This window comes from Polypterus senegalus, chromosome 13 (assembly GCF_016835505.1).
Source record: "Polypterus senegalus isolate Bchr_013 chromosome 13, ASM1683550v1, whole genome shotgun sequence".
Taxonomy (NCBI): Eukaryota; Metazoa; Chordata; class Cladistia; order Polypteriformes; family Polypteridae; genus Polypterus; species Polypterus senegalus.
The window spans coordinates 69,731,584-69,842,337 of NC_053166.1; the positions used below are offsets into that span (position 1 = coordinate 69,731,584).

Below are 110,754 nucleotides of genomic sequence, written 5' to 3' on the forward strand. Positions count from 1 at the left end.
TGATAAATTATGAACAGGAAGTATCCCCACTCCCCGAAAACGTTGACAAACATGAAAAATCCCGGGACTTTTCTTCAGACGATACAAAAAGTAACAAATTCTCGTATGTACAGTTTGAAATCTTTTTACATCCTGGTAATGGATGGTTATTAAGGCAATTATTAAAATGAGTTTAGCAGCAGTGTCTTCATGAATTAAAAAAGAAACCCCAACAACTTTATGCATAGAAACAAACATGCCCATCTTCATTTTAAAGAATTTTTTTCCTGCAATATTTCAGCACAGCTAAGTAGAAACAAAATCTACCTGTATATTAAAATTTGTTAAGTATAGTTACATAAAAGCAGAAATAACTTCACAATTCAAAATTGTTCTGAAGCTCATTTCTGGCAAATCCTACAATTCATCACTCAAACAACATACACTGTGTTAGTATTATCTATGTGGATAATGGTAGCTGTACCAAATCACAAGAAACCTAAATTACAAGTCTTTTCTAAAGATTGTTAATCTGTACACAAAAACAGGGGTTTCAAAACGTAGGATTTAAGCCTGGAGTAATAGAAAGCTGACCACAAGTGCTTTTTTCAGTTGCACATTGTAATTTTAATATGCCCAATTTAAAATATAATAAACAGGTATGATCAGAATCCTCTCTTTGGAAAATGACTCTGAAATGCATAAAATGTATCTGGTACATTTTTATTTTTTCTAATAAAATCATTCATGTCATTCCCTGTGGATAAACATCTCAGAACAGGTGGAGAATAAAATGGATGGGTTTTATTTACTGAACAGCAAGACTATCCAGCACCAAACGCCTGTATATTTTGTAGAACATAAAATGTAAACATGATTAAAACATACAAAATATTAACTCTACGTTTAAGACCATAATTTTAAAAAACTAGACATAAATAGCTTGCTTCTGAATTAAGCAATAAACCACCTATAATTTTTTTGTTGTAGTGGATCAGTATTTAGCCAATAAAAATGAACACATTTTACACCATACCAACCCAATCTTTCATATTTTTTCTTTCTTTGAGAGTGTTGAAATAAGCTTTGCACTATAAATATATAGTTAAAATGGGAATGCGAACTAAACTACCAATTTAAAAAATAATAATTTACAAATAAAAATAATCTGAACACTTGTGTTTCCACATTTTTCCCTTGTAGCCTTTAGCCAGAACAAGATTCTGAATAGCAAAACTGAAAATGCATATAATGTAGACACAAATACAGATAGCGGACAGTAAGTAGGATTAAATGGAAATAAAATGTAAACTGTATAATCTTAGATTTTTTTCACTCGTCCTCTATCAGTCCTTCATTACTTAATATTTTTGGTATGTTGTCATAAGCTACCAGAAAGAACAAATGCCTGCCGCCAATGCATTTTGGTCTTAGCACAAAGCAAGAAATAAAAAAGACTTGTCTGTAAAATGCAGTTGGACTCATTAGGAAAGGACACATCTTGTTCAAAAATGAGACTGTGCTGGGAGCTGGACCATGCCTGCCTTTTTTTTTAGCATAATTCAACAACTGTAATAAAAGGCCTGGATGCAAAGCCAAAACATCTAATGAGCTGTTCGATTCAATGTAGCTATCATAGCTTCATCCACCCCAACCCATTCATTAAAATAAAAATTTGAATATATATATGTATATATATGTACACACTTGCAAAAATTTTAAAACAAATACTTCCTACAAGATTCAACACCACATTTGCACTCCACTCGAAGTCGCTTCTTTGGAGAGCCTGTCATTCCTGCCAGGCTAAAATTTGAATCCATTCGTGTACTTTCTGCATCCACTGGGTCAACTGTGAATGTGAAAATAAAGGCAAGGTTGGTTACCACACATTCAAAGTCAAGTTTAAAAACACCAACGTATCACTGCTGATAGAGAATAATTTATAACTAAAATACAAACTACTTAAAAGCAATCCAAGTCCTGCTGCTTTTCACTACATGTTTCTTGCACATTTTCCATGCAACTATAAAGAGACAATTAACACTACCTGTTATGCTTAATTTTACAAGAAGTTGTTCTAAATAAATAACATACAAAAGAATTTAATCATTACTCTGGACTGTGCAAGAGTAACAAAAAGGTTCACTACAAAACACAAGGAAGGATTCCTCATCTGTCAAGTGTAAAAATAACATAAAAAGATGCCAAGAACCAAATGTACATAATTTCAATTTCAATAATATTAAAAAAAACAAGTAGGGGGGAGATTTCACAAACATGAAGGACTTCAATTGCCCAAATATTAACTGGGCGAGCCATACAAATAGCAGTGCACAGGAGCATTTCTTAAATGTAATCGACGACTATTTTTAAGGGGTGGATGGCATAACTATATTTAGTATCTTGTAATAAGTAGGATTACGTTTTATGAGATAGATGTCACCAAATCATTAGGAGCTAGTGACAATTATAATAGATTTCACAGTGTTTTGGAAAAACACATGTTCAAAGAGTAAAGCAGTTACAATTACCAACTGCTCAAAATTAGCTCTAATAAGGTACGGTCTAGATAAGATGACTTAGGGTAGACGTATGTGTGAAGAAAGAGGAAGTGATATGGGGCAGATTTAAAAAGTGTTTAAACTTATAATACAGGACAAGTTTATACCAACATTTAGAAATAGAAAACTGTATTGCATGTATAAGGAACTAAAAAAAGAAGATGTATAGGAAGCAGCAGATGGTAAATTTTGTACTCTTACTTTGCATTTTGTAGTCAAATGTTAGTTCTTCACCAGCTTTGATTGTTCGTGTGGCAAAAAATGCAATACGCGGAAGCCGTTCATCCAGATTATTGATGAAAACATTGTAAACTTGTAGGTTGGGGTTGCACTGAAGAAAAACAAAGGAATATAAAGAAATCAATATAGCATACTAAACAATAAACTTAAAAGAAGCCAGCCAAACATTTTGTGGTACTATTCAGGGCAGCATTTTAAGATAACTATACACAGCTCTTGTATTTTTCTCATATGCTGGGGAGATATGCTACTAGATTTGAAGAGGCAATACATTAGTTCCTGTTGTAAATGCAGGTTACTTTCATTTTAACTAACAAAACATACCTAGTCAATGTTTAACAACTTATGAAAATCTCTACATACTGTAGTTCAAATACTAAAATTCAAATGAAAAGAAAAAGTAGAAAATTTGATATGCAGGATGCAGTAAAGTGAAGAAAACATCCTAAAATCTCTCTCACACAGCACAAACAAAACGTAAGTACAATGAAAATTAGAGGTGTGTGATAGTGCCAAAAATGTATAACACTGTATTTAGAATATTTTATTATTTTGACATATTGATCGAAGTCATCTTAAAAATACATTCTAGTTTAATATCACTAAATAATTGTTTCTGACTAAACTTCTTATTTAATAAGATAGTTGTTTATAACGCGAATAGAAGAAAAACAAAAAGCACCACACCTTTGTAATCCAGGCTTTGTTGCTTGCAGCTTATTTTTTATTCATTGGTATTCAGTGCTAATTTGATACTCACACTATGATTCACAAAATGAGAGATGTTGCCATAATGTGCTGCATCCACTGTGTATACATCTTCTATATAGTCCAGGTCAAACAGATATGTAGCACCTTGCTTGTCATATATATGCCCTCTTCTTTCTGCCTCTTCAGATGTTATAATCTGGGCAAAAAAATTAAAATTAAATGTAAAACTCTGTTAGGAAACTTAATACATGAACTAGTTATGTACAGGGTGTCCTGCCATCAGAACACCACAATATTTCAAAGTATTCTGTGTAGGTTGCAATAAACCCACAAGTCAATCAAAAGCAATAATGCCATTTTTACACTCCCAAGGTGTAAAAACTCTTTCAAATAAATGTTCATTATTAAAATACAGTATGTCATAGTTTTGACTCTATTGAGAATGATGCATTTGCTGAAGGACTTGATGCTATGCTTGATTTGTAAGTACTGCTTAGTAAAACTTGGAAGCATTGCAGTGTGTAGCTTTACAGTTTAAATGTCATGGCTTCAGTTTCCATATCCAGAAACTACCTGCTGCACGTTCTTCCTATGTTAGCTTTCTGAGCAGTGCTCTTCCAGTTTCAACTTCTTAAGAGTACCAGTGAAGTACTGTTATGCTACAACTGCTCAAAGTTTTGTAGGAGGAACCAACAGCCGTTGATCAAATGCACCGGCTAACTTTCACAGGGAACCACTCTTCAATCAAATGTATTTGTATCATGGCATACCACCATGGTTGTTTACTACCCTGTACCCAAGGCTGCCAGGAAAGGCATTGCCCCAAACACTGGAATAAGCTAGTAGGAAAATGTATGTATACACTTAGTTTATTGGAGATGTGAAATGCAAAAGAAAAAAAAGGAAAAACAAAAAAAAATAAATGAATAAAAACACATTTAACCTTTGTGTGGCAAATGCAACAGAAGGCAAGAGAAGATGTGTGAATTTCAGCACAAAAACCCCAAATTTTGAACAAAATGTGAATGTTTCTCTGTCTAATGGTAAACAGATTTTTTTTCTTTAAAAAATAAAAACATAACTGCAACTACTACACTCGTTTTTGAGAGCTTGCTTAGGTGTAAAAGACTAAATGTTTCCAAATAGTGGTACACCTTGAGCCAAACAGTATAACTTTGCAGTGCTATGGGATATGCAATCTAAACTTGGTACACTTATAGCTTAAAGACTGAGGCACAAAACAAAACTGATTCCAGGGTTTCCTAGAGTTTCTCCACACTCAATGTATTCCTCGCATTCCCGTTACACCCTCTGATCTCTCATTTCAATTCAGATGCCTCCTATTTCCAGTAAGGCTCTGCTTCGCGATGAGAAGTAAAAAGTCTCAGGGACAGACCCAACAAAAGTTTGCCACTTATTTTAGGCAAGATTGCTTTTCTCCTGGATAACTATACGTTGCATTCTCAGGAGTGAGCTCGCGCAGCTCTCATATTACAACCAGAGTGCTGAACTGACAACGTGATATATAAAGAGAACTATAATAATCGTAATAAACGAACAATAAAACAGCGGAGAACCCGTGGATTAAATAAAAAGGCAGCTTTCTTGGCAAAGCAAGAAAAGAGGATGGCTTTATATGTCGTTCGTTTATGAAACAGCGGAGAAGCTTTGTAAAGGCTGCTTCACAAAAAGCCAGCGGAGCGCCTTAAATTAGCAGGCAGTCAATCAATATCTCTAATCGTGATAAACGAACAAAAAAAATAGCGTACAAGCCGCGGATTAAATAAAGGAAATGGGTACCTGAACTGTACAGTAAGTCTCGAATAGCTACACAACAGCTATAAGAATCATAATAAATGAACAATAAAACAGTACAGAACCGCGAAGCAAGGAGAAATACCGGCCTCATATGGCGTTCGTTTATAAAGCAGCGGGGAAGCTGTGTGAAGGCAGCTACACAAAAAAAAACAGCAGAGCGCCACAAGCTAAATGTATTCCTCGCATCACCGTTATACCCTCTGATCTCCCATTTCAATTCAAATGCCTCAAATTTCCAGTAAGTCTCTGCTTCGGGATGACAATTAATAAGTCTCAGTGACACACCCCACAAAAGGTTGCCATTGATTTGAGGCAACATTGCTTTCCTCCTGGACAAAACTAGACGTTGCATTCTCAAAAGTAATCTCAGTGCACAGCTTGGTCATATTACAACCGGACTGCTGAACTGACAACGTGGTATACGCGGGGATTTTGCTATATACAGTACATATATATATATATATTATATATATATATATATATATATATATATCTCTATCTATATATATATCTATATATATCTATATCTATATCTATATCTATATCTATATCTATATCTATATCTATATCTATATCTATCTATATATATATACATATATATACACACATATATAGAGATAGAGATAGATAGATAGATATATATATAGATAGATAGATATATATATATCGATATATATATATCTATCTATATATATATCTATATGTAAATATGTATGTATGTGTGCAAAGCCCTGACTGACTGACTCATCACTAATTCTCCAAGTTCTCGTGTGGGTAGAAGGCTGAAATTTGGCAGGCTCATTCCTTACAGCTTACTTACAAAAGTTCGGCAGGTTTCATTTTGAAATTCTACGCGTAATGGTCATAACTGGAAGGTATTTTTCTCCATTTACTGTAATGGAGTTGAGCTCGAAAGCCGTGGGGGGCGGAGTTTCGTGTGACATCATCACTCCTCCCACGTAATCACGTGAACTGACTGTCAACGCAGTGCGTAGAAAACCACGAAGACCTCCAAAAAGCGCTGAAGAAAACATGCATTATATAATTGAGAAGGCAGCGAAACAATAAGAAGCGAGCGAGTGACATATACTACCATATTCATGAGTGCTGCTACTTCGGAAAGAAAGCACGGTGTAAACCTAAACTTTAACTTAAGTTCATAGACAGGCTGCCGCTGGCGTTTTTCATGCCCACGGGTAATGCGGGATACAAGTTTAATGAGAGGACGCAGGATAAAAATGAGAGTTTTGATCACTTTGTAACTAAGTTAAAATTGCACGTTAAGGGGTGTGCTTATGCAAATTCCAAGACACTGTGTTTGTGGGGGAGTCACGTCATCATCACCCCTCCCATTTACCTAATTTCGCTCTGAGCTAGGCTCCGCGGCGAACGCCGTCTTTCGATGCAACTTCGTCACGCTATCACCAAATACTAATAGAAAAATCCACAAGTTAATACACACGCTGTCTCTAGAGTTTCTCCACACTGAATCCTCCAGGCACTACTTACAAAAGGTTACATTGACAATTGTGTTACGTTATTTTTTAAATCTTTCCTTTTCTTTACACAAGCACAGCTGAGAAGCTTCGATGCATGTGCTCCATACCGCGTTAAAAAAAATAATGCATTTAATCACACTTTGCATTACAAGCAAAGGGGAACTTTTGTCAATGAATGATTTCCTGGTACACCGATTACTTTGATCAGCGCATATCTATTCATTTTACCCTCGCACCACCTTGGTTTGAGAAAAAGTATGAAAAAATATGAGCTTAACACAGAAAAACAGATTACCAATTCAAGCTTTATGAATAATCGATTCGCAATCAACAATTGTTTTGGTAAAGCCATACTCAGTGTAATCCTCCTTCCATTTTATAAATTTTCCGCCACTTGCCATGATTAAATGAACGGTAAAAAAGTAAGAGCGAAGTGAGGGTGACTTATTTAGGCAGGCATATATATGACAGCAACACTCATGACAATGTCAATCATGTTACGTTATTATTAAAATGTTTCCTTTTATTTTTCATTACTTCTTTAACACACTACTTCTCAGCTGCGAGCAGGTATTTTTGCTATTTTATATATATATATATATATATATATATATATATATATATATATATATATATATATATATATATATATATATATATATATATATATATAAAGCGCTGAGACTTTTGATATCGTGAACGTGTCTGCAAAAACTGCCCAGCAAAAGTCGAGCAGCCGGCGCGCGAGGATAGCTGTGCCGGGATTTGAGACGCTGACTGCGCTTCTGCCTTAAGTCAAAGTGAGCACTTTTAATTTTCTTCATCCTCCCCCTGAGCTATAGCCCAGACAAGTCTAAACACGGGACCCCTTTTCAACAACCACGGCAAACTAATATTAAGGCGCTTCGCACTTTCTTTTGCACATATACGATTATGAGGTCGTCAGCTCGGATTATGAAGACACGCACACGAGTGGAGGACTGACAGTGCCATCACAGCCGATTAATGGCAGGGACGTCTCACCAGTCTACACAAGACCCACCGCGACTGTCCCCAAAAGGCGATCATAAAGTCAGTGAACACATCTCTCTATACTATATAAAAGAAAAAGGCAACTTTCCTTTCTTTACACCTTTTTTCCTTTTATCCCAAACCAAAGCCTTTCTCTCTTACCACTGCAGAGGACACAAAACTAATTTTCTTTAATTGCTGGTAATGCCGGTAAGGCACATTACCAGAGGCAGAAATTTGAACGTTCACATAGAAAATGCAATTTCTATACCACAGCTGTCGTGCAGCGCCTTTCAAAAGGGATCTACTACCGAGAGATGATCCATATACACTTTAGCTGCTGTTAGTACTACTTACCTGTTGTGTTACACAGTCTTTAAAATGTAGTTTACCCACAACCACTCCAGTAGTGCTCAATGTACCTGTACTTCTTAAAACGTTAATGTTTTACTGTTTAATAACTTAGACTATATTTTATTATTTTTCCCTTGCACTCAGTGACCAAAGCTATACACACATACATACATACATACACACATACACACACACATACATACATACATACATACATACATACACACACACTCACCTAAAGGATATTAGGAACACCATACTAATACGGTGTTTGACCCCCTTTCGCCTTCAGAACTGCCTTAATTCTACGTGGCATTGATTCAACAAGGTGCTGAAAGCATTCCTTAGAAATGTTGGCCCATATTGATAGGATAGCATCTTGCAGTTGGAGATTTGTGGGATGCACATACAGGGCACGAAGCTCCCGTTCCACCACATACCAAAGATGCTCTATTGGGTTGAGATATGGTGACTGTGGGGGCCATTTTAGTACAGTGAACTCATTGTCATGTTTTAGAAACCAATTTGAAATGATTCGAGCTTTGTGACTTGGTGCATTATCCTGCTGGAAGTAGCCATCAGAGGATGGGTACATGGTGGTCATAAATGGATGGACATGGTCAGAAACAATGCTCAGGTAGCCCGTGGCATTTAAACAATGCCCAATTGGCACTAACGGGCCTAAAGTGTGCCAAGAAAACATCCCCCACACCATTACACCACCAGCCTGCACAGTGGTAACAAGGCATGATGGATCCATGTTCTCATTCTGTTTACGCCAAATTCTGACTCTACCATTTGAAGGTCTCAACAGAAATTGAGACTCATCAGACCAGGCAACATTTTTCCAGTCTTCAACTGTCCAATTTTGGTGAGCTTGTGCAAATTGTAGCCTCTTTTTCCTATTCGTAGTGGAGATGAGTGGTACCCGGTGGGGTCTTCTGCTGTTGTAGCCCATCTGCCTCAAGGTTGTGCTTTGCTGCATACCTCGGTTGTAACGAGTGGTAATTTCAGTCAAAGTTGCTCTTCTATCAGCTTGAATCAGTCGGCCCATTCTCCTCTGACCTCTAGCATCAACAAGGCATTTTCACCCACAGGACTGCCGCATACTGGATGTTTTTCCCTTTTCACAACATTCTTTGTAAACCCTAGAAATGGTTGTGCGTGAAAATCCCAGTAACTGAGCAGATTGTGAAATACTCAGACCGGCCCGTCTGGCACCAACCACCATGCCACGCTCAAAATTGCTTAAATCACCTTTCTTTCCCATTTTGACATTCAGTTTGGAGTTCAGGAGATTGTCTTGACCAGGACCACACCCCTAAATGCATTGAAGCAACTGCCATGTGATTGGTTGATTAGATAATTGCATTAATGAGAAATTGAACAGGTGTTCCTAATAATCCTTTAGGTGAGTGTATATATATATATATATATATATATATATATATATATATATATATATATATATATATATATATATATATATATATATATATATATATATATATACACACACACATACATACACACACACACACACACACACACATATATAATTTGTGTCAGACGTCGTGGTACATTTTCTGATGCAGCTAGACGAAAACAACTTTGTCACGCTGCCGCCAAATACACAAAACAATTACATTAACAATCATGTTACATTATTTTTAAAATGTTTCATTTTCTTTTTCATAACTTCTTTAACACACTACTTCTCCGCTGTGAAGCGCGGGTATTTTGCTACTACTTAATATTCTTCAGTTATTTGAAGCTTCTTTATCACATAAGCAGAATAAAGTCATTCATTGTTGGGTATGTAATTTAGATGCAATAATGTAAAAAAAAAACACTTTAGGACATAAGGTGTTAATTTAAATACAGCAAAGGTCAGGTATTTCTGATGTCACACTCTCATCAAGGGCAGCTGAAAAATGACTGAAATCGTCTTGTTTTTGGAATATACTGAACAAGCTCTCTACCATTATCCTTCATTTGGTTAGTGATATAAATGCATGATAAGATAAACCCAGCAGCACAATGGCAAGATTTCTAGTCACAGGGGTTGTGAAACTGAATGATTGCAGTTGCTGGATGCTGATGCCTTTGGGAAGTCAGATTTAAAAATTAGGAGTTGCAGGAGACAACAGATTATACAAAACTAAGCAAACATTTCAAGGTACTTTCACATCTTCAAATGATCCTGAGCTTGATACATTCTGACAGCCAATAACGTGCTACCTAACAGAGTCAGCGGCCATGCAAAATGCTTGAAATTATGACAAATTCAGCTGCAATCCCGGCCCCTCGTATTTTTTTTTTCTTCCTTTTTTCCATTCTGTCATGGTATGTAAAACATGAGATATCAGACAAACCTGCCTCTCTTCTCTTTGCAAGGTCCAAAACACCCACAATTCCTTATTCTCCACTGTTGCATTATATGCATTGTACCTCCAGGCGGGTACTCATTGGTTGTCATTAACACAGATTCCCAAACCCCCCTTATGATTTTAAGACAAAAATCGAATTTGTCACAGACTAGTTGGGTATGTCAGACTTTTCCATTCAGTATTTATTTATCATGGTATCAATTCTACAGCCTACACTAATAATGTTCTTATGGTTCCCTATGGCTTTGACAATTGGGCCTTATAGTCCACCAAAGGGCAGGGCAAGAGTTGCAGCCTCTTTTCTATAACCTTGTAAACTGCTGTGTTTGAAGTAGGGAAGTTACTGTTATTTTACTTATACAGGATAAAACATTTTGTACTTAGCTAAATGTTTAACACATTAAGACAGCGGCCTGCAATTATTTTTACCTGTGGATCTGTTTTATCCTGCATTGTTCAATGCAGAGCAACACTCTTTAGCACTTGGGATCTGTCATTTCCTCGATTTTTAAATCCTTACTGCAAAGTGTACTTCTGTAAAATACTTTATTATGTGCAATTTAAAAAAAATTAAGCACATTTACTACATTATGTAAGATGCTATAACGTTGCAGTCCAATGGCATAAACAGTGGCAATACTCCTTTGTGTGCTCATATACTCTTGTGTTTACAGTAAAAAATGACTTGCAGAAAGGTGACTACAGTGAAAGTCGATTGGATCTGACTGGCTGTGGCGGCCACTTGGACGGAATTTGCATCAATGCAACAGCATAGTGCATATTCCTTTGAGATATATCATGAAAAGTGCTGCTCAGCACAACACTGTTTTATTCCAGTTTCCTCATATTGTTAGAGAAACAAAGCAGCTTAAAATTAAACTCTTCCTATACTATGACTGTGGGTGGATCTGAAATATAGTTTGATGTATGGGCCGTAATGTGCATTAAGGTTAAAGGAAAGGCTATCAGCTACTAATGTAACTAATTAATCCTGTGCTTCAATGACTAGAACTGTAATTTGTTTTCATCATTATAAAGATTTTTAATACATACAGAACTGCAATTTATTTAAATACATTATACAGTTTGTATACCGTGTTGGTTATTGAATTTCAAAACTTTTCTTAGTATTGAAGTTTGAAATTTTGGTATTGCAACAACTCTCATCCAGATAATTTTTTCATGCATAAAGGCTTGCAGCCTTTAGAAATCCCCCCATTATGTAGTGATTTCCATAAAAAGAAAACCAAAATAACCATTATGGGACAATCGTTTATTTGCAAGACAACAAGCAACAGGTAAAATTTAGAATACTGTACTTCATATTTGAGTGTGTCTTAAAATTAGGCAAAACACTGCACTGCATGTGTACATGGCTAGGAGGTAGCTTGTTTATATATAAAAAAAAAAAAAAAAAAAGCTTATTTAATAAAGCAAACAACTAGGAATTACTTCAAAGTACAACTTCTCTCTTACATACCAATATTAACAACATGCAGCCAAATCTAACTAGATACTTCTCGCTACAGAGGGAGAGGCTTGGCTTACTAATGTTTATTGATTTTAGAGAAACAACTAATCCAATCTCAAAACACAGGAACAAGAAATCATTGGCTAAAGATGTCTCTGAGATTAATTCTGCAGGAGTGCACATTTCAGGTTTCTACACACAGTAATATCATATGGAACTTTAAAATTAGTACAGAAACTTGATTGTCTCAAAATGCTGTAATCAGTACAAAGAAAGTCTCTTCTCAAATTACAACATGTTGTTAAATGGCATGTCAAATGTTATTTCATTTCTTGTTCCTGTTATACAATGTGACAATGTGAACCTGAAAGTAGAGGCATTCAATGAATATGGAGAATTTTGTATTCTTCTGAAAGTGCTTCATGCTCAGATTTAATTCAATTTGATTTCTTAATGATACAAAACCATAAAGTAACAATCTGCTAAATAAAATAATGTTATATGACATAGTGTTTATTTCAAACAATGCATGAATTCAAATGCATATATCTGAGAACACCACTTGTAGCAGTTAAAATATGAAAGTATTAGGAAAGTGGGATTCATTAAAATAACAAAATGTAACTGCTGTATAGTTATTAACAAAAAACTATGACCACCAATAATGGGGAAAAAATTAAGCTGAAGGTGTTACTATTCTAAAGCATGAAACAAATTTCCCAAGGTTACTTAGAATTACCACTCATAAATACGACAAACAGCATTCAGAAGTGTAAACTCTACAAGACAGAAATATTGCTCTTATTATACAATATGTAACAAAAATAAAGAAATGAATGTCCCATTCATCAGGCCCATTTTTACATGTGCCCCATCATCTAAAGTACTAAGCATTAGAGCCCAAATATTTTGAGATTTTTGTCACCGATACCGATTCTGATAAAGAGTCTGTGATCTCTGATAACTAAATAAAAAGCCCCTCTCCTGGGCTCAAAACAAACACAAAAAAAATTAATTATTCAAATAAATGCTTCACATTTTATAATAAATAATGCATACAAATTAGACTTTAGGTTTGTACAAAAAACTGTTAAGAGTTATTCAGAAAAATAATCATAAAACCAAACAATATTATTTAAAAATATCAATATAACTCTCAATTCAACTTTATCAGTATAATCAAATACTCAAAATTGTGAAATATTATATTCTTAAATTCTGTGCTGTTCACAAAAAAATTAACAAAACAATAAATCTCAGTTATTGTAAAGATCAACTAATATGAGTAACATGGTCAAACTAATGCTCCCATGCCAGTAAAGAAAGGTTATAATGCAGAAATACAGCTTCTCTGCATTTACTCCATAGTGGAGCTCCTGTTGCCATCATGAATGATGTCTAACACAGAACACCTGGGGCCTCATGTATAAATGGTGCGTACGCACAAAAATGTTAAGTATGTCAATTTCCACTCTCATATCACAATGTACAAAAACTAAAAATAAAGCCACGCACATTTTCACACCAGCTCAATCCCTGGCATATACAAGTTCTCAACTCGGTTTTGCAAACTGGTGGCACCCAGCATCAAAGCAGTGATACTGTTTCTGTGTGGTTTCCCTTTATTTTTTAGATTCACATCTCTGATGCGGCTTTATCAAATACACTGAAATTAACGGCATATCGTTTTTTTAGTTCAAGGCATCAGATTGTAATCAACCTGCAACAATATAATGGTGCACTGAATGGCCAAACTATTCCAAATACCATAACCACATTAGTAGTGTTCCTCAAAGTGCACCACTTGGAGTATTTTAATCCACTGTATCCGAGTGCTCTACAGCAGATTGTGTCAAGTGTGGGGAGAAATATCAGGATTCAGCTTCTAACACACGCTGCCTCAGCCATGGGCACAGTGTATTTGAACTTCTCCCATTAACCAAATGCTTCAGAGTCTTTCCTGTAAGGAACTCGCAGTTCAGAAAAAGTTTCATCCCAAGAGCTATAAACGCACTCAATCAGTCCATCAAGTGCCCCTGGGAAAACTCTTTGTACTTAGAAGTACAACTGCCTCACTGTAAACTTGCCACTTATGCTTTCATATTGTATATTTTTCACTGTTTTTTATCCTGTTATGATTGTTTTACCATTTCATAGGAAAATAAGTTTATGGAGGATTTGCATATTGAATCTCATTGTACCATACAATAACAATAAAGGAATTCAATTGAATTTAACAGAAAAGAGCACATATTTACAGATGATGACAACTGGCTTCTAAATCGATTTAGATTTCCAGATGCTATCTTCTTGGAGCTCTTGATATCACTTCTAAGATGAAATGCAGTAAAGTATATATATTACATTATACAGATATAATTTTAACTTCATTTAAATAATGTATATTGTTAATGATTAAATATGCTAGGACTTGGTGATGACGTGGTAGCGATGAGCTGGTGCCCCGTTCAGGGATTGTTCCTGCCTCTCGCTGTATGCTTGCTGGGACTGGCCCGACCCTAGATGGATAGATGGATGGAATAATTAAGCATGTACTACGAAGATATTTCAATGTTCCTTAAAAGCTTTGAAGAATCGGAGTTCTAAGCTTACAGATGGCTTAACATTTATTAAAGAGCTGATTGTGTGGCGATTTGTTATTTGGAAAAAGAAAAGAAAGGCCAGAAATCGGGAGTTAGTACATTTGAAAGAGACAGTACTGCTGCATTAAGTTATTTTACTGAGGGTTGCGCATGGCACAACAAGCATCTTGAGGGAGGCAAGAACAATCTCTGGAAGGGGCGCCAGCTCATCGCTACCACTGCACCAACATGCATCAATGTTTTATATATACTTTAATTTCTATCATCATGAAAATGATTTTAAGTATACATCTTAGTATTTAAATTTTTCAGAGAGCTGTAACATTAGGAATGTAATGTATTCTGTGTCCTGTCGGCATAAGAGAAAGCCCGTCTAAGAAGCATGTAGTGATTCACACACATAAGAAAACATAAAAGAAATCATGGAATATGAAGCATTTAACGCACTACTTTAGATACGATGGGATTTGAGAAACAATTAAACCAAACGATTTTATGAAGTTTATGACATTTTGCTTTAATGACAAAATAAATTTTGATTAAAGTGGAAATTTCAACCTTCCCCACCCCCCCCGTGTGTCCCAGGTTTCTTTCTTTTCTCTGAACCCTAATACGCTTCCATATGGCACTCAGAAAGTGGGCTATGATTTGCCTTTTCAAAGCGACTTTCATATCTGAACACTTCTTATTTATTTTGGGCACCGTGCGACTTCCTGAACTTGAGTTTTTACGCCACTCGCCAACTTCCTTATGTTGTTTATATCACTGCTTATAATAAACCAACAAATATTACATTTTTCCTTATCTCTACTTGGTATTCGTCGAAATTCTTCTTTTTCCCCTGTGCTTTTGTCATTGTCTTTTCACAGAATTTGCATATTCAAAAGCGTGCAATTCTGGGAGGAGTTGGGGTAGGGCAGCAGACATGTGCATGAGCGTTACTTTTTGTATGCATCTGAATTTTTTTTGTGCATACGCAAATTTCTGCTTTTGACCGTATGCCAAGTTTTAGTGTGAATTCTACGCATGACGTTATGCATGAGCGCCCAGGTTACTGATGCTGGCGGATATCCCAAATATTTTCCCTAAACAGAAAAATATTTGAGGACCCAACACTCAAAGGGGTAGACCGAATTACAGACTATTACAAGTTCAGTGCTGTAGATCTTTCATAACATCTTCAGGTTAATTTTGGTTTTGTCTTACTCCAGACATCCAATGCTGCAATACTATTGTAAAATACTAGTATTTTTCATTTGTTTTGCACATCACTTCCACAATCAGTGATTTTACAATTTTTAAATTGTTAGTTTGTACTGTCATTTATAATACTGACATTTTTCTACTGCAATATTCTGCTTTTTGGTTGATGTCTGTACTAACTACAGATCTTAAGCTCTTCTTCAGCACCCTAAAAGTATTGTTTTGCTGCTGATCAAGTTCTGTTTTCTCATCCATATAAAAACACCCTAACTTGCTGTTCTCTTACAATAAAACTGTTAAGCATTCATTGTGAAGGGCAAGCAAAAGCAGGCTTACTTTCTCATTAAACATAATGGGAAATAACCACTATATTCTGGATGTTCCATTTACAACTTTAAAATCATAATGTTAAAGAGCATATTTAGTGTCACAGAAGCATACTTGGCTATCTCAAACAATGTGCATCTTTTGGAGGCTGCTGACACTCAACTACTAAAACAAAAGCATAATAAAAAATAAGTATCAGAGTTGTGTGTTATACAGTATTTTCACTGAATCTCTAAAGGGGGAAAAGAATCTCTCATGTTATTCTTTGAATACTGGACCCTCATCCGGTGCTCCACTCTGCATAAGCTTATCAAATTGGACTGCTCTGCATATTTCATATACCTAAGCTTCTTGTGACTTGTTTTAAAAATTTGCTGACATTATTTTTTTATTTAGTAGTAAATTTTTTAAGTTGTTAATGAAAGTAAAAGTTCATTACAATATAGTATAAAATTGAATATACTCAGTAACTCCATCTGTGAAACTTAAATAGGCTCACCGTGCCTTAACTTATATAAAATATTTATGGGCACTGACTTCAAGTCTTTCACACCTTGAGCAGAGGGCTGGAGGAGGGAGCAGGGTGCTGGTGACTAAAGTAACAAGTGCGTTTAACATAATTAAGTACACTTCACATATGCATACAGGCATGGAAATTTCCTGGTTCCACGTTTCTCTTTGATTGTGTCACTTTCCATGCAAGTGAAGACTGCACAGTGGAAGAGGCATTAGAACTGCAAGCTTTACAAAGGCACTGCAAACAAAAAAGCAAATTAGTAATTATGACGCATACAAAGGTGCATTAAGTACAAATAAAAATGTAATAGTAGTTAGAACTGTTAACCTGCATTCAAATATTTTTGTAGTAGTTGGACGTTGTTCAGTGTTAGCCATCATGGATGAAATGAGAAGTCAAGTAAAATTACTTCTTATTGGCTAACTAAAAAAATTATAATATGCAAGCTTTCAAGGCAACTCAGGCCTTAGCCAATAAAAAAAGGTGCCATTTTCTTTGACTTCTCCTTTCATTCAAATATATTAAAACCCTTACTTTGGTATAATTTAACAGATTGATAAAAAATTTTATTAATGGGGTCTTTATTTACTGGTAGAGAAATACTGTCTAATGCTTCAGAGTCTAAAGAGTAAAATAGATCAACATCTATTTATACCCCTGAGTGAAGATGTCTATCACTCATATTCAGAATTAGCAGAATATATTCTACATAGCCACGGAGCTTTTTATACTTTGAACGACTGGATCTGATGGTAATGATAACCTACCTACACCGTAGTATATTGTAAATTCATCCTGCAAACTGAATAACAGTTAAAGATAAGCTGTGGTACTTGTAACATTCTTTCAGTTTTGACAAAAAAAGCAAGAGCAGATACAAACATTTAGGAAGCCCATTCAGTTCTTTAACAAAACCTTTTTGAGATGCGCCAACACAAAGTTCAGCCACTGAATGAAAGGATCCAAATTCTTGAGCAATCCTATAAATTAGGCGCTGAGGTGATGCCAGCTAATTTGCAACTTCTGGACAGGCAATCAAGGTCTCAGGCATTTAAAGGATGGCAAAATTGTAATGTATTTATAAGCAATATGAATAGTTAAAAAACACAATTTTATATGTATATATGTCTGTGTGTTGTACTGTGACTTATCCCAGTAACTTAACTATTTAGATTATATGTAGTAAACATTTATTTGCATTCCTTTTTCCCCTCAACACAAACCTGGAATGTTCTCTTCAAATAATTAACAATTTTGGCACACGTATATGCAAAAACTTGCATATAGATCTTGTAATTTTTATAAAATGACAATTTTTACAACCTTCTGCTAAAGAAAGGCATACATTCATAGAAATCATAATAAAGTGCTTATTAATATGTTATAACCAATTATGTAGGCCATTTTAGCAACCACAATAACTAAGTAACAGTGGGTCACTGCTGCCACCAAATTGAATATCATTACAACTGTCTGCCTTATATGCATTATGGACTAAGCCATACAAGCGGCTAAGTTGCTAAGCAATCAGTCCGTTTATAGTGCCAACTATAATAGTGAGGATAATGTAAATAGTAAGGTGGAAAGATTTAATACTAAAGTGAGAGCTGCTGTTGACATAGTTGCACCTGAAAAGACAGTGAAAAAATCTTCTAGCATTGTTATACCATGGAAGACCCAAAGAGTGTCTGATTTAAAGAGAACATGCTGCAGAGCTGAGCGTCAATGGAGGAAGACTAAACTTACTATCCACCATGAAATATTAAAAGTCAAAATAACAGAATACAATAACACTGTCCGTCTTGAGAGACGCTGTTATTTCTCCAAGATTATAAATAACAATGCTAGTAATCCCAGAGTCTTATTTTCTACAATTGATCGCCTACTAAACCCAGGTAACTCAAAGGAATGCCTCAAAGTTCTTCCAGTAAAACCTGTGAGGCTATCGCTGTATTTTTCAATCAAAAAATTAATGATATTAGAAATAACATAGTATATCCCTCCAACACTAAGGATCCTCCTAAACCCCAGCATCCTGTTATAAACAAATTAAACTCTTTCACTAGGATAGATTTACCTGATTTACAAAAATAATCTCTCAATTAAAACCTCCACCTCGCCCTTGATCCAATACCAACAAGGTTTTTCAAAGAAGTATCAGGCGTGCTAATTGATAATGTTCTGGACATAGTAAATTCGTCATTAGATACGGGGGTCTTCCCAGACTGTCTTAAGACTGCTGTAGTTAAACCCCTTCTTAAGAAACATAATCTTGACCCTCGCTCTTGAAAATTTTAGACCCATCTCTAACCTGCCTTTAAGTAAAGTTCTAGAGAACAGTCATTATGCAGATAAATGACCACCTTAATAAACATGCTATTCTTGATAAATTTCAGTCGGTTTTAGAACAAATCACAGCACAGAAACTGCACTCGTTAAAGTAGTAAATGATTTGAGTGAATGCAGACAGAGGCCATTTATCTGTTCTCATCCTCTTAGATCTGAGTGCTGCATTTGACACCATTGATCATAATATTCTTAGAAATCGCCTTAGTCAATGGGTGGGCCTCTCTGGCATGGTCTTAAATTGGTTTGAATCCTACCTGACAGGGAGAAAATTTTTTGTTAGTTGTGGGAATTACAACTCAAGACACATGATATCCGATATGGTGTTCCACAAGGCTCTATCCTGGGTCCGCTGTTATTCTCAATCTACATGCTTCCGTTAGGTCAGATTATCTCAGGGCACAATGTGAGCTACCACAGCTATGCTGATGACACACAGCTGTACTTATCAATAGCACCTGATGACCCCGATTCTATTGATTCACTAACAGAATGTCTGACTTGTATCTCAGAATGGATGAATAGTAACTTTCTCAAGTTAAATAAAGAGAAAACTGAAATCTTAGTGATTAGCAATAATGGATACAATGAGGCTATTAGAAATAAACTGGATACATTAGGATTAAAAGTCAAGACGGAGGTAAAAAGCTTAGGGTAATTGTTGACTGTAATCTGAATTTTAAATCGCATATTAATCAGATCATTAGGACAGCATTTTTCACTTAAGAAACATAAGTAAAGTTAGACCTCTTATATCACTGAAAGATGCTGAGAAATTAGTTCACGCTTGTTTTCAGTCGACTAGATTACTGTAACGCACTCCTCTCAGGACTACCCAAAAAGACATCGCGTTTGCAACTAGTGCAGAATGCAGCTGCTAGAATCCTAACTAGGAAAAGAAAATCGAACACATTTCTCCAGTTTTGATGTCACTACACTGGTTACCTGTGTCATTCAGGATTGACTTTAAAATTCTGCTTATGGTTTATAAAGCCTTAAATAATCTCGCCCCGTCTGTATATATCGGAATGTCTTGACACCTTATATTCCAAATCGTAACCTCAGATCCTCAAATGAGTGTCTCCTTAGAATTCCAAGAACAAAACTTAAAAGAAGTGGCTGCTATGCACCTAAAATCTGGAATAGCCTGCCAATAGGAATTCGCCAGGCTAAAACAGTGGATCACTTTAAAACACTGCTGAAAACACATTACTTTAACATGGCCTTTCTATAACTTCAATTTAACTTAATTTAACTTAATCCTGATACTCTATATGTTCAATTCATCATAATAACTATTCATGGTGGCTCTAAAATCCGTACTGACCCCTATTCTCTTTTCTGTTTCTTTTTCTGGTTTCTTTGTGGTGGTGGCCTGCGCCACCTCCACCTACTCAAAGCTTCATGATGCTCCAACAATGATGGATGGATTAAAAGGCAGAACTCTACGTGACCATCTTCATCAAGCCCTTCCGTCAGAACCCTAAATCCCAAGAAGACTGTTTCATTTATGTTAGGTAGAATGCCCAGAGGGGACTGGGCGTCTCATGGTCTGGAATCCCTACAGATTTTATTTTTCTCCAGCCGCCTGGAGTTTTTTTTTTTTTTTTTCTGTCCCCTGGCCATTGAACCTTACTCTTATTCGATGTTAATTAATGTTGATTTATTTTTTTTTTCTTATTGTGTCTTTTATTTTTCTATTCTTTATTATGTAAAGCACTTTGAGCTTCTGTTTGTTATGAAAATGTGCTATATAAATAAATGTTGTTGTTGTTGAAGTGTCTGGCAGGTGTTGAAGTTGTTGTCATACTTAGTTGTGAATTTGAATTTCGTTGTCATGAACCACAAGACAGGTTTTGCAATTGCTTCACCTTTCATCAAAATCGTTGATATTTTACCAAAATTTCTTTAGTTGATTTCCACAGACTGCATTACTGAGGATTTGTGTCCAAAGCCTTTTATTTTTTAAACTTTACTTTGACATTTTGCCAACACTTAAATAACTTGATAGCTTTTTGTTCAGTTACAACGCAATTGAAACTATGTTGTGGTATGTGATTTCACACAGGATGTTCAAATAGGGAAAAAGTGCGTAAGGGTGCCATTATATACAAAATAATAACTGTTCGTGCACTTCAGAGTAGGAATGAGTTCAGGGTTTGTATTGTTATATACAGTATGTTCGTCCCTATAAGCCATATTTAAATATTTACTTCATCTTTATTCACAGAAACTTTTTTTTTTTTTTTTTAAATGAAATCCCTTTTGGCGTTTGGCATTTTTATTTAATTGTTGTTTATTAATATTAAAACAACTAGCTGATTACCCAGTGGCTTTGCTCAGAGTGCAAGGGGGAAAAAAAAAAAGCAGTATATAAATTATTAAACAGAAAAACATTAACATGTAAGAAGTAAAGATACAGTCGACCCTTTATATACGATCGGCCTGACATGTGAACAACTTGATTTACGACCAACGTCTTGCATTACGACCCGAATGCGGTCACGTGTATCCGCTTGTGCGATTGTAAACAGACAGCAAAGAGAGCGTTCGTAAGCATCAGTCGGAGCCCAGATACATTTTTTTTGTGGATGTAATTTCGGTCAGTGCAGTGATTTATCTATATATATAATTCACTAAGACCATGGCAAGCAAGATGCATAATTGCTAAGGAAGGAAGAGAAGGTAACGAAGGTAAAGAAAAGTGATCACAATTGAAACGAAGAAGGAAATTGTGCGGAAATATGAGAGTGGTGTTCGTGTGACCGATCTCAGTAATATGTACAGCATGTCGAAATCCACCATCTCGACAATTTTACAAAGAAAAGATTTGCACAAGGAGGCTCCTTCTAAACAATAACCACCTTCCGTTTCATTCTCCTCCTCCTCCCTTCCTGCAGCCCAAAGATGTCAAATTAAATGGTGAATACAGTATGAAATTGTTGTTTCTCGCAATGCCACTAATAGTTAGAACTGCATCTCCCAGCAGTCCTTGCAGGGGCTGTTGAGGTCAAAGGTGGCCAGAGGGGTTTAAAAGGAGGACAGGTGTCAAAGAAGAAAAAAAAAGTTTTGTTTTGGTGCGTTGTGTGTTACGTTTATCTGTCGTGCTTCCTGCTGTTGTTTGAACCTTAATTAATCATTGTGTCCTGGACTGTATTCATTTGTTGGGGTCTGGATCGTCTGTCTACCTGTATACTGAGGACTGTGTTTGGTTTCATTGGCTTTCCTGCAAAAAAAGGAGTGCTCCTGAACCATCCATCTGACTTTCTGTAACTACCGGTAGGACTGAGTTTTCTTTCACCCTTTCAACATACAGATCGCTAGACTTAACTTCACCACTTCTCATTTCATCTGGTTTGGTTTACATGGACTTTGCTGCGTGTTTATTGTGTTTTTTTGTTAAATGTAATATCGCCGAAGGGGTCAAGGGTGGTATTATTGTTTTCATTTAGATAATTTTAATTTCATTATATTCTTTATCGCTTAATGCTCCCTGGGTGATTTATTTGGTCTCTGTATTGTGCGGGGGTGTGTGTGTGTGTCGGTCCAAGGCTTGGGTTGTACCTGGTAAGCCACCACTAAAATAAATAAATCACCGTCACATTGAAGATGTGAATCTTAGCGGCACTTGACTGCTACACTGGTAGGCTAGGCACTTTTTATAACTTAGTTATAACAGTACATTAGAAAAATTATTGGTGTTTTGGTAAATTATGCACATTATACAACCCTTTTTTATTATGAAAAGGTTAAGTAAGTGTTGCAGTGGGAGGTTTGGAACACATTATGGGTATTTCCATTATTTCTTATGGGAAAAATAGTCTTAACTTACAACCAGCTCTCGCAAACGAATTGAGTTCGTAAGTCAAGGGTCCACTGTACATTGAGCAGTACTGGAGTGCTGTCGGGTAAAGTACATTTTAAATGCGCAATAGCACAACAGGTAAGTAGCACTAACAGCAGCTTAAATGTATTTGGATCATCTCTCAGTCGGTAGCAGATCCCTTGTGAAAAGTGCTACACGACCGCTGTGGTATAGAAATTAAATTTTCTATGCGATCCTGCAAATTTCTGCTGGACAGCCTTGCAGTACGTGTCTGCGATTTAAGACAAAAATTATTCTGAGAAATGTGGACGCTGCCCTTCCATACTTAATGGGCAGAAGGTCCAAACAATTCCTAAGTAGAAAACTTAACATGAAGAGGTCGGTACATCTTCTTAGATATAAACCTTCCATCTTCTTAAAAGAATTCATCACAAAAGCAACCTTGAATGTTGCAGGGTTTTGGTGACCTGAACTCGCCTTAAGAGAGAGTAAGTAGTCGTGAAGCGAAATTTACAAAGAGAGTTTTTCTATGATGGCGCTGATCACACTCATTCGCAATGATTTGCACTCTCCCAGGAGCTGACGGGGCACTCGAAGTGTCACAAACAGTGCAAGACGAGAGGACGCTGCCCGAAACTGTGAAGCTCTCAACCCGGCACAGCAGCCCAACATTTCGTGCCTCCAAGCGTCCACTTTGTTCTCACTACCCCTTGCCGCTGACGTCGTCTTCACATTGTTTACAGCTTGGCGCAGTTAAAAAGTAGAAAGACGCAAAGCTGTTTTCCTCATCTCTTCTACTATCAACTACTGCCAATTAAAAAAAAAAAAAAGTTATAATGTGGCGGTTTCTGCGACAGTAATGTGGACGAATAAATAAAACTTCTCTGTCAGAACACACCTGGAGGCGGACGGCTCAGTGCTGGAGTCCAGAGTGGAGAGTGATGCGGGCCGCACTTCTATGGGATAAATCGGCGTGTTTGTGTTTACTTCTTTTCAATATCAGTAAAATAACTCACACAAATAATAATTCGTAAAGACGATATAAAAATGGCGTCGACAAACAAAGTGATTAGTTCCTGTATTATAATATGTTCTGTGGTCATACAGTACGAAGTTTCCATTAAAAATGCGAAAAGAATTTGATAGATAGATCGATCGATAGAGATAATTGGTTAATTCAGTTTTCTGTCTTGTAATCTCCCATATTAGCTTAAAAAATCATCATCATCAATTAAGGAATTGATTTAGATATTTGTATGAATTGAACCCCTAAAAAATGTAGTCGGCCATAAAACAGCAAAAAATTTGAAACGGTCATGTGACCAAAAACAGTAACATTTTCCATGGGGGACAAGGGGTTCCCTTATTGCTAGATGAGATTTTTGTAGGAAACAAAGAGCAATGTGGAATCCTAATAAAAGAGCACAATTTTTTGCAATGAAATTAACTTTTGTGACAACCAGCATCTCAGGTGATATTAACAGTTTGGGCAGATGAAAGCAATTTCATTTTCATGACCAGAATATCATCATAGAGAAATCGCTATACTTTAAAATTGCTCTCTTAGTGGTTATTAAAGGATAAGTCTGGTATTTTTCCATTCTAGGTTATTTCTTCACAATCATAGCATATACTAGTTTCTCACATGAAATTATATTCTAAAGTGAAGCATATTCATAAATTAAAAAAATAAAAATAATTTAGCTATTCTTGCTTTTTATAATGGAGTTTATGGATACAGGGTCGCAATATAAAGAAAATACAAAAAATTTACCAAATACTGTAGGTCTATTTTTCAAGCGAAAAAATGTTAGAATATCGAACTATGTCTCAACATTACACACACATTGAAAACAGTGTATGCATGTTGTTTTAAGAAGGGACAAAAGCAAAAAGCGAATCACTGTTATAAGACTCTTAAAAGGGGACAAGCTGACAAGCTAATGATAATACACGCATATACTTCAATGAGAGAACATTGAGCTTGCACATGGAATTTAATCAAGTTAGAAGAACTGAACAGATATTATAGGTATTAATCCATCTTCCTAAACAGCTTATCTAGGGCAGGATTGAAATAAAAGGATCCACGTCAGCATCGGAGGCAAGTATTGAACAACCCCTAGACCAGGCACGTCAAACTCACTACCATTGGTGGGCCGCTTTGACTGCTATATGTGGGTCAGTGGGCCGCACTGTAGCAAATACTATTATACAAAGTTACTGTAGCTTTCTTTCCAAAACTGAAAACTTTAAAAAATTTAACACTTAAAGTTTATAGAAAAGCAAATTATTTCCATACAATCTCCGTATAACAGTGTACAATTAGAGTTTTAGCCTCTTATCTACAACAACATTTATTTATATAGCACATTTTCATACAAAAAGTAGCTCAAAGTGCTTTACATAATGAAGAATAGAAAAATAAAAGACACAGTAAGAAAATAAAATAAGTCAACATTAATTAACATAGAATAAGAGTAAGGTCCGATGGCCAGGGTGGACAGTAAAAACAAACAAAAAAAAAAAAACTCCAGACGGCTGCAGAAAAAAAATAAAATCTGTAGGGATTACGGACCATGAGACTACCCTGTCCCCTCTGGGCATTCTACCTAACATAAATGAAACAGTCCTCTTTGGATTTAGGGTTCTTACGGAAGGACTTGATGATGATGGTCACGTAGACTTCTGGCTTTTAATCCATCCATCATTGTTGGAGCATCATGATGCTTTGAGTAGGTGGTGGTGGCACAGGCCACCACCACAAAGAAACCGGAAAAAGAAACAGAAGATCTAGATCCTTATATAGGAGTCTTACAGTCTGAGACTTATTTCTTTTGTCCCGACACTTGGCATCACTTGTTAGTAATCAATTCGTCAATATGAGGCTTGAAATCTTGTGCAGCTGCAACTTTTATGAGGGATGAAAGGTGCTCGACAGTAAGTCTTGGGGTATGGGGTTTTGGTAGCTTTCATTAACGAAAACAATTGTCATAATGGTAAGTGCTCCCGAACATAGACAGTACTCTCAATGCCAACTTACGCATCTGCACATACAAGGGTGGCAGGTAAGCATACAAGCCTGAAACACCAACTTCATTATATTTTGCCTTCAGAATAGAATCTGACTGCAGTTCAGTCAATTCCATTTGGATATTCTCAGGCGCATTCTCAACGTTGTAAAAGTATGGTGTCATAAACAGCACAAAGTCCTGTTCACGTGAACTGAAATCACGAAAATGCTCACTGACTCCATTACTCAGTAATTCAAGTTGGAAAGCAAATCCTCCAAAAATCTAATTTTACTTTACTAAGTTTACTTTAAAGTTTACATTGTAAAATAAGCCGATATGCAAAAAGCCCCCTGACCTACACTAATTTTACAAACTCAAACTCACAAAAAATTGTTAATAAGCAACTCATCAACTTCTCGCATCCACTTCAGATCTTCAGCTGTAGTCTGCACTAACTGTTCGTTACAATACTAGTGCAAAATTACATAAAACTTGAGCAAAAAAAAAAAACATGAATATCCACCATCCTCTTTCGCTTATCCGAATCGGGTTGCGGGTGCAACAGCTTGAGCAGAGATACCCAGACTTCCCTCTCCCCAGCCACTTCTACTAGCTCTCCCGGGGGAATCCCGAGGTGTTCCCAGGGCAGCCGGGAGACATAGTCCCTCCAGCATGTCCTGGGTTTTCCCCTCAACAGGGAGACATCCTGATCCGATGCCTTAGCCACCTCATCTGAATCCTCTCAATGCGGAGGAGCAGTTCCCCTCGGATGACTAAGCTTCTCACCCTATCTTTAAGGGTGTAACGACCCCAGCTGAGTGATGGTCAACTCTCAGACTGATGGTTTATGAATTTTATTATCGTTTCCGCGACCTTGTTCCATAAACACACCGCTATAAAGAGCTATAAAAGGCAAAGTACAAAATAAAAAGCATGTAAATAACAAACATTTGTACCTTTGTTTTACATATAACACAGAGAAATGAATACCTTGTTCACTTTTCAGCAAGGTGTTTGATCGTTAACCCCATATGTCGCCATTTTCCTTTCCTATTCCCGGCAAAACTGCACAATTAATTATGCAAACTAAAGACACCCAATAACTTGTCAAAATAAAAAAAGTCATGCAAACGCTGTGATTAAAGCCCTGCTGAAGCATCATGTGTCCTTTACAAAGGGAAAGCCCAGACACACTGCGGAGGAAATTTATTTCAGCCGCTTGTATTCGCGATCTCGTTCTTTCGGTTACTTCCCACAGCTCATGACCATAGGTGAGGGTAGGAACATAGATCAACCAGTAAACTGAGAGCTTTGCCTAATGGCTCAGCTCCGTTTTCACCACGAAAGACTGATGCAGAGCCTGCATCACCGTGTACGTCGCACCGATCCGTCTGACGATCTCCCGCTCCATTACATGAAAATATGCAAGCTATTACTACTCATGATGGTCAGTTCTGCCCAGTGGCCAATCTCAGCAGCCAAGCCAGTAGTGTAGCCCGTCAGGCTGCTGCAGCCTAGCACTTCAGTTGTGACATCGCGGCTAAATTAACTTTGGTCAGGGTTTGGGGGCCAATGTCATGCCTAGGATATTGAGGAGCTGATGCCACAGCTGCAACTATACTAGCAGAGGACGTTTCCGTTACCGTAATGCCATGGGAAAATGCGCTTTTGTCAGAAGGCGGAAGAAAGAAACGTCAATAAGTAACGCCGAAGATGCAGAATGATTCAATCACAAACGATAGAAATCATTTTGTACAAGTTTAGTGCTAACTAGGATCTGTCATGCGGGCCGCACAGATTTCTGTTGAGGGCCGTGTGTTTGACATGCCTGCCCTAGACAGAGAGCCAGTTCATTGCAGGCTGAATACACATGGGCCACTTTAGCAATTCCAGTTCACCTAACCTGTGTACATTTGGACTGTAGGAGAAAACCGGAGTACCCAGGGAGAACATGCAAACTCAATGCAGGGAACACCCAGGACACAGACCCCATTCCCTTTCACTGTGCGTCACAGTGCAGCACTAGCACTATGCCCCTCTACCTCCTGATAATAAAAAATATCTCCATGTTATAGAATGGGTTCATCATCACACCTAGATTTAATATGGACTATTGTATGAGTTATTATTGACAATTCAATCCACCACCGCAAATGTTTGAATACCTTTGTTCTAACACATTTTCAAAATCTCAAAAGGTAGAGATTGGAGGAGGAGAAAAAAAAAGCTTTATTCTGTCAGCTTTACCCAAGAGTAACCTCCATTTTTATTTCTAGACATGGCTAATGATTTTGAGACCTAATAAGTCAGAAGTCTCTCAAAGCCCCCCACCCCTGGTAAAACAAATGGCAGCTTTTTGCTGTGTTACTAAAGAGAGAAAAAAATTAAAACATTTTAAAACAAATCCATGAAAAATAAAGTAAAAAGAAAAACAAAGGGGTGCCTCTAGTGCCCCAGAGCCCCACAACAGGGCTAGGCAAACAGTCAAATTAAATTTTCCTTCACTGATTAGCTGGGTATATCGATGTCAATAAACATCACTGTAAAAATTTCCTCAAAGCACCAAACTGCAGCTGTCACTTATTTTTATAGAAGAGCAAAGGCATATTTGCAACATCTTACCACTGCGTGCCCATGATTTCTCACTCTTTTACACCATTCTTAAGTAGCTCACTATACTTAAAAATCGCTCACTGTGGCTGCACATGTTGGAATTTTTTCTTCTGAATATGGCAGGTTCGCCTCTTTTAAAAGGTCCCCTGACTAAAGCAGCTCATATGCCTGATGGAATGTCAGCTTATACTGTAGGTGACTCATCCTCAAGCTGATGCAGCTTATCAGCAATGTTACAATATTGTTCATTCAAAATCTGCAGGGTCTCAGGGCAGCTGGAGACTGTGGCAGAGGACAAGGAAAAAGGCTGTGTCGTGGTGCTCATTTGGTCTTGTGAACAGTGCTTGAAGTGGGCCAGTACCTGTGGTGCTTGAAGTTTCAAGGGACCCCTTCTTCCCATCGATATCTTATATTAATATACGCACATTCCGACCTCCAAGGGGGGCCCCCCTGCCCAAATGTATAAAAATAATAACGAATTAAGTGATAGAACAAGACGCCGACTAAAGAGAGCACTGCCAGTAATTTGGTTTCATTTCTAAAAAACACTGCAAATAGAAATGTAATTGTACTGTGAACACAAGATAAGAAATCTGAAATAAACTATTTACATTATATATCAAAGCAGTGCCTTACATTTTTTTAAAAAGCCAATGCCATTGTCTTCCTGCATGCATATCGTACATTGCAAGCTCACAACACCAATCAACATTCAGTGTTATGCACTTTTTGGTGCACATTGTTTGCACACATAAAAAAAGGAAAACATGATACAGCCAAGGCATTATAAAATGCAGCAAAGCAATTTTTTTTTCCTATAAAAACGCATGCCAAGTCACTGAGGATGCTATGTTTGAGTGAATAAAAGCAGCCTCTAAACTAGATTCCTGTTGGCATTGTGATTTGTAGCAATTTTAAATGAACCTGGAACAAAATCACCTTTGAATTATCATAACAACATTACTGAATACTTCTACATGTCTTAAAGTTACAATAATCTGTCAGGCAACACAATTGCTTTGTCCTGGAATAAAATACCTGTGTACCATAATCCTCCAACGCCACCCCACTAACCGGTGTGGATACTTTCCGCGGTACATGGATAGAGCAGTTATTATTTGTAAACCACAAGCATCTCTCCAATGGTGATGTTTTGAAATAATGTGAACTTTTAAGACATCACACAACCCTACCCCACAATACTCACATTAAATAACATAGGACATGAGCTGTGCAACCTGCCTGCTTGCCCACGTGAGGGACAGGACACCCTCACATGCGCAGACCTAGATTGAAATGTTGGAGTAACACCATGCTAAGATGGCAAGGATGCGCAAACTATACACAGGCAATTTGAATCCAGAAAGCAAAATCTGTAAGACAGCAGTTCTACCACACTGTTAGTAGAAGAGTAGTTGAAGAAAAATAAAAATAAATGAACAAGTTATAAAAAGTAACAGGAAGATGACAGTCCTCAACAGTATGCTTTGTCAAACTGGTAAAGAACTGCAGACATGCAACTCAAACCTTTTCAAAACCCTACTTATTTTCACAAACAAACTACTTTTTCCAACAAGAATATCTCTACACATTATTTGCACATGCCACTGTAACTTATTGATTACTAGCAAAATACCCGCACTTCGCAGTGGAGAAGTAGTGTGTTAAAAAGTAATGAAAAAGAAAAGGAAACATTTTAATAATAATGTAACATGATTGACATTGTCATGAGTGTTGCTGTCATATATACACACATATATATACACGTGTGTGTGTGTGTGTATATATATATATATACACACATACATACATACATACACATATACTGTATATATATATATATATATATATATACACACACACACACAAACATATATATATATATATATACACACATATATACAGTATATATACATATACATCCACATACGACGTATATATACATATATATGTGCACAAAACCACGCTTTTATCAAGGCTTCCGTCGGGTAGTCTTTTGAAACGAAATTTTCCTTAAATCAGTCCTAGCAACGCGCTTTCTTCCGACTAACATTTTTGTAGCTCTGATGTGTGCATCAATGTAATCGGTGTACCAGGAAATTATGCATTGACAGAAGTTTCCCTTTGCTTGGAATGCAAAGTGTGATTAAATGTGTTATTTTTTAACGCGTTATGGAGCACATGCAAAGCTTCTCAGCTGTGCTTGTGCTAAGAAAAGGAAACATTTTAAAAATAACGTAACACAATTGTCAATGTAACCTTTTGTAAGTAGTGCCTGGAGGATTCAGAGTGTGGAGAAACTCTAGAGACAGCGTGTGTATTAACTTGTGGATTTTTCTGTATTTAGTGGAAGCGTCACAAACTTGGTTCCGCAAGACTGCGTTAGCTGCGGTGCTCAGCTCAGAGCGAAATGAGGTGAATGGGAGGGGAGATGATGACGTGACTCCCCCAACCGCCTTAACTGTCAATCCCCCCACAAACACAGTCTCTCGGAATTTGCATAAGCACAGCCCTTCACCAGCAATTTTAACTTAGTTACAAAGTGATCAAAACTCTCGTTTATATCCTGCGTCCTCTCATTAAACTTGTATCCCACATTAGCCGTGGGCATGACAAATGCCAGCGGCAGCCTGTCTATGAACTTAATTTAAAGTTTAGGTTTACACCGTGCTTTGTTTCCGAAGTAGCTGCACTCATGAATATGGTTGTATGCGTCACTCGCTCGCTTCTTATTGTTTCGCTGTCTTCTGTATAATGCATGTTTTCTTCAGCGCTTTTTGGAACTCTTCCTTGTTTTCTATGTACTGCGTTGACAGTCAGTTCACGTGATTACGTGGGAGGCGTGATGATGTCACACAAAACCCTGCCCCCCCCCATGGCCATCGAGCTCAACTTCATTACAGTATATGGAGAAAAATAGCTTCCAGTTATGACCATTACGCGTAGAATTTCGAAATGAAACCTGCCCAACATTTGTAAGTAAGCTGTAAGGAATGAGCCTGCCAAATTTCAGCTTTCCACCTACACGGGAAGTTGGGGAATTAGTGATGAGTGAGTGAGTGAGTCAGTGAGGGCTTTGCCTTTTATTAGTACAGATTATTTGATCTTTGCTTCACAATAATTCTATGGTTTAAGACAAGAAGAAAAAAAATGAACAGCTAGCCAAATTGTTCCTGGAAATCTGCCTCTCAACACTACATGGTGTATGTGGGGAGTCAAATACACAAGTAACTGTTTGGGGTTCCAGTATTTGAATACTGAAACAACTTTTTGTGTAGTCATGAGAAATTAGGGTAACTTCATTCATTCCCAGCCTAAAAATGAAATTCATTACAAATTGGTAAAATACCGCCACTCTGTTTAAAGATAAAAATTGAAATAAAAGCCTAATAATTTTATAATAGGACAAGCAAGTTATACCACCGCAGTGGTAAATGTGAATATAAGGAATACATATTTTGATTAACTTAGTATTCTAGTATCTATACATGATAGGCAGGAGAGACAGAGAGAAAAAAAAAACACTTTCCCTATGACATTATTTTGAAAGGAGAACAATGTGGCGGTTCTCTCCAATATCTGCCAAAGTCTAAACCATACAGATACTCTTGTTATTAAAATTAATCAGAAATCACCCCTCTACTACATATAGACAATAGACACTCCTTACCTCTCCAACATACTCCATAACAAAGCTGTTTTTTTTAATCTTTTCCATGGTGCGTACTCCCCAGCCACGGCCATTCTCCGTCTTGAAAATGCACATGTCATACTGTATGCCTTTCTGCACAACTCTGTTAGGGCATTCAGGTCCGCAGTTGCAACGAGAATTGCATTCATAGATGGGCAAGCCAGCTTTAATCTTAACCTGGCCTTTATCATTGTAGGCAAACTTATTGAGGGATGCTCCAGGGCAACAACCACTTAAAGGGTCATGAAGACAATCTTTGCACTCACATCCAATGGCCACCTCAGTCAGAATAATGCCATCACCCACTTTGTAATTGTTAATGTAGGTAAAGTCTTTAGGTGGACCATCAAGATCCACTTCATTACTAACCAAGATTCTGCCCTTATGCTCTCGTGTGGCATTCAAATGAGCTTCCCACTGCTGCAGCAGTTTTCTCTGCTTGGCCTTCTGTACTAAGAAATGAGACAAGCCGTGGTCCAGTTTCTTCACGTTGCGTCTAAGTTTAAGCCTCTTCAGTTCCTGATCCAAGTCTTTGTGGAACTGCTTCAAGATCTTCAAACATCGAAGGTTTTTGCGAGGTTCCCATGTGTTCTCAGAATCAGGAAACTGTTTCCACTTCACAAGATAATATTCCTGTTCCTGTATCAAATATATAAAATTAAGATAATTATGGGGAATCATTAATAAAACAGGGATATAAAACATTACTGTTATATACAGTAAAAGGCTGTCATTTAGCAGTCAGAAAACAAACGTATCACATTTAATCCACATTTACAAATTTAATGTTATTTCACAATATAAAAACAAAAGGAGCGAATAATATTATGTAGAGATGTGTTTTTTCTTGCTTCAGGATTTTTGTTTCAATCTGTTAACAAATAAAGGTATGGTCACACACTTACTGTATTTAAAGCTGTGCAAGACTCCAAGCCAGATCTACTATGTAAGATCTATGAAATTTACAGTTTTTTCTTGTTTCTTACATGACCTGTTCAAGTGAATAAACTCAGCTTTAATTATTTGCACAGGAATAAAATGTTATATGGGGAAAGAAAACAATTACATTGACAAGTAATTAAAGAGTGAAAATTATATCAACAAACACAATTTTAAAATTGAAACATTAAGTAAAATGGGTACATGTTTAAACAAAATTAGATGATTCCCTACTTCAAAACACAAGACATTTCTCTCAGAATGTTGCACAACTGGCCACATGGGGGAGTGTGTGCGTTTAATTCAGCAAATACAAATATTTACTAGAACAGAGCATCTTAGTTCCACTGAATGTTGTATTTTCATTAAATTTCATGCAGAAAAGCAATATTTTACAAGTGTTATGTCAATTTACGTTCACTCCACAAATGTGCAATATACTGTACATGTAAAGAACCACTATGCAAAAAGTACAGTGCAAGAAATATGATAAAGCTGATATTGGACAGTAATGCACTATACTTGTCAAGTAAGCCAATCACCACACAAACCTAAGTGGTCACATGTTAAACACAAAGCAAAGCACCAGTTATAAAGCTAACAAGCAGTTCACTATGTGGCAGCTCATACCACAAGATGATAGTATTATGCACATAAGAAAAATCACCTTTTTGAGGAAAATGTCACTAAATAAAATCAGTATTGTGTTTAAGACAATATATTTTGTTTAAAAAAAATAAATAAATAAAACACCCTCCCATCCTCAAAGTAACCAAATGTACTGTATCTCAAAATTGACTTTAGCAAGTCTAAGCAAAGAGAATAACATTCAAATACAGATCAGACACCTTGTCTGACAAATGACGGTCTCCCCAATGGAAACAGTGTAACTGAATGAATTAAAAAGATGCAGTAGGGACAGGTAAAGCTAAGCTACTCCTGTTAACACAGCCGAGTTCTCATTAGGGCTTTTTTCCATAAGCCACCAGGGAACAACGCTGCATTTTAGTTTTGCTGGGCATTCTGGCATATTTTTTTCCTCTTTCTTCAACACCCAATGAGAAAGTGTGTCGTCTGTCATACTGAAATTATATTGTTCAATGGTATACACAATAAGGAATTTGCATACCTAATTATTTTTCTTTTATTTGTTCATAATAGGCAGCCAAGCAAATCTGCTTGTAGGAGTTGGGAATATCGAGTGGAAGCTATTGGGAAGGGGTATGAGGGCTGCAAATTTAAAAACAGATTAATAATTTTTTTTATTATTATATAAATCTAATATATAAAGCAGAGTTGATGTATGTGTGCATGCATGTTTGTCCGCCATACAAATCTGCACTAGGCTTCCAATCGCCACCAAACTGGGGATGGGGCTCCTTTGTGACCAGGAGGAGGTCATGGGGTATGTTTGGTTGGGGAAAATGTTCATGGTGAAGGGCAGGGCACCTTTTCACCGACAACGTTCAGCACACGTCCCCATACTTATCATCGACAAGATGGCCGCACTTTGCAGCAGACATTCACGGCGGTGCCATCTAGTGGCTCCTTTCATCCCTGTGCATCGCTCTTTACCCATGTTTCCTTAAATTGCCAAGAGATGGCGGAAGTGTTCAAGTAAGACAAGGCCGACTGCTTTGATCAGGTGAAGGGGAACTGCCATATGGATGAAAAACGTGAACGACCCAGTGCACGTGACCGGCTGACACACATGCGTTTCCGCAGGTCACACCCCCACACGGATAGTGCTGTATTTCATTCACCAAAGTCCGCTATATGGCACCACGTTTGAACAGAGACTCACATTAAAACAACAGCATCCTTCCCCCACCATTTTCCTCACACGCAGCTGCGGTTGTATGTCACTTCTCTCTGTAGTTACCAACGCCAACGTCCGTTAGTTAGCAGCACAGTTCAACACAGACACTCCTTAGAAACAGAGTACCCTCCCCGTCATTTTTTCCAGTACAGTTTCAGTGCTACTCTCTCTTACTGGCTTTCCATATCTGTGGTGCTATTTACTAGCTTTCCCACTCACAGTACAATTTCAGTGTTACTCTTTCTGACTGGTGCCATTTGTTCGCTTCCGATGTATTGTAAATAAGTTAAATTCATCTCACTGTGGTGGTTATTCCGTATGTAATACCATGTAACACATTATAATTGTCCTTCTTTTCACTAATATACCCATGCCACTGATAAAAACACGTAGAATTGGAAGGTCCACTTCAGATGCCAGAAAAAAAGTCTATTTCAAGGACGTCTTAAACGCCAAAGCAGACAGAATTCAGAGTGGATGAACTTACAATAAAATGTGAATCACAAAACTGTTTGTTCTGTTTCTATGTTCTGTTTCTTTCATTTGGGAAATTCACCAGTTATACAGTTGTGCTTGAAAGTTTGTAAACCCTTTAGAATTTTCTATATTTCTGCATAAATATGACCTAAAACATCAGATTTTCACTCAAGTCCTAAAAGTAGATAAAGAGAAACCAGTAAAACAAATGAGACAAAAATATTATACTTGGTCATTTATTTATTGAGGAAAATTATTGAATATTACATATTTGTGAGTGGCAAAAGTATGTGAACCTCTAGTAACTGAAGGCCTCTCTCACATTGGCTAATATTCATGTTCATGTTCATGAGTCCACCATCAGGAGAACACTGAACAATGGTGTGCATGGCAGGGTTGCAAGGAGAAAGGAGAAAAACAAACATTGTTGCTCGTCTGCAGTTTGCTAAAGATCACATGGACAAACCAGAAAGCTACAGATGAAACCAAAATAGAACTTTTTGGTTTAAATGAAAAGCGTCATGTTTGGAGAAAGAAAAACACTGCATTCCAGCATAAGAACCTTATCCCATCTGTGAAACATGGTGGTGGTAATATCATGGTTTGGGCCTGTTTTGCTGCATCTGGGCCAGGACGGCTTGCCTTCATTGATGGAACAATGAATTCTGAATTATATCAGAGAATTCTAAAGGAAAATGTCAGGACATCTGTCCATGAACTGAATCTCAAGAGAAGGTGGGTCATGCAGCAAGACAACGCCACTAAGCACACAAGTCGTTCTACCAAAGAATGGTTAAAGAAGAATAAAGTTAATGTTTTGGAATGGCCAAGTCAAAGTCCTGACCTTAATCCAATCAAAATGTTGTGGAAGGACCTGAACCGAGCAATTAAAGTTAGGAAACCCACCAACATCCCAGAGTTGAAGCTGTTCTGTACAGAGAAATGGGCTAAAATTCCTCCAAGCTGGTGTGGAGGAATGGTCAAAAGTTACCAGAAACATTTAGTTGCAGTTATTGCTGCAAATGGTGGTCACACCAGATAATAAAAGCAAAGGTTCACATAATTCCTAACCGGATTCCAAAAAAGTTGGGACACTAAATAAATTGTGAATAAAAACTGAATGCAATGATGTGGAGATGGCCATTGTCAATATTTTATTTGTAATAGAACGTAGATGACAGATCAAACGTTTAATCCGAGTAAATGTATCATTTTACAGGAAAAATATATTGATTCAAAATTTCATCTCTTTCAGGGAAGACCCTGCATTTTTCAACAAGACCACATTCTGCATCAATCACAACATCATGGCTGTATAGGAGAAGGATCCGGGTACTGAAATGGCCAGTCTGCAGTCCAGATCTTTCACCTATAGAGAACCTTTGGCGCATCATAAAGAGGAAGGTGCGACAAAGAAGGCCCAAGACGATTGAACAGTTAGAGGCCTGTATTAGACAAGAATGGGAGAGCATTCCAATTTCTAAACTTGAGAAACTGGTCTCCTCGGTCCCCAGATGTCTGTTGAGTGTTGTAAGAAGAAGGGGAGATGCTACACAGTGGTGAAAATGGCCTTGTCCCAAATTTTTTGGGATTTGTTGACACCATGAAATTCTGAATCAACATATTTTTCCCTTAAAATGATACATTTTCTCAGTTTAAACTTTTGTTCCGTGATTTATGTTCTATTCTGAATAAAATATTAGAAGTTGGCACCTCCACATCATTGCATTTAGTTTTTATTCACGATTTGTATAGTGTCCCAACGTTTTTGGAATCCGGTTTGTACTTTTGCCACTCACAAATACAGTATGTAATATTCGATCATTTTTCTAATAAATAAATGACCAAGTATAATATTTTTGTCTCATTTGTTTAACTGGTTTCTCTTTACTTTTAGGACTTGAGTGAAAATCTGATGATGTTTTAGGTCATATTTATGCAGAAATATAGAAAATTCTAAAGGGTTCACAAACTTTCAAGCACAACTGTAGATTCCCGAGCAACACCAGGTACTCCTGCTAGTATATACACTGCAAAAAATGTCAGTAAATTTAACAGTAAAATTACTGTAAATGGTGAAAGTAAAAGACCTTATGTTCTAATTAAAATTACCTGTATATCTTAAACAATACATTTCATTATTTTTTACAGCCAAGTTCTGTAAAATTTATATTTTTCTACCTTCAAAATATGCTAAATACCGTTTATTGATGTATTACAGTTACACTGAAAAAATCTGTTAATTTTACAGTGTAAAACTGTTAAATAGCAAAGGTAAACAATCGTAAAATGGTAAATCACTGTTTCAGTAAAACCAGTTACGATATTTGCATAAGGACACACCCCTTTTTACAATATCTTTCCTGGTGAACCGCATACCTTTGTATAGTAGGGAAAAAAACTTAACCTAAGTTAGCAGATGTATTTTTCCCTGCGTGCTGAAGGTTTTTTGAGGTTATGGAAGCTGATTTATGGTGGGTTGTATTCGATAAGTAGGACACCATACACCACAAAATAAAATTTTACTTCTCCACCAGACAACGTGCCATAACTTCCTTAAATATTGAATTGTTTTCAATGTGTATAATTAAATTGTACATGCTTGCTATTGGTTGTTGTTACTTTACTGATGCAAACTGTGTACTGGGGGTTTGATCCTGACAATACATATTGTTTATTGATTGTCATATTTATTACACAACATGAATTTCTGGTTATGGTTAAACATTCCCTTCTGTTGGAATTTGTTGCAAGGAACAAATAGTTTTTACTACAAAATTATACTGTAGACTTAAAAATATTGTCACCTTATTTATTACAGTAAAATTTTAGCAACCCAGCTGCCAGTATTTTTTTGTAAATGAAACTTTTTTTTTTTTTTTTAACGTGTACCACAGACCAAAAAATATTGTTACCTTCTTTTTTTACGGTAAAACTCTGGCGACCCCAGCTGCCAGTTTTTTACCGTAAATTTAACATTTTTTTTACAGTGTAGATAAACAAACAAAGTGGGTAATGGGTGATTGTAGGAGTTTTGTTTTTGTGTATTCAGTCCTACATTTTAAAAATGTAGGTAGGGCCTAAGAAAATGCAAGACAATTACTACAAGTGTATTGTTGCTTTTGTTAATGTGATTTGTGTTGTAAGCTTCAAATATTAGAAATTACTGTACCCAAGATCCATGCAAAAAGGAGATAGGTCACACACATATATACATAGACGCGTACATGTACAGAAAAGATGAACTGCCTGCATCCAATGCAAAAATTAATTTAGAACTGCAGGCAGGTGACCTCCAAAAATACATGCTGGCTGAAGGTAATTTAAGATTTCTTAACTCAGCTCCCTTGTAACAAGGAATGAATAAGAGGGTTGAAAAATGGATGATTTTTATTTTTTTTTAATGCAGCATGTAGGGCTTCTGAAAAGTTTCTTTTTTGCTCTTAACATCACAAACTTTCCTAGCATTTTTTAATTAGGCTACACAATAGGTCAGGCAGTTAGTTTATAGGTGAAAAACAAGGTGGACAGTGAGCTAGTTCAAAATGCCAAGGTGTGAGTACTTAAAAGATTTAAGGGGAACAGTATCACAAGACATTTTAACAGACACAATTAGTTGCAGTATTTATTTAGACATCGATGACTCAGTAATCACAAATGAAAAGGATAAATGTTATTAAAGGTCTCCTATTTAGGGACTAGGATTATTACAACATATTATAAAGGCATATATATGTGTCAAGTTCAGACTAATTGTGGTGTTATATATGTGAACATTTCAAATAAACAAAATTAAGGACAATTGAACATAACTGAGGTAAAATATTAGACTAGACTATCAGAATTTAATAATGGAATTGCTACGGCCAAAATGAATTATTATTACAAATGGAAGTCCTGTGGTTTAAGAAAATTACAGCACAAAACAAAAATGTTAAACTGTTGTGTCTAAGATAAGCAAATTTGATGCAGGGCAGTACTCAACCAAAAAAAACAAAAAAACACATTAACGACTGTCATGAGAAAAGCCCAGAAGAAAAACTGCTTTATTTCGGACATAAACCACAATATAAAAGAACACACTGTTTCAATCTAAGAACACCACTCTGGTGCAATCTAATCAACATTGGATATATGTATTACCTTATAAGGATATACTCTATACCAAGGCGTGGTAAACAACTGAAATGAACAATCCCTTAATTGCCAAAATAAAAGTCCATTTTACATACAGGCGAAACAACAAAGTCCTACCCTACTGTAGACCACCAATTTTAAATGGCACCCAACTTGAGCCTTCTCCACCTCGGTATATTCTAACACACACACTCTGTTGGGACATGAATCTCTAGTTACCCCTTGTTTTTCAGTATCCTCATTTCTCCCTCATAATTTTGCAAAATGGTTGCTTCATTACTGACCATGGGGTCCATACCCATCTATACAAAAACAGCTCAACAGGTGCCTTATTTGCTGTAGAATAAGGTGTTGTACAATAATCAAACATGAAATTATCTATATTTTGCTCCAAGTATCTATGGTACCATGTTTATTATTCAAATTCTAATTTGAATGTTTGCACCATATGTTCTGCAACTCCATTGCTTTGTAGACAATATGGTGCTAAAGTTTTGTATCTTACTGCATTTAGTCTAAGGGATTCAGCAGATGTGATTTGTGCACCATTATCTGATACTATCTCTTCAGGTTGACCATAGGCAGCAAATAGTTTTTTCAAAACCTCAACCAACCTAGTGGTAATAGAATCCATTAATACCAAGAACAACTGTCTTTTTTCCCCCACAAAAATCCAAGCAAAGCCTCTGCCAGGATTTTTCAGCCCAACTCCATGAATGTATAGGTGCTTTTTCTGGCAGGTTCTTGTTCTCTTGGCAGGATCTGCACATAGTCACCCTCTCCTCTTTCTGCCTATCTAATCCTGGCCACCAAAAATGACTCCAGGCGATTGTTTTAATTTTTACTATTCCTCATGTAATATGTTGAGTAAGGTACTAAGTGACTTCTCTGAAAGTAAGGCTTCAATTCATTATCATTTGAATACTCTGGCCACAAACTCAGCGTATAAAATATCACCTTCTTCAACTCTGACTCTCTAGCTGTTGCTTGAGCAACATCTGCTGCTGAAATGGGATTATAACACCTAAGAAAGATATTTTGTATTCTAGGCTTGCATTTGGACCTGTTCCTTTTAACGGCAATCTTGATAATGCATCACCATTTCCATGCTCAGCAGATTTTTTACATTGAATTACATATTGTTAAGATGTCATGATTAATGCCCATCTTTGTAGTTTCTCTTCAGTTAAAGTGGGAGTTGCTGTTTTAGGACCTAATATTTTGACTAGGTGTTTGTGATCAATGACCAACTCAAATATTCTGCCAAGTGCCTCCTTTTCAATCTGCAGATAGTTTTACTTACTGAGTGTCCAAGAAACATATACAATGGGCCTCTTTGTACCACTTCTGTACTTGTGAGCAACCACAGCTGCCACACCATAGGGTGAACCATCACAGGCTAAGGACACGGGCAAGTTCCAATCAAAACGAACTAGTAATGCTACCTAACAAAGTTGCCGCTTGGTTTTCTCAAAAGCTAAATGCATCTGGTCTGACCACACCCATTTTTGTCCCTTCTGCAGTAACTCCAACATAGGTTGGGAATATATTTTCAATAACTCACTAGAGCTAGGCATGACCCACAGGCTCGGATACATTGAGGGGGCCCTTTCAAGTGCCTCAGTTTTCTTCTTTTATAGGCCTCATTCCTTCACTATCAATTACGTGCCCTAAACACTTAACTTTGAAAGAATGACAACTTTTCTGAATTAGCCTTAAAGCCAAATTGCTTTAGCCTATTCAGACAGCTTCCAGATTCTTCAAGTGCTCCTTCTCGTCACAGCCAGTAACCAAAATGTCATCCGAACAGCAGATAGTGCCATTCAAACCTTATAAAGTTGTCTATTATGTGCTGGAAAATGACAGGTGCACTGGCTACTCCATAGGGTAATTTACATTTACTTCTGTAAGTATTTGAAAACTGATACAATTTTCATAATTTTGTCTCTGTGCACCACCACTATAGATTTGAAATGAAGCAATCAAGATGTGATTGAAATTTAAAAAATATAAATGATCATTTTTAATACTTGGGTAAAAATCTCTTGCAGTCAATGACTACCTGAAGTCATGAAACTCATGCTGGGATTTGACCCTACTGATGCTTTGCTAGATCTTTACTGCTGCAGTCTTCAGTTGCTGCTTGTTTGTTGGACTTTCTTCCTTCAGTTTTGTCTTCAACAAATGAAATGCATGTCCAGTTGGGTTGAGGTCAGTTGACTAATTTGGTCATTGGAAATATTCCACATCTTTGCCTTGAAAAGCATTTGGTTTGCTGTCATAGTATGTTTTGGCTCAATGTCCACCTGTACTATAAAGCGTCATCCTATTCATTTTGTAGCATTTGGCAAAATTTAAGCAGACAATACAGACCTGTACATTTCAGAAATCACCCTGTAACTTTTGTCAGTAGTCATACCATCAATAAACACCAGCGACGCACTTCCATTGGCATAACGCTGCCTCCACCAGGTTTCATAGATAATGTAGTATGCCACAGATCATGAGCCGTTCCTCCTGTTTTCTATATTCTTTGCTGTCCATCATTCTGGTAAATACTGATGTTAACTGCATTTGTCCAAAGAAAACTTCCAAAACACACAACCATATTTTTGTTGCAACACCTCGTTTTGATTAGTTACCTGAAATATACTAAAACGTTTTAGCTTTAAAATGAGGAAGCCAGTTTCACCTTATTGTAGCACCCCAGCCCCTTTTAGAGCAAGTAGGAGCAAATGAACCAGTTGGCCCTTATTTTCTACATTTACAAGTAACTTACCCAAAACTATTAGATTTTTTAATATATATTCTTTTAACACAACATCTGTTGGACACAATGGAAAACTACTAGACTGAGAATAGCACAATTTCTCTGAAATTATCCTGGCATCACCAATATTAATTTGCATTTTGATATTTACACCGTTAATTTTCAATAGAACGTCATAGGGTTTTACATACTTAGTGTCCATCACAAACAGTTCATGCACCACATGCAACTGTGTCCTTTATGTTCATTTTCTTCGAAGCTTTTTCCACATTTTGTGAAACTAGCTGCTGTTGGACTATTCATAACTATTAGCAGTTGAATGTGAAAGGGGATTTTCTATACTGGAAAGAATAAAAGCCTCAATGAGGAAGCACATGAATCAGAGTATTCTAAATAATCTGATGCCGACTTCTCTGAAATGATGTAGGCAATGATAGGCCTACCTCCCTGGAAGGAATCAGGTCCATGTGAGTTTGATTATGAAAAAGCTGCAGACACCTGGGATTATAAAAAAAATACACATATGAAATATTTATCTTTGTAAGCTTTGTAACCACAGAGTAATACAAGGTTTTCATTACATTATGATTTTACAGTACTGTATAATTATCATACCTTTGTTTTTTGACAACTCATCTAAACCTCCATCCCACCCGACAAAAAAAAAATTCTAGAGAGAAAACTTCTGTAGTGAACCAATCCACAGAACAGCTTACTCTGATGTATCACATTTGCTTTTTTTACACACATTATGATACTGTGCTCTTCTCTATGCTGCATACTCTCATTTACAAACTACATACTCACAGTCAAGACTACAGGTGAATACCCTAAAATGAGATCAATATAAGCAATACATGATGCAGAAACTTAAATGGGTTCTTAAATGGACCCATACAACCAACAATCTAAATATACATAATGCAAATCACTCTGTACTCACTGCAATATAGTGACAAGGCTGGTACTATTTGAAGAATTTATTTGTTAACATGAATCTCCCATCAATGCAAAGAAATACTTCCATACACTTGAATTTAAACTGTTTGAATTTAGTTTAAGACACAACTGAGATACTTAAACATCCAGTTTGAAACTGTCCTCTCATATTTAATAAAAAGTACAGTAAATTGTCTTTGTTAAGGTAAGAATCTGAAGCATTTAGATAAATGGAATTTATAAAAAGGCAATTATCGAAAACAAAATCAAACAATAATCAGTATCATGTTATATAAACCTGTACTGGTACTATTGTAATTATGCCTCTTATATGGTGAATATGACTTTCCAATGCTGGAAATGTTTACAAAAAAAATTCAAAAAACACAAAACTGAGCATTTGTCAAGATCAATCAAGTCAGAAGTAGTAATGTTATTTTACTTTGAATGATGACTGTTATTATTAAAGTAGAAAAAATTCAAGAAATTTTGAATAATGACTGTGCAGCTAAAAGCAACCAAAAATCAATAACAGACATAAAATTAATTCGATGCATGAAAATGTCATATTGAAAATGTTCTGGTATTTGTATATTTTAATAAGACAAATGCCTAATTTTGCCTTTTAAACTTTCACCAATACATTAGCCAAAAGGGGAAAAAATTAAAGAACAAAACTTTGCAATTAACATTTTTATCCAATTAAAGAATAGAACTATGTTTGACAATTCAGACAAAATATTATTTCAATATTTCATTCTGAAAGAATATACAAATACAGTATTTATACTGAGTAATTCATAACTAGTACCTACTGTAAATACATCTCAATCTGGACTTGAGCGTTACTTAATTTTCATTTAAATATTTATTTCAACTGTGGATTACAAACTTTAAACTTGACAAGGAAATGTGTTAATAAGATAGGTACCCCACAAACAAAAACATTTTACACAGTGACATTTGTAGTTATTGTAGTAGTTTCAATAAGATTAGCAATATTGTGTCATTATGAAGGTTATCTGGTCTTTAAAAACCTAAATCAATCATGTCCTTGAAATTTACCTACAGGTAGTTTTTCAATGTGTTGTTAAAGAAATGCTGGCCTAACATGACAGTTATACAAACCACATAAAAACCACAGTAGAATAATTTTTGTGCTTTTGGAAGTACATGAATTACTTATTGTATCTAAAAGTATCTAAAAGAAAACAAGCGAGAAATTAGAAGGAGAAAAAAAGTGGCAGATCCTAAAACCACTACAGAACCAAAAGAGTGACAGCACTTTGGCCATAGAGACACCTAAACATATGCTTTTAAAAGCAGTTGCAACTAGGAGCAGTGGCACAATTTGCATGAAAATCAATACAAGATATCAACTCAGTCAGATATGCTGATAATGAATCAAATGTTTAAAAGAGTTACTAGGGGCCACACAGCAATACACTTCCAATAAAAAGATGAGATAACAAGACTACATTAGGTCATGGTGACCAGAAAGCCTTGGTGAAAAATTTGTCAATTAAAAAAAGGCATAAAAATGATAGCAGCCAAATCTATTACCTTCAACATGCTGGCCTGACATATTGTGCACATATGAACTGTGACACAAGAGAGGAACACCATTCAGTCCATCAAACTTGTTTGTTTAGCTAATAACTAAGCTGTCCCAATAGCTCATCTAAGTACTTCTTAAAAATTATCAAAGTTTCCGCTTCAACTATATGATTTGTTACTTTGTTCCAGATTGCCACAACTCTATACTTGAAGTTCATCTTGGTTTCACTCCTAAATGCTCCTCCACTTAACTTTCATTGGTGTCCTCAGGTACGTGACTCACTGTTAAGTTGAAAGAATTTGAGGATTTTGAAAACCTTGATTAGGTCTCCATACAGTCTCCTCTCCTTAAGACTAAACAGGTTTAATTCTCCAAAACTGTCAGAGTATGATACAGTATGTCCTTAAGCCTTGTCCTTACACAGCTTCAAGTGCTACAATGTCCTTATCGAAGCAAGATGACCAGAACTGCAAACAATACTCCATATGCAGTCTCACTATTGCATTATATACTTTAAGCATAACATCCTTAGGGTAAACCGTAAGAACTCTTGAATATTAATTAAAAATTTTACTTGCCTTTTTACACAGGTGCTTTGATAAGAAAACATTAATTGCTTTATTGTATGCATATGAAAATGTAAATACTTAAGATTTTTACTATTTTAAACATAATTCTGATTAAGAAAAAAAAAGCTACATTTACAGAGAAAGAATCACAGAATGAAAAACTTCAAATCCTAAGCTAAAATTTCAATTGCATTTTTACTAGAAAATCAGGATAAAATTCAGTTGTGTTGCTAGTTTGGATGTAATAAAGAAAAAAACAAGTACATAAAAAAATTGTAACAATAAAAATCAAAAGTGACATGCTTGTAAAATGCAACTTACCCCCTTCTTTTTATAGTCGCAGAGATACTCCACCTCAAAATCATTAAGGTTCTTTCTGGTAACACCCAGTTGTGGACACTCAACCCGTTCTTGTCGACACAAATACTGTAGGTGATTCAAGGTGGATTTGCACAGCACACGGCACCCTGCAGGAAGATAAGCATATTAGATGCTAGACTGCATGGGCTGAATGATCACAGTTAGAGTAACAGAACATTCACAGGCCAACTCAAGGTCTCAGGAAGCCAGTGGCCATCCAATCATCACTGGTAGCAAGGCAGAAAACAGCCCTGAATAAGACCCCATACATCTCGGAACCAACTGCCACATATGTACACCAACATTCACACACAGCCAGTTTGGAATTGCTATTTAATCTAACATGCATATCTTTGGGAATATGGGAGGAAATTCCACATAGACAAAAAATAAGTAATATCATATGATAAGTAATATACAGTAATTTTATGATGACAATACAGTTAATAAAAATAAAAAGCATAAGGACCATTTGAAAACATTTATGTTTTAACAGAGCGACTGCCAATGAAGGCAGTAATAAAATTACTACATACATATTTTCTCAATATTATATAAACTATTCTTGGTCATCATTTTAAACCCGGAAAAAGCAAAGTCTAACAACAAAATATTTAAACTGGACACTGATTTCACCAAACAAAACCATAAATAATGAAAGCAATAAAGTCATCTACCAGTAACACTTTTCCATTATAAAAAAAAGTTTTCCTAAACATATATTATGAATGTTTTCAAAGTCTAGCATTCCAAAAAATATCACAGAAGAAAAAGACAACTTTGGCGTTCCAAAAAGAAATAAATTCTTACATAGTATATATTCCCAGTTCAGCACGGTGTGACTGATAGTGTAATATAACGATGAGTTACACTCTTATTTTATTTAAAAAAACATAACACAGCTAACAAATCTAAATGTTTTTCATGTTCTTACAAGTTTAAATAAAACACTTATTTGAAAACAACCATATTTGAATATCAATGCCTTTATAACAAAAAAGTAATGTCAGTTGGAGGCCATAAAGAGTATTAACTTTCTACATTCCCATGGAAAGATGCCCATCTACGAGTAAAGTACTATAATCACTACGAGGAAAAGCTGCATTGGTTAGAAATTTAAACCCTGTTTGGCTTCCTGGACCAACTGTCTGTAACCACTATTTTAATCCAATCAATTAATCTTTTTGTATTATTGTAACTAACATTTTATTGCAAATGACCTTGGAATTGTCACTTACTTTGCAAGGTAATATTTTCAAATGCTACAATACAGTATACTAATTTTAAAGATGAAGGAATACTAAGAAATACGGAAGATTTCACTTTGTTATAAAAAGGGACGTCTGTCAGTACCTGTTCATGTTGATAAATGGAAGCGATAATTAAAATAAGATAAAAGATGCTGATCGAGCATGTACAGAAGAACTGTGACAAACGAGAAGACTCGATTCAGTCCATCAAGCTCGTTTGTTCACCAAATAGCGAAGCTGCCCCGCTACCTCACCCGGATACTTCTTAAAGGTTGTAAAGGTTTCTCCTTCAACTACATGGCTCGGTAGTTTGTTCCGGATTCCCAAAACTTTTATGCGTAAATAAGTGGTTTCTGGCTTCAGTTCTAAATATTGAAGAGTAAATTCGCAAAGGTCTGATTACTAAATTATGAAAGCACAATTACCATCATAAATTTCTACCTTAACAAATTTGTCTCTTCAAATGAGTAATGTACACTTCGCTGTAATGAGCAGAAAACTACAAGACGCGGAAACCGATTCAGCAAAGCCGTCATGAAAATGCAAGGTCACTTATTTCAGTTCTCCGTCCTCCCCCAACAAGCGGATATAAAGAATTTACGAAACATCAAAATATGGGATCATATCGATCAATCATTTAACGAGTACTTTATTCTACTCCAAAACGATGTCACCGATTCGTAAAAATCTTCCGACTAAAGTTGTGTTAATGTTTAGGCGATCAGTTAGTGCCCTAGAAATCTTCAAAAAAAACATCTGTCCTGTTAAAGAACTATATATATATATACTGCTGTTAAAGTTATTCATTACAAAAACTGTATAGCACGTGTACACTGTGATTCTGCACTGACGAAAAGCAAAAAATACATATTTGTATAAAAAGACAGTGGTACAATGAACTCGTCCCAGTAAAAGAGACTGACCAGGGCTTTCCAGATGCGATTGGTTATCCTTTTAAATTGCGTGTCTCGGTTTACATTGAACAAAGCTATTTCGGATGCCCATATGCGGTTTTGCACAAAGTTCCGGTAAACATTCTTCACTTTAACTTATTAGATCTATGAACTATAGCGAACAGCTAGAAAATCTTGTGAAAAACTTTCGTACAAATTTCTGGAGAGAACAATTCGTGTTCTGCAAGCATTTGCGGGATTCTTTAAGGATCATTCTATGCCACAAAATATACCTATCAAAGCACTTCGCAGCATTTACCAACTTGCAATGTGAACTTTACGTCTGTATAAACGTTTAAACAGTACGCATGAAATCGTTCCTTACAACGTGGTAATATAGAAAACACAACGTCTCATACCGTTTAAATTTTCCGCCATCTTCTTCAACGCCGCCAAAATGTTCCAGTTCGGATTGGGAGGCGGGCGAACAATCATCTCTCGGAGAACATTGGCGAATGATCTTTTCGATTGATGCCTGGAATAGCCATTCACTTATGAAAACGTAAACGATCGCGATCCCAATCCTTCCTGAGGTGGGCGATTGCTTTGCCCCTGAACTCATGATTGGAGAAGAGGCAGACAAAGTGTCTTGATTGACATCACTTTTGCCCTATCGACGAAGTAATTCAAGGGGGCTAGCTTGTTGAATGACAAAAAGGACCCGCTCGGTCCAGCCTTTGATTGATAATCAAGGGAGCCAATCGAAAATAAGTAGTGAATTTATAACCCATGTTCATTGGTTAAACGTTATATTTAGCTATACCACGCCTTCGTGTGGGTTAACCGTCGGATATTTAAGAAGAATATGCAGTTCGATTGGATATGTTCGTATTAGATAGTAAAATCTGTCGTAATTTTAGCCAATCAGCTTTAGAGGTGTTGAAGCAGCTCCTTTGCAATTGACGAAAAGTAAAGTTTTTTGGTAAGTTATTGGTACTTCGCATGTGACAAGCAAGTGTCTGTCTAAGATGTTTTGCGTTAGAATCGATTGTGTTTAACAGTGGAATCTCTACAGTTTACCCATTATTTGTGCAGAGATTCTGAGACGGCAGATCTGTGGTAATGAGATAAAGCTGCTGGATGATATTATCACATACATGTTTCTTTAAACTAATGCTAACAAATTTTGTGCCCGGTACTGTCTGGTTACGACTTTATGGGATCTTTGTTCAGAAAACGTTTGTTTAATTAACGAGAAAATGAATAAAACAATAGGCTTTGTTTTCAGAAATACCTTTTTAGTAAATGGAAGGACAAAAGTGGCCTTTCCAAAAAACGGTAGAATCGATAATCTGTCTGGAAAATCGAAAAATTAATTTAGCTATAACCCGGATTCTCTAGCTGCGTATCGGTGCGAAATAATAAAAAAAAAAGTAACAATATTGAGTTTAACGCGCTATTAGATAAACTGCGATTATACATTTAAACATACTACAGTATTGAAACAAATTGTTTCAGCCGATACTTTTGCAGTGTCATTTTAACAATTAACTTGTTTCAATGAAAAAATTAAACTTAACCAGTTGCAGCTTCTACCATGTTTCTCCAGTTTTTAAACACTGGTGCATTTCCGCGTAATTGCCACATCCAAAAAAAAATCTGTACGTTTTAAAATAGGTGGGCGAGGGGCTCCTGTCCTGATATTGGGTACTTGCTTTTCCCGTGATGCTAGACAGGTCCCTTAAACTGGAATAAGCAGATTTCGAAAATGTATGCATGATTTGTGGTACTTCTGCCTCAAATTTAGAGGTTTGGTTAATCTGCTGGCCTACCGAGTCTGCAAACATCTGGTTTGTACATTGTCTCTATGAACATCTGGGTTTTCTTTCCACTTCCTAAAGACATGCAGGCTAGATTAGCTGGATCACTGAACTAATATGGTTTTATTGACTATGTATCCATGCCCATGTATATATTTGATTCTTGCTTTACAGCCTATGCTCTTTAAGTAGACTGCAGTTCCTTTTGACCCAAGTGGAAAAAGTAGGCTTGGAAAAAAAAAGTATGATTAGAGTAAAATAATGTAAGTAATCACCCCATGCTTAGTATGTTATTTAAAAGAGAAATCACACAATTTAATGTTGTGCAAACATTTGGTCTGATTAAAACATTTATACCATTTAACGTTAATATAAATAAAAAACGTTTTGAAAGGTCCAGGTCATTCTAACAGATACACAGTAAATATTCCATCTGAGTTAATCCTGAGATGTAGTGGGTCAGGGCTTACCTGTATTCTCTAACAGTAAAACCACAGATAATAAAAATTTAGCAACAAATCCTTGTCCACCACAGATCATGACTGCTGCCTTAGCCCCAGACTGTTTGCAAAACTAAATATAACAAATGCATCATCAGATAATCTGATTATACCAAGGAGAACAGGGTGATCTCATACAGAACAAGACTACATTTCTGAAGGAAGTGCCAGATCTGACAAAGTGCTATAGGGCCCACATCCTAACCTAAATTCCAGTGAAACTAAAGAGCTTGGTGTGGATTTCAAGAGCCAATGAGTGAGACACACTCAATACAGCAACAGTATAAAATATCCACTGCTTCAGTTACACAAACTCCCCAACCTGTAGCCACAACACAGAGTTTCTGAGGCAGTTGAGGCGATGCAGAACACACAAAATTATTCTCATAAAGTTATAATGTTACACCATAGAAACATCATAGAGATTACCACAGAGATTTCAGTGCATGGTGAAATATACATTAGTATTATTGGGGATTAAACTGAGGCCAGCAGGTTTTGAATCACATTTTATCCATAAGCATTAAATGTTGTGAATAATGGGAAATGATGACACATCAGCTGTCCCGAGTCAAATAACACTACACTGTGCAGAACATAATTTATCCATTGATGTTTGTCGTTCTGCTTTTTGATACCCTCTATTCTTCATTTGTATTTATATCCATTTTTATTACATTGAGAACTAAATGCTAATAAGTAATACAAAGTACTGGCTACTTGTGGCAATAAAACTTGCACTTGGTCCTAGCATGAACACAGTAGGAAAGTAAATGTAAAACTGTTTTTTATTATATTTTTTTTCTAAAGATAGACAAGGTTTAATTACCAGGACAAAATATATTAATTTAAACACAGTCTCATATGCTTTCTATACTTTATTCCATCTCAAATTCCAAAAAAAGCTCATTTTAAAATGATTTATGGGATTAACATTTATTTTTTCGCACAAGGACCTTATGGGTATCTTTTGTTAAATTTTATGTCTAATGTCTAAATATCTTCTATACAAAAATGGAATTGTGTAACTCATTAGTTATTAATACCACTACCTCCATTCCTAAGAGCCAATATTCCCTTAAGACCTTCTTAAAAATTACTTTATTGTCATAACAAACACCACTTGCATGGAATTTGAGTTGGTGAAACTATTACACATAAAACATTCAGACAAGCAAGTTAATGGTATCTGAAAGATTATCTCAAATAGATTGCAAGATATTTTAAAATGAAACTCTGGTCAATTTCTGACATCTGAAATGTACTTTGCATAGTGCAACTAAAGCACAGTGAGATATCTCAAAATGGTGGTGTATGTAGAGTTTTATGGGCCCTTGTGCAAATAAATAAATAAATGATGTGAAATTAGATTAAAACCATTTTAAAAACAACCAACATAAATGAAATACGTCGAGCATATTGCATAAATAAAAGGTGAAGTCACCTTTTTTCCATTTTTTCTTTTTTTATTCTCGTTTATTGCCTCTTATTCTAATTCAAATGTTTTCCTTGCATTTATGTTTAATTAGTGCTCTCTGCTGATATTTTTGTGTCCAATATTATGTATTTGATCTTTTTCTGATTTTTCCCTTGTTCACTTTGAAGTTCTGTGAAACATTTTGAGCATAGGAATGGCGCAAAATAAATAAAATGTGTTATTTTTTATTTAATCTCAATAGACCTGTGGAAATAACACCATTAACCCTTTCATTCTTGATGTCAGGTAGTCACGCATAGAAATAATAAGGCCTTGCAAAGCGCCCACCTTGCAGTTACCGTCTGCTCTCCGGTGTTCCCTGTTTGCCCCCGCCGCACACCTATAATTTAGCCTTTGTCTCAAAGTGACCGTCTGTGAATGTTGAGATATCTCAAGTTTTGAGACCGCTTGAAACGAGTCCTTAAAAATTTTACGATAGGTAAATTCAGTTCAATTCAAAATTACTTTATGTAAATTGAACTATGTTTTAAATGGTGCTTCTTGTCATTATATGATTTCTTGACTCATTTCAGATTTCTTGAACTGCACAGAATTTATTCAAAATATCTCGAAAATCATTTGACACCTTTGTTAAACCAAACATCCGTAATAGGGATGAGTATGCGATGGACGGAAATAAAAGTGATGTAAGGCAAGCAAAGAATAAGATCATTAAAAAAGTCACTTTAGCGTCATTTCGGTGTTGGTCTGCACTTAAACGGAGCTTTGCGGTAAGCTGATTGCAGTAAATATTATTGTAGTTTGTTGGATCGTGCTTTCTTTCTCTGTTTTTTTTTTGTTTGTTTTTTTTTTATTGCACTTTCATCCTATCAGCTTTTGCTTTTGTCGGGGCTTGGCTGCCGGTGCACCGACATTACTTCCTATTACGTCTTACTTATGCTTTTAATTTCGCTTTGCTCCCAGGGAGCGCAAGTACGTTCACGTTTGCTAACTTCATAAGCCTTGATCAGTAGGCCTACTGATTCTACTTGAGTTCACGAAGAAAACAGTCCATCGAAGCTTTCTTTGTTAAAAGGGAATGGAAGTGGTCTCGTCGTTCAACTGCCAAACACTCCTTCGGTCTGAATTCAATCGTCTGGCAACCAACCTATCTCAGAATGTACAGGATGAGAAGACAGTAAGGTCGTTAAAAGCTTTCTGGGCTGAAGTCATTCCCAAAAGTAAACTCGATTGTGTCCTCGACGTTCGTGAGCTGTTATTGATTTTGTTGGAAGCCGGTCATGTATCACTTACCGATCTTGATGTAGTCAAAAGACAACTGTCCATGCTAGGGCTGTGCAGCATGGTTCAAATGTGCTTGCAGTATGAAGCCAATGTCCAGAGAATAGGTAAGTACAGAGGCTGCAACGTTGTTTGAACACGGAAACCAACCACAAAAACGTTTAGATTTAGCGTTTCTCATCTTCATTTTTTTTAACGTTGTGCTTACAAATTGGGTGCTGCTCACAGGACTCATTAGCATAATGAAACAATTCTGCACACCGGCACATACTTCCATTAGTCTGTAAAGTTGACATAAGTAGAATTGATCTATATGGCGTCGTGCAGTTTACGCCAAAGTGTCTCAGTTTTCAGTTTATTTATTTATCAGAAATCGCAAGTTGTCGGACCAGGGGGCATTTTCCCAGTCTTCTTTCATCAAGTTTTGGTGATCGCGTACCCCTTAAAGTATCGTGTTTCTTTTTGTCGCTGAAATGGTCGGTTTTCTACAGTAGCAGACCTTCCATCTGACGGTCTGATGTGTTGTGGGTATGTATGCCATTCAGCACACCACTCAAAAGTCTGAATTTCAGATGGAAGAAGGGATTTACCTCCATGCCTTATAGCCTCGGTGGGAGGGCTCGATTTCAGCCTACAGCAAGTTTTATACTGTACATTTAAAAAAGGTACGTGTAATCATCAAGAACGACCAAACATATCACCATTTGGGCATATCAAGTTTATCCACTGATACTCTGGTGAATGAAAACCAGATTAATCTTAAAACAAATATATATAAAAATATAAAACATTATTATATCAGTGCCACATGGATTACTAAAGACAAAAGTTATTTAGGATACTTTCATTGACAAAAACTCTTTAAATCTGTTTTTGTAAAATAATAATATAGTCAGAATTAGCATATGCTGCCCTAATACAGGGTGTTCATAAGAAGTACTAAAATTTACTTTCTGAGGTAGAAGTACATGATAAACAAAAGGTGTGTGAAATATTTTAAATATTAAAATGTGTGCTTCAGTTTTCATGTCTGAACTCTAAATATTCTTGATTGTAATAGACATTTTTCATTTTTCAGCCTCTCAAAGATGTCCATAGAGGGCTCAATCCCTAGTAAAGGATCGAATATCAAACAACATAATCATGATCTGTGAACTTGAAATATACCCCACAATGCTTGTGTTTTATATTTGCCATTTTTAATTATCTGGGAACTGTTAGATGAGCTAGAACCAAAGGTAATGTCAAAATTATTATCAAATTCATGGTCGGCAACCTCGAAATTGCATAAAATGACACTCCACTGTCTATATTACTGATCCCCGTTTTTTCAAATGTTTGTGAAAAGGAGTAACTTTGACCCATTGCATCCCATTATGGGGTGAACCCCTGGGGTCAGTTGATGTACAACTTCAAGTCCATCTGATTATTTTTGCTGAAGACACCTATTGGTTTACTGTTTATCATAAGGGTATAATTTCCTGTACAATTATGTTCCAGAAATAGGCAAAAATAGGTGGCAACCCCAAAAAGGTTCACATCTTACATAACTAGACATCAAAACATCTAGAACCATCAATCATATTGTGGGTTTTTTTTCATATCAATGAATCAGGAGGCACCAAAGAAAAAAACTGAAGTGATTTTGAAGCATTCATAAGTAATTCCTATGAACACAATATTTACTAAAAAGTAATATGTAACAGGTGATTATATACAATTTTAAGTCAAAAACTCCCGATATTTAAATATCCAGATTTCTCCCTTTTTACATTTATCCAACATAACTAGTATAACATAAATAGTATAACCAGATCTCTACTAGCAATAAAAAACAGTACCAATAATCTACCAAGATTTTCTTTAAAAGAAATATACATTTATGTATCATATTATTGTTATTCTTATATATTAAAAACAGTGATTGTAAAGTTCATGAATATCACTAGTTATGATTACTGTTTTTTCAGGGCAATATAGTCCCAAACATTTAATTTCTAATTTTGTACAATGGGCAAAGTGATACATTTTTTGTACACAAAAACCAGTGATTTATGATAATGTTGATGATGATTATTCCAATGCAGTGAGATTTAGAAGTTTACACAGCCTTTAAATTGTGTCACAAAAGGTTCAAAGAAAGGCTGATTGAACAAGCAATTCTTCAAGCCCTGAAGCAGGAGTGAAACACTGTGGGATTGAAGGGTCTGTCCAAGCAACCCGGAAACAATCAAGGCACAAAGAAAATGTCTCACACTCCAAAAGGAAATATTTTTATGGCTAAGAAATTGCATTAGGCACTTGATGGAAACTGGAAAAAAAAAATGATTATGACGACTAAGTTGAGTTTGCTAATAAACATTTTAATGATATGTTAACTTATTGAGAAGAGTTTTCTAATTAAAGTTTTTGCAAAGCAATTTTGTAAATTGGAAAAAAATGATTACGACGATTAAGTTGAGTTTGCTAATAAACATTAACGATATGTTAACTTGTTAAGAAAAGTTTTCTTATTATTACATTTTTTGCAAAGCATCACCATTTGCCCCACTTGCCCTAATGTTAACATGCCACTGCTAACAACATATATAAAGAAAAACAAAATATAAACAAATAATAGTTAATTCTACGCTAACGGTTAACATATTAAAAACGAAGATAGTCTCAACAGAGTAAAGAAAATTTTTTAACAATATCTTGACAACCTAGTAAGGATTATGCCTTATTTTAGTAAATTTTAAAATGAATTTTTTGGTTTACTTAATCTTAATAATTTGTTTGGTGGAATATTTCTAATCACTTTTATTGTGCATTGTCTTTTCTTGTGTTTTTTAAGATAGGACTAAAGGATGCAATGGTAATTAATATTTGGTGTCATCAAATAGCAAAAAATGTTTCATTCTGTCAAGCCAGCCAGAAAAAGCTGTACATTTTATATTTGTACCAACAATCAGGATGAGAGCATTTGTGATTACAGAATAAAAAAGCACACTTTTGGACTCTGTTGATTTATCAGCTGCACTTTCATGCTGTGAATCTCCCATTCTACCACATCGTAAGGGTGTTCTACTGGATTTAGATCTGGTGACTGGAGAGGAAACTGAAGAACCTTAAACTCATTGACATTACAAATTACTTTTGAGAAATTACTTCCTCATAAATATGTGTTGAGAATAATACCCTGTAGGCCATTAAGTCTTGAATTCTGTATAAATAGAAACTAATATACCATGTAGGCATGAATTGCTTTCTTTCATTTTTTTATTGTTTTTATAAATGTAATATTTTGATCTTTTCTGATTTTCACCTTCTGATTTTCACCTGATTTAAATGTTTTCATGATTTTCAGAAAGTATCTTTTGTTGCAGCTTTCCCTACCACTTCAAACAGCCCTCTTCCAGGAACTGAGAATGAGACAAAGGCATACAGTCCGGATGGATATGTTGACGCCCACTTTCCAGTGATGGAGTCAAATGCTCTCCACAGTTCACATTCAAAGGAGGGTGCTGCTTGTCATCATAATGAACCAGAAGAGTGTGATGAGCAGCAGTTCTGCACACAATTAAGTGGGCTAATGCGAAACACAGCCCCCACATTGTCCTCTGTATCACAGAATGGAACAGAAACTCATTTTCTGCCAGGAGATACCCAGTTATCCTGCTCATTGACCACACAGACTTCTAACCAGACCTGGAATCCAGAAAGTAAGACCTGCTAGTAAACTTAATGGTATAATGTTAAAGTCGTAGATATGAGAATAAATTTGCGATTTCTTTTAATGGTTTCACTAGAAATTATCAGAAGCGGTTTGACCTTAACAAAACATGGTGCTTTTTGCCTTTTTTAATAACACAAATAAGTGTGAAAAACAGATTCTCTCTGAACTAACAACACCTGCAGTGTGATAAAGTTTTTTTTATTTTCTTTTTTAGCTGAAGTTGGAGTTCTTGACACTTCTGTGGTACCGAACTATACTTCAGCTGCCCACCATGAGTCTATTCCCAGCATGTCTTATCCTTTAACAACAGTTGGTGAGTGCCTGTCAATTTTCTCATTTAGGTGTATCTGACTATTCTCCATTTGGTGGGTTTGTCAACTTCCTTTCAGTTAATTGGTAGGCTTGTAGGGCTCTGGCTAAGATGATGTTAGTGATGATTTGGTGCTGTGGCTAGGTCTGTTTGCTCCTGGAAACTTTCAACAACTTTCCTTGGGATTGCTTTGTGATAAACTGTTTGGTATTTTGTGGCAATCAATCCTCAGACCTTGATCTTCCAAGTACAGTATTTATTTGAATTTGGCATTACAATTCCTGTCATAGAGATCAAATATTAACCATCAGAGCTTTATGGTTTGAACTTTTCACCCATCTATAACCTGCGACATACAGTGCATCCAGAAAGTATTCACAGCGCATCACTTTTTCCACATTTTGTTATGTTGCAGCCTTATTCCAAAATGGATTAAATTCATTTTTTTCCTTAGAATTCTACACACAACACCCCATAATGACAACGTGAAAAAAGTTTACTTGAGGTTTTTGCAAATTTATTAAAAATAAAAAAACTGACAAATCACATGTACATAAGTATTCACAGCCTTTGCTCAATACTTTGTCGATACACCTTTGGCAGCAATTACAGCCTCAAGTCTTTTTGAATATGATGCCACAAGCTTGGCAAACCTATCCTTGGCCAGTTTCGCCCATTCCTCTTTGCAGCACCTCTCAAGCACCGTCAGGTTGGATGGGAAGCGTCGGTGCACAGCCATTTTAAGATCTCTCCAGAGATGTTCAATCGGATTCAAGTCTGGGCTCTGGCTGGACCACTCAAGGACATTCACAGAGTTGTCATGAAGCCACTCCTTTGATATCTTGGCTGTGTGCTTAGGGTCGTTGTCCTGCTGAAAGATGAACCGTCGCCCCAGTATGAGGTCAAGAGCGCTCTGGAGCAGGTTTTCATTTAGGATGTCTCTGTACATTGCTGCACTCATCTTTCCCTTTATCCTGACTAGTCTCCCAGTTCCTGCCGCTGAAAAACATCCCCACAGCATGATGCTGCCACCACCATGCTTCACTGTAGGGATGGTATTGGCCTGGTGATGATCGGTGCCTGGTTTCCTCCAAACGTGACGCCTGGCATTCACACCAAAGAGTTCAATCTTTGTCTCATTAAACCAGAGAATTTTGTTTCTCATGGTCTGAGAGTCCTTCAGTTGCCTTTTGGCAAACTCCAGGTGGGCTGCCATGTGCCTTTTACTAAGGAGTGGCTTCATTCTGGCCACTCTACCATACAGGCCTGATTGGTGGATTGCTGCAGAGATGGTTGTCCTTCTGGAAGGTTCTCCTCTCTCCACAGAGGACCTCTGGAGCTCTGACAGAGTGACCATCGGGTTCTTGGTCACCTCCCTGAATAAGGCCCTTCTCCCCCGATCGCTCAGTTTAGATGGCCGGCCAGCTCTAGGAAGAGTCCTGGTGGTTTCGAACTTCTTCCACTTACGGATGATGGAGGTCACTGTGCTCACTGGGACCTTCAAAGCAGCAGAATTTTTTCTGTAACCTTCCCCAGATTTGTGCCTCGAGGCAATCCTGTCTCGGAGAGCTACAGACAATTCCTTTGACTTCATGCTTGGTTTGTGCTCTGACATGAACTGTCAACTTTGGGACTTTATATAGACAGGTGTGTGCCTTTCCAAATCATGTCCAATCAACTGAATTTACCACAGGTGGACTCCAATTAAGCAGCAGAAACATCTCAAGGATGATTAGGGGAAACAGGATGCACCTGAGCTCAACTTTGAGCTTCATGGCAAAGGCTGTGAATACTTATGTACATGTGCTTTCTCAATTTTTTTATTTTTAATAAATCTGCAAAAATCTCAAACTTTTTTCACGTCATTATGGGGTGTTCTGCATAGAATTCGGAGGAAAAAAATGAATTTAATCCATTTTGGAATAAGGCTGTAACATAACAAAATGTGGAAAAATTGATGCGCTGTGAATACTTTCCGGATGCACTGTATGACTCATGTTTGGCATGTGGTCATTACTGATATTACTGGAATTTACATTGTTCTTCTGTCACTGTGATTTCTTCTATTTAGTTTTATAGACACTCTGAATCATAAAAAAACAGAATCTAAGTACAACTACAGTAACTTGTGTCACCCTTAAAGGGTTATTATTACTCAGGATACAAGGATCATACTGTACTTTATGCTCATTTAGATACAACTACTTTGAACAATAAAAGTGTGCTACTATATGACATCATTTTGGACCTAATACTTACAGTGCCCCTGGAGGGCAAAGCTGAATCCAAACAAAATTGAAAGTTCAAACAAAAGAAATTAAAGCACAATCAAAATAACATGAAAGTATAAACTAAAGAAGAGATGAAAACAAAAACATAACAGAGATGAAGTCTAAAGGGAGCAGGGAATCTGGTGGATTAGTGGTGAGAAGCGAGAAAATTCCATGAAGTTGTTTTATTGGACTGGACTAGTCTTCTATAAAACATATTCCCCTAATTGTCCAATTTGTGCTACTGTTTCAGTGGCAGACATTTGTGTACATCTGGAAACACTGCACATTCCAGTACTATCTCAAGTATGCTTCAGAGTAGATGTGCTGATCTTCTGCACCCAGCTTTACAAGAACCTCTACTTGTGACGGTGCCATTTTGAAAAGTTAAAGTGGCCACTGTGATCTGTATGTGTGCTTTTCATAACACTAACAGATAAAAAGCAGCACCTAACGCAGTATCACAAATAAACCATTGTGGTTAGAAATGGGTGATCACTCGTGACAGGGCAACTTCAAGGTACAGATGGCAGGGGATTGGATTATATTTATCTAACATACAGCTTTTGGTATTTATGTTCAATTGATGTCTGATTTTTTTTAAATGAGTTTGCCGTTCTCCTTGCTCAGCTGGTCATTATCTCCCCTAATATTATTGTGCTGGGTGACTTCAATATTCATATGGACAATGTAAATAACCCTCTCACTAGAGACTTTATGTCCTGCTTGGAGAACTTTGGGTTCCAACAATTCACCAAGGTCCCCACTCATTCAAAAGGACACATTTTGGACTTAATTTGTTGCTCGGGTGTCTCCTCTCTTGATCTTACAACTGATGAATTGCCTTTTTCTGATCACTCTCTCCTTTCTTTTAATCTTCCACTCTCTATATCTATTCCGAAGCTACCCCGCACAATAACTTTTCGCAATATCAAGAACATCAATTTGGACTCTGTTCAATCCAGTATTGACTCACATATTGCAATTCCTAAATTGGCTACTGCTGATGAGTTGATTTTGTATTATAACACCAGCCTTCATCATATTCTGGATTCTCTTGCCCCTTTTAAAACAAAGTCTGTTTCATTTTCCCTTTCTGCCCCCTGGTTTACGCCGGAACTTCGTCTTATGAAAGCGAAAGGCCGGCAATTAGAGCGACTCTATAAAAAAACTGGGCTCGTGGTTCACAAAGATATGTATTTCCACCATCTTGCACATTACAGGGATTGTATTAATCAAACTAAATCTGCCTACTATTCTAATATAATCAGCATGAATGAAGGTAATACTAAATCATTGTTTTCAATCCTCAAACGTGTCACACAACCCCCTGATTTGTGGCCATCACATTTTTACTCTTATGCCTTTTGTAATTCCCTGATGTCATTTTTTATGAACAAAATTGAGAGTATCCACCACTACCTTGCTTTGCAATCCACTGACACTATTCATTCTGAATTCTTCCCATCTACTCACCCTTTTTCTTTCTTTCAATTTCCCTCCACCTTAGAAATATCAGATATAATTCTTCATTCTAAATCATCCACCTGTCTGCTTGACTCCTTACCTACATCACTTGTTAAAGCCTGTCTTCCATCTTTACTCCATATTATATCTGTTATTATCCATTCTTCTCTTTCAACTGGAATTGTTCCTACTTCACTCAAAACTGCTATAATAACCCCAATCTTAAAAAAAATCGGCGCCGATCCTGCTAATTTTAACAACTTGCGTCCGATCTCTAACCTACCTTTCTTAACCAAAATTCTAGAAAAAGTGGTAGCCAAACAGCTCCACTCTCACTTATCTCTGAACAACCTGTATGAACAATTCCAGTCTGGTTTCCGCCCCCTCCATAGTACTGAAACTGCATTAATCAAAATAACTAATGATCTTCTAATGGCAGCAGACTGCGGCTTACTCTCTATTCTCATTTTACTTGATTTGAGTGCGGCTTTTGACTCCATTTCTCATTCCATTCTTCTCAATAGACTATCTTCCATTGGTGTCACCCATAATGTCTATAATTGGTTCGTATCCTACCTTTCTGGCCGCTCTCAATTCATACAGCTCAAATCATTTTCATCTCACTCTGTATCTGTTACTACAGGCGTGCCTCAAGGCTCTGTCCTGGGCCCCCTTCTGTTCACTATCTATCTCCTTCCTCTGGGCAATATCTTCAGGAAATATAATATTCATTTTCACTGTTATGCAGATGACACCCAGCTTTACTTTTCAACTTCACCTACAATTACCCTCCCACCTACCCCTTACTGACTGTTTGGCCGAAATCAAAAACTGGTTTACATTTAATTTTCTTAAACTCAACACTGATAAAACAGAGATCCTTCTCATTGGTACAAAATCCACATTATCCAAATTCCACAACTTCCCCTTTATAATTGATAACTGTACGCTATCTCCATCCTCTCAGGCCAAAAGTCTTGGTGTCATCTTGGATAATAATCTCTCCTTTCTTTCACACATCAATACTATTACACAATCTGCTTACTTCCACCTACGCAATATCAACCGTCTCCGTTCCTCTCTCACCCCACACTCTGCTGCAGTTCTTGTTCATAGCCTTGTCACCTCTCGCTTGGACTATTGTAACTGTCTTCTTTTTGGTCTCCCTCAAAAAACTCTTCACAAACTTCAACTAGTCCAGAACTCAGCTGCCCGTATTATTACACGATCTCCTTCCACTCACCACATCACTTCTGTTCTGCATTATCTTCACTGGCTCCCTATCAAGTTCCGCATTGAGTTTAAAATCCTTCTGCTAACCTTTAAAGCTATTCATGATTTAGCCCCTCCATATCTGTCTGACCTTCTCCACATTGTCACCCCTTCCCGTACTCTTAGATCATCATCCTCAATTAAATTGACTGTTCCTTCTGCTCGTCTTTCTACAATGGGGAACAGAGCTTTCAGTCGTTCTGCCCCCCGACTTTGGAATGCACTGCCTCCTGAGATTAGAAAAATTAATTCACTTTCTCTGTTTAAGTCTTCAGTTAAAACTCATCTTTTTAATCATGCCTTCTCTATGTAAACATTGTACTGTATTGTTTGTCGGTTGCTGTGTATAATGTAAGGTGTCCTTGAGTGTTTGAAAGGCGCCTATAAATAAAATGTATTATTATTATTATTAATGCTTTGATCTTTAAAGTCAATTTTACATAGTCACACTCTGCAAATGCCAGTAAGATAAATTAAAATGAGGTAGCACTGTATTAAGTGATGCTACCTAACAGCTCCATAATCCAGTGTTTGAATTCATTCGCTGGCTCTGCTGATATGTTTTCCTCTAGTGCTGTTGTACACCAGGGCATGTGTTGTCAAGCAAAAACTTACTCAGTGTCCGTGGTTATGAATGTTTGAATGAGCATACTTTGCAATAGACTGGTGACCAGTGCTGCCGGCCTCCGAACTGGGTGTGCCTACAGACTTACATGAATGTGTGACTGTGAACAAGAATTGCTACTGCTTACAGTTCAAGCTGCAACCTGGAAAATTTGTTTTTAAAAGACTAGTTCAGTCAAATGAAAGACCTTACTGAGATTTTCCATTTTAATTAAATTCTAAATAATATAAGAAATGGATTTTCCTGTATCTCGTCATTAATCCACCAAATTCCCTGTTCTCCAGTGATAACTTTTCTGCTTTGATTTTTGTTTTCAGTTTTTTTTTTTTTTGCTTGCAGTTACAGTAAATTTTTTTCAGTTTGTTGTTTGCATGTTTTTTATTTGGCCTTTAATGTACATTTGGTTTGCACATTCATGTTTTTTTTCACTTCCTTTGTTTTTGTTTTGTTCTTTGACCTTCAGCCCACTGTAACAACACACAATAGACAAAAAGACAAAATCTAGGGATGAGATCCATACGAAATCATGACACTCCAGAGTAAATTAACATTAGTACTTTTTAACCTCAGTGTTGACTTTGGCACAGTCTATCATGCCTTCCTAATTGACTATATGGAAAGGTATCTTGGGTTATTGGACACTGAACTTGACTGGCATAAGTCTTCTTTATCCGGCAGTTCCAATTATGTTCTCTGGGGTAATAATAAATTCTGTCCTAGTACGTTACAGTGTTCCTCAGGTTTTAACTCTGCAGTCTGTTCCTTGCACTAAACTGTTCTAAGACTGATGTTACACTAATAGGCATCATTTCATCTATAGACAAAGTTAGTCATTTCAGTCTTTTAGACTGTAATAATTATGTATCACTCACAACTTATGTATATAACCTTGGAGTTATTCTTAACAGCCAGCTGACACAAAAAATCTATAATTTTATTCTATTTAATTCTATCACTTTTGCAAAAATGACAGACTTAGGCCATTGCTGTTTTCAGTTTGTTCCTGAAAGGCGTAATACACCTTCATTGCTTCTACTAAAATGTGTAGAATCTATTAAGAAGCTCCACTAGGTCCAAAACTGTGGTGCTTGAACCTCATTGCATCATCATATCACTCCTGTAACTGTCACACCTACACTGCCTCCCTGTTCATTTACGCATTACCTTCACAATTTTTATTCATACATACAAAACAGTCCATGGCACTTCCTCACTATATCTGTGACCTAGTCATGCCCTATATTCACACTCCCTCCATTCCGCTTACTCCTTCACTCTTAAGAAGCTTTTTTGCAAACTTTGGAGCAAAGGTGAAAGGTCTTTTTACATAAATGCTTTCCCTTGGCTGTGTAGTGACTTGCCGGAAACCATCCCCATTCTGGACTGCTTTAAGAAGCTACGTACAATTTAGTTTAACAAACTAGCTTTTTAGGATTTTATCATCTTTTGATGTCTGCCACTATCAGATTTCATTGGTAGTCTTTCATGTTGTATCTTTAGTTCTTTTTTTCCTCTGTCATCTGCAACTAAGGTATAGTGCTTTAAATGCTTTATGTTTAACAAAACCATATTGTAAATAAAATGTATTATTATCATTATTATTACCCTTTATGCCAGAGCAGATAGAACATGGTAGGTTGGGATAGGTATTGACAAGGCTTACACTGTGAGAGTATATTTCCTAAAATTAGAAGAAAGTCAGAGGTATGTGAAGGTTTGATAACATTTTTGTAACTTATTTTTAATTATATTTAAATTAATGTTCAGGTAATTCATTGTGGAAATCATATGTTCTGCAAGAATTTGACAAACTGCAGGATTTTTCACCGGAAGAAGTACAAGCATTACAGCGTATAATGGGCTTGGATTGCACATGGCAGAATGTGGTAGGATGTAGTATCATCTTTTTGTTTCCTATGTTTTTTTTCTCAACTCTGCCCCGAATGTATATTGGCCACCTGACTGAAATATACAGTTTAAGAGTATGCAATCCCTATTATTGGCCAACTCCAGGACCAGCTTGCTCTTGTTTCATAATGGAATCGGCTGGAACTATAACCTTGGGCATGAGGCTTCTTCATGTGGGAAAAATATCCAAGAAAGCTGATCAGCCTATTTTCTTATCTGCATATCAACTGTGTGTTACTGGAGCCAGGTAGTGGTAGTTGAAAACTAACAACTCTGCAACAGCGCATTGCCACGGCAGTGGAAATCCAGCCCTAATAATATTACCTATGGCAATGGCACTTTTGTCCTTCTTGTATAGCCTGACTTAATTTATGGATAAGGTTATTCTGCATTGACAGTGTGTCTATTTTTATGTCATCCTGTAGGTCAGAGGTGTTGGTGTACGTGAATTTTTAGTGTCTTACTACAATAGTCCTCACCTTAGACAGCTATGTGAAGAGATGAAGAACTTAAAACGTGATGATGTAGTCATTGCACTACATTGTCAGAAGTCAATTCTGCCTCAGCTTGGTGAGTGAAATGCTGTTTAAAGAGGTTAAACATTGCCCTACTTTAAATGGTAAATGGATTAGATAATTGAAAACATTAATTATAAATAGAATATACATAGTGGATTCAAAACATATTCAGACCTCTTCATTTTCTGCACTCTTCATTATGTTGTAGATTTATTTTTGAATACATACATTTTCCATTTTTACCCATAAATGTATACTCAATAACTCATAATGACAAACTGAAAACATGTTCTCAGAAAGGTCTGCACTTTTATTTAAAAAAAAAAAAACTGAAATCTCGCCTTTATATAAATATTCAGAACCTTTCCTTTGGTACATCCAAATTGTGGTGAGATGCATCCTTTTTGGTTTAATTCTTCTTGAGATGTGTCTAGAACTTGATTAAAATCCACCTCTGGCAAACTGAAATGATTGGGCATCATTTAGAAAGGCATACACCTGCGTTAAGTAAGGGAGTGCTTTACAGCAGAAGGGAAGGGGAGGCTGGTCAGTATTGGGGGAAGGATGAATACAGCCAAATACAGAGAGGTCCATGAAGGAAACCTGTACAAGAGTGCATACAAGTACAGATTGAGGTGAAAGTTCACCTTTCAGCATGGCAAAGACCCAAAGCAAACACACTGAAGACAGCGCTTGAGTGGCTTTGGGTAAGTCTCTGACTGACCTTGAGTGACACAGCCACTATAGAACATGTATGGAGATAGCAGTTTACAGATGCGATGCTTCCCATCCAATTTAAGTACTGAATTAAGGGTCTGAATATATACAGTATATGTTGTATGAATTAAATATTTTAGTTTTTGATTTTTAATAAATTTGCAAACCTTTCTAAAAACATGTTTTGTCTTTGTCACTATGGATTATTGAATGTAGATTGATTGGCAAAAATGTTAAAATGTATTAATTTATTATTGTATATATTTGGGTCATTTATGTTCTAGAAAGAAACAAGCTGTGTATTAGTAATATTATGCCTCGACTTCAGCACACTCTGGAGTTCTTTGTGGCCTTGACTATTGTGATTTGGTTTCTTTTTTTAAATTTTCTGTTGTTTGATTACTTTTGATGGTTGGTATAGACTCTAATTATGGTGTCTGACAACTAAAGAACCCAAGTGTAACTTATATAGATTCTGGGCTGGATTCTGCCTGAGATAAATGTTGGTGACACTGTGATAGATGAAGCTGGTTTGAAAAGGGATGGATAGAATTTTTTTCTCAAACAGTTTCAAATTATTTTTTACATATAGCAATTTTTTACATGTATGTCTGGTGAAAGTATGCACTTTATGTACTAGTTCTAGATAGGAAAGATAGTGCAGCAGGTAGTGTGGTAGTAACTGTATATGTACTGGCTGTGTAAGGGGGTGAGATTTGGAAATCCCTGTTAGCTGAAAAAATACATTATCAGTACAGTACAGTATTAGCTAATAAAACAACTTTGTAGGGCTAAATTGTCTTGTTTGTTTTATGTTCTTGTCATTTTGAGTCATAATATCCACCCATTTTTAATGATGTCACCTTTTGATAAAAGACTATACACTAACGAGAGGTTTATAGGTAAGTAATAGAACCTTGAGTGGTGTAATTAGCATATTTAATACTTTGTGTGCATCGGTATATTTAAATCAGCCCCAAAGTATCAACACATAAACATTTAAGCTGGCATTAATGTCAGGTTTTAATTTAGTCCATTTTTGCACATCTGTCAACATAAAGAGTGCCATGGGTAGACTAAAAGGAAAGTGCATAAATCAATTCTGAGCTTTCCACGATACTTGAAGTGGGTTATTGTTTCTTATCGATTATCATTTAGGAAACAAGAAATGTATAGATTTGCCACTTGAGGAGATCTTGTTAATACTGGTTTGGGTTTCTGAAAAAATCTGAGGTGTCACAGATCTCAGAATTTGATCCATTTGTACTTTCTTTTTTATTGCAGGACCAAAGCAAAAGGAAGAGCTGAAAATTGGGGAAATGAAGTTTACAGTGTGGCATGTATTTACTATGGCCTTGAGTGTTGAGCATGAGCAAGGTGTGGTGAGCATTTTTTATGAAGATGGCACATTTTGTAACTTCAACAGCCATGTTTATTTTGTCTTGCTATTTCTTCATCTGCCCCTACTATATGGAGACACATAAAATATTTTCTCATGCAAGTTACTCATTTCCTTTACTCTGAGGAAGAACCTCTTTGGAGGCTGAAAAATAAAAGGATTTTTTGTTTTTAAAGGGAAAACTATTTCTTATTGCATTTAAATAAAACCCTGAAGTGCTACCATTTTCTGAATATAAAATACAGCTCTTTAATTGAGCTGCTTAATTTTATATAGATTTTTTTTGTTCATGAAGTATTCCAGTAATTCTTCACTCCACATGTTCTCTTGACATTTCTCCATACTCAGAATGAATACTAAGTTGTCTAAAATAAGAAAAATAAACATGTTTAGAACAAATCTTTTTGTCCTGTAGCACTGAGACCACAGTAGCTGACCTGTCAGCTTGAATGGGCAACACAGTCCTCTCTGTCCAACACATTGAGAGTGTGCTGCCTTCTCATTTTTATTCCAATAATTCTAGCAGTCTGGATAGAATGTGTTGTCTCCTGTCTTCCTAGAGGTGTGTTCTTACCAGTATTAGCCTCTCTTATCTTTGGATGTTTTCTATAGAACTGTCCATCTTGTTTGTATCAATGTTCCTTGCAAGACATTTCCAGTCAGGCACTACATAATTGAGTATATATTTTGGAAAATACAGTAGTTTGGAGCTAGAGAGAAAAATTGTTGGGAAATTCTAGATGAACCACTAGGCAGTTGAGGTGGTGGTTAAAGGTCCGGGTCCTTTAAGATAATGGTATCTTCCCATGAAAATAAAGAGACATGCTGGGCTTCTGATATGAGACTCAGGACTATATGCATATTAATATCTGTCCGTCTTTCTACTAGATGTTATGGCTTTTGACATGCATGCAAATTTCTTTAGAATATTGTGTTAAAATACTCAGATTTTTTAAGAAAGCTGCTCTACAAGAAAAAAAAGTTCAGCAACTTGGAAGCATTTGGAAGTGAAAAGAAGTCATATATGTTAATATGTGAAATAAAACATGGCCTTAAGAAACCTTTGCCTTTGTATAACATGACATACTGTATGTTAAATGGTGCTTGGACAATGTTCAAAAACTCTTGCTCAGATAGGTTTCAAATGCATGAATCAAAAGAGCACATTCTTTACAGTAATGAAAATACAGTATCTGGATAGAAAAATTATAAAAGCATTTTAATGTGAAGAAGGACTGCTTTATGTAATAACTAAGAAACTTCATGATTTTAACAAATTTTGTTCTTTCCCTATGCGTAATCATCAAAATTATCCACTGTCTTACATTATAAGCATAGACAAAGCTGCGCTTTATGATAGGAGAGAAAGCAAACCCTAAACTAAGCGCCATAAATACAGATGTATGAAAAAATGCTTTATTGACTCAAAAAACACATGGAAGGAATTATCAAAAGGACAAAGCAAATTGTTTAATAAAAATAACAAAACACTTGCTCACCCACCCCATTTCTCTCAATCCTTGATTACAGTAACATCTTGTCTTTATTCAGCTTCCATTTCCAAATGAAGTAGACCTGCAGTATGAAAGTGCCTTTAAAACGAACTCAGTGGTTATGGCCATTTTCAGAAACCCCCTCTGAATGTATGGAGTTATCCAACCACAGCTCTTTCTTACCCTTGATCTTCAAAATACTCTTTAGTAATTAAATATCCAGGTGCCATTGGTATCTCACTGGCTGCTTCACCTCAGCAATAAGCAATAAAACTCCATATATCTCATGTAGGAACCATTTCCTGCCATCTGTGAGTCTGTGTGTGTTTTATCATCACATTATGCCAGTCTCTGATGCCTGTGCTCCATCTGCATCAGGATTTTGTAAGTCACCTCGAGTACAGGTGTCACCCAAAGTATGTAATAATACTTTCACCTGAGTATGCATTTCTCTTCTAAGTAGCTTCCTTTAGGAGAACTACAGTTGGTGAGGTGATGGCTTTGCTGATGAAGCACTATTTGGATATCATCTTGTGAATGCTGTTTATGATGACTGGCATACAGTGGCGAAAATAAGTATTTGATCCCCTGCTGAATTTATAAGTTTGCAAAGTGAATTTTTATGGTAGTTTCATTTTAATGGAGAGAGAGAGAGAATATCAGATTGGTTGTGTGCCCATGTGGCAAATAGATTATGAGCAATCGATCAGTCAATCAATTACAGATACTCCTGATCTCAACTCGTTATGTGTATAAAGCACACCTGTCCACAGAATCAGTTTCTTCCATTGCAGCCTCTCCACCACCATGGGCAAGACCAAAGAGCTGTCAAAGGATGTCAGGGACAAGATTGTCCCCTTGCTCAAGAAGGCACATGTACAGGTCCATCTTAAGTATGCCAGTGAACATCCGGGCCTGTACATGTGCTTTCTTGAACAGGGGAACCTTGAGGGTGCTGCAAGATGTCAATCCATTACAACATAGTGTGTTATCAATGGTGTTCTTGGCGACTGTGGTTCCAACTGCCTTCAGATCAATTACAGGCTCCTCCCGTGTAATTTTGGGTTGATCCCTTACCTTTCTCATGATCATCCTCACCCCATGAGGCAAGATCTTGCATGCAGATCCAGACCACGGGCGATTGATGGTCATTTTATATTTCTACAATTTCCGAATAATCGCAGCAACAGTTGTCACCTCCTCACCAAGCTTCTTGCTGATGGTCTTGTAGCCCATTCCCACCTTGTGTAGGTCTACTATCTTGTCTCTGATGTCCTTTGAAAGCTCTTTGTTGTTGCTCATAGTAGTGGAGAGGTTGAAATGGAGGAAATTGATTCTGTGGACAGGTGTGCTTAATACACATAACAAGTTGAGATCAGGAATATCTGTGATTGATTGATTGTAATCTGTGTGCAACACGGGCATACAGCCAATCTGTGGGAGCCAGAATTCTGGCTGGGTTATAGGGGATCAAATACTTATTTATTTCAATGATATGCAAATCAATTTATAACTTTTATGTTAAGTGTTTTTTCTGGATTTTTGATTGATATTCTGTCTCTCTCCATTAAAATGAAACTACCAAAAAAATTACAGATTGTTCATCTCTTTGTAAGTGGGCAAACATACAAATTCAGCAGGGGATCAAATACTTATTTCCCCCACTGAAAGTTCCCGAGTGTTGTAAATGTCTTTAAAATGTAGCCTATTAATGCAGTCTTCAGTTTTGCAAATAACCAAAAATACAAATGACAGAATCTGATGAATTTGATTTTTTGTCTAAGCATATCATCAGCAGTGGTACCAGGCAAGATGGCCCTCTAGGGTAAGAAGACACTACTGTCACAGATTCAGTAAGATATAAAAAATTATGGATGTGTTGTGGTTTACTCGACACTTAATATAGTATCCCTGAACTTGGCCATATTTTCATTATATGATGTGAGAAGCACCTAGTGTATTAGTCAATTCTGATTGTTTCTCTGTCTGTCTTTTGTATGAAATAACTTAGCCCACCATGGACCAATTTTGTTGAAATTTGGCACACATATTTTTCAGAGATATTTGCAGAGACTGTTCAATTTTCATTGAGACATGCTGAACTCAAAACTCATTTCAAAATCTCCCATTGAAAAGCATAGGTGAATCGATAAAGTTGTCTATGTTACCATTTCAAATTTATCTTGAGAGCAGATGTACCAACTTGTATATTTTGTATATTTTCCTCTTTTACTCGTCTGGCAGCCACTGATGCCCAATGCAAGTGAGTCAGACACCGGGGAGGGCTACACGTAAACAAGTCATTTAGCAGTATCCTTCTCCTGCTGTTTTAGGTAAATTAACCATAAAAGTATATAAAACTGCTCCTCTAGAAATTAATGGAAAGGGAAAGAGATTATGTAAGCATATATAATATTAAATTGGCTGAACTAATATCATCTGCAGCTTATTATTGTAAAGAAATAATGTTATCAACCTGCTCCTAAGTTGAGTTTGAACAGATTAATTACACTAGAAAGGTACAGCTCCACTAAGTAATATAAACATACCATGAAAGAGAACTGCAGTTGACATGCTGAGGAGAGCATGCAACAAGAACCACACTGTGATATACAGTTTCTGTGGTGATGGAGAATTTGCTTTTGTCCCGAAGAGCAAGGACAAGGCAGGATTATAGTTTGCACCACACTACTGGTAAAACATATAACGGACTAAGCATGGGTTACGTTTTATCTATGCCAGAGGAGTTTGTTTTTCTTTCATATATCCTCATACTGGAATTAAAATCTTTAAAATAATTGCCACCCTTCATATTCACATTACATAGTTATGTTCCTGAAATATTCGTTTGGATGTTGTGTGAAAACTATATTATATACAATACATAGCAAAGCTATATGGGATACTGTAGTGTACCTGTTTGGACTAAATCCAGAGAAATAACGCTCCAGAGATGCTCAAAATGCAAGACTGGTGGCTGCTTTCTATGATTCAAAGCATAATATGTTATACGGTAAAATTGTTATTTGTAAATAGGGGAAGTTCACAATAAAATACAGATAGAAAGTACAGTACAATACTGGCAGCACAACCTCTTTGTATACAATGTATACAAAGTACTGGTAATTGTATAATAATAGTTATTTTTCTTTTGGTAATTTTAACATACTTCTCTATATTGGGCATACTTATAAAAATTATATGTTTAAGAAAACTGAAGAAAAGTTAGCCACAGACCCCCCAACAGTAAAACATCAATCCATACCATTGTTACATCACTTGACTTGTCATCTGCTGTGTATGAAAGCTGCTGACCCACCACATCTCACCTTAGGCTACATTTTTAAGTACATGACATTGTAAAGTACTGTTCAAAGGAATGTATTTAATATAGTCTACTAACACATGTATTTCCATTATATTATCACTGTTCTTTTGAATATGACTCACTGTGCCAAAAATGATTAATAAAAAATGTGATAACTAACTCTTAAGTGAAATAAATGAAAACTGTGAAATGCTTCAACTTTCCTATTAGTTAGTTGTCAAAAATGCTCCTGAATGTTACACCATGCATATACATTTTTAACTTGTTATATTATGTTGGAGTCAAAAGAAATGTAGCAGCAGATAACAGCAGATAAGAAGTAAGAAATGAAACTAAATCATTGGTGAATATAAGGAAAATAAAGAAACAACTTATTTAATGTTGGTCATATTCACAGAAGCTAACTTTAAGAAAATCTATTTTTTCCATTCTTAAAACAGTGAACATTAGTACATTATTTCTAACTAGATGTTCTGCACTATGTACTGTACAGTAGTTGGTGATATTCATGTCTGCTCTTACTATTTATATACTGTACATGTAAAAGTTCTGTCAGTTTATTTATTGTGGTTTAGAGAGTTGGACAGAATTTAAAGTACAGTATCATGTTTACATTAACAAATTGTTACTTTAAACAACTTGTACCCAAGCAGGTCTAGACTGGAGGTGGCTGGCAGAGAAGTTGGATATTCCTCAGTTCTGTACACAGCTTTGGAGACAGAAAAGCAAAAATCCTGCAGAGGATGTGCTGAATTCCTGGAAAGTGAGTCTGGGTGTTTCATTATGGTTGATAGGTGTTTTTATTCAGAAGAATGGGGTTATTCTGTCTTATAAACCATCTATTTTCTAACTTGCTTATCCAATTCATGTCCAGGTTTTGCATGTTATCCCAATATCACCACATGTTTTCTTCCACTTTTATTAGTAATTTTAGTGCAGTGCAAGAAGGTCACACCACAGACCTTGGCCACCAGTTGCACTGGGTGGTCTGACTGTGCCTCCCACCAGTGCAACTGGCAGCTTATGGGGGAGATGTGAGCCCTAGAAGAGTAGCATGTGGCTAATGCTCAAATGGGGGCTGGTTCTCTCCTGCTGAGCTCACACTGGGCACTTGCCAGGAAGGCCAAAGGAAAAACGAAGATGGGAGGCAGGGAAGATGGCTGAGCTCAACAGCCTGCAGATGCAGAGGGCCTGGCGGCAGAGACACAAGCCTGTGAAGAGTTGGCTATACCTATTGGTAGATGTCTTCTCTCTCTGCTAAAAGCCTTTTTGGGGTAAGCAGATGAGATGTCAGTTTTTAGAGAGAAACACTGAGGCTCGTGATTGTTTTAAAAGATAGACAGATTCTGTCTGGGATTTTAACCTTGTTTTTATTGGAATATCTACTGTTGGTTTTAACCTCTATGTGATAACGCCTGTTTTTAATGGGATTATTTATTTGTAAAAACACTTTAGGATTTTTGTATATATTTACTAACTGCAAGTCTGTTCACTTCTGAACTTTTTTGTGTAAATGTAACAACTGCAAACCTGTTGCTCATTGGATTTTTTTTGTGCATATGTAGACACAAACTTTTTTAATTGGTTTTGTCTGATATTGTCTGTATATCTAGTACGGCACTTACATTTTATTGTTTTACTAACTGTACCCCGTACCTGCGCCCACATAGTAAAGAAACAGGAAAAACTTTAAAAAGCAATAGACGTTGGCACTATATCTGATCATGTTCAGCTCTGACGGGAGAGCGTTCCCCGCGTGGGGAGAAAAGCATATGGCCATGATATCTCTGGCTATCAGCAGCTACCCTCTAAAACACATGGAGCTGTGATCTCTTTCTTAAAAATGTCAAATATTACTCCTTAACAATCTGTAGATGATAATGTCTGTTGAAAAATCAGGTATCGCAAGGTGCGCTCCAACACGTGGCGAGACGTTGACCAACTCGAACAGAGGCTGGTGAGTAAATGAGGAAGCCAAGCCCCACCCTGCCCACAGCCACTCTATTGGACTTGTATAAATACATGGGTACCGCAAGCAAACTATGGAGAAGTCGCAAAATCAACAGGAAAGTTCAAGCAAATTCTAGAAAACAACCAGATCTAAATCCGTTAAGTAATTCTCTTGTGAAAAGTGGACAGACATACAGACAGAAAGAGCTTGGAGCACGAACTTTTTAAAACTGTTTCTTAGCAAGCACCTATGGGCCAAGGGTAACCTACGTTCCAAATTCCAAGTCTCAAGTCTTCGTGGTTCGGGAGATTTCGTGATAAGTGAGTCAGTGGTATTTAGCTTTTATATTTATAGATTAGTATAGTTTTGAGATAAATGATTCACATCAGATAAGTCAGAAAATGTACTTGATTGCAATGTTTGGTGAAACCAATTTTGAGTGTGAGTAAGATCAGTACTAGTAATAGGTGTGTAAACATCAAAATGACCTCTGTATAAAGCTCCTGTTAAGCACAGTCTTTTAATTTCCTGATTGTTTACCCCAAATTTAGCAAATAATGCACCTGAAATTTGCTTGTAAAGAATTCTGATGCAGCTAACAATTTGCAAGTGGTAGCATAGGCTGAGGGATTTTACATATCATTGATAAACATTATAACATCATTCAGCTCTCTCTGGATCGGTTTGCAGCTGAGTGTGAAGCGACTGGGATGAGAATCCGCACCTCCAAATCCGAGAGCATGGTCCTCAGCCGGAAAAGGGTGGAGTGCCCTCTCAGGGTTGGGGGAGAGATCCTGCCCCAAGTGGAGGAGTTCAGGTATCTCGGGGTCTTGTTCACGAGTGAGGGAAGAATGGAGCGTGAGATCGACAGGAGGATCGGTGCGGCATCCGCAGTGATGCGGGCTCTGCATCGGTCTGTCGTGGTGAAAAAGGAGCTGAGCCGTAAGGCAAAGCTCTCAATTTACCAGTCGATCTACGCTCCTACCCTCACCTATGGTCATAAGCTATGGGTAGTGACCGAAAGAACGAGATCGCGAATACAAGCGGCTGAAATGAGTTTCCTCCGCAGGGTGTCTGGGCTTTCCCTTAAAGATAGGGTGAGAAGCTCAGTCATCCGGGAGGGGCTCAGAGTAGAGCCGCTGCTCCTCCGCATCGAGAGGAGTCAGATGAGGTGGTTCGGGCATCTGATCAGGATGCCTCCTGGACGCCTCCCTGGTGAGGTGTTCCGGGCACGTCCAACCGGGAGGAGGCCCCAGGGAAGACCCAGGACACGCTGGAGGGACTATGTCTCCGGCTGGCCTGGGAACGCTTTGGGATTCTCCCGGAAGAGCTGGAAGAAGTGGCCGGGAGAGGGAAGTCTGGGCCTCTCTGCTTAAGCTGCTGCCCCCGCGACCCGACCTCGGATAAGCGGAAGAGGATGGATGGATGGATGGATAACATCATTGTTAATTGTCAACATTTTTGTTGTATTATAAAACTTTGAATCGCACCCAGTGTCTAAATACAGATTGGAAAATTTGTTTGCCGAATATCCAAACTTAAGACATCCATATCATATTCCTACAATAAGACAGTAAAATAAACAGTTTCAGTCTGCCTTTACACATATTATAGAGTGTGGAATTGGTAGGTTACATTCATAAGGGATTCCATTTTAATTGATGAAAACCAATATATAAATTGAAATAGGTGTTATGTATGGAAAAAGCAGTTTTTTAGCAGAACTTTCCAATTCACAGTTCCCTCTGCATGGCATATGTCAGTGCCATCTTTTTCCTGTCTAAGAAACTTCCCCATTTTGTCGCGTTAGTCCACCCTACTACTCAGAGGTGCTGTTCATCTACACCAGTGCTTCCCAGACTCTGTGGCTGCAAGTTTTTGTTTCAACCATCTTCTGTTTTTAGCTGGAATCCTGGGCTAGATCAGTAAACTGTTATTTCCCAAGTTCTGTGTTTTGGTATTTAATATAGAAATTAGAAAACTAAGTTTGGTAAAATTATTATATATTTTTCGTTTTGCTCGCCAAACCCAGAGGCCTGCGCTATGCACCAGCCACTTCGCATCCCTGCCACTCGCATGTGTGGATTCACCAAACAACAAATCTTTTAAATCTCGCGGATACGCCTCTTCACTGGGAGGAAACACTGCTTTTCCCTGATGGCAACACGAATTAGACGATGTACAAGTCTCCGACTTAAAGTTTAAATCTGAACAATATATTCAATTTGTTTTCGCTGTTCCGTTATTTCACCGAGTAATAATTTCCATTTGTTTGCACTAATGCAATCTTTCCTATCATTTTTTTGAGACTTTTGAATTGTAGTACTGTCATTATCTCTAACCTGCTCTCCATGTGTATCACGCTAACGTTTTGAATTTTTTATGACGTTCTACTTTGTCATCTACTCTTTGTCTTTTATTTCCAGCCCCGGGCGTGATTAAATCTCTTGGCACAAATTCTCATCTCGTGAGACTAGAAAGTATCTCTCAGAAAAAGTCATGTCTCGTCCCAGGCTAAAAAGTCTTGTCTCGTCCCAGGATTTTTTTATTATAATAGAGAGATGTATTAAAATGTACCAAGCATTTATATTGGAAAAATGTATTTTTTTTCTTTTTAACAATATTTTCATCTTGATTTTCATTCCACTTTTCCAGGTGTTCTAATTGTTTAATTAATCCATTATTTACTAAATGGATTATCTGTTCTGCTTGTTTTTAATTGTCATTAATAAGATACAATGAATGGGGAAAACTGCACAGAGAAAGGGCAAAATATAATGCAATCAAGCATTTAAATCAATAGCAAAAGCAGAAATGTTTCTAAATGTCTTATAAATGTAAAAATCATGCTGCTGTGCTTTTCTGAATGTAGAATAACAGAAAAAATATCAATTACTTAAATGAGATCAGTATTATCAGTGTTGTCACCAATTATGAATCTGGTTTGAATAAAAACCTGCAGCCACAGGACCGAGCTTAGAAAGCACTGATCTACACCACTCATCTGTTGAAGACCTTCATTTGCATACAACGGCATACCTCAAACAGACTTCTGTAAGGGCTGCACAGAATGATAGCATAGCGTACTTGGTACCATATTATTATGGATGAACTAAAAAAAACAGGTCGGCTAAATTTCTTTTTTTCTATGACGTCACCAAATTTCAGATTTATCAAAGCATTTTTTTAGATTTTGGGGTATTTAGTTTTTTTTAATCAGAATGTCCTTTTTTAGTGGATACCTATTGCCCTAGATGTACCATCTTGCCAAATTTCAGCTTTTTAACTAAATGGGAAATAGTGTTCTTTTTGATGTGTAAGTGAATGAATCAGTCAATTTTGCATTGTATTAAGTACTGTATGTATAGATTAGCAGTAGTAGCAGCAGTATTACAATGTGTACAGAGTACAGTGAAATTTTGTTAAAAACAGAAAAGTTTCTTTTAATGTTTCTAGTGATATGGTTTGGTAAAATGAATGCTTTATTAAGCCAGCCATTCATGAAATTATTGAAGTTGTAAATACTGTACTTTCACACCAAAAGCGCTAGTAGTAAAATAATGTCTTAGCTGTCCATTGACTTTATTTCATTCTTGAAAAAAAAAAACAGAAGGTCCCAAAATATTAGTCATATGCAAAAAAAGTACTCTGTTTTAGTCAAGCAGACAGCAATATTTAACAGATTTTGCCTAAGAACTACATATTTGTTATTAAGTTAAACCACATCCTTTGATAATACAGTCAGTTTACTGTTTAGTTTTTGCAGTTATTTAATCCTTAGTTTGACAGAAAAAAGGCTTTATAAATTCTCAACATTTGGAAGTTTTTTGCACTGCAGATATTAATTGGCAAGTGAGAACTAAGAGAGTAAGAACTCAATATAATGAGTAAATTAAAACATTATACTCATTATTCAGAATTTGCTGTAAAATATCTTACCATACAGCAGCAGCAATGTGATCAACTAAATATTTATATTTAACATTCATGAGAGATAAGTTCTATACAGTCATTTTACAGCTCCTACTGCACATACGTTTAGTATGGAAGTGTCTTTTCCTAGAGTCTTTATTTTCATGTTGAAGGAAAGGTACAGACACATGTTTTTATTCCACTCACTGCTGCTAGGATGTTCCTTAGCTCCATGACCCTGACCTGGATCAAATGAGTTAAAAATCGACAGATGTGTGGATGTGTAGTCTGATATTTTATAGAACTGTATTTCAATGTGAAGGAACGGGAAATGTGTGCTACTAGCATCAGATTAACAGAAAATAACTTTTTGTCTGTTGCTTTGTTGCAAAGCACCATTTATTACTGTGTATTACCCCCTGTTTATCAGTGCTTTTAGAATATTTAGGGCTATATTATTACCATGAGCAACTTGAGATCTGCTATATTAATCTGAAGAGTACTTTATAATATACATGAATGTCAAACTTCTTTGAGTCATTCTTTTCCCTGGTCTTCTTTTCTGTTGCAGAATAAAATTAGCGAAGCCACAGTAGGGAAGCTCTTCGATTACATGATCAGTATGAAACGTGAGGATTTGGCAGACCTTCTTTAAAGGTGATAGTTTCTGGAAGAAACTTGAATTTTTCACATACGCAGAAGGCTTTCATATCTGGTGATGAACTCCAAGCTAACATCTGCTTTCCAATGTCAGACTTGAACAGTTGTGGGGCCCAGTACAGAATTCCCTTTCCTGTGTGATCTGAAACTAGTAAAATAACCCTGGAATGCATGAGAGGTAACAAGAACTTTACAGTCACTGGGGCTATCAGTTTCAGCAGGAGAATCAAGAAATGCAATCTTGTCATGTATTAAGTAGAAAATTACAGTAAGTATGTTTACTGTGTACTGAATTAATACTAAAAAAGCATTATATGCTTATATTTGCATTTACTGTTGAATATTTCCAGATTGACCAGTCTGTGAGGTACATATCATGGATCATGAATCCTTAAATGTATGGTTATGATTATACAAAGGGGCTGGTGTTTTAAATACAATTTTTGGTTTGAGAATACAATGAGAATGTTTATTCTTTTCCCTATGTATTTAGAATATTGTCTTGTACTATGGGGCGGCACAGAGGTGCAGTGGGTAGCGCTGCTGCCTCACAGTTAGGAGACCCGGATTTGCTTCCCAGGTCCTCCCTGCATGGAGTTTGCATGTTCTCCCCATGTCTGCGTGGGTTTCCTCCCACAATTCAAAGACATGCAGGTTAGGTGCATTGGCAGATTCTAAATTGTCCCTAGTGTGTGCTTGGTGTGTGTATGTGTGTGCACGCCCTGCGGTGGGCTGGAGCCCTGCCCGGGGTTTGTTTCCTGCCTTAAGCCCTGTGTTGGCTGGGGTTGGCTCCAGCAGACCCCCGTGACCCTGTAGTTAGGATATAGCGGGTTGGATGATGGATGGATGGTATTATACTATTTATGATGATCTCGTCCTTCTTTCAAAGGTAAAAGAAAATGTCATATTCTGCAGAAGTGCAATAGTTTTTCCATTGTTTTAATGTAAAAACATCCATTTTCAATTCTGGTTATCCCAGATGTTTAGTCACATTAGAGATTGAGCTTTCCTGGGACAATCAACAGGAAGAATATTAAAAAAAGTTATTTTTTAGAACACTAAGCTAGCAAGCCAACCACTATTATATTAAACTAATGTGAGAAACAAATTTCGAAAAGGGTACTTGATTTGGGTTTAGGATCGAGAGACAGTTCCAAAGAAAGTCTTGAGAAGTGGATATGGCTTTGCAGTTTGTCTTTCATATAAGTTCACAGTTTAGAGTCTGACATATTTTGTGATTCAGTTTCCAACAACAAAGGTAAGATTTCTTTGATACCTCTAAAAACAATATCCTCTAATCCTTTCATTTTAAATATACACTTAATGTTCAATTAAAGCATGTTGGCATTTTCCCTGTCTTTAACTGAGGATATCTGCCATTCTTCATATGTATAGCTGAATAAAAAAACTTTACAAAAAGCATCTTTCTGATTTGATAAAGGACACTCTTCCTACTCTGCATGTCAAAGTGTTTTCAAAGTCTGTCATAAGAACTTTAACTTTACATATCATGCAATCAACAGGTCAATTAACTCTGCCGCAGCAATGCAGAATTGCAAATCTCTTCTAGGTCTTTATCTATTATAAAGTTAACAAGTTCAGAAATGTACACATTCAAGTACAATATTTTTAGAGATTTAATTAGCTTTTTTGAAAGTCAAAGCATTAAAATATTTGATTTGTGTAATCAAAGATTCAGGTATTGTTTATTAAATATTTGTAACTAGCAGCGTGTGGTCTTCGGGACAAAAAACAACACAAAGACTCCCTAGCAGTTTTATTATATTGGTGAACTTGCAGCGGCGTCAGTGAAGTGGGCCAGGACAGGTCGTTTCTTGTCCAAGACGGACGTGTAGTCAAGTGCAGATGTGGCACAATTTGAGTGGGAGAGGCTGGACCCTGTCTCAGGCAAACGTATGGCAGCTCGCTGAGTGAACGTACAACCTGCATGTACCACAAAGCTGAGTTTGCCTGCTTGGGTTGAATGAGAAGTAAAATTGCTTGCAAGTGCCAAAAAAATGTAAAGGTGCATGCCTGTGCCATCTCACCAAGTGCAAATCACACTAGAAGGAGAATATTCTGTAGTATTCACACCAACTTCCGTGGCTGTGGTTGAGCGTGAGCAGAACAGGCTGCTCCATACACACACAAACACACACACAGGTCTTTAATTTATAAAAGTCTAATAAACTAAGTCTTATTCATAAATAATTGATGCCAGAATGTATTGGTTGAGTACATTAAATACTGCATATGTTTTAATAGCATTTTACAATATCATTTAGGTAAAAATGTCAGGTCATTACGGTGCTTTGCCGGTAAATTACAGTGTCACTGAAAATTTGAAGATAATGCCACTATGAGATTGTTTTAGTGAAATGTAAATACTTAGTACATGTTTATTCGCTGTATGCATAAAAGCTTACAGAGCCATGCTGAAATACTGTCTTTTGTCTTCCATTGATTCCCTAGGTAAGTTGAGTACAATGTTTTATTGTAATAGTTACAATGATCATTTAACTTTATCTGGACAAAATCAGGCAGTAGGAGCAGTGTACTTGTGTTGCAAAGGCCAAAATGAGCTGTTGATGTGGAGATGAAACGTTTCTGGTATTTTAATCGTTTGTACTGGTGATCTGTTTTACTGTCAGTAGCAAGTATTGGACATGCAAAAGAGGAAATATACAAGTTAAAATAACGTCTGTCAGGGTAAATATGAAAGAATAAATTAGCCATTAGCTGATGTCACACTGAATGTGTCTCTATTTAAAGAAAGACAATTTTGAAAGTTCACCAATGCATTTTAAAAAAAAAGTTTATCAGATCTCAGAAATGTTTACAGAATGCTCTATTTGAGATACCTCAATGAAAATTTAACATCTATAACCAATTTCCATGAAGATTAAGTCTACTTGTTGTCCTTCAAATTTATTGAAATTGGGTTAAGCCTATAACAAAACAAATAGACTCCCATATACCTTAAAAATGCCCAGTGAGGGCTTTGGTGGGTGGACTGCCAGACCCTGGCTTATCACAAAAGAGCAAATACAGGATCTTTATGAATAAATGATTATCACAAAATGCTCTGTGGCACAAAAAGCTTAAAGGAGCACAAAAGCCACAGAAGGAGTCGCCTTCAAATACTAGGGATTTCAGAGGCAAACAAGTCCTAATACACAATTCACAAAAATTATCAAAAACCACATACACCAAAGTCCAGCAAATGTATAATCAGAAAGAAGTAATAAATTGTCAGAGAATTCATCAACACCAGCACATTCAATGAACTGCAAGGGATTATCTATTTCCTCAGCAACAGTTTCCTTGACGATAATGAACGGGTATCCTTGCCTCTTGGGAAGCCATTCACAAAATACAAAAAAAAAATGATTAAACATACATAGAAACATAGAAACTAAATAACCAACATTACTGAAGAAGAGTACATAAACATACAAATAAAACATTAAAATAATTTGCAAGTGAAAAGTATTTGGAATCATTCAAGTCATTAATTAGATAGATAGATACTTTATTAATCCCAAGGGGAAATTCACATAATCCAGCAGCAGTATACTGATACAAAAAAAAAATTATTAATTTAAAATGATTAAATAATTAGGTGCATATGTCATATTTGGAGCTGAATTTCCACAACAGGTTGAGAAAAAATTGCAGTGTTTGTTTCACAGCAATGTATACATCTGTCTAGTAAATGAAAAATAAATCCTTCTCAATGAATAAACACAGTAATTAGGCTGAAAAGCAGCGGAGTCAGAGATGGCATACAAAATGTTTTAAGATCAAATCTGTGTGCACTCACCACTGTGCAATCGAATTATGGGATGTTACCTGGGACTAGGTTGTAATAAAAAAAAGTTAATTTATTTAGAAGGAAAACATTTCAGAAGGTGCTAAACAGTTCCTATTGATTTAGTAAAGAGGTACAAAAGCTCAATCACATTATAAGAACCCTGCAGATCTTTCCTCTCTGAATTCAAACGGTTAGATGCTGTATTTTTAAGTGTTCATCCATTTGCTACTGAAAAGTAATTTTATAGTAAAGTGTCTGCTGAATAAAAATACACAAAACATAAATATTGATGAATACTTCCAAGATAAATACTCAATACACAAGTATATTTCTTTCACTGGCATGAAATACACAACTGTATGACAGATGTGGGACAGTTAAAATAGGCCAACATAAAGCATACATATTTAAATCAATCATCGATTTGAGCTCGTATGGATAAGACAAACACACACACTGGCACTCGATCTAAATGTGCAGATACATGAACTTACTATTATTATCCAGGATATATGAAATTATACATGTACTTATATATGAACTTAGTATTATATTCAGAATGTAAATTATTTGGTATAGCGGTAGATTTCATTAATTGTGTGTTGACAATAAAAAAACATGGCAGAATCTGTGGGCTTACCAGGGGAAAAAAAAAGATTAATTTACTGGTACTTTGTCTGTTATAACTGACCATGAACAATTCCCAGAGGTTTATTTTCTCCAGAGATGCTGCCAACTGCAGTTTTTATTTTCTTCTCCTCCATTTTCTTCTCCTCCATAGTTCAATAATAATGTTTCTGGAGAGATAGTGCTAGGTTCCATGTATGTTATTTAGTTTGGAATTGCTTTGTTTTACTGTGTGTTTAAATACATCTGTATCTTTATGTATTTGCATTATTTACAGTAATTTGTAAAGTGTTATTTGCATTTTACCTGTGGAATTGTAACAGCGCTCTGAGCATGCACTCAGTAAGGAGCGCTGTATAAAATAAACTGAATTAAAATTATAATTTCAGTCCTGAAACAAACTACAAATAAAAAGAACAGAACTGTTCACAGTGGCAAAAAATGGAGAAAATTGTATGTGAAATTTAACAAATGTGTTTTACTTTCTAGGTCATTTCTTACATTTAAATCACATCACAGGAAAAAAATAATGTTTGAAGAGCAACAAAGCTAAAATGTTTTTTTTTTACATTATTAAAGAGATATGGCTTATTAATGGCATTTTTTGATACATTAAGGTGAAAACTTATGATAGTTTGCATAAAACGGATAGGCTTAATGATGTATATTTATTTTGTCAGAAATTGTTTTTTTTGTTAACTAATATAGCAGCAGTCTGAGCAAAGTCCACCGCAGACATCATTTTGATCAGCAAATGTCTTCAACTGATCCTAGAGAGTTTCTACAAGCTCTTGGGCCAGCTTAGCAGGGATCTCCCACTGTGGAAGACATCCATGAGGCATTCTCATCCGATGGCCAAACTATCCCTCCTTCTGCCTATCAGTCCGGAGAACTGTCAGCTTTCATCCAGGGTCTTCCCAGATCCCCAAATTCCCTACCCTGTCACAGAAGTCATGTACCCAAATTTCCTTTACAGTACTGCATAATTATAACCCTGGTCTCATTTTTTTTCTTATTATCTAAATTCAATGACTATAGGTTGCTAAACTTGATCATGCCCACGTATCTGTTTCCAGTTTCAAAATTGCATTGCTCCATTATCATAAAATGTTATTTTCCTGGAGAGGACTATTAGAAATTGTGAAGTTCAGATTCTCATTCAGAGTGTGCTAGACTGACTACCAACTACTCCACTGAAGAGCAGAAGCCAACAGGGCATCATCATCATCATCAAAGAGTTTTCCTAACTAGGAAAATCTTGCAGCATCTGGGTTTCTCTGCATTTTCATCAAGATTTCATCCACCACTACAGCAGTTAATAATTTTTGCCATAATATCAGTCACAAAAATACTGTGATCACAATATAAACAGATGCTTTCCACACTACTTCCCTGTGAAGAGTGCATTCATTGGGATTAAGATGGGACCTTTCCTTTGGCCAATTCAGAGCTGTTGTTTCCTTGCTGTAGTCACTAAATTAAATCTGGAACTAAACTGAATGGAGCACTGATTTCTTAACTTTTAAGGGTTTCCTTGTCATTGTTATCTGCCTAGGAGTTCTGGAGTTGACTCCATGTGATAACAGGTTCTGACTTCATTTTTGGCCCTACTTCAGGTTGTTTTCTCCACAATTCTATGAAGGGCTGATAGGTGTAAATTTTCCTTTTTAGAACATAAAGTTACATTGAGATGCCCCTCACATCCACTGCTACAAATTTCCAAGTATAGTGTACCCAGAACGAAGCTTCACCTTCAGGATACAGGAAAAGTAAGAAAGAAAGAACACCCTTCAGCGGGTTCCAGAAGTCTGCTTGCCAACCCAATGTACAGTAGTGCATTGAACTGCTGATACCTTTATGTCGCCGTGATCTTTTAATGTTGCCATGGCCTAATTCATCTAAATATGTCCTGGTATTTTTCTCAGACACCCACACTCTCTGCCTTGTAACTGGGGAGCACATGGGACTGCTCCAGAAGACTACATTAAAATGTTCTTCATTGACTATATTTCATCATTTAGTACAACCTGGGCTTCAGTTCTTACCTTTGCAATTAGATTTTGGACTTCCTGATGATAAGACCACAGACAATGCTGCAGTCCAACATAATGCAGATCACTGGAGCACTCCAGGCATGAGCACTAAGCCCACTTCAGCTCACTTTGCTCAGTCATGACTGTATTGCGATGTAAAGCTTCAAAAGCATTATCAGGTTTGCCAATGAAATGACAGTAAATGACTTCATCAACAATGATGATGAGACAAAGTACAGACTGGAAGTGGAGGAGCTAGTAGACTTGTGCAAGTGCAATAGCCTGTCTCTCAATGCTGTTAAAGCTAAAGCCAAAATTGTTGACTTCAGGAAGACCCACCCTACTCACACTCCATTTTACATCAAGATTACTGTGGTAGATAAAGCAAAAAGTACCAAATTCCTTGATGTGCACTTGGCAGAGGACTTGACGGGGTCTATCAATACCTCCTCCTTGACCAAGAACGATGAGTAGTGACTCCACTTTCTGCACTAGCTTAAGAAGACAAGCCTTCCATGCCATATCCTCGCTATATTCTATAGTGGCACTGTTGAGAGTGTCCTGACCAGTTGCATCACTGTTTAGTATGGGAACTGTAATGCATCCGGTCCATACAATGGATAGTGTGCATTGCTGAGATCATTATCAGGACTTTTGTCCCTTCCGTCATGAGCATGTTCACAAAGTGCACCTTTCTGTAATGCCTCCAGCATTGTAGGGGGTTTCCCTCCCACCTCTCCCACAATCTTCCATCAGGAAGTAGGTATCAGTCTGCAGACCAACACTGCCGGACTGAAAAACAGCTTCTTCCCACAGGGTCCAGAAAATAGTATTACCCCTATCCTTGCATTGGCACCCTTATCACAGGCAAATACCTAATTACTGTTCTGTTCTGCATTCATTGTCCATTGTGCATCACCTATCATCATTGAATGCTGTTTGTCAATATGATGTTGGTTTGTACAGATGTTGTTTCCTCTTATACATTCCCTTATGTAAAATTAATCACCCCTCTGTATAGGGCGGAGTGGTGGCTCTGAGGCTAAGGATCTGTACTGGCAATCGGAAGGTTGCCGGTTTGAATCCCGTAAATGCCAAAAAGGGCTCTGCTCTGTTGGGCCCTTGAACAAGGCCCTTAACCTGTAATTGCTGAGCGCTTTGAGTAGTGAGAAAAGCGCTAAATAAATGCAAAGAATTATTATTAGTTATACTGTCATTGCCTAAATATTGCACTGTGGTCATAGAAACATTATTTCGTATTACTGTATAATGTGTATGTAGCTATGGTATGACAGTAAAGCCCACTTGACTTGACTTAACTTTCTGACACTACCCAGAATTCATCCATCCATCCATCCATTATCCAACCCACTATATCCTAACCACAGGGTCACGGGGGTCTGCTGGAGCCAATCCCAGCCAACACAGGGCGCAAGACAGGAAACAAACCCGGGGCAGTGGCGCCAGCCCACCGCAGAGCACACACAAACACCAAGCACATACTAAGGACAATTTAGAATCACCAATGCATCTAACCTGCATGTCTTTGGACTGTGGGAGGAAACCCGAGCACCCAGAGGAAACCCATGCAGACACGGGGAGAACATGCAAACTCCACACAGGGAGGACCTGGGAGGTGAACCCAGATCTCCTAACTGCGAGGCAGCTGTGCTACCCACTGCGCCACCGTGCCGCCCTCTGCCTATCTAGTGTCTGTAAATTCTGCTTGTGTATGTGTGAGTGTTTTCTCCGAGAGGTGTAGTTTCCTAAAGCATTCCAAAGATGTGCCTTTTAGTGTTAATGAGCGTCTGTGAAAGAGTCCTGACATCTCACTCCAGGATGTTTCCTACAATACCTGGGACCTCATGTATAACGCCGTGCGTAGAACTCGCACTATAACATGGCGTAAGCACAAAAGCCAAAATGTGCTTACGCACAGAAAAATCCAGATGCAGGAATCTGTGCGTACTCCAACTTCCACGTTCTTCCGCTACATAAATCCCGATCAGCGTGAAAAGTAACGCTTGTGCACGCGCTTTATATTGTTACAAGTTAATTACAATCAGATGTATTACACTAATAAACAATATGCGGTTAGTTTCGGTGTATTTATAAAGCCGCGTCAGGAAAATAATGTGTAACCACACAGGAACAGTAGCACTGCTTTGACGCTGGGTGCCGCCAGTCTGCAAAACCGAGCGGATAACTTGCGTACGACAAGGCATGAGGTACCGTGGAAAAGTGTGTGGCTTTACGCCAAGTGTAGGTTTTATACATCGCGATTTGAACGTGGAAAAGTTCTTACGCAACATTTCTGTGTGTACGCACCGTTTATACATGAGGCCCCTGGACACTAATATTTTTATGTTATGCAATGCTGTATATAGTAAATATTTAAAAGAGACTAGTTAGGGACATCCTAAACACATTAGATGAGTACATCCAATAATGTAATCACTATGCATTTACACATACTCAAACACATAAAAATTTGAAATAACATCATATTCTCCCTTAATTATATGTTCATGGTCACAGGGGTCCACAGCCTATCTCAACAACACTGTGTACAAGACAGAAACATGGCATCAATCCATCACACTGCGACCAAGTAACCTAACTTGCACATTTTTGGAGTACCTGAAAGAATATCTAGAAAGAATGTACTAGCAGCAGTGCCACCCATAATTTGACGTTAAACATATTAATGTATCAGTATGGTCATGCTGCACTATTAGGTCTAATTACCATCAAATAAATACAATAAGAAAAGCAGGCTGAATATCAAGTATATGTTCTGAATTAACAGACCTCAAACTATTGACACACAATTTTTGTCTGCCAGCAAAAGTTCACAACAGAAAAAGGGAGTACTGTAGATACAGAAGATGTGCAAGGCAGCTCTAAAATTATAAACTGATGATACTAGGATAGGATGTGGTTGACCACCACCTTGTACTTAACAAAAAGAAAATGACTAGGTTAGTGCAACTATTGTAATGCATTGACATATGAGAAGACTACATCAGGTAGAAATAAAAACAGCAGTTATTTAAGAAATCATGATAGAAGTAGCCCTGTGGTGTGCTGGCACCCTGCCCGCCCCCTGCCCCGTGCTGGCCGGGACCGACTCCAGCAGACCCCTATGACCCTGTAGTCAGGATATAGCGGGCTGGACAATGGATGGATGGATGGATGGATGGATGATAGAAGTAAAAATGGCAAAGAATTATGAAAATCTGGACAGAAACAATAAAGATAAGAGTTATTAAAATGTCAAAAAGCCATATATGAGTATATGAAAGTTGGGAGAGGCAGAAAATGTATGGAAATTTGAAGAGAAATAAAACATACAAAAGCTGAAATCCAGTATTTTTGCAGCTAGTTGTTCACTTGATTTCACAGAAAGTTTGAATTTATTAACATCAAATCTATAAACTGTAATAAAGATGAATGGGGACAATATACATAAGTTAAAATTGGGTTTCATGGTCTTATTGTATGCTCATGGCTCTAAAAAACTGATGACTGGAATATAATAGTTGGATTTTTAAAACTGATAAATTTGATCCAAATACTATGAGGTATTGGTAGTTTCATGCATTGCTTTTTGCAGTTATAAGGCAGAAGGTGACAGACCAGGGCTTTCTCCAGTACTCCTGTCACATTAGGCTATCATCCCAATCTGTCAATCAGAGGTTCCTTCGGTGGATTTCCTTGTCATCTTACTGCTGCATTTTGTTGGGGACAGGCAATCCCTCTCAACATTTCTCTGCCAAAATGGATGCAGTTTTATAGACATATGCACATAAGCGTCAGGCTGTTACTGTGTCCATAGTGATGCAATCTAGACAAGCCACTTCTGTCACCGACACCAGAATTCATATTCTTAGACCCAAACTTGTACTCACATGGAATTCACTTTTGAATAATTCTTTACCTGGTTATTATCCTTACAAAGATCTTTCAAGAGTAATACTATAATAGCACAAGACTGGTCAGCATATTTTAAGGCTAACTGGGTCACAACATCCTGAAAAGGTCATGATCCAAGGAAAATATCCATTTCAAACAATAACTAGGTATGCACCATTGTTTTCTTAATAACTTTTCACCCCTCCATAATTATTCTTAAAAACAGCAAACCAAGCCTTTGCAAAAGTACTATTCCCAAAGAAATAAATCCAGAGTTTTTAATGACTACAAAAAGCTTTAAATTGTTGCTGAACAGTGGAGTTGAGTAGAGCAGCATTCACTGCATGAAAGCCCAATGATGGCCTCTCACATTTCTCCAACCACACCCCCCTTTACACTTCAAAAGTGGTTGGGCTTGATTTCAGCTTCACTAAATGATGGGCTTTGAAAAAAAATGCCCTCAGTTCAACTTAGCATTGTGTGCTGGCTGTCTTCAAAGTCTAATGGACATTTGCCACATGACAAAGAGAACTCCAAAGGTCAAAGGTATTAATGAGGTTTTTACATGACCAGCATTCTGGGCTGTCTAAGAATTGGACTGTAAACATGTAGAAAATGCATAGCCATAACAATTCAACCAAGAACAGTCAATTTAAATGTGCATGCACTGCAATTGCTTATTTACCTAAAGTTACTAATAGCCCAGGATGGCTTTAACTACATGCTGTTAACTGATTATTTCTCATTCTTTACAGTGGGAGATGTTGGTGGGGGTCAGGCAATGCTTTGATTTTGTAGCAGATTACATTCAGTGGTGAGTGAAAGTGTCTTGATGGACTGGTGTTCAACTATGGACTGTTTTTTTACTTTAGCTCTGATGCTGCCAGCTCCACATTTGACTCCTTTAGACAATGAATTAAGCAGATTTATTAAATGGACAAAAATAAACAAAATTAGAACAGTGAAACACAAATTAAATTTCCAAAGATAAAGTCAATATAAAGTCACATTCCAGTTTACACTGGCAATAAGAGACATCTACTCAGAATATAGTATGGAGAATTTTGCTCCACTGTAATTGGGCAGCATGGATTATAATATTTAGTACGCTAAAAAAAAATTTAACTCTGGCCCACCCCCATAAACCTGTGCTGAAGTTAAGCTGATTTGTTAAATTCATAAATTAGTGAATCCTAGATTAGCGTAAAGATTTTTTTGTTTGTGTGTGTCCCACTGTACGGTATACCTTACATACAGAATAGTGCTTGTATAAGCTGTGATTTGACTGACAAAAATGCATGCTCTCTTGTTTTCTCTTGAACATGCTTAACTTTTTTAAATGCTCTTGTCTAATTAGGCCTACTTTAGACCTTTTCAGTTCCATGATGCCACAGGAGCCAGGGGAGTCACAAAAAGCTCAGGACTTAGGATCAATGGAAGAAGAACAAATTTGTACAATAGAAGAAATAGAAGACACCAGTATACCCCCTGCAAAAGAAGATGAGGAAATTGACAGCACTATCCCCCCTGCAACAGAAGATGAAAAAGAAGGCAACAGTAGCATCCCTGCAACAGAAGACAAAAAAGAAGACACCAGTATTCCCCCTGCAATAGAAGATGAAGTAGAAGACATCAGTATTCCCTCCGAAGCAGATCAACCAGTGGCCATCAAAAGTAAAGTCCTCCTCTTTTACAAATGTTAAGATAGCTATTAACTTTAGCCATCACCTGGTTTTCTCCTTTCCAGGCACTACATGTCAACTAACTTGTGAAAAGAAATGCTTCCAATTTAATTTAGTGTTTTTTTAATATGAGACAATATTCCTTTTGTTTGGTTATTTTTGACACTCTAGAACAGGTTCCATTTTTACTTTGCCCTTGCTTCCTCTGCTCAGTGCCTACATTTGAATGTCTACCTCAGTATTAATTGGCAGTACCCATCCATCTCTAAACAAATTAAATGTTAGAGACTGTCTTCAAAATTCTTGAGCTGCAGACATTAAAAAATTCTGGCCAAGTAGATAAGCAAGTTTCTGAAAAAGATCAGATTCAAAGATATTTTTGGAGAAAACTTTTTAAAATTCATTATGAATGTCCACAGAGATGTGAAGTAAGCCCACAGTAAAGCAACTGCCAATAATGTAAGAGGCAGCAGTCTACAACAGACCGCCATAATAGATGTGACACACACATTGCTATAAGAAGAATGGAAAAACATAATTGCAGATTTTTAAAATACCTTTCTTTTCAGCATCAGACAGTGTTAATGACGACACAATTCCAACACCCAGTATTCCAGTTACACCCACCAAAGCAGTTATTCCTGTTAAGATATACCCGACCCAGCAGGAGCTGCACAGGGAGCTTCTTCTTACGCATAGGAGGTAGGATTCTGGGGAAGGTGTGTTTGTGCCCAAGGGAGTGTCAAAGGAGTGACATCACATTGTTAAATTGCTACATACATTCTGTAAAATTGCATTGTATTTTAGTCACAAAGTTTATTTTATATTGAAAAACTGGAAGTGAGCTCAGTTTCAAAGTGTTTTACAAAGCAATTAATAGCATTACAAAGAAAAGTTAACAAAATGAGCAGGGGTCCTCAATCACAGTCCTGGGGGGCCGCAGTGGCCGAAGGTTTTTTAATTAGCAGTTCTTGCCAATATTTTAATTTCATGGCTTGTTAGTGCTTTAACTCTGCTATGTCAGGTAATTATATTTTCTTCCCCTTTCTAAGGATATCATCCAAATGATTTAAAGTTTAAAACGGATGAGTAATTCTCTGTCCTTCACTTTTTTCTCTTCACTATAATTAAACCCAATAGTGCATGATAAATACACATGGGTGTAAATGGTAACAAGCTAAATGGAGAAATGCTGGTCTCTTTTGTCATTTGCATGTTTTGCTAATAAGGAGCAATTAAAAACCAAGCACACAGCTGTTTAAAACTAAAACAAACAATAAGGGTTGAAAATCTTAACGAGCGAGACAACTAAAGTGAAGCAGAAGCGTTACTTGAGCAATAAGTGCTACTTGTTAAGCAACTGGGTTGGAGCAAACACCTGCAGCCACTGCGGCCCTCCAGGACCGTGATTGAAGATCCCTGGAGACTATGCTGAAAAATAATCCAAATTGAAGTAAATGGATGCTCCACCACCAAAAAATGACCAAATTACCAAAAATGTATGTTAATGATTTTAAAAACACACAAGGCAGAGATATAAAAATAACATCTGGGGAAGCTTAAGTAGAAATGATGAAAATTAAAATTGCCTCTATGGGCCAACTTTCAGTGGAGTTTGAACTCCTACCTCCAAGTTTGGCGGCTTACTGATTCATCACTAAACTAGTACAGAGCTTCTTCAACTGCCATATCTACCTGTTAATGCAGGCCTGTTTCTCTCAACAGTAAACCTTCTAGTCAGCTCTCCTATTGGTTGAACCACTGTTGCTAGGTTGTTTTAAACCCACATCTTGGATCATATCTGTTACCTTAATATAGATCAGAGCTCCAATGTAGCCCTACTGCATGTTGGTCCTTTAATAGGGCAAACCCAGGTCCAGGGTTTTTAATGGCTGACAAGCAGAAAGTGATACGATAAGTGATATGTCCCCTCTAAACTGGATCTGCTCCTGAAGCAATGAAGCACATCAGATAAAGTACACATATGTTATGTGAACTAAGAAAATAAAAATTATTTGTTAAATAGAGACTGTTAAATTGCTGTCTGGATCAGGCCCTCTTATAAAATAATTTATTTTTAAAATTGTTTCCTACAATAAATATGATCAGATTATTTTTATGATTTATTGTCACTTTGCACTTTTGGAGTAACATACAGTATGATTTTGTAATTTAAAACTTCCAGGGTGACATCACAGCAGCCATACTATTTAATTGTGAGCTGTGTGTGTGATCCTTGCTTAAACTTTGTATACAAATGAAAGGCTGCTTTTTTTTGCAAGTTCAAGCAAAGTGATTAACTAGAAAAATGTGCAGTAATACCTTTTGATCTGGACCGTCCTCCAACCCACTGTATAGAGTTATTTTGCTCCTTATTGTTATGTCTGCCAAAGCAAAGGCCAGATTTTTAGAAAAATTGAGGTGGCCTTGAGAAGAGACATTAAAGAATACAAGCCAAAACATCATAACTGAGAATCTCTTCTTTCTTCATCAAACCTAAATGCTAAACTTAAAATCAAAGTTGAAGCCGGGAAAATAATAACAATCAAACAGCACAGTCTTTATGTCCGATAAGTACACGATGGTACACACCTTTTATCCCACTGTGGTAATACGCCAGCACAACCCACCTCTAAGGGCTGTTTCATATCAATGCCATACCAAACTGAAACACTGACGCTCAAAACAAAATGGCTTGTAAAAAAAAATGTACAATTGACTACAATCAGAAAACTACTGCCAATGTTGGGTTATTATGGCCCTAAAAACCTATATGTATATATTTGAGCTAACAGAGCTCAATAAAATGAGAACAAAATTTTAAATTAACCCATATTATAACTCAGTGTTGACAAAAAGTCTTGACCCATTGTTATATGCAAAAGAAAAAAATGTTGATAGCTTTTAAGGAATACATAAAAGAATATTTAAATGGCAGCCTGAGGTTAATGCTATATAGTATTTAAAGCAGACAGTTACCAAAATAAACAACCAAATGACAAAACCAAAAACAGAAGTCAAAAATAAGCAAACCAGAATCCTATACACTAACTGGTTATTTGTTCCCTAATTGAATTTAATTCCAAAGGCGATTTTAAAAAAGGTTATTTGATCCAAAGTGTGCATAAGGAATGTCAAGTTGTCTTGTCATGTGACCAGCTAGAAACAATATGATGGTGCCGTTGAAAAATATACAGAAAACGGTACCACATGTTAAAAAAATGTCACAAAACTTGAGGTGGTGACATCAACAGACAACACTAAAAATAAAGATGTAGAACAGTAATAATACATACAGTAATAATACATCCAAAATACATTAAGCATTCATGAGGACACAACATGGGTTCTTAATACCTTTGCTTGCTTTTCAGACCATAATTTGGCTAGCATTACCTTAGTTATTCTAGTCAATGTAAAACAACACCAAGATTTAATAATCATATTCTCCATGGGGTGGCACGGTGGCGCAGTGGGTAACGCTGCTGCATTGCAGTTAGGAGACCCGGGTTCGCTTGTTCTCCCCCGTGTCTGCGTAGGTTTCCTCCCACAGTCCAAAGACATGCAGGTTAGGTGCATTGGCAATCCTAAATTGTCCCTAGTGCGTACTTGATGTGTGGGGTGTATGTGTGTGTGTCCCCTGGTGAGCTGGCACCCTGCCCGGGATTTGTTTCCTGCCTTGTGCCATGTGTTGGCTGGGATTGGCTCCAGCAGACCCCTGTGACCCTGTAGTTAGGATATAGCGGGTTGGATAAAGGATGGATGGATGGATATTCTCCATATACGAGAGACGTTCAAAAAGTTTATGCCCTTTTTTTGCATCATTTTTCTATATAGTCACCTTCATTTGCGATGCAATTTTCCCAGCATCGTACCAACTTTTTAATGCCCAATTACTACTCCTCCTGTCTTCACTGTTTCCAACAAAAATATAAAAGTGTGGAAACTTTTTAAACGTCCCTCTTACCAGTTTGTGAAATTATAAAAATACAGAAAATAAAATTACTAAAACTACTGATTACCATCTGTTTTAAAAAGGGGTAAATATATTTGTGATTTATGATGCAAAGAATGCTTCATGCACAAACTTTCTGAAAATTGTACATTTTCAAGCTTTGAAAGAATATACATAAAACAGCAAATATGTGTGACATTCATTGTGATAAAATAACTTACTGGACTCTTAATCCAGGTTTCAAAGTGCTTGCTCATGGTTATGAGGATAAAGTGAATGGCTTATTTCGTAGATCTATTTTAAATTGGGATATACTTTTGATAGTATTCTAGACTAAAGCACCACTTTCAGATATTAAGTAACTTTAAAAAAAATAAATAAATACACATTGTACATGATGGATGGCAGAGTTGAATGATATAGTTGTAATGGTCTGGAAAAATAGTAACTAAGAGAAGAAAACAAAGAAAATACAGAAAAACCCTTGTAATTATTAATGGGTATTTGCATATGTGGAAGAAAGATGTCTTTTCTCTTTGAGGATAACTGATAACACTGAGCCACTGTTAAGCTACTTGATCAGTTGTCTCCCTCACTTTTTCACTCTTTCTTTTGATACATTTATTCAGAGGGCTGCCTATGCGGAAGGTATCAGAGTTACAAAAGGTGCTGGAGAAAGTTCGCTTGAAGAAGAAATTAAAAGAAGAATTTGAAAAGAAAAAGACTTCTTTGGATCAGGCACTGTTTAAGAGATTACAAAAGCAATATGAGGTAATATAGCGATTCTTTAGTTTTTGTTTCAGCTGGTTTTATTAATCATTTGAGTCAAGGGACACTATAATATAAGATACACTTCTATAGGGTCCGTTTAATGTAAACGTGATTCTCGCAGGCCCTAACATTTTGCTTCTAGCATGGTTGCCTGGCACCTGTTTGCTGGCAAGGAAAGTAAATGTAAGTGCCAAAAGGAAATTGAGAAAAATAGTCTTTTAATGCCAATATAGCTTTCACTATGATCATTTTTCAGTGGTTTTAAAATGCATATATTGAATAATTACATTAGTGTTGAAACTTCAGCTATCTCCTTGTCTTTGTTTAAGATTATCTGGGAAGTGCAACCTTTAATGACTTTCATTAGCTATGTGTCATAAAACATTATAATTTCTGCATTCTAATCCAGTTTAATAAAGACATCCCTTGATCCAGCTTGCACTGGGAGCTTGTTAGGGAATACTTTTGGGAGTCTAGTGAGCAGAGTGAGTGCAGGAGGAGGCAGCTGCCTTTGTCTGCACACAAAGAAATTTAGAACTGGGGGTTCTAAAAAGTACCAGTGACTTTATTTTGTACTTAACATGTGCTGTGCACTATGTTACTCTCCTCTTTTCAAAAATATATAATTTTTCATTTTTAAATGATCTGACTACTTAATTTTAATTATCTCTATCATTGCTATAATAAAAATTACAAAACCTTAACAGGAGTTGCAGGTTTGGTGCCAGGGCTACAAGGCTACCGTTTCACCAAACATTTTCAGAGATGATTATTCTAATGGATGTCCCCTCATTGGAATTAGATTTTTTTTTTTTTGCTTTATCCTGTCCACTTAATTGAATATTTGATTTAATCTCTTAATTAGTAACCCAAAACCTATTTGAACACTGCCGCTTATAGCAATCTTTCAGTTATATTATGAGCAAATGTTACTGCTTTTATTTTGCCTCATTAGATTATCAGTGAATTAAATGTGTAAAGTGCATTTTTCCTTTCTTTATCATATGCTAAGTTGGATCTTTTTAAATTCCTCTACAGCTAGAACGCTTGAATTCCATGGCAGAAAAGGATATAATTCAAGAGTTCATCATTGTGAAGGCAAACCTGAGGAAGACCAGTCTTTCAAAGCACTGGCATATACCTTCCTCACATACAGCCTAAGCATGTTCTGGAGAATGAAGAAGCTGGTCCATTGACTTGATTGCAGTGACCTAAATATTGTGTGCCTAATGACAGTCTATTCCATCCACAATTCAACTAGTTATCATTAAAATTCAGAGAATAAAGGAAACATATTGTTGTAGGCAGACCGTAGACTGTTTCATAGCAGATTGGTCCACAAAAATCACACCCCTAATATGCACCCTGTGTCAGGTCACCTGGAAACATCTGTAGGAATATGTCTGCTGATCCTGCCGTTAATCACTTCAACTACTCTGATGATCCCTATGATATACCATGCAGAATAGATTCTCCACTAAAAATTACCCAATATTAATCCACTCTGCAGAGATGTACCTTTTTCATTCACTTAGTTGGTTTTGTACTCAAAACAATTTGTACTATGTAGATGCGTTTTTCAGTCTTTTATCAAATGGATTGATCAAAAAGAAATCAAATTTTTTGTAGATTAGGTTAACTTGGGTAAACTTGACACTAACATTTAATGTCAAATTTGGGTTGGCAAGAAGGATTGCTTACACTTCCTTCTGAATGTCACTAATAATTTAATGGTAATATTGGCCAAAAGCAGCAAGATGATCAAAGGAAATAATCACAGCAGGTATTATATTATAGGGCAAATCAAAATGAATGTTACTTGATCTTCCCTCTTTGATGGTACTTTGTGTTTTACCAAAGTGCTTGTCATCTTTCTGAGCATCAATCCTCCATATTAACCTCCTAGATTCTTCCACTATAATTATGTTATACAGGTGATTTACAGTAAAGTATGTTTTCAACAGAAAAAAAATAATTACAATGAAAATGTAAATATCTTTTTAGTATCATAAAAAATATATAGAAATGGCTGAAAAAAATGTGATTTTGACACTCTTTGACAGAAAATGTTCATTAAAATTTTAAATTATGAATTGATATGACCTCAAGAAATGGATAACTATTTCCTTCACCAGTAGCTTTTCATAAAATATCCAGATATACTGAATTCATAAACCAAGTGGCAAAGATATTAATTATTAAGTATAATATTGGTATGAAGCCAGATGTAAGCAAAGTTATAAACACTAAATGTCAAATTCGAGAGACTGCTACATTCAAATTAATCATCACAACCAATCAAAAGATTCCGTACAAGGGTCTTCATCATATGAAGTTGTTCCTTTCCATTGTGACTATGTTATAGCTATCTTTTACAACATGGACACCAGGATGTAATACATCAAGCAGAGTATGCACCGCATGTCTAGCAACATATAGCGTTCAGTGAGCAGACTATCCAAAATGCTGGAAGTTCTAAAAACCAACTGTCAAACTGGCATGTGCTGTGGAGTATATCTAAGAGATCAACAGATTCACATGCTGTTTATTAAACACATGGTGAGGAGCTCAGGGCACCAGGAAAACAAAATGCATCCTTTGGGTGAAAGTAGCTTTCTCAGGTGGTTACAACGTAAAAATAAAGGATGAGTACAGAGCTGTAAAAATTATAAGAAGTCTACTCTGACCTTCAGTACAAATAAAAAACAGTTTTGTCTGGTAAATAAGTTTGGTAAGCAAGTACAGTACATACTGACCTTGTAAATAGACAAAATCAGAACCTCTTGAAACTTTATAATGGAAGCAATGCCATAATGTATTGTTCCACTCTTGATATTACAGTCACACCTTTCTAGATGCAGTCACTTTTAAACTTCTAAGTTAAGAGTTTCCTACATAATACAACTGGCATAACATCACATCTCCAAAATAAAGATTAAGAATGTAAGCAGGTAAATAAAACAACAATTGAGTATTATCTGTGTAACCCTCAAAATGATGACTGTAAAATTGATGTAGCTCTTTCAATAAAAGAGTTAAATTTGCTTGGACTGACTTTCTTGATGAACCAAACGCATGTCTGCCCACAGTACGATCAATTCAGGTTTTGGTTTCCAACCGGGTTGATCCATTCTGCTACTGGATGTTACCCAATCCCATTTCATCATCATCCATGGCTCTTACTGAAACTAAATGTTACAATTAAGGTTACAATAATACTCAGAAGTCTGGGTTGATACAGCTCATTAATATTTCCTGTGTTGTCATCTGATGATTCTAACATCCATATCTATTATTTCATCTTAGTTGTTACAAGATGCCATTGGCATATTTCTCATAAAAACTGACATATTTCTCATTAAAAAGGTTATGTAATGATGAGAACACAGCAATGTCTGTAAAAAATGTGTTTTTTCACCTTGCTCCTGCTGTATTGAATACAGTGATTCACCTTCCGTTTTACCAAGAAAACTGGAAAAGCGTGATGTTGTCTTGGGGCTCAAAAGTAGATGTTCATCATGATGCTTTTAACATGTTGGCCGTTGCAACCAGTGGTTCTCCGTTTTGTTTTTTTTTTTGTTGTATCTGCATGTAAGACTAACTGGTCATTCCCTGTGGATGCATCTGTTTTAACCAGGTGCTCATGCAGTGCTTTTCGTTTAAGAAGCCTGTGCTGTGGCAACAACACTGCAGTCTAGTTCAGATTTTTGGGAAATTGATTTTTTAGGTTGAAGCCATAGTATGAAAGAGCAATTCACAAGTGATTAAGCAGCAAGATTTTGAACAATTCTTCTTTATTCATGATTTTTCAGTACTTCCAGGTATTTTGATTTCCTTGTGTGTGTAGGTGCGGTTAATGCACCATTTGCACTGATAATAAATTGCAGCAACTTGCTGCGGGATTGTTTGTAAGCTGTGACCCTCAAGTATTCCTCTTCCATGCATGTTTGTGCTTAAATGATTTTTGCCTTCTATTTGACCATAAGTGGGATAATCATCCTTGACTGGTCTTTATACTAATATCATTGGTGCTTTTCTTTGATTTTTTTGTGAGTTTCTTTTAATTTATTAAGACAAAGTATGTATCTAATTTGATTTTTTTTTGTCCTGACGAATCTGATTCTAACATTTATTTTCCTCTAAAATGTTTCTGAGCAGTTGATTATTTCATGTTATTCCATGATGCCATCTTTGTTTTGTAATGGGCAGCAATATTTTATAGTCTTAGCATAGCTTATTGCTATGATGATTGTACCCAGAATGTGTGTGATGTCATCAGAGCAACCCCATGAAAGTTGTTGCGTACATTCCTGAATCAACTGAGAATTGATTGATTACATGCCTGAAAAGGCCCATATAACTGGTCAGTATTACATCGATTTCCTTAAATATTTCCAGCAGTCAATCAGAGAAACATGTCAAGGAAAGTGGTCATCTATCCCCATTCTGCTTCAAAGACAAAGGCTGCTTTGCAAAACTGTGGATTCGCACCAAAACTGTGGATTCGTACCCACCCTGCTCTACAAATCTGATTACCACCCATTCTCTATCTCTCTACCTCCTGTAATTGCATTACTCTCAAGTGGAGGCAAGAACTATATTTAACAATCTAACAAAGAAATCAAGACAAATTAACTTTAAACAAGGACTAACTAAACAAAGAAACTGAAAAACAGATAATGGGGAAGGTGAAATTTAACGAGGGAAATGAGACAAACAAAAGCAAAAAAATAAGAACATGTTAATAGAAACACCCAAAAATTAAGAAACAGAGCAAAAGCAAATAAGAGAAAGAATTCCAATCCCTCTTACTGTAATTAGTCAAAATGTTCAAAGTTTAAACACAAGAATGATACCACAATCAAAACCAGAAAAAAAATAAAAATCAAAAATTTGTTATTATAAATTGCAATATGCAAGCTTTCGAGGCAACTCGGGCCACCTTCTTCAGGCAAGATGTCTTGCCTGAAGAAGGGGCCTGAGTTGCCTTGAAAGCTTGCATATTGTAATCTTTTTAGTTAGCCAATAAAAGGTGTCATTTTGCTTGACTTCTCACTACATTCATAATGACTAACATGGTACAACACCCTAGTACTACTTATCACAAATTGAAAACCTTAACAATAAATAACTTGACTACATGAGACCTACTCTAGGATGCAACTGATGGAACCACTATCAAGGCCAGCTTTTAAATTTCTCACGATACTGCCCCCTTATTATGTAAGCTAATAAAATAGACATAGACCATAGTATTCTTATAAATAGCCTTAGACAATGGGTGGATCTCTCAGGCTGTGTCTTAAAATGGAATATCTTTGTTAGTTGTGGTGATTGTACTTGCACTTTTGTAGTCAGCTCCCCTTATACAGAATGTATTACCTTCCTCAGGTGGTCACATGTTCATCTAGATATGACTTACCTTTGTGTAATAAACTTGATTAAAACTACTCAGAGTCATATATAATTGTTCTTACTTCACTTAAATTTAAAGATTAACCATTTCTGTAAGCTCTACAGCTTTAGTCAAGATATGCTTTTGAATGAGTTTAAAATATGTCAAGTGTTTTCCATAAACTGATAATTAACATATCACAGTAACGTTCACAGAAGCACTACCATACTAAAAGTCATAAGGCATTTTAATTCCTCATCATTGCTCTTCATTAGGAAGAACACATTTTATCATTTATAGCATATTAAAATTATAGCATCATCAAAAAATACAAATATTAAGATACTGTAAAACTTTGTCACAGTAATTTGAGTGCACACATTAGAATCACCCTGTAGATCACCACTGAATATCCTCAAGATGTCTGAACATCATGTCCGATCAGGTGGCAGTAGTGTACTCATCTGTAAGTAGGCTTTTCATCAGCATAATGGACCATGCTATAAAGCTAGGAAACAAAACTCTGAACTCACCCTAATGCCTTGTCTTTCTCAGTCAACAGATACCCTTCCATCAGAAATGAGATGAAATTAACAATTTGGAGCACAGATCCACCACCAAGCAACAGGCAACTAATATAGAATACAGTGAAGCTGACATAATTCATTATAAGGTAAGCATATGTTGTAAACCTGGCACTCATGCAGAAGACACTACACAGTGTTCCACAAAGGCGAGTTACACACTATGTGCACCTTTCTAAGCTCATCTGCAAATCTGCCGTTACATGGGGCAACGGTTGATGATCAAATGAAGAGAAAGACAAATATGGCACATATAACAAAGAGTTTGAGGATTACTCACTTAAAGTCTGGAGATGCAGTCTTAATTGGTGTCTGGTTGGAGCAGAAAACAGACAACAAGGTGAAAATACTTGACTGAGATACAGAATATGTGCATACTTACATACCAGCTCATAAACAGAAGTACCAAGGACTACTAAACAGTTACTTAGCAAACATTATCCCACCATATAAAAAAGGAACTGGGTCGATCCAAATAACACAAAAGATTGGTGATCAAACTAAACGATTGTGATTTCAAAGTACACTGCATAGCTGGGTACAAAATTAACTAAAACACAGAAGGAAACGTGTTATGCGGAACTTTTTCTGAAATAGGTGATGTTAAAGTACTGTCACTAAAGTATCAGTGCTGGGACCACTGTTCTTTTAAATATACCTACTGTAAGTGACCTAGATAAGAATTTAAACACCAAGGTGGTTAAGTTGGCAGAAGATGCCACACTAGGTGGATGGACAGGTAATGCAAAATCAGATATATTGTTAAAAGAAATGTCTACAGCATACAACTTTGGGCAGATTTGGAGGAGCTGAAATTCAATGTCAGTAAAAGTGGAGCGTGATACTGTATGTAAGAAGTAGAAATGTTAGACCTGAATACACAGTGGGAGTTTGAAACTTGAAAGTACACATTATGAGAAGGTTCTAGTAATCATAATACACTCATCAGTATCTACATCCAGAGTGCCTAGAAGTGATCAAGAAAACTAATATAATGTTACTAGCCAATGCCCACCGTAGCATACAGCAGTGTAAGAATAGGAAAGGAAAACGGTGAGAAAGGGGTTCAGAAATCAAGAAGAAAGAAATACTTCTTGAAAGACGCAGTTGTGAATAGGTGTTTTGCTGGAAACTACACATAATGAGTCAAAAGATCTAACCCTAGAAAAAGCCACGTACAACTGACCGTAGCTGAAGAGTGGTTGTTGTAGATTAACGCAAATCTTTGCAAACGTTTGTCCTTGGGACTTGTTGATAGTCATAGAGAAGGCAAGTCTAAGTGGGAATTATGTGCGTTTAAATTTAAAAGGGAGATTGGTGTCGGAAGGAAGGAGAGAGATTCTGGAAATGAAGATTGTTTCAGAATTTTGGATAGTGATCAGTTTGCCCTATGTCGTAGTGAGAGTGCATTGCCTTCATCAACTGTTTGCGTCAAGAAATAATCCACTGATAGGAACAGGCAGTTGCCGGATCCTGGAAAACAGATGATGTTGTACAAAAACCCATCGACAGAGAAGATACTGTCGTTCATTTTATAACAAAGGCTTAGGAAACATCTGTCGCAGTATAACGAAAATAGCAAAGAGCGAAACCAATGCTAATGGTTGAGAGAGTACCTTCCTGTAGCAGGCTACGGAAAAGACTCCCAGGTGCACACATGGCCAAAGTGAAAGGTCACGCGGTCAGGCTAGATATAGGGCGGTGACGTGACACCAATGGGGTCATGAGAGAGGAGCGGGAATTGCAGTAGTCCGAAGGAGCAATAGGAATCAAGAAAAGCGGCGTGGGGGTGTATGGGAGGCCACAGGCGGCGTGGGGAAGGGTTTGGAAGAGGAGGAATAGGAATCAAGAAATGCCGTGTGGGCTGTGTGTGGGTGGGGACTGGGTTTGAAGAGGAAGCAGGATGAACCAGAAGAGAAATATATATAAGAGATGTTATAGAGCACAATGTGTAGAGTACAAATCAAAGGAGGCTATGGCTAAGTTATGTAATGCAGAAGTGAGAGTACTGTGTACAGTTTTGATCAAGTTCAGAGGAGATCAACTAGACTGATTCTGAGAATGAGAGGTATGAGATATGAGGAGAGATTGAAGATTAAGCAATTTGGGGACATAGTTAGAAACTTGATAAAAGAAAATTGTGCACAGCTGTTAAATTATTTTCTTCACACAAAGAACCAAAGACACATGGAATAAATTACTAAGTAGTGTGGCACTTCAAATTTCCAATTGATGCTATTTTGGAGAATCTCAGTAACTATTATTGGCCAGCTAATTAGGTTGAATGGCTTGTTCCTATCTCAATTGTTCTAAAGAGTTATCACTGACTGGATGAATACATGATCAAATAATCAGAAACAAAAATAATGTATGAAATTAAAATACTATGTACTGTATATATCAATTAATCCTTATCATTTAAGTAACTTAAGTATACCATCACAAGGCACTTTATAATAATATTAAATCATTGTGACAAACATTAAAACCAGCAATGAAGGAACCCAAAAAAACAAAAACAAACAAAACAAATTACAGAAATTGTGAAAATGCTAATATAAACAGTAGAAACTGAAGTAAAATACTGGTACAGAAAAAAAAAGAAAAAACATAGCAAAAATTGCCAATTTCTCTTTATTACAAAAAAAATCTTGGAAGGAGACGAGATGTGATTGTCACAGAGACACTTTCATGTCCCACGAGACGAGTCTTCGTGCCAAGCGATGTAACCATGCCAGGGGCCAGAAGCCCCGAGAGACAAGAGCTTATGAAAAAGAGATTTGGAAAAGTCCTGCGTGGTTATGTTAGACACATTTCTTGTAGAGAGAAAGAAACAATATTCACTCATGGGCAGTTATATGTTGTGTTGTCACGATGTAATTCCAAACACGGAATCAAAATTTAATGCGATATTGATGAAAACGTAAAAGTGAAAAGAGATCGAATATATGGACATAGGTGATATGACAGAAGTGTGCCGCTTGGTACGGCAGCAGCAGCAAGCCAGCAGCTGATCGAGCAAAGAGGAGGTAAAAAATAAAACTGTGTGTTTCCCATTGTATCACCATTTAAGAGGGAGAGTCGGAGGAGCAATCGTGTCTCCTTGGGGTGCATACCACTCCCATCTTCACAAAGTGAGCAGCAGAAATGCGAAGTGATTGGCGAAGCCCCCTAGTTCCAGAATTTGGGGCCTGTGGCACTGAATGACCAGCCAGCCCCACTGATAAAGTGAGTTTCATTTGGGAGCATTAGGAGTCCTGGGCCAGAGAACACCGGGTGAGTGTAAAGAAGTTCACCTAGGTCAGTAGGGGCTACACCAAGACTTTAAAGGTAATAAAGACGAGTTTGGACTTTCAACAATAACAGATTGGTTTAGCTCACCCAGAACAGGAGTGAATTTCTCTGTACATTTAGTGTGCAAGAACACTCGTAGTCTATGAAATCTAACAAATATTTTAACTAAAAGAGCAGTGAATGGGGAATTTCTACAATAAAATGAGAGGTAATTACACACATTCATAAAATGCATATATTATGGAACACTTTTATCAAATATAACAATTTTAAAACAATCACATCTTATCCTAGTCATGTGAAATATGGTCCAGGATTTAAATAATAACTAATGTGAGGAATCCAAAATGATCAGGATTAAAAAAAATCTGCACTACTGCTAAATACAGAAGAGCACTTTTGTAAAGCAGTCTTTTGAACTTAATAAATTTAAAGAGGACAGCTGTTTCTGTAAGTGTATAGAAAAGACACAAAACAGGAGTCTTCCAACAGTAGCAGTCACGATCAGCAACCAAAAACGTGAGTTAACAACATCTTGAGTTCTCAGACAGAACCTTCTGGTCAAAGGTAAGTACAGTCTTGTGCACTTCATTTTACTACCTTAAGTGTAACCTCTGAAACAACAGCCTTCAGTCGGGCATATTAATTTAATCGATCCATGAAATTAAATTTTGCAGAATAAATTGTAATTCTCTACATCCACCGCGAAACTTAATAAATCCAAAACTTTCTACTTTTCTCAAGAGCATGTTTACGTCAAGTTTAAAATGTTAGGGTTAATAATACAAGGATCAATTTTACGTAGCTCAGAAACTCAGACAGTTAGATTCTTCAGTCTTCAGAACAAGATCGTATGTTAATGGATGCTATTAATTCCTAAACTCGATGCTTGTTTAAGGTATTTTGCAAATGACGTCTTTCTACATTCAGTATAATAATTTCTAATTAAACAACCTCACTTCATATACACAGTGAGACAAAAGCTGCAGGAGCTGGTCCTTTCTTTGTTATTCCATTTACCAGGAGCGGACTGTACGGTACTGTGACGTTTTCCGGGCCAGTGTCTGTCACGCACGCAAGAACGGTGTCATGGGACAGTAGCACGTGCTCATTACACAGAGTCTTACCTTGTGTTACAGGTTACCGAGGTGCCTTCACACACTCCAGACCAACTAAATGGCACAGGACGGCCATTACGCGAGTGCAGTTGCCGTTGTAACACGTAGTCCTTTTTTTCTTGTTCTTCTGAATGTACAGTATTATACCACGATATGTAATTTTTGCAATTAAAACGGACGCAAAACAAAGAGGGATACAGCAGCCTTCCGTTCAGTTTTTAACCATGATAAAAATGTATGTGTTGCGGTCATAGATTTCTTAAACAAGATCCAACTGTCTGACATTTATAAAAGTATTCATTTATCCATGTATACTACTGAAACATCTTTACTGAAAATTACACTCTTTATAACAGTTGCAGTTTTTGATGTCATTACAGAGCTAACATTATAAAGAATGTACTAAGTAAGCATTTATACATTTAATTTTCTAATTTTGACGTCAGGGTCACCACAAGCTTATGAACTCCTCGAAATTCTGTTATTTCCTGTATCTCACCCCAGACCCCATATATACAGACACCCCCATGTCAAAAATGATGGAAGTAAACACCACACTCACGTTTACTGTTGTCAATGATGTTCTTTTAAAAACAAACGATGCAGAAAAGAATTATAGATAATAAACTTTTGCAATGTTCAAATGCTTTTTACATTATTTTTACATTTAGTGCAAATTCCGCTTTATATCAGTAAAGCCCCTCAAATTTGCGCAAGATGTTAATTGTGTTCTATAACAATATAATACAAAAACTGACAAATGTATCAGAAGACAGTCAATGTAGTAAACTACAGTTTACCTTTTCTGGATACATTTTTAAAAGTGAAATGAGGGAAGGAGCAATGGAGCGTGAGAGTCGTACAGTACAGTAGACTCAGTGTTCGAACTGAGCTGCTCCGCGGACCAACACGCTGCAAAATTTGAAGACAATAACTTTTTCTAGGGTCTTTAAAGACTCACCTTTACTCACGCACAAAGAGAAAAAAAGTGGGGGAAAAAACTTTGTAAAGTGGGAGAAAGCATAGAAAAGTTGTACTATACGACTACTTAGGGGAAAAAAGAGAGCTGTAGGGTGAAAATTACAATTTAATTAACTACCATACAAAACTACAGCATTTATTTATATAGTATATTTTCATACAAATAATGCAGCTCAAAGTGCTAACACGCAACACTTGGTACTCATAATTCAAACATTGTTAGCATTACGTATTGTGGTTTAATGATGTTTAAATTCAGAAGAACAAAAAATGTGTTATAACGGCAACTGAACTTGCGTATTAATGCCCCTATTATAAAGAACGTTCTGTGCGATTAGGGGCCCATAATGATCCTCAGCCCGGCGTGCTATGAAGTACGTGAAGGCACCTCAGTAACCTGTAAAGCATGACAATAATCACTGGCCCGTAGATCAGAGAGACAAGCCCGTGAGCGCGTTTCCGTGACATTGTCTTGTGGGTGCGTGTTACTGTCCCGTACGCGCATGCCAGTGCCCCGGAAAACGTAACAGTACAGTACACTTGATGCTCCAATCACATGAACAGAAAGCCTAGCTCCCCTACTGATCCTTCATCGCTTCTTAAACCTTGCGAGGCATATTACCAGTTTCGATCAATTTTGGGGTGCTGGTACATTAAAATGATTCGGAGATTGTATGCATTGATGGGACGCGTGCCTTTTAAAATTTTATTTTAAAATTCGTGGAGTCTTTGGGTTGAACTTTCGTATCGCAAGTAGTTCTTCATAGGCTACGTGACAGTCGTCCAGCTCTTGCCTCCTGCATACAGCTAGCTTTTTTTTTTTTTTACTTAGCTTACAAATGTTGGGGAAACAGGAAACAATTTCCGAAAAAGGCACATGACATGTACTTCAAATTTGCAGGCAGGTCGTTTACAAAACGCATGTCTATTAAGTTTCATGGCAATACACCGAAAAACGTGGCCGTATTTAACTGTTAACAACTGGCTGTGGCGACGCCAATCGCCTAACAGCGTAAAAAAACTGACACCAGCATAGCCCACTGTATGGTTTTGTTTCAGTTAAATGAATGCAATCAACAATTTAACTTCTATCCTCATTCAAGTCATTTCACTGTTAAAACTCATCTTCGAATCGCCCCAATAACCAGCTGGTTCGGTGCTGCAATACCCTGCATTTTTACTTTTCTTACCTACACGTAGTTTCGCAGGGCCAGACATGCATTTTCGTTTGAGAATAACTTCTGGCCCAGCGAGACAAATATAAGTGAAACTAACACGACACTTGCATATATTAAAACAAATTTATCAGCACTTTTTATTAAATAAAAATACATTTTATTTACACAGGACAAAATACAAAGCACCTTTTTCTTGTTCAAGTCTCTCACCACTTAAATCGTTACTCTCAACAGAGTTAGAAATGCTATTAACAGGATATCCATTACACATAAAATATTTTTGTCGAAAAACGTTAATATTGTCTTTTCATAACTTGGATCACCCCCTTTACAAAATACTGGCCCAACCTACTAAATGCCCTATTTCCCATTCCTCAATATGCACATACTATAAACCTTAGCAGCCGTGAATCCCCATTTTTCAATGTTCCGCTTTACTTCCCCTTCTAGCTCCTTTTCCAAACTCTTTTGTACCAACTGCACATCTCTGGTCACATTTCGCCTTATCAGTATATACCTGGCCTCCTATATCCTCTTCCTTGCCAGACTACCATCCATCTCAGAAAGCCGGACTGCCTTCACCTCCTACCGCTCCCTGCTCTCAAAATTAAGTCATATGACAAATCAACTGACTCCATTTGTAGAAAAGAAAAACTGAAGGACTTTGTCGGGTTATGCAGGAATAGTTGGCATTCGCAGCAGACTGTCGATTAAAACACTGGAGAAGATTTCAGATCCAGAGTTTAATATGCAGATATAGATGTACAGTACATGTATGCGTGATGTTGCTTTAAACAGACACTGAGGGGAAGCACGGTATTTTGTTTCCTGCTACCCACAATACTTTGCACCGCCGCAGGCGGAATCTAAGTCCGTCCTCCGGACCATAAACATATATAGATCGACGCCGCATTCACTGCGCTGCCAAGTCGACACGATACGTCTGCGCATCCGCCATATTGCGAGTGGCAAAAGTGCCATTTTTAAACTAGTACAGGTAGACGTAGAAACCGGGTTTTCTGATGAAAAAACAGTATCGTTTACATACAACAGATTTTGGCGAATCGTTTAAATGCAATTATTTATATCCATTTATACATTAATAATGGCAGTTATACTATTATTAAATAATTCCAAACCATTTAAGTAACATTTCTCAGACTGCCTTCTTCCATCTCCAAAACATTTCTAGACTGTTTTTACGAACACAGTATTGAAGTATTGGTTAATGCCCAGTCACCTCACGTATACAGTAGATTACTGTAATGCTATTCTATCTGGCATCCCACAAAAACGTATCCATCGCTTACAACTTCTTCAAAATTCTGCTGCCAGGATAATAACCTGCTGTTCTAACTCCACTGAACATATTACACCTATTCTCTCTCAACTTTACTGGCTCCCTGTTAACTACAGAATACAATATAAAATACCTCTCTTCACATTTAAAGCTCTCCACAACCTCACTGATCTCCTACAGACTGACACTCCTCTCACTCACTCAGATCCTCATCTGCAGCTCGACTTTCTGTACCACATATTAAACTCAGTTCTCCTCAACTCTGGAATTCTCTTCCCTCTCATATACATCAACTCGATTCAATAACACATTTTAAAACTACCCTCAAAACTCATCTTTTTAAACTGGCATGCCAATTGTGAATTTTGCACTGTTACTGCCAGTTGTCTTTGTTTGTCTTTCTTTTAACAGTGAAATGATACACTCAATGACAACATTAAACAATTTTATTGTATACAAATTGGCTTAATAATTTCTGAAAACATTTCACTCATTTCTCTCTCAATCTCTCTCTCTCTCACACACACACACATGCACACACACACAATGTGGTTATTTAAATATATACAGGATAGGATCTAAAATCCATGAAACTTTTTCCATGTGTTGCCACTCTGTAATTTGAGAGTATTCATTCTGGTAATATGATGCAGCCTTAGTTTGTGGAAGACAGATACAACTAAAGACATGAATATAAAATGATGGTTGTCAATTTCAAACCGTGTTTCCTCCTTAAGAAAAAACACATCATCTGAACCAATCTTGCCTTAATGTCGACTGTTGGATAACACGCTCAGCTGCTTTTACCACCTTGACTGTACCCTCAGAAGGAATCATCAAACCTCCTTTGTTTTTTAATGTGAGCAACTGGTAGCTTTGATCATATGATGCCAGTACAGCATCTGTTACCAAACTAGCATGGCACACATCACAGGACAGCTTTCTCAAAATCCCGTCTAAGGGCTACCTCCCACTGCTTCCTGAGGTGGATTTCTTTGAGAAACCTTCAAAGTTTGAGAAATGTTAACAGCTAACAACAATCTACATAGTTAGTGACTAAATACATTTAGCCAAAATGTTGTTTGGAGGCTCACTTGAGCACATTAATGCATAGCTTTGCTAGCTTAGCCTGGCGTAAATAAAGTTAAGATTATAAAACGGGATTTTCTAATGGCCAAATATAACCAAAACAATTTTACAGCCTTACCTATTAAATGTAATCACCCGGGATCTGGTTTGGAGCGTACATCGGTTTGTACAATCCCAGGCAGCACATGCGTAAGGCATCTTTATCCATTACTTCACTCCACAGCAGTGCCACTCGCAATATGGCGGCGACGTTGACGTGCGATGCTGCTGGTCATGCGGCGTTTAGTAATTCTATGTCTATGCTCTGGACGGCTCAACTCCACTTCTCAGATACCTGTACTACATCCAGTAGTCCTTCCAGTTCACCGCACACTCCTTGTAACCAGTAGCTCTTCTAAAATGTGACTCTTATTTGTCTCCATCTATTTGGCCTTTGACAATTGTGTCCTTAGTGATGAACTTATTCCAGATGTAACTGTGCGCATTGTTGATGTGATGTAGGGTGTTGTACTGTTTTGCCTGCATAACGAAAATAACTCTATA

General features: G+C 36.8%; 2 protein-coding genes across 8 annotated transcripts; one reads left to right on the forward strand and one right to left on the reverse strand.

Annotated features, from left to right (window-relative positions):
• Nucleotides 1-1,524: 1,524 nt before the first annotated feature.
• Nucleotides 1,525-48,412, reverse strand: LOC120542706 (histone-lysine N-methyltransferase SUV39H1-like). Its single transcript, XM_039775331.1, has 6 exons — nucleotides 48,308-48,412; nucleotides 45,707-45,852; nucleotides 32,157-32,816; nucleotides 3,544-3,690; nucleotides 2,745-2,874; nucleotides 1,525-1,831 (listed from the first exon to the last, which is right to left on the reverse strand). Exons 1-6 carry the CDS (start codon nucleotides 48,381-48,383, stop codon nucleotides 1,698-1,700), a joined length of 1,293 nt encoding a protein of 430 aa, XP_039631265.1. The 5' UTR covers nucleotides 48,384-48,412; the 3' UTR covers nucleotides 1,525-1,697.
• Nucleotides 48,413-48,785: 373 nt separating this feature from the next.
• LOC120542172 lies at nucleotides 48,786-91,200 on the forward strand. Of its 7 annotated transcripts, XR_005636165.1 has the most exons (11): nucleotides 52,559-53,034; nucleotides 56,296-56,631; nucleotides 56,860-56,958; nucleotides 64,357-64,475; nucleotides 64,923-65,067; nucleotides 67,017-67,109; nucleotides 72,603-72,715; nucleotides 78,387-78,743; nucleotides 89,620-89,678; nucleotides 90,222-90,538; nucleotides 91,116-91,200. XR_005636165.1 is itself a non-coding variant. In XM_039774423.1 (9 exons), exons 3-9 carry the CDS (start codon nucleotides 56,391-56,393, stop codon nucleotides 78,468-78,470), a joined length of 894 nt encoding a protein of 297 aa, XP_039630357.1. In that variant the 5' UTR covers nucleotides 52,947-53,034; nucleotides 54,006-54,165; nucleotides 56,296-56,390; the 3' UTR covers nucleotides 78,471-78,930. The 7 variants fall into 7 exon arrangements, 6 of the variants coding, with proteins under 6 accessions (XP_039630358.1, XP_039630356.1, XP_039630360.1 ...); XM_039774423.1 differs by lacking the exons at nucleotides 89,620-89,678; nucleotides 90,222-90,538; nucleotides 91,116-91,200 and adding an exon at nucleotides 54,006-54,165 and having other exon boundaries at nucleotides 52,947-53,034; nucleotides 78,387-78,930; XM_039774424.1 differs by lacking the exons at nucleotides 52,559-53,034; nucleotides 89,620-89,678; nucleotides 90,222-90,538; nucleotides 91,116-91,200 and adding an exon at nucleotides 48,786-48,870 and having other exon boundaries at nucleotides 78,387-78,930.
• The last annotated feature ends 19,554 nt before the right edge of the window (nucleotides 91,201-110,754 follow it).

What these genes read in the sequence shown, in the direction of transcription:
- LOC120542706 (XM_039775331.1), bottom strand. Translation starts at nt 48,383, where the DNA reads ATGATTGTTCGCCCGCCTCCCAATCCGAACTGGAACATTTTGGCGGCG. An exon ending in GATGGCGGAAAATTTAAACG is followed by an intron (nt 45,853 to 48,307) that starts GTATGAGACGTT and finishes ATCTTCCTGCAG; the next exon opens with GGTGCCGTGTGCTGTGCAAA. An exon ending in ATTTGACTACAAAATGCAAA is followed by an intron (nt 1,832 to 2,744) that starts GTAAGAGTACAA and finishes TCACATTCACAG; the next exon opens with TTGACCCAGTGGATGCAGAA.
- LOC120542172 (XM_039774420.1), top strand. Translation starts at nt 52,725, where the DNA reads ATGGAAGTGGTCTCGTCGTTCAACTGCCAAACACTCCTTCGGTCTGAA. An exon ending in TTATCCTTTAACAACAGTTG is followed by an intron (nt 56,959 to 64,356) that starts GTGAGTGCCTGT and finishes ATTAATGTTCAG; the next exon opens with GTAATTCATTGTGGAAATCA. An exon ending in ATTGCACATGGCAGAATGTG is followed by an intron (nt 64,476 to 64,922) that starts GTAGGATGTAGT and finishes GTCATCCTGTAG; the next exon opens with GTCAGAGGTGTTGGTGTACG.